General features: G+C 40.7%; 1 protein-coding gene and 2 long non-coding RNA genes across 3 annotated transcripts; 2 read left to right on the top strand and 1 right to left on the bottom strand.

Moving 5' to 3' along the window:
• Positions 1-856: 856 nt before the first annotated feature.
• SLITRK3 (SLIT and NTRK like family member 3) lies at positions 857-57,728 on the bottom strand. Its single transcript, XM_089780780.1, has 4 exons — positions 57,459-57,728; positions 52,812-55,856; positions 47,951-48,259; positions 857-2,527 (listed from the first exon to the last, which is right to left on the bottom strand). The coding sequence occupies exon 2, from the start codon at positions 55,836-55,838 to the stop codon at positions 53,061-53,063; it is 2,778 nt and encodes a 925-aa protein (XP_089636906.1). The 5' UTR covers positions 55,839-55,856; positions 57,459-57,728; the 3' UTR covers positions 857-2,527; positions 47,951-48,259; positions 52,812-53,060.
• LOC149523852 (uncharacterized) lies at positions 52,982-56,820 on the top strand. The gene is made up of 3 exons (XR_016350348.1): positions 52,982-53,096; positions 55,443-55,514; positions 56,692-56,820. It is a non-coding gene; the product is annotated as an uncharacterized LOC149523852 (long non-coding RNA).
• Positions 57,729-58,658: 930 nt separating the features above from the next.
• Positions 58,659-85,771, top strand: LOC112545850 (uncharacterized). The gene is made up of 3 exons (XR_012906278.2): positions 58,659-58,798; positions 75,595-75,702; positions 81,827-85,771. It is a non-coding gene; the product is annotated as an uncharacterized LOC112545850 (long non-coding RNA).
• Positions 85,772-121,958: the final 36,187 nt, after the last annotated feature.

Below are 121,958 nucleotides of genomic sequence, written 5' to 3'. Positions count from 1 at the left end.
TTTCTAGGTCATGTACAGTGCAACACTCACAAAGGAGCCCTGTACCCTTACATAAAGCTGAAAAGGTACATTTGATTAGTCTATTCATAACAAATAAAGAGTTTGGTCTGTCTTGAGATAGGGAGTCTAAGGATGTGTCTACACTTAAAGCGCTCCTGAAGCACGTCTGGTGAAGTCACTATACCAGTGGTCACCAACCAGTGGATCGGGATCTACTGGTAGATCTTGGAGCCTCTGACAGGTGATCCTGACTGGTTTGGCCAAGAGACTGTTATCAAGTGCAAGCACTTCAGCTGGCCCTCCCACCACTGCTGCGCATCTCCTGACCTTTGCCTTGGAGCTGTCCCCTCAGGAGCCTCTTGCATGCTGTGCAGGGGAGGGAGAGGAGGGTGCTGATGGCAAGGTGCTCCCTCTCCCACTCTGTATCCTTTCTCCTCAGAGATGAGAGGGGGCACAACAGGACTTGGGTGGAGTTTGTTGGCTGCTTTTGGGAGTGGTGCAGGGCCACCTTAACCCCACTGCACCACCACACAGGAGTCACCTGAGATAAGCAGGGCCCAGCTGGAGCCCACATCCCAAATCCTACCCCAATCATGAACTTCCTCGTACACGCCAAGCTCTTGGCCCTGCCCCAAGCACCCCTGCATCCAAATACTCTCCCAGAGCCTGCACCTAGAACCCCCCTCAGACACCCCAACAGCCGGCCCCAAGCACAGCTCAGAGCCCCTCTCATGCTCCAAATCCCTTAATCCAAAACCAGAGCCTCACCCCAACCCTCTGCCCCAGTTTGGTGATAGTAGGGAGGCAGGGAGGGAGGATGCAACAAGGCCTCAGAGAAGGGGCACAAAGGAGGTGGGACAAGAACATTTGGGTGTGAGGTAGATCTTGGATTGCACGTAAATTCAAAAAGGGATCTCGTGCTTCAAAAGGTTAAAGACCACTGCATTATACTGATGCTCAGATATTACAATTTACCAGAAAATGTTAATTTTCTCTCATTTTATTCTGCAAAAGTGATTTTGTAACAGCTACTGGAACTTTGCATCATTTAATATGGGGCCTTGCTAAGTGACAATTTAACCAGAATTAGCTCTTAAGTTAGAAATCTGATTTGAACTTTTCTTTTAAATTTCTGATACATTAATAAAAATTCTCCTCCCTGAAGATAAATTGTGATAGTTGTCTTCTTTTCCTGTTGGACACTTAAATTATACATCATAGCATCAACCTACAAGTATCTGTGCTCAATGGTTTTTCTCTTAAAAGTAATCAGCCTGACAACACATAATTGGTTTGTTAACTTTAATCTTTTATTTTAACATGCTCATGGTACTGAAGCATTTGTGTTCAACAGTAAAGGAATAATCAGAACAGTTAAAGGAACAGACAGGGCACAGTCTAAATTAAAGAAACACGTTAGCACAAACAATAACCAGGCTTATCTGCTAAATCGAAATCCTAACTCCCAGAATGCAATCCAGACTGTTAAACAATAGTTAACATAGCAAGTTAGGGGAAACATAAAAACATTATAATTAATGCCTATATTTCTCCCCATCCCATTAGAAAACAGACTTGATTCCAGAAAATTAACTGTAGGAGAGATATGTTTAAATAATAAGCACCAACATAGGCAGCATGTACTTTACTTAAAAATTGTTCTCATTCAGACATTCTAATCAAGGGTTTCAGTATCAATATACACTATGCTGTCTTTGTGTTGATTTGGAAACTGTACCAGCCATCCAGAACATAGAGATATTGACTGCACATTTTCCTATTTACAGGCTGAGATTTTCAAAGACACATAGAGTCTGATCCAGGCAATGTTGAAGTCAACAGAGACTGATTTCAGTTGACTTAGGTCATTATCTATGGAATGTAGCTACCCAACTCCTATTGAAATACATGAGGGTTGTGTAGTGATAGCCCCCCAAATAGTTATGAAACTATCAACTATAGATTTCACCCCATGTATTCAGTCACTACGTCTTGTGATTCTTATGACTTGTAAGTTAAAGAGTGTATAAGAGTCTTAAGGAGTAACATATTGTAGTAATATTAACAGCAGATCATTGGCTACCTGACTATGACAAAATCCTTCGAACAACAGGACCACACGACCATGCTAATTTGCAGGAGTATACAGAGATATACTGGAATTACAAACAATAATGTGAGATTAAACATCACTACTGAAAGGGATGCAGATGTGACAAATGGCACCAGGTTCATCCTCAATAAATCATTTCATAACTATAAATGGTCTGTGTGCTGAATATTTGTGTTGTCTTTTCTAGAGGCTTGTTGACTTGGACCAATCTCATGTCTCAGCTGTCATTGTGCTCCTTTTGTAGTTTTCTTGTTTGAATACTGTTCTAAATAGTGTTTTGAAAAGCACAGTGGACTGTGTAAGTCAAATATGAAGCTTAATCAACTGGGGTATCAAGAGCTGAATTTATAGAAACGGATGCATCTTGTCATGTCTAGTATATCATCTGTGCAGTCTGATGGTGTCTGTTGTGTCCTATGGAAGATGAAAACAAAAACCTGCATAAATGTGGGAAGACGTTTTTGTTTTAAAAAAACCCCAAGTTCATCTAGAAATCGCAAAATTGTTTTTATTTAAATAAAAGGCATGAAGATGAATTCAACCTTCTAAATATACACAGTATTTTTTAATATATCAGGGCGGTAAATGCAGAAAATAGAGAATGAGGGGGCTAGTTTTTCCTTTCATTTAGAATCATTGAGTAGCATTTCTATTCTAAAGCACTTGAAACTTCATGTGTTATATTAAAACTACATTCAAACCTATGTCATGACCGGCTCAAGTAAATTTAGTTAAATGAATAGAACTGTTTGCGGTGGAGGAGGGGGGGGTGGTAGAAGTATATTACGTTCAAATTCTCTTCTGTCACTGAACATATTTTTAGTTAAAATTTTGCCATGATTTCTTTTTATGAAAACAATTTTTTCCAAACTATTTCAAGTAATTCTGATTTGTTTCAAAGAGAGGTTTTTTCTGCATTAAAAAAATAATGGGAGGGAAAGGTGAGCAAAACTGATTTTTCTATCAAAACAAAGTTTCTTAAACAAAAAAAAAAAGAATTTTATCATTGAAATATGAAAAAGTGTGACCAAAATGTGAGCAGGAGGGCGAGGTTCATTAAAATTTTCATCTTGATCTTAAAGGAATTTTCCTTTAAAAATAAGTCAGGACATAAAAATTTCTATCAGTTCTAATAATTTTTCTGAAGCACGTATTTGCAAATGGAGAAAAATAGAAAAAATGAGTAAGAAAAAGAAGCAGAAATAGTGAAAAACTGGGAAATGTAATTGGAAAACAGAAAATATAACAAACTGACACTAAGAAAAAGAAAGCTGTCATAGTAAGCCACTACCATTTGAATGTCACCTTATTTGAAGTATATATTATTTTAAAATGCACGGTTAGATAATTACGTCAATATTTTTATCAGGCTGCCCAGGGACAAATATGTTAGAGAACATTTTCCCCCATCTGATGAGGATAGAAAGTAGCATCATATGATCCTTCCAAATATATTCTGGTGTGTGTTAATAAGGTTGTTATCTTAGCTGATAAAACAAAGAATTTCAACGTTAACAGCCACTGATGACAATATATCCAGAACTGATGTGGCTCTTCTAAAGTTAAGTAATGTGACGTATGCAACATATCTGAAGCCTGACACAGCACAAATTGATCTTTGTGGATGTTGCATCTTAGAAGCATTATAAGTTTCCTAGTTTTAGCGCAGAAAAAAAAAACCAATGGTCCTGAAGCACCATTTTTAGCAGTGACTGAGCCAGCTTCTAGTCCTGAGTGGGTAATTCCTCTAACCAGTAGCTTAGAAGAGGCTCAAAGGCTCCTCTTTCACTGGGAACTTGGGCTCATGAGAGTGATATTAAGAAATAAAATTCCTGACATTAGGGATATTAAATATTGGTTAACTGAATAGTCGAGTAATGAATTCTTATTGGTTACTTGACTATTCTATAGTCCCCAGGGGTGGACTATTCTATAGTCCCCAGCCAGTGCGCTCCAGCTCCACTCTCAAGCAGGCCCCTGCCACTTTGCGCTGCTGCTTCTGTATCAGAGGCAGCAGCGTAGGATGCCAGGTGGAAGCTGATCCGTGAGGGAAGCCAGTTTAAAAACCAGCTCCCCTTCGCAGATCAGCTGCCTATTGCCCATGCTGCTGCCTCTGATACAGTTCCAGTGTAATCCAGAACTGAGCCAGGCTGCCTGCCTGCCTGGCTCCTAATACACTTTAATTCCTGAGCCTCAATGGGACTAGGTCCCGGCATGAGCAAGGACTGAGCCAGGCTGCTGGAGAGCCTACTAAAAGATTTACTAGCAAGGGGAGGGGGAAATGCATATAGTCTATAGCATTAACCCATAAGCTTTTGCTTATCAGTTAATCAGTTAATTGACTACACTATTACATCCCTGCCTGACACCTGCATGTGATGTTATTAGGGAGGAGAAATATTTGACCCTTTTTCCCCACAAAGGATGCTACAGATATTCACTGGGCCTATTAGGGTTCTTTTGTGGCTACACCTCTTCTCTGTGCAACTGAAGCCCAAAATCTTCCTTCTCAATAGGTCAAACATTAATCTGGTTTTCTTTCCCTACACCTACAACAGCCCTCTAGGTCCTGGTCACCTGCCAACTGTAATTCTCTGAGTCTTCCCTGATCTCCCTTCCAAATCATAACCATCAGAATTGTTAAGGTCAAAAGACTGGACCTATTAATCCATCTACACAATGTACCAGTTTTAAAATGCTGTTTTAAAACATAAACATAGATTGTAAATACCACTGTCTAGCCCTATCAGTATGATTTTCCCTAAAACTGGGGTATATCAATTGAGACTATTGTTTTGTGAGCCAATGTCACATGAATGGTATGAGTAAACTCCTATGTAGACCTTGCTGGAGATAGAATGGAAAAGAAACCTGACTTTTAGCCTTTCCAGAGAATTAAAGCTGATGCAGGGCTAGCCCATCATGTTCCAGCATTGAAGGGAGAAAGGTTGGGGCTATAATAGAGGACATGTGGTTAGAATACCTTAGACCAGGGGAATCCTGGTCCACAATTCATTTTCAAGCCCTTGAGGCCATTAGGAGCCTGAGTTACTTAGAGTAGAAACCAGATGATTCTAATGCAAGATGCTGTGGACGGAGTTTATAAAGCAGCATCATGATGAGGACAAGGCACAGGAAAGTGTTACATCACTTTTGCACACTTTTTTAATACTTCCTGTCCCCAACAAGCCTTTATTGGATAATTGTGAAAAAAATGTTTTCCAGACTATATGAACGACTTGAAGGATTTTGGGATAAAAGGCTGTTTGTGCACAAAACCTGTCATAGGGTTCTCAGTGAAATAAAATACAAGAATCTAAGAAGACACATTTCTGTGGAGAGATGCTAGAATGCTTCCTAAATTCCTTGTGGACAGTATTTCAGGAAACTTGTGGCTGTATATTTATATTCTCTTTGAACTGCTATCAGTTCATGACAGAATGTAAAGAAATATCTTCACTTCCGTTCAGGTTATAATGATTTTTTAAAAGTAAACATTAAAAAATAAAAATAATTGCAAGTAAACATGGGAAAATCACTATTTAAATGCGACTGTCTATAGCTGCATCAAAACAAACATTACCAAAATGCTAGTCTGTTCAGTTCACATAAGCTTTTAACAGTGACAGTCTATCTAGTATTTCATCTGCCTTTGGAAGTTCATCTGAAGGGTATGTAGTCTTCATAGTTAGGCATATATATATTTAGGGGGAAACATACCAGAATCAAAATACACCCTTTGCTTAAAAACAATTATTAGAGTATTCATAGTAGTTTTCAGAAGGGAGAATTGGAATTAAATGAAAAGTTAGCTAATAACTGGAAACAAAAGTATCAACTTCAATTATGACAGTAAGAAGGAAGAAGCCATGGCCCCAAAATAAGACAAACAAAACATGTATCTTTAATTATAATTCATTTCCTTTAATAATATAAAAGACAGAAAAATGATTCCATCCACTTTTCCACTTGAATTGGGGAGGAAAGGAGAGATGAACTTCTTGTTTATTGTGTTGTTTCACAGGATGAAAGACTCATCAGGTGTCACCTATGATCACTGTTCTCCGCATGCACCTGGACAGTACATGAAAATGGTATTCTGAAAACACAGTTTTGTTAGTGATAGTGTGAAAAACAAGGAGTTTTTAATCATCTGATTCCTGATCCTCTTCCTAGTTTGGTCAATAGTAGTTTTACCACTAACTTTGAGTAAAAATAGGCACATCAGGGGGCCTTTGTGTCAGGCACCTAAGGCAACACTTCAATTGTTCACTTTCAAAACTTTAAATTAAAAACCATGACAGGAATTAGAGCAGACACTATAGGGAGAGAGAATGGGCTCCAGATAACATCAGCATAACACTTATTCTGAAAGGACAGCAACTGATATGGAAAAGAAAAGATTCCTTATTTTGTTTCAGTTGCAGATGTTTCACATATAGGATATGAAAGAACTAAGTCTTCATGTAATCACTGCACTAGCTCCTCACTAATTCATAATCAGGCTTACATTGATGACATATGCTTCACTGAAGAGACATTTATTTCCTTTTTGTATCCCTGTGCTGCTCCTGTTCATTCACATCTACTGACTACTTTTATCTGCAGGGTGTGAAGCCATAACATCACTCCTCTTGCAGGAAGAATAGTGATAGAAATGTAGTCATGTTAGTCTGGAGTAGCTGAAACAAAAAACAGGACTATGTAGCACTTTAAAGACTAACAAGATGGTTTATTAGGTGATGAGCTTTCGTGGGCCAGACCCACTTCCTCAGATCAAATAGTGGAAGAAAATTGTCACAACCATATATACCAAAGGATACAATTTAAAAAAGTGAACACATATGAAAAGGACAAATCAAATTTCAGAACAGAAGGGGGATGGGGGAAGAAGATAAACGTCTGTGAGCTAATGATATTAGAGGTGATAATTGGGGAAGCTATCTTTGTAATGGGTAAAATAATTAATGTCTTTGTTTAAACTTAGGCATAAAGTGTTGAATTTAAGCACTGAACTGACATTCATGCTTAAATTCGACACTTAACGCCTAAGTTTAAACAAAGATATTAACTATCTTACCCATTACAAAGATAGCTTCCCCAATTATCACCTCTAATATCATTAGCTCACAGACATTAACCTTCCCCCCCCATCCCCCTTCTGTTCTGAAATTTGATTTGTCCTTTTCATATGTGTTCACTTTTTTAAATTGTATATATGGTTGTGACAATTTTCTTCCACTATTTGATCTGAGGAAGTGGGTCTGGCCCACGAAAGCTCATCATCTAATAAACCATCTTGTTAGTCTTTAAAGTGCTACATAGTCCTGTTTTTTGTTTCAATCACTCCCCTTGTCCTTTATCCTCTTCCCTCCAGGAGCCTGCTCTGGATAAAATCCTGCTTGCCTTATACATCGAAGCTGTCCTGTTGATTTCAATGTAAGTACTTGGGTTTGTAAGGACACCATGATTTGGTTCAATATGAGTACACTCAGACCATTTTGGTTGCTATTATTTTTAATTGCTTTATTCCATGTGATCCACACTGACAAAATTACTCAATCAACAATTGAGTTTTTTGCATTAAAAAGGTAACGATTCTCTACCTATATCACATTAGTAGGAGAAGCGGAGGATAAAAAACTTCCATATCCCACTAAATGTAAATTCTGCCATAGCATCTCATCCTATTTTTCTCCAGAATCTTGTGCATTCTTAATCACATCACCCTATAGAGCCAATTCATTTCTACTTTTTGCCCATGCAGTGTAACAGTTGCAGTAAATACATTAACAATTTCTTCCCTTCTGGTATTAGCTGTCTTCCGAAAGCTAAACTAAACCAAACACAATCACCCCTGAACGATCCTTTTTGCAACAAAGAGAATCAAATTTGAAAGTGGTTAACATCCTCTACAAGTGAGGGCAAAAGCCTTGCCCTTTTCTGCACCATATTAGCAAGCATTCTGAAGATGAAACCGTTCATGAACCTGGATCATACAATCATTACATTTAGTAAATGTCAGCATATTCATTAAACTGCAAAACCAAAAGTCCCTCAAAACAAGCTGTCAAAAATCACTTACAGTGTGTGCAAAGGGCAAATTTTATCCAGAAAATAAAAAGTGCAATAGAGAAAGAAAGCATTGCATTAATCACTGGAAAAGTGCAATACAGCTGTAAAAAAAATTATACATCCTCCTAGATTGAAGGATGTTACAAAGGACCGAGTACTATGGCTGCCTCTTCCCCAAGTCTTGTACAAAGGGATGAAAGTCGTTATCACCTCAAGGTATTTGTAATACAAATATGGAATAGTTCTAATGAAAGCAAAGGAATCACGCTATAGTCAAATTACAAATGCATAGCCTCACCACACTATGTAGATCATGATTCTAATTCTAATTTACATAATAAATGAAAATAAGGTTGGTGGTTTCAACCTAGTGACAATCTATTTTTTAATATTCTTAATCTGTGAAGCCAATTCAGGAAATTGGCTTTGGAACAAACCAAAGTCTATTGAAGTCAATGAGAATCTTTCAATTATTTCAATGAGCTTTAGATCAAGCCCTTCATGAGGTGGTAATCTTTGGATTCAGTAATAGCCAAAGACACTCAGATCTAAAATAATATCACATGCTAATCATTGAGACCCCACTTGTGTATTCATCAGTTTTCCAATTGCGATCTCAGAATGGATGTGTGATGTAACTTAGAGGAGGCACACTGACCACATAATTTTCTCATAATATCATGGAGCAGAACTGTATTGGAGCTGCCTGCCAGTGTTGATAGTTCTTAGTGTCTTTAATGTCCTCATGGATCATAGAATCAGAGAAAACTAGAACTGGAAGGGACCTTGAGAGATCATCAAACACCCCAGAACTCACAAAAGTACCATCTAGATCATCCCTGACAGATGTTCATCTAACCGGCTCTTAGATATCTCCAATTATGGAGATTCCAGAACCTCTCTAGGCAAATTATTACAGTGCTTAACCACTCTGACAGTTAGTACAACCCAAATCTCCCTCACTGCAGTTTAAGCCTATTGCTTCTTGTCCTATCATTAGACATTAAGGAGAAGATTTTTTTCTCCCTCTTCCTTGTAACACACTTGGTAGTACTTCAAAGCTGCTATCATGCCCCCTTTTCATTCTTCTCTTTTCCAAATTAAACAAACTCAGTTCTTTCAGTCTTCCCTCATAGGTCACGTTTTCTAGACTTTTAATAATCTTTGTTGCTCTTCTCTGGACCGTCTCCAATTTCTCTACATTTTTCCTGAAATGTGGTGTCCAGAACTGGAGACAATTTTCCAGATGAGGCCTAACCAGTGCAGAGTAGAGTGTCTTGCTTACAACGCTCCTGTAAATGCATCCCAGAATGTTTGTGGGTTTGGATTTTTTTGCAACAGTGTGAAAACTCATTATTCCTCCCTAAGTGTTATACTTTGCATTTGTCCTTTTTAAAGTTCATCCTATTTACCTCACATCATTTCCCCAGGTTGTCTAGCTCATTTTGAATTATAACCCTATCTTCCAAAGCACTTGCTACCCCTCCCAGCCTGCTATCATTCATAAACTTTATAAGCATGCTCCATGCCATCATCTAAATCGTTGATGAAGATATTGAATAGAACTGGTCTCAAAACAGATACCTGCAGAACCTTACTTGTTATGCCCTTCATTGTGAGCCATGATGATAGTTCTAGATAAATTCAGATCTAGATGTGCCCAGCTGTAAGAGCCAAACTCCATTCTTCTAGCTGGGCACACTCTGGGTACATCTACACTGCATCCCTAGTTCGGACTAGGGATGCAAATGGAGACGACCGAAGTAGTTAATGAAGTGGGGATTTAAATATCCCGCGCTTCATTAACATGATCTCGCCAGTGCGCTAGTTTGAATCACAGCTGATTTTTTGAGGAGTAACGTTAGTTCGAACTAAGGGTTTTAGTCCGAACTAACGCGTCCCAGCACGCACTTCCTGGTTCGAATCAGCTGCGATTCGAACTAGTGTGCCGGCGAGATCATAGTAATGAAGCGCGGGATATTTAAATCCCTGCTTCATTAACTACTTCGGTCGTCTCCATTTGCATCCCTAGTCTGAACTAGGGATGCAGTGTATATATACCCTCTGACTCTGTTATTTGAGTTGAGTTGATTGTGGAGGGATGGATTCATCATTCTCTCCTTCAGCTTTGATTCAATCATATCTATCCAGATGATCTGCAATAAGGGACATTATGGAAGCATGCCACCCCAAGGGGGCACTGGGAAGTATTATTCCTTCCAAGATCCCATAAGTCCTGTGAGTCAAGAAGGAAATGAATAATCTACTACACTCCTACAGAAGATGCAACATACTTCTTCTGTGTAACCAACAAGGTGTGCTGAATGAGACCTGGAGACAAGGCAGAGCTATGGCTTGGCTTACCCTGTGCCCATCTCCACCCATTAGTTGTCCCTAAGGATAAGCATCCAGGATGCAGCGTTTCACTGCAATACTGAGTACAGTGGCTGGCTTTCCCCCGAGTCTTATAGAGAGAAGTGGAAATTGTTATCACCTCAGGTGTCCCATTCAGCTGTGAGAGAGCATGGCACAATTTATGCTATGGTATTGTGGATTTGATTCTCAAACTCTTATTTACCATACTCACTATACATAAATTACCTTTGGAGCCAAAGGTGTCAGCACAGAGTATTGCACTCACAAAGATGCATACACATAAACAGAGATGACTTTCAGAAAAATCAGCCCTCAATGGTCACCTACCCTGCTGGAACATAGTGGCTACGTCTAGACTAATCCTTTTTTCGTAAAAGGGATGTAAATTAGATGTATCGCAATTGCTAATGAAGCGGGGATTTAAATCTCCCGCGCTTCATTAGCATAAAAAATGTCTGCTGCTTTTTTTCCGCACGGAGCTTTGACAGAAAAAAGCACCAGTCTAGACGCTGATCTTGCGGAAAATAAAGCCTTTTCCGAAAGATCCCTTATCCTTCTACGAAATAAGGGATCTTTCAGAAAAGGCTTTATTTTCCACAAGAACAGCGTCTAGACTGGTGCTTTTTTCCGACAAAGCTCCGTGCGGAAAAAAAGCAGAAGCCATTTTTATGCTAATGAAGCGGGGGAGATTTAAATCCCCGCTTCATTTGTAATTGCGATACATCTAATTTACAACCCTTTTACGAAAAAGGGATGCAGTCTAGACGTAGCCAGTGTGTTTTCAACAGGGCATGGAATGGGATTGCCCTTATAGGGCTTGAGAAGCCTTGTAAGTTCGAAATGAAGACAACTAAGCAAAAAGGGTAAAACACAAACCACGCAAAGAAGACTTAAGTTACTTTTCATGATTAATGTGTATTACAGTTACTGAAGTAAAGAGTTTAATAAAATGTAAAGCATACCATTTGTCCAAAATGTGTAGAGCTTAAGTTTAGGGGGGAAATCATGTTTCATGCAAAGCTAAATTTACTTTTATGTGGAGCATTTTTCATTTCTTGGTTTTAGGATGAAGTTTGAAATAATTACATGAATGAAAATGTACTGTACTTAAAATTGACAATCGTGAAAAATTAAAGCTTTTAGAAAAATTGTATCCATGATAAAGGTGTCCAGTATAATAGGGTAAACCAAATTTTCAATATAATTACCAAAAAAATTGTTTCATGTTCACTCTATACAATATGCTGTTTTAATAAAAGAGAATATACTTCTGCTTGCTAACTATAATTATTCCAAATGTTCTCTAATAGGATAAAGCATGAGCTACTAATGATGAATCAGAGTCCATTTTGATAACATTAATACAGTATGACCTGCAATACTCTTCCTTGACAGATTTTTTTTATTGTTACTTCTATATGCATTACATAAAAAAGAGATAATAGAGTGAGAGTCCAATGACCAGATTAGAACAAAATGAATTGCAGAGTAAGCACGCAGTGATCATGCCATGATCCACAGGTGATCACATGGGCTTCCAAAAGGAAATATCTTTGCTGTTCTTTGCTCATGCTCAGCTCACAGAAATTGGCTTCTAAATTAGATAAGTTTTCCTAGTTAAGGAGAGGAAGCTCTTTGAAAGCAATTGAATCATGTGAAGAGGCCATGAACCAAAACATTATAATAAATATATGGTGATAAAAGATTCATCTTTACTTCCTGGTGCCAGTTTCAAGAGTAAGGTCAGGGCCACTTGGCTTCAGAATCCACTGACCCTGTGGCTACTATTACACTGATAACTAGTCTTATTTGTCAGACACTCCACAAATAGTAATTGTATGTCCTTTCTTCATATTGTAAATAAATGTTGCTTGCGATGTCATGACATTTTTATTTGGATTTTGTAATTATAACTTTTAATTTAAAAAATGGTTATGCACAGATAACTTATTAAATGAATCTAGTAATCCAGTGCACATGACTTGTTGTTGACCTGAAAACCTGCATACTGAAATTCAACAGTTAGACAGAGAACAGATACAGTGGAAGCTTTCCCATCATTCCTCAGCCCTGACTCGACAGAATACTTTTAAAAATCAAATGGTAGTTCAGTCTTCCATGTTGATTTCATTTTTAGCCTGTGCTGAAGCTTCCAAACATGTACAAATTATAAGGTATACATGTACAATTATAATGGTGGATTTGTGATACGGACCCTGTATAGGATGAACAGCACAGAAAGAAACCAATAACTTTTTCCCACATAGGTTGTGAAACCATCTCCTAGAATACTAATTTTGTGTCAGGTTTGAACTTCAAAGTGTGTTACAAGCTATATTCCCTCTAATTTTTCCCATCCATGTGCAGAATAAATATTTCTATGTGCACCAAGGCATGTACAGATGTGTACCACCAATATAAACACATGCTTCTGGCTATGGGCATTTGTGCGTGCTCTGCTAATAAGCTGGGCAGCATTTGACTCTCTCCTGGGATGCCATCCAAGCACACAGCTTACAGGGAATATTACTTTCAAGCTCTAATTAATTTATCCAGTACAATGAAAACAAAACATTATATAATTACTATTTATTAAGGAAGGTGAGAAGTTATTTATCCAATCCCCTGAGTTACCAGACCACTAGTTTGTTTTTGGTCTTACAAGTAGGTTTTTTTAGTTTTAATCACATTTACAAAAACACTCTTTCTAAACGTAACTTTGCTAATTTCTTAGCATTTTCTGTCTTATTCCTATTTGAAAACAAAAGCTAAGTGTTGATATCATCTAAAAGAGGCATAGTCTTTGAGTGAATAAATAGGGGCTGCATTATTATGCATTAAACTGAACAAAATATGAGTATCTGGAGATGTCATCTCACTCATTATTCTTAATCATTCCATATATAATTAATGACTTTACCCTACATGTACCTTCATTTGAAGTTGGAGTGTAGGTATGTTGCAGAGGAGCAAAAGTGATTCCTGGCCTTCCTCACATTAAATGGTATCCATCAATCAACAGTAATCCTTTAGAGGGGTTGGGGGCCAGCCCAGCTGTTTGCCCCTGCCCTCACAATTAGCCCTTTCTAAGGTCAATTGTACTAAGGATTCTCCTCTCCAAGTGACAACTAGTAAAACTTGAGTTTTAACCAGACTTGCTGCTTTCAATCTCTGTATAGCAGGCATACTGCTTGCATCTATCTGCTGCTTGAAGCCACTGCCACCCTGACCCTCTCATTAATCCATGCTAAAGGATCAAAGCACTGGTGTTTTACTTCTCCCTCCTCCCATCCCCCATTGCTCCAGCAGCGTAAAATTGCTTCTTCTGTTCCTTCAACCTGCTTGAAAGGAACAAAACTATCACGTCATAGTCTTGTGGAAGTACCTGTACTTTCTAGTCACTTGACACTCCAGTACAAACAGCTCCCTGGAGCTTTACACTCCTTTCTGACACAAGTGACTCTCCAGTGGGATCTTTGAAAGGTTTCAGCCTTCTACATGTGCACTTGATTCATTCATTCCAGGTAGCAATAGTTATGTTTTTTACTAGTCTAATTAATAAGTTTTCGGCCAATGAACTTCGATCACATCAGTTTATAAGTGTGTACCAATGGTTTTCTTACCTCCAACCCCCTCTTCTTCACACACATAATAGTAGTGTGGCTAGTTGGTTTAACCAAAAATACTGAACCACTTCTCCCCCCAAAAAATCACCAGGGAAAATCTGTTGAGAAAAAAAAGGGGGAGACCAAAGTTGTTGAGAAAAAAAAAAGTGGTTAAGCAAAATATTAATAAAATAATAATAAATAATAACAATAATAATAATAACAACATTTAAAAAGTGGTCCCTTTAAGAAATGCTTTTGAGGCTTTTTGGCCCTAACAGGCTGCCGGCGGCTGTCCGTTATCTTGTCTCTCTGCTCCGGACAGCTTCCCTACTGAAGCTGGTAAGCACCCAAAATTTTTGCCTCCTGACCAGGAAAAAAAATCAGAAAATATCGGACATTTTGTTTTACCAGACAGGAGGCGAAAATACTAGATGGTCTGGGTCAATACCAGACACCTGGCAACCCTACACAATAAAAATATGAACCCTGACAGCTTTGAAGAAAGGACAAGACACATACTCCTTACCCATATCTACCCCTTGGTTCAGGTAGTAACTATAATTTACTATTTCTTTATAGGCCTTGTCAGTCTGAATACAAACACTACGGCTGTGTCTACATTGGCATCCCTTTCCGGAAAAGGGATGCTAATGAGACACTTTGGAATTGCAAATCCGCGGGGGATTTAAATATCCCCCGCGGCATTTGCATTTACATGGCTGCCGCTTTTTTCCGGCTTGGGGATAAGCCGGAGAAAAGCACCAGTCTAGACGCGATTCTCCGGAAAATAAGCCCTTTTCCGGAGGATTTCTTCTTCCTACTTTCAAGGAATTTGCAATTCTGAAGTGTCTAATCTGCATCCCTTTTCCGGAAAAGGGGTGTAGTGTAGACACAGCCTACATGTATTCTTCTAACCAGAGTCTGTATCCTTGGATTTAGCATTATCCACTGTGCTCAAAAGGATCCCTTATTGGCTTTTCCTATGACTTGAGATGGCAGCACATGGGTATAACCAGAGATGTTCATGAACACAACCTGAAAAGAACTGAACATTTGAGCAGATGTTGCTCTTACTCACTTTAAGGACAATGACCTAGTCATCTGATCCAGTGCACAATTTAAAATACATAAAACCAGATTGAAGCTATGTCTACACCACAGCAGCTACAGCAGCACCATTCCAGTTGTGATTCTGGCCAAGATGCTCTAAGTAATAAAAGAGAGTACTTTGTTTGGCTAAATAGCTCCTGCCTCCACAAGAGATGGTAGCTATGTTCTCCCGCCAACGCAGAAAAAGATCAAGCATCTGATTCCAGCTCACATTTCCACTTAGGTCAAAGATATTGCTGAGGCCACTGCAGTGGTCAGAACCAATAAGAAATCAACCATGAGGAGATTTAATTTACTCCATGAGGGGACTTATCATTAGCCACAGGTCTCTGATTTCCCTAAATTTGTTTAACTCGGATAATATGGGTATGTCTACACTAAAAAATTATTTCATAATAACTTATTTTAAAAAACCTCCCTAAATAATAATTTTGAAATAGCGTGTCCACATTATGGGGAAGCCTCAAAATTAGTCCGAAGTAGGCTACCTTACTGTGGATGTGCTACCTCTACGTAGAGCCCCAGGAAGCACTGCGGAATAATTACTTTGAATGACTCTGGGGAGTAGTTATTTCAAAATAACAGTAAGGGAGAATCCATACTACTACTATTTCAAAATAACTATTTTGAAATAAGCATTATTCCTCATGGAAAGCAGGAGTTATTATTTTGAAATAACCAGCCCATTATTTCAAAATAATGGGCTTGGTACTGTGGATGCTCCGCTTATGGACACTAAGGGGAGTTACTTCAAAATAACTCCCTAGTATAGGCCAGGTCTAGCTGACTCTCAAGGCATGAATCTACGTACAGTAACGTCCTGTGCAGACACTTCTAGAGGGCATTAAATTATAAAGTGTGCTATGATGTACAGCTGTTTAAAATGAAAATACATTAAAGTGCACTATGGAACTTTAGTGCACTGTGGCAATGTCTACACAACCATTACTGTGAGGCAAGCTACTATGCTGCAGATTCACACCCTGGCCTGCCAAGTGCTCATGTCCCATATAAACAAGCTCTCAGACATTTTTTAACTAGGATCTCTGGTTCTGAATAGATGGATGGTTGAAAATAAAGGGATAGAGAATGCCAAATAATCTGAAGACTGGCAGCATCTTGTGGAGGTAGGTGTTGGCAAAAGGGGATCAATATCTTATAGGTTTATCAGGTGTCCCAGGACTGCGGCGGTTGCAGACCGCTGCTAAAAGCAGACCTTGGGCTGTTTGAACATCAGAGAGCCAGGAGAGAGAGGAAAGGGTTTACGCACTGCTCCTACCCCCAGCACAATCCCATTGGCTGGTTTCCAGCCAATGGGAGCTACGTGTTGGCAACAGGCAGCTAAGAAAGCACCCTGTCCTCCTGCCCTCAGGCTCATAGCTATTCAGAAACAGCATGGCTCTGCTACCAGTGCGGGGTAGGGCAGGCAGGAAGTCTGCTTGGGATGCTGCTGCTGGGAATCAAGCAAGTAAGTTTTCCAGTCAGAGCCTGCCTTTGACATCCCAACCCTTTGCCGCCCTACCCCACATAACCCAAACCCTCTGCTGCCCTCCTGTCCCCATATCCCCTCCCAGATCCTGCACCCCAAACCCCTGCCCCAGATCACAGCCCCCTCCTATCCTAGGTCACAACCTAAACCCTCAGCCCCCTCTCTTTCAACCCTACACCACATAACTCAAACCCTCTGTCCCCCTTTTGCATTCATATCCCCTCGCAGATCCTTCACCCCGATACCCTGCCCCAGGTCACAGCCCAAATCCCTACACCCCAATACTGTGCCCCAAATCACAACCCCTTCCTACCCTAGGTCAAAGCCCAAATCCCTCCACCCCCTCTTATACCCTACCCCCCTTCCCCAGGTCAAATGCCCCTCTTGCCCAAGGTCACAACCCCAAACCCTGCATTTTAGTCTCCTATCCCAGATCACAACTGCCTCCTTTACCCAAACTCTCTCCCAGACCCCAGACCCTCTCCTGCATCCTAATCCCTTACTGCAAGCTCCTTTCTGCAACCAACCTTCATCCCAGACCCCGCACCTCCTCCATTAATAAGGAAGAGTACAGTCCTTGACCACTTTACAAATTCTTGGGGTGGTCCCATCAAAAATTATTGCCCACCCTTGGTTTAGAGTTAAGTGTGCTGATGCAACAAAAGTTGCTGCTTTGTTCAGCCATTTCTATAACCAATGAGTCAGTTTCACTGTTCAGGTGTGCCTTTCATGTACATAAAAAGCATATAGAGTGTAGTTAACAATGCTGTTGATGATGTATTTTTTAATTGTAACAGTGGCATGATACTTAACAGAAAGAGGGTCCTACCACAATAAATGGAAGGGGCAATACAGGTTTCACGTAGTTGTGTATATTATGTGGCCAATGAGAAAGTAATAACTAGTAGCTATAGCAAGAAAATGAACTCCTTGGTCTCTTTATCAACCTTCGTTTATTATGCATCTGTTTTTGCAAGTCACCCGGTTACAAACTGCAGTAAAAAACAATGAAATAGTTCTGATACAGCATTTAACCCACCTCCTAAGAGCTGTCTCCAGCCAAAATATTATGTTGTTCTTCCTCAGTAGCTGGCCAGCAGCTGTATTCCACCCTGGTCCTTTGGCCCACTGGGATATCAGACAGCAGTTCCTTCACAGAACGGTGAGCGTAGGTATGTACTTGTCTTGGTTCACTCACATACCTGACTCTTGCCCATTTTGTGGCACAAAGGAAATCCTGGTGCACATTTACATTGAGTGCACCAGGTTGCAGCCTCTTTTCCAGCTCCTCTAAAACCTTTTCTTCAAGTTCTGGCTGTACTTTTCCCTGCACTTCCTGATATTTGCACACCCCATCTGTGGCTCCACCAAGTCATGAGTCATCCACATCAACCTTCTTCTGGCACTAGCCACAGTGGTTATCCACCATACCAGGACCAAGATGCTGCATGGAGAGGTGCTCTCCAACTGTGGGGCTTATTTCCACTCCTCCCCCTTTGTATTTGGGCAGAGTTTTTCTAAGACACATCCATTGGCTTCCTGGATACTTTTGAGGAGCAGTGGGGTTAGTGTCTGGAGTCCGTGACCCCATCTGACTCCCTACTTATAACCCCTGTGATCCTAACTTCTCTCCGTATTTGTCATTAGTAGTCTCCCGTATTTACTTGAGATCTGGGCATGGTGGTTCCTTCCCTTAAGGTGTGAAGAGAGGCCTTCAGCTGAAGGTAGGTTTGTGTCTGCCCACCCCATGGGTTTTCAATTGTTGGCCAACTTCCAGGGGGGAATATGAAGATGTCATACAAAGCCAAAAAAAGCCTTTACACTGAAGCACTTGGGATGTGCTAGTATAGACAGATTCAAGTGCTTTTCTTAAGTATTCCCTCTCTCTCATGCACTGCAGCTTCTTTCCTCTCCAGACCTAGAACCCCAGGGAGCACTCAGGCATAGGATGCTCTTTTGTCCTTTTGTAACCTCCAAGAAGTCATTAATACAATTAACAAGAGAATTACCTGCCTGATCACTAGACCTGCCTCAATCCATGCATACTTTCATACATGCTGTAGAATCTTACTAAGGTTATGGTAAATGAAGCATTTAATATGAATGAAGTAAAACTTCCATTCAGTTTCAATTTTTGGAGAGTGCATGTGACCAAAATGCCAGCCAAAATGTTCACATTGTCACTGCTTCCATATTCAAACAGATAGTAGACTTTTTTCAGCTCAAAAATATGAACGTTTTAGAATGACACTTTAGCACTGAGGTTGTCACATGTTCTAGCTATAATAAAATAAAAAATAAAACAAAATAATAAAGTAAAATAATAATATTAATAATTTATTTGTGTCTGTTGGCAGAATGGGTGGGAAGAAAGTTGTCCCAACCTCTGCCTTATTCTTTAACTTATGACATAGTTACTAGGCATCTACACAATCTATGGTCACTAATGGTGTGTCTGTCTAGCCTGGGAAGATTGGGATTTGTAATTCAAGAGTACAGCTGCGGTAGTGATAGCAATAGTGAAAGCAGTAGTGTGGACTAGGCTAAATTATTTTTATCCTGGTGACGCTAATCATAATCACACGGAGTTACACTGTCAGAAAATTAAAGTGTACATTTTTTCAGAGCTTTAAGGGGCACATATTAGGAGTGGTTCTAGATAGCCTTTATCTGTGGTGAAGACCTTTGAACACGCAGGCAACATGCAAGACCACATTTTTAAATCTTTATGCTTAATCATTTGTGTACTGCTCATTCCTCATGCAAAGGGAAAGTTTATAAGTGGGAACTATGTTTTAGAACATTTCCCCCTGAAAACCCAATGCCTTGCAGCAAAAGAGTGGGAGAGGGGTTTAAGTTAAAATCACTGTAATACAATGTAAGACTGTGCTTTACCACAGAAAGTTCTAATTTCTATGTGTATGAATTAAGACAAGTGAGCAATAAGAATGACTGTGAGACTGGAGCTATGTTGACTATATTAAGGGATCAGTGTAAAAAGTGTCTCTAATGTAAGCTCCATCAAATTCTTGGTTTAGTATATTGTATGTGTGGGACTCGAGACAAAAGCAGGACTCTTGTGCTGGCTGCCCATGAATCACTCAAGGTGAGACAGAACTGTTTCCAATGCTTATTCAGTTTTAGCCACTGCTTCTCCAAAGACCACCAAGCAATACAAAATTATGATGGTATTTTGTGGTATGTGGACAGCTGTTTGAACACTTGAACACATACATTCACATACATCATGAAATAATTGTACAAAACAGTAATGACATTGCTCCAGATTTGAAGTCAACATACAAAGTGGTGAAGAGCTTTAGTCAGTTACTATGGACTGGGGTATTAAAAAGATAATACTTCATGTATGTACTAACTCTCCTAGGAAAGATGAGGGGCTTTTTTTATCCCAAATTATTCCTAATACAGATTGAACCTCTCTCGTTCACGATGCCCTCGTCTGGCAACATCCGGGGTCTGGCAGGACCAAGGATGTTGCTAAACCAGAAAGCCCCAGCCACAGAGGTTGAGAGGAGCTGGGGGCACAGCTGGTTTGGTGGGTGGTAGCCTTCAGGGACAGGGACCTCAGGGTAAAGAGTCCTGGGAGCATCTGCCACCGCTGCACACAGGATTGGGGCATCCCAGAAGCAGCTGCCATCACAGTGCGCAAGGCTGAGGAACTCTGGGAGCAGCTGCTGCGCCCCACATGGCAGGGGCAGGGAGCAGAGCCCCACGAGCAGGCTGCAGGCAGAAGACCCAGGCAGGTGAGCTCCAGGAGGTCAGGTGTCCAGATTCTCCCGGGGCAGTTGCCAGGAGGGGAGCCCCAGGAGAGCCCTAACACCTGACCTCCCCCGATCCAGCAAATTCACTTGTTCAGGACCACTCCAGTGTCCAGGGTGCTGAACAAGGGGGGCTCAACCTGTACTTGAGCCATTCAAGCAACAAGACAGACATTACATCCTTACAAACAAATGTTTGTGACCCAGAGCGAATTTCTCCTGGCTGTCTCTAAATTACTGCCAACAATACGGACAAAACTTGAATCAAAGCCTTCATAACAGTGTCCTTTCCCTCCTCTCCTCCCCCTCTCCACCCAAGCATCTCTGGAAGGGTGCAGTTTTCCAATGTTCATCCACTACTTGGAAGCAGAGTGGGAGGAGAAAAAAAAGAAATGAAAATGAAACCCCATTATACCTTCTTCCCTTGACAAGGAAGAGGTTACCAGGTAGCTCTCTTCTGAGGTGGCGAAGTGAAAGCGGTTCACATGCTGCCCTTCTTCCCAGAACTTGCCCTGGTTGGCTAAGTGAGAGGGGAGCTCAGCCCCACCATTACAAGGCTCCTAGTCCAAGGCCCTAAAAGGAAGCCTTGGACTAGGCTTCCTCCCTCCCCAACTGCTACTACATCACCACTTCATCACTCAGGGTATATCTACACTGCATAGCTATTTAGCTACGCCAGGACTATACAAGTCGCCCATTATTTCGAACTATTTTTTCAAAATAACAGGTGCACTATTTCAACATCCCGGTAAACCTCGTTGCACGAGGGATAAGGGATGGCTCAAAATAGCGTGTTATTTCAAAATAGATTTGACTTAAGATACGCAATTTCTGTTGCTCAAATTGCGTATCTTATTTCAAGTTTAGAGTGCTATGTAGACACACCCTCGGTCTCTGTTCAACTCCTGGTTCTCTGACTGCCTACATTCCTATTGACTAGGATAGGTAGCCCCTGAGATACCCTGTAACTTATTCATATTTATCCCTTATATAGAGTTTCACATCTCTTGACCTCCAAGTGATTTACAAGGGATGTATCATTGTCCACGTTACAGATGTAGAAACTGAGGCATAGAGAGATGAAGTCCAAGATTACCCAGAAAGCCATTGGCACAGCCAAGAACAGAACCCAGGTCTCCTGAATTTCAGTCCACTGCCCTATTGGGCCATACTATGTTTCCTCTTATAAAGAAATATCTGTAGTCCTACTTGCAGAATAAAATGAAAAGACGTATTGTTATTTAGAAGGAGTACAGATACTGAGACAGTAAATAAAAGATCTGTTATTATTCTACTCTGGCTACCCCCTCAGAAACCAAAGATGACATGTCTCTCATTACTCTGCATCATTTCCTCTATAATACATGAATCTTCACTAATTCAATGTATTTTGAGTTGTAAATAGTATCTACATTGGTATTTAATCAAATGCATATAAAGGACAGTTCACAATAGTATTGCTAAACTTCTAGTCTTTTATGGTCATATTTATAATAAGTGACAGTTACTGTAGCAGGAGACACTTCATATTAAACGAATTCAGGTTACATACACTTGTGTATATTGAGAATATTCCTGGTGATGCGTATTGACTATTGGTTAGATCAGGGGACTGGGAGTCAAGATTCCTGAATTCTTTTCAGTTATTCAGTCTTCACTTATTATGCATCTGTTCTACAAAAACACACTACCAGTTATACACTCTAAGAAACAGAAAATTATTCTAATATTCCTGTTAAACTAGATTTTAAGGAATCTATCCAGCCCAAATAATATGCAGCCTACCATACCATTTAGGTAAGTCACAAGTTCAAGCCAGCCAGTCTAGAAGAAAGGTTGACATGCTGTATAAAGCTGATAACTATGAACAGGACACTTCTGTGCGGGGCAGTTATAGTGCTGTATGGAATGCAGACGGGGGCTATGAGGAAGACGGGGAGTGTGATTGAAAGGTCTCTGGCTCTTGTGCAATGCAACTCCCTATCTGGGGCTATGTCCTCTTCCTGCTGCTGACAATTGATATGCCAGCTACTGTCCTAAAACACAACATGCCTGTCTTCAGCCCCTATGCAGTTCCAAGAACAAAGGAAAAACAGGGTCAACAACAAAAAAATGTTGTTCTGTGGGGTGGCTTTCGCTTCCAATCCTAGGGAAATAGGTGGAGGTGGCACTCCAAGACCCAGTCTTGACCCAGAGCACTCACTCAGCATTATATGGCCCCAATCTGATTGTCAGAAGGAGGAGGATCTTTCTAGCCCAATTGATGAGGTATTGAAACCAGTCATCCATTTGCATCACCTCTCTAACAATCTGTCTGTCTTCCTGAGATTCCCAATGGACACCTTCACCTCAGTGAGACTTCACCATTCTCTTCTCTCTGAAGGTATGTCTACATTACAGTGTTATTTCAAAATGTCTTATTTCAAAATAGTTAATATGAAATAGCTTATTTCAAAATAACACATCTACACACAAAATGCATTTTGAAATAGCGTTTTACTATTTCGAAATAGCGCGTCCACACTGAGTGGACACTGAATTGCATTGAAGGCCAGCCGGAACCCGGTCCAGGAGTTTATTTGTGTGGCTGCTGCCTGAGGCTATCTGAGGGTTGTGCTTAAAGGGACCCCCCACACCGGGCAGCCGGTTCTCAGCTTTCCCTGCTTGCTTGCCTACCTCAATGAGGGACAGCAAAGCATTTGTGTCTCTGTGTGCTCTGGTTGCCCTCACTCGGGACACCACAGTACTCTGCAATATGGAGCCAGAGATCCCCCTGGGCACTCTGGTGCATCTCGTGAATACATTGTTGCGAGCCTGGCTGCACTTTCTGAGGGAGGGATGGCTGCCAGTGGCTTGCTGGCTCATGTTTTGGGGCCACTGAGTCAGGGGCAGTGACTGCTGGCTCTGGACCGGCAGGCTTGGAGCTGGCACAGGCACTATGGCCAGAGTCAACCCCTTTAAGGGCTCTGGGGAGGGAGAAAAGTGTTCTTGTTTGAGGCTGGAGTGGCCACCAGGGCACCCTGGGAAGGCTGGAAGCCCCCTACTTTGAAATAAGTGTCTACACAACACTTATTTCGAATTGGCTATTTCAAATTTGGCATTTTTCCTCATAGAATGAGGTTTACTAAATTCGAAATAACTGCTCCACTATTTCAAATTTATTTCGAAATAGCGGTTTGGCTGTGTAGATGCTAGTAAAGTTCATTCGAAATAACAGCTGTTATTTCGAATTAACTTTGATGTGCAGACATACCCTGACAGATTTCCTTGTGGGTATGTCTACACTACCATCCTAGTTCGAACTAGGGTGGTTAATGTAGGCAACCGGAGTTGCAAATGAAGCCCGGGATTTGAATTTCCCGGGCTTCATTTGCATATTGCTGGGTGCCACCATTTTAAAATGTCCGCTAGTTCGGACTCCGTGCTTGCGGCTACACGCGGCTCGAACTAGGTAGTTCGGATTAGGCTTCCTATTCTGAACTACCGGTACACCTCGTTCCACGCTCTCCTTCTCCAAGGCCCTGCCCCACTCGCTCTGTGGAGATGGGGTACAGGAGTGGGAGGAGGGGGAGACCCTGACATTAGTAGCCCCCCTCTTCTGCCTCCCCACCCTGCAGAGCAAGCAGGAGACTCCTGGGGTCAGCTCCAATGCGACGGCAGGAGCAGCATGGCAGTGGGGGGTGGGGGGAGGAAGAGAGTGGCAGCTGAAGTGCTAGTACCTGATACCCTCCCAGCCAAAACAGTCAGGATCCCCTGTTAGAGGCTCCAAGATCTACCAGTAGATCCCAATGTATGGCAAAAGACTGCCTTGGCTTAAAAGGAGTCGTATAAAAAGTGGAAATTAGGACAAACTAGGATCTAGGGGTCATAATGGACCACAAGCTAAACATGCTCCAACAGTGTGACACTGCTGGAAAAAAAGCAAACATAATTCTGGGATGTATTAACAGGAGTGTAGTGAGCAAGACACGAGAAGTCATTCTTCTGCTCTACTCTGCACTGATTAGGCCTCAAGTGGAGTATTGTGTCCAGTTCTGGGCACCACATTTCAAGAAAGATGTGGAGAAATTGGAGAAGGTCCAGAGAAGAGCAACAAGAATGATAAAAGATCTAGAGAACATGACCTATGAAAGAAGACTGAAAGAATTAGGCTTGTTTAGTTTGAAAAGGAAAGGACTGAGAGGTGACATGATAGTTGTTTTCAGGTATCTAAAAGGGTATCGTAAGAAAGAGGGAGAAAAATTGTTCTCTTTGGCCTCTGAGGACAGGACAAGAAGCAATGGGCTTAAACTGCAGCAAGAGAGGTTTAGGTTGGAAAAACTTCCTAACTGTCAGAATGGTTAAACACTGGAATAAGTTGCCTATGGAGGTTGTGCAATCTCCATCTCTGGAGATATTTAAGAGCAGGTTAGACAGACATCTATCAGGGATGATTTAGACGATACTGGGTCCTGCCGACAGGGCAAGGGACTGGACTCGATGACCTCTCGAGATCCCTTCCAGTTCCAGTGTTCCATGATTCTAAGATCCACTGGTTGGGGACCACTGCTCTAGGGAATACGAGTTTGAAGAGTGACATAACGGAAGTGCCTTTTCTCAGTAGAATGTATCCTGCATAGCAGGGAGTCCCATGGGGCTTCTGAGGATCAGCGCCATAGATGCGATTTTTGTCTAGCTAAGATAATTAAAGGTTGCAAATGGTGCCAAATTCTTCACTAGATTATAGCCAGGTATATGAAAGTTCCTCTGGGGTGCTCAACTCCATTTATTCCTAGTGAAATCATTACTTTGAGGGATCAAGCCCTGTGAGTTGAATTTAATCCTCTTTCAGTGTCTAACAATGGGAACACTTAACACAAGAATGGCCATACTGGGTCAGACCAAAGGTCCATCTAGTCCAGTTTCTTGGCTGCTGACAGTGGCCAATCCCAGATGCCCCAGAGGAAGGGAACACAACAGGTCCTCACTTGATCCCTCTCCTGGTTTGAGGGGTTTGTTGTGAATATTTTGCACAGTGCTATATATATGACACATATATTCCACAACAGGATAGCTAATACACATTTCTACCACCATTTGAGGCAGTGAGATAAGCATTTTACAGACGGGTAAACTATAGAGGCAAGATTAATGGATCAACCAAATCAGTATCCGTTCTTATAGAAGAATTTGAGAGTGCCTGGGGTTCCCAGTCCCCTAGCTCACCCCACCAGTTCAGTAATGATTGCTGATTTATGCTTTCATACACAACTACTGCCTAATCTTTTCCCACTTTTTAAAATTTTGTCAGCCTTTGTATTCACTCTACAAAACCAAGGTCAACATCCCTTCCAAACACCTCAGCCTTGCTCCCCCTTCCCCTAGGGATCTCATTTGCTGAAAAAGCCAGAAAAATTTCCACAGGCTGCTTGCTTCTATATCTCATTGATAGTTGGAAGGTAACTTGACCCTCTAACCAAGATTTTCAAAAGTGGCAAGTGATTTGGGACCATGATTTTGGGATGCAAGATGCGCGGATGTAAAAGGTTAACCAGTTAACCATGCCAGGCAAAGGGCTGCTGCTCTCTGCAGGGCCCCTAGAGCAGCCCATTTCCATGGTGACCAGTCTGTCTCACTCTTCTCTTTCCCTCCGCTACGCTGCATGTTACATGCTGGCTCCCTGGAAACGGAGCCCAATAGGGGCTGCCGAGCAGTCAGCTCCCCGTCAGGGGCAGCCAATCCCACTCCTCAGGAGTAGGGATGCTGCTGGCCTCGCTCCCAGGGAGGCAGCTTTGCTGCCACATCAAAGCCTCCTCCCTGGGAATGGGACCAGTGGCAGCCTCTGCCAGCACCGCTCCCAGGGAAGCTTTATACTGCAGAGCCCATAGCACATGTAACCATGTAACTGCTATAAGTTTTTAGTGTTTCCACAGTTACATTTAAATGAATGTTTGTATCCCTACTATATACTCAGCACTCTGTCTCAAGATGGATATCCAAAACTTAGTCATTCTAGAATCATAGGGTTGGAAGGACTCAAGAGGTCATGGAGTCCTACCCCCTGCCCAAAGCAGGACCAATCCCAACTAAATCATCCCAGCCAGGGCTTTGTCAAGCCAAGACTTAAAAACTCTAGGGATGGAGATTCCACCATCTTCCTAGGTGGAGCACCAATCACTTTAGGCCAGCTAGGTCTCTGTCTTAATTTTTCTACCAGTGGCCAGGTCTACACTCATAGGCTACGTCTACACTGGCCCCTTTTCCGAAAGGGGCATGTTAATTTCACAGGTCGTAATAGGGAAATCCGCAGGGGATTTAAATATCCCCCGCGGCATTTAAATAAAAATGTCCGCCGCTTTTTTCCGGCTTTTAGAAAAGCCGGAAAAGAGTGTCTACACTGGCCCCGATCCTCCGGAAAAAAGCCCTTTTCCGGAGGATCTCTTATTCCTACTTTGTTGTGGAATTTTTATTTAAATGCCGCGGGGGATATTTAAATCCCCCACGGATTTCCCTATTACAACCTGTGAAATTAACATGCCCCTTTCGGAAAAGGGGCCAGTGTAGACGAGCCCATAGGGAACATCAAATCAAGATACACAACTCCAGCTACGTTATTTATATAGCTGGAGTTGACGTTTCTTATTTCCCCACCATCCCCACAGCATGAAGCCAACAGGAGCAAACACTCCCATCAGCTTCCCTTACTCCTTTCTTCTTTAAGTTCAATATTACACAAGATGAATAAATGTGAAATAATGAAGATCTTTTAAACACTACCTTCCCCTGGAGCAGTTCAGGCCCCTGACAAACACAAGTACTTTTTTTTTACCCTCTAATGACTCCAATCTATGTTTCATTAGGAAATACTTCCCATTATAACTATACTAACCCTTTTACATTTCTATTACACTGTTAGTGGTTTCCAGTCAAGTCTCTGTGTTCATTTAAGTGACCTTGACTGAGACATATAGCAGTTTTATTCTCTGGAATGTCTCCAACCTCCTTTTGTAATAACTCCACATTTTGCCAGTATCTCCCTAAACCTCTTCCAGGATCTAACAAATAATCAGGTACCAAAAATTGGGTTGTATTTCCATGTCTTATCTTCTGCCTATCCTTCCAAATCATACTCTTTTATAAGTGATTGTCATCTTCCAGCCAAGTTTATGTTCATAATGTCAAACTTTTCTTTAGGCCTCAGTCACTTTTGTTTTATTCACTAGATTTAGCATTTTTGCTCGGTATTTATATTTTAATCAACAACTGTACTAGAACCTGTAAACGCCTATATACATCTCGTATTTTGCTTTTTGGGAGGAATATCTAATCTTAAAAGATTCTATATCAGGCCCTGGGCATGCATATTTCCCTATCTGATTTATCAAAAACATTTCCACCTCACTGCTGCTACAGGTTGCAGCCCAATGTCAGAATTTTCATTTCAGGATAACTGGTGAATTTACACCTTGGTCAACTGCATTCTCCAGCAACAAGAGCTGTCACATACAAATATCTGTCTTTCCAGATGGACCATTTCAAAAATTTAACAAGAAGCTACCACTGTTGCTAAGATTTCTTAAATATTTTGCATCTTAATATACTCCTTCATACTCAGACATACAATTTTAATTTAGAAGTAACATACCATCCTTTTTTTTATTTGTTCCAGTCCTTTCAAAGGGAGAGACAGATTTACAGTAATCAACAAGAACCGGAATCAAAGCCCAGTGAAATCAAAGCAAGAGATCCCACTGACTTCAATGGACCTTGGATCTTACCCATAAAAGCAGAATAATTTGGCCAAACACATACCAATTTTATTCAGAAAAACTGAACAAATACATCTAGACTCCCATCTCCAAAGCTAAGAACGTAAAAGAGAATATTGGAAGACTCAAAACATGATAGAAATAAAAAATATCTTTATCCTTTATTAAAAAGCAAACACAAAGACATAACTTTTAAGCTAGACACAGAATAGCGACTTGTCTCCCAAACTTCAGTGCATCACTTTAGCAAACATATTTACAGCCTGACCCGAGGCCCACTGTAGTTAATAAAAATTTTCAATAGACTTAAATAAGTCAGTTCTACACTGAGCATTGCTTTTAGCACCCACCCATCAATCACTATGCCCACAACTCACAAGTTTGCTTTTTGATTTTCTCATACCTAAGGCTGCAACAAGTTTTAATGGATTTATAGTTACAATAAGAATTAAAGTAATTATTTCTATGAGAGATGAGAATAATGTAGATTTAATAACGATCAGGCAAGATGATACTTTAGGATAAAGTTGAGATAGTTTAGAAAAATAATGCAGAAAAAATACTTTATTTAAGGCTGTCTATTATAGTGGCTCTCAAACTTTCCAGACTATTGTAACCTTTCAGGAATCTAATTTGTCTTGCACACCTGTAACATTCACCTCACATAAAATCTACTTGCTTATAAAATCAGACACGAAAATACAAAAGTGTCACAGGACACTATTTCCTAAAAATTGCTTCCTTTCACATGTTACCATATAATATAGAACAAATACATTGGAATTAGGGATATTAAATTTAGATTAATTAACTAATCAAATAGTCGATGGGATTTGCATCAACTATTTGATTAGTCTATAAGGGCAGCTCTGCCTTTGAACTGTAGCAAGAGCCCAACTGTAGCAAGAGCCCAGTTCAAAAGCAGAAGCCCCACAAGGAGCACGGAGCTAGTGGGGGACTGGCCCCATGCTTCCTGCAACACCTAAGCCTTTGAAATGTACAAGAGTCCTGGCAGGGCTCCTTTACATTTCAAAAGGAAACCCTGCATGAAGCACGGAGACAGTGAGGGAGTCACCCACTGGCCCCACGCTCCCTGTGGGGCTTCTGCACTACAGGGCTCTTGTACATTTCAAAAGCAGAATCACAGCAGAAGCAGTGCAAGTGGAGACTGCTTCAGTCCCCATGCCATTTCCCGCTGTGCCTCTACCTCCCCTGTCTCCCATGGACACGCTGCTGGGGGAGAACTGGTTTTTGACCTGGTTTCCCCAGAACTGGCTCCTGCTCCCCCCTTTGCCACCACTCTCTGATAAAGGGGGTAAAGCGACTAGTCGCATCACTAGTCGACTAGTCACTTACATCCCTAATTGGAATATCAATATTATACTTACAATTCAGTGTGTAGTATATAAAGTGGTATAAATAAGTCATTATCTATATGAAATTTTAGTGTGTACTGATTTGCTCATGCTTTTTATGTAGCCTGTTGAAAAACTAGGCAAATATTTGGATGAGCTGATGTGCCCCTCAAAGACTTCTGTGTATCTATCCCCCAAGGTATGTGTACCCCCAGTTTAGAACCACTGTACTATTCCATTTCTTATCTTTGAATGAAAACATTCTGGTTTTGAATATTAAACATCCCATAGCCAAATTCATGCATTATTAATAAAATAAATAAATAATAAATCATAGAAAATAGAACTAATTATATCTCAAAAGCATAACATCATTTAAATAGTAGTATTTGCTGTGCTAACACATTAACTGAGATATTCAAAGTTAATCATCATAAGCATTCGTTTGGCTGGCAAGCATCTTTCTAAATTAAGAGGGACCAAAGCTGCAAAATACTAGATCTAGATTTTAAATGTGAGGGTGTTTTGGACCTGAAGGTTTGGTTCAGCAGCTCATTATAAAGATTTGAAAAATTAGGAAGTGGAAACAGGTCTGAGTTTAAACCCAAACCAGGGAGTGACTATCTGGGGCTGTCATTCAGACGACTCTCAATTCCAGTGGTTGTATGCTCCTTGTCTTTGTTATCTTCATTCATTGTATTGAGCTATAAGCTTGGGCAGCCACTTTAAAAGGTTAAAAACCAGACATTAAACATTTATTTTCCCCGGTTTATCATCTCTGGCTTCCTCTTCTACACTGGACCATGACTCCAGTACTTCCCTACAACTTGACTGAGTTATTAAAAGTGATAGGCAAGTGTAGAGAATACAACAAAAGTGTAGTAATGCGCTGAGTGACAGCCAATAAACCAAGGTATAAGGGTAATTCCACAAATTATCAGCTTAACATTTATCTCTGTTTAAAATTTTAGCTCTACAAAGTCCAAACATGATGCAGATTGCTGATTCATGATTACTGTGCCAATAAAAGAAAACTTGATAATCTCTTGAGGTCTTTCCAGTTCTAGTACAGGCAGTCCCCGGGTTACGTACAAGATAGGGACTGTAGGTTTGGTCTTAAGTTGAATTTGTATGTAAGTTGGAACTGGTACATATTGTAGGAGAAACTCTAGCCAAACATTTCTCCAGAGCTCAGTTTTATTCTCCCACACCTCACTTCCCTCAGTCCTTTATTCTCAAGCTGAGGTGTCTGCTGAGAAAAGCCGCTCTGCGTCTCCCTGGTCTCCTGGGGGGGGGGGGGGGGGAGGCACTAGCTTCGCGTCTCCCTGGTCTGCTGGGGGGAAGCAGCTAGTGCGGGGTTGCCTCACCCCGTTTGTAAGTAGGGATACGATGTAAGTCGGATCCATGTAACCCGGGGACTGCCTGTAGTCTATGATTCGGCGGGAGACCTAACACCCACTAAAGAACCCTACAGCTTGCTGGAGCTGGCCTACCTGGTTTATGTCAGAGTTATGGTCTGGATTTTCAAAGTTAATTGGGCAATTGTACATTTGCTATAACTAATTAGTGCATGGAAATACTGTGATTTTACATACAAATGGTTATTTGCATGTACATAAGGCCATGACAAATCTAACGTATCTATGTGCAAAATATCTGATTTGTATGCTGAATCATTTATATGCACAAATTAAGGGCCAAATACATCTCTGAAAATCTTGACTTATGTGGTTTTGCAAAGATTTTAATATTTTTATAGAAACACAGAAGTTAAAGGTGGAAAAAGACTTACTAAGTGATCTCCTTGCTGTTGCAGTACATCTCCTTGCTGTTGCAGTATAGATTCTCACCGTATAAAATAATAATATTTTAAAAGAACTTGCAAAACCATGAAACACTGAGGGTGTATGCAGAATGCTGAGTTTTTTCAAAAAAAGAGAGGCCTTTTTTCAAGAAATCTTCACCTGCATCTAAACTGCTGCCACGTTCTTTCAAAATTAAATCGAAAGAATGTGGTGGGTTTTTTTGAAATTGGTAAACCTACTTTTACCAGGAAGAACACCCTTTTTCAAAAGAGCTCTTTTGAAAAAATGAATTCTTGAATGCAAACAGGGCTTTTTTGAAAGAGAACATCCAGACTGCCTGAGTACTCTTGAAAAAGGGGATCCCTTTTTCGAAACCCTTGTGGCTGTCCAGATGATCTCTTTCTAAAGAGGCTTTTTGGAAAGAGCTCTTTTGAAAAAGCCTCTTTCGAAAGAGGCTGTAGTCTAGACATACCCTGATTCAAACTTCCTTTGGTCTGCTAGGACAGCTCAAGTCTGCAGTGGAATACCATACATGGTGAAAGCTGGTACATCAATATCTATGAAAACCTGCAATGTCTGGAAGATCTGGAGTTTGCATACGTAAGAGAAAGAGTCTGTGTTTAAGTTATTCATTTCCTCAATCGTTCCTCTGACATTCAGTAGACTAATAATGTGACTAGGCTTTTGGTTTTATAGTTTCTTAGCAACTGAAAAGGCTGTTTATAAACTAGTGTTGCTACCATTTTCCCACAGCTCTACTGGTCACATGCTTCAATTTTCTTAGGTGTACTATTATTTTTAATCGAGACAAGATGGAAAGTAAGAAAGATAATGAGTTCAAATTATTGTTTACTTTGGGATTAATCCAATGTAGTAAGGGACAAAGTCAATGAAGGTGCTGATAGCCATTAAATTGGAACATGCACACATAATCCACCCATTACTTATATCTACAGTCACTATCACTAAATGTTAGGTTTTTGCATCTCCATTCCCTTTTCCAACTTTGGATTTGACATGTGTCTTAAAGCACAAAAGGACTAACATTCTCTACCCCTCAGCGTGGTAATAGTTGATTTGTAGTGTTGATTATAGTCCTGCTCTAAAATTCTATGTGGGCCAGCAGAAACTTTTTGATGTTGTTTTGAAAGAAAATGACTTTTCAACTAAATGAAAAAAAGAGGTTGCTTCCGTTCCCTAGGCTTTTTCCCACTCAGTCTCAATATTATATTTCTTCGGTATATTTTAAAACAATACGAATACTTTGACATATTTTACATAGCCCAAAATGCATCTTTATACACACACAATTTTGCACTGTTAGGACTCATACAATATACAATTTGTGTAGAAGCTACATACTACTTGAAATCTCCTCTAAAGCAGGAAAATTGGCAAATTTTTTTCCACTTTTTCCACCTATAGAAATGGATGGTCCCATTACCACAAGTATCTGAGCTCCCCACAATTTTAATGCATTTATCCTCACAACACCCCTGTGAGGTAGGCAAATGTGGTTATTTGCATTTTACATATGGGGCACTGAGATACACAGAGTAAGTGATAGTAGTGGAGCAGGTACCTGGATCGTGGTCTCCTGAGCCACAGGAACATCTTTCTTCTCATTTTCTGAGAAATGTAACATACGACTTTTTATTTTTATTATACTGAGAGTCTCATATTTTACACTCAACATATATGTCATTTTTCTTTCATTAGTATAATATTTTTGTTATAATTGGTGCTATATTGGTGAATTAGTGCCTGAGAAACTGAATTATTAAATATTTTGTACCATAATGGCTTGTGATTATGGTTCTTCCAGGCCCTAACCGGGGCAAAAGAAAACAATAAGCACTGTGTTCAGATACACATGATAGCAACATTCATATACAGAATATCATTCAGTTCTGTGCTAGCCACAATACTCCTCTTATTTCCCAGAAGACTTCAGTCTTTTCTCATTAGCTACCTTTATAACCATTAAAACAGCAGACTTACAAGGTCAGCTCTTGTTCAAGAAGATATTTTTTAACAACAGAATCAATACTCAACCTGCTTAGTCATTACATGCTTTTAAAATATACAACAAAAATGTATCATTTAAAAACATTTTGCTTTTAAAATAATCATATGATTTCTAATCCCTGGAATTTTTCAGTGGCATGTTCCACTAGACTGTCTGTCATAGCCTCTATAGCAACTAATGTAAGGTTTGGCATACGTAATTTTGTAAAAGGAAAATACCAGAGAATTTGTGTTTCTTTTTTGTTTTCTTTTCTCTCAGAAGGGTATGAGCAGGGGTTGGCAAGATGCATCCCAGTGGCCGGATCCAGCCCGCATAACACTTTGATCCAGCCAGTGGTCTGCATCTGGCCACTTTCAATTTACATCCTGCTGCTTGTGCCAGTGAATTTCCAGGAGGGGCTAAGGCAGCAGGATCCTATTTAAATGGCTCACAGTCACGGTGCTACCTTGGCAGGGGCAGAGCTGTGAACTTTTTAAATAGCCACAGACACCCCGGGTGGCTGTCAGGCAATGCAGTAGTGGCGGGGCAGAGAGCCCTTTTCTGTGTTTTTAATTCTATGTCTCCAGCCCGACACCTCTGCGGGGAGGCTACTCCCTGGTCTCACCCCTTCTGCCCTAGGCCCCAGTCCTTCTGGGGGAGAAGAGGGAGGTGGAGCTGGCCTGTGACCATGTAGCAAAATTCATTCAGTGGCTCCCCTGTGAAAATGATTGTCCCCTCCCCTGGTTAAGAGTATCCACTCTTGCAAAAAATCTAACATAAACCTGGGGGGAGGATTATATAAACTATTCACATGCTGCTCAATAGCTAATTTCTATAATTCTATGTGCAACAAAGCAAAAAACACTTTATTTTCCTGCATTCTTATGAGTACAACCACCGCCAATGTAATTCAGGGGAGAATTGCTCACCACAGGGTCAGAATCTCAGCTGGTGTAAATCAAATCCATTAAGTTGCCAATTTACACCAGTGAGAATCTGGCCCACAATCTTTCATCATCTTCTTCCTTTTATAATTAATTGTTACAAAATAAAAACTCCTTAACAAAAAACACTAATGGCTGTATGTAAAATTCCCTACATGTAAATTCAAAAGGCTTATCATATGGTGAGAATGACAAACAAGCTCTTATTTACTCTAACAAGAGGGCCTGTCTACAATTCAGTGAAAGCCCAAAGTTCAAACGCAGGCTCCATCCTCAGGCTCCAACTCTACTTCTGTCTACACACAAAAGCTGTGTCTACATTGGCACCCTTTTCCGGAAAAGAGATGCTAATGAGACAAGTCGGAATTGCAAATGCCGCAGGGGATTTAAATATCCCCCGCAGCATTTGCATGAACATGGCTGCTGATTTTTCCGGCTCGGGGCTTTGCCGGAGAAAAGCGCCAGTCTAGACGGGATCTTTCGGAAAATAAAGCCTTTTCCGGAAGATCCCTTATTCCTCTTAAAATCAGGAATAAGGGATCTTTCGGAAAAGGCTTTATTTTCTGAAAGATCCCGTCTAGGCTGGCACTTTTCTCTGGCAAAGCCCCGAGCCGGAAAAAAGTGGCAGCCATGTTCATGCAAATGCCGCGGGGGATATTTAAATCCCCCGCGGCATTTGCAATTCCGACTTGTCTCATTAGCATCCCTTTTCCGGAAAAGGGTGCCAATGCAGACACAGCCAAATAGTGCTCACTGAAGGTGTGGACCCAAGATTGCACTGAAATGAAGAGTTCAAGCCTAAGTCAAGCCAGGACTTAGGATTTATGTCCTATTATTGCTCTGCAGCATAGATGCAGCCACACTGGACTCATGGTTTGGGAATCTGCCAAAATTACCCCACAGTCCCATGGGTTGACATTCTTTGTCCTATGGCCAGTCAAGTTTGAGGAAATTCAAGTTTTCTCACACTGCAACATGAACAAAGGGCTAACGTGGGCACCTTCTGGGAAGCCATTAGGATATGGGCAGCTGCACTTGGGTCCACACAATGCAGTGCAGATTGTGGAACCTCTGATAGGGACTTAGGGTTCAACAATTCAGGTTACAAATGAGTGTAAATACTGACGCCCTATATTAACAAACCCAATGTCTGCTAACTTGACTTCTACAAACCTTAGACTTACTCGGGACATACCCGTACCGATGTTAAATATATTTTGTCAGAACCTCACATAGTGTAAATTTGGATAGCTCCACTGAAGTCAATGGAGTTGCACTGATCTATGCTAGTGGTGGAACTGGTCCCACATGTCAAATGAATAGGGGTTACTTATTTGTTTATCTAGCTATAGAAATAACATGATCTTGTATGTTTGATCTTGAAAGAATACTGCATATTTTCTAAATCTTAATGAGAAAAGAAGACTCTTATATTCAAGGCAAACTGATCAGTTCAAAAACACACTTGTAAGTCAAAATCCACCGTGGCTTTATTTCACCTCCATATAGTAACCCTGCAAGAGTTAAGCATTATTTCAGCTTTCAAAACAGGGTATAAATATAACTTCAATGATTTTTAGGCTCTGTTTGTGAGCCCTCTGAAAAAGGGTGAATTTCACCCCATATCCACATTCCTTTGTATAGGCTTTGGGGTACAGATTTAACCATAAAGAACTATGAAGTTTTGCAAATTTCAGAATACAGTCAACAGGCTCATAAAACCTAAACTTCTTGTGAAAGTAATTATTCTCCTAAGGACATGGAAGTTTATGCACTGTTTTTTACCATAAAATAGACAAGCCCTCCATTTTACTAAATACTCTCAGTACTCTAGTTGTTCAGCAGAGCAGCACTCCTCTAACCATATGCTATAAAACTGATCCTTCCCCCTGAAAAAAATGACCTATTTGAAAATTATGTAACTTCACATAACCAACAGACACTGCACGTAGGAGTTAATGTGCTATTTTATGCATAATGTGATGATTAAACTATACTAGATTTTTTTGCTCCCCTTCTGCAGCCGTCCCCACTCAGATAGATATACACAAACATAGCAAATGACTCTCCTTGCCCAAAATACAAACTGTGAATTCAGCACATTTTCTTCATAAAAACATGACACTGATATGGAAATGACCTATTTTTACTTGAACAAGGCTGCTAAATATCTCACAAAGTTTCACTGTAATATTTATGCAAAAACAGATTGTGAAGTACTTTCCCATAAAATGCTTACTTCCCTCAAATTGACTAATAAGATAAAGCATAATCAAGAAACTTGAAAGAAACATTTCACCCATTACCACATATTTTAAAACCCCATGTAATTGTTTTCATCTCTGTGATTAATTTGTTTGTGGTTTTTCTGCACTGAAGGGAGTAAAAGACTGAAAATGAAATAATCCACTTCTCTCCCTTCTTCTCCTCCTAATAACTTTACACTTTGAAAATGATGATAGATTGGCAGCATGACAGATTCATGCTGCTCTAGTAGCCATGAAATAGAAGGTCTGTTCTATTTAAAGGCTGAGAAGCTCATTTTGTGCCAGTGACACTTACCCACAGACAGCTATGCAAGCCACAGTATGTGGTCAGATTGTGCCATGGACTTTAGGACACAGGAGCTGAACTTGCAATGACAAATCCATATTACTGTGACCTAGTTTTAATCCAACATAAAGCATGTGGCAATTTAGTGATCAGAAATCATTTAAAGTAGATGGCTTAGGGAGCTGCTTGAAGAGAACATTACTTTACAGCCTTGCCTTTGAACTGCAGCATATTATGAATGCATTAACCAAGTGTGCTATTATAGTACCTAATCCTGCTCCTGCTGAAATCAATGGCAAAACACCTATTGACTTAATTCAGTGGCATAGAATCAGGCCTCCAGACAGTATCCTGCATCTATAGTATCTGTTTAAAATTCTCATTGCTATAAATACACTGTAATCATTATTTAGGCTCTAAATTGACATCACACACATTATTATTAGCTCTATTTGTACAGCTAGGAAACTGTTTCACATTAGCATATCTTGCAAAACTCTGGGCCTGATGCAGCTCTCACTAAAATCAAGTGCAAAATTCCTATTGACCTGAATGGGATCAGATCAGCTTCTTCATGAATTGTGAATTTTCTCAAGTATATTGTGTGTATTTTGCTACAACAATGAAAATGAAATAGTTTTAAAGAGGACAGAATTTAAGGGTCAGATCTTTAGCTAGTATAAAGAGTCAATGAAGTTCCAATGACATACATTTTCTGAGATTCTGACCTACATGCTTCACTGTTCCTTTATTGCCACTCAATCTAAATAACAACACTTCAGATCATTTACTTTGAGGCAAGGACTTTGTCTTCCTCTGCTTTTGAAAGCATCTAGCACATTCAGGGCACTACAAAAATCTAAATAACCCTGGTATTAAGCACTTATCAAAACTTTTACAAAAGTTAAAGGGAGAGATTGTCAAACACATAAAGAATATTTAGGTTCCCAACTCATTGACAGTCAAGGAGAGTAGGACACCTAAGGTTTGTGCCTTTGAAAATCCTCCTCCTAATTAACTAGTTCGCCCTTCCCATTAGGAAAATATTTTATTCTCTCCATTTTACCCTGCATACAGTTTAACAAATGCTATACCTAAAATTGAAAGAAAATAAATAAACACATGCAATTAAAATACATATGTTTAAGTGCTACAAAGCCAGTTCAAAGGCTACCACATTTTGGGCTGAAGAACACTCTGAGCCCAGGGAAATGAAATCTCAAACAGTGGGGGCTATAAGATATTGCTGCTATCCCTCCTACATTTGCTATATGAGAATCCAAAATGCTAGTATGTCTCAGAGTTTTCCTATTATCTACATAGTTTACAAAACAAAACATTGCATTCTAACCCTAGAGATGAATCTTCAGCTTTAAATCCTAACTTCACACTCACAGCTCTATTTACCCTGGGCCAAAGCAAAGCCACAGATCTGACCATACTAAAACTATGCAAAAGTTAGGGTTGCCAGATGGCTTAACCAAAAATACCAAACACCCAACCACTCCCCCCCACCAAAAAAACACTGTTGAGAAAAAAAGGGGGAGACCAAAGTTGTTAAGCAAAAAACAAACAAAAAAACCCCTCAGCATGGCCCCTTTAAGACCTTTGGGGCTTTTTTTCCCGGCAGCCATCTTGTTTTCTTACTCTGCTGGAATAGAGCTCCCCTGCTGAACCAGGTAAGCCCAAGGTGGGAGGCTAGGAGTCCAGGTCGGGGGGAACCCAGGGGCTGGGCTGGTTGCTGACTGTGTATAGGGTTGCCAGGTGTCTGGTATTTTCACCTCCTGGCAGGGGAAAAAAAATCAGAAAATACTGAACATTTTAGGTGTTCGGTATTTTCTGATTTTTTTTTTTTTACCAGACAGGAGGCGAAAATACCAGACTGTCCGGGTCAATACCGGACACCTGGCAACCCTAGCCAAAAGTTCATCTCTACACTCAGGATTTGTCTATATGGCAGAGTAATGTGCCCTGTGGGAGTGTGATTCCTAAAACACACTAACACGTTGTACATTATCTGGTCTAGTGCATCCTGCAAGCACACACTAAATGTCTGCTAGCTGATTGGGACAAGAACAGTGTAGACTAGTGGTCAGAGAGGACAGCAGCCCTTCTTGTCAAGGTCTGAATCACAGTCAGTAGCAAAGAACAAAGCGAAGATCAACTGAAGGTTGCGTCAGAATCCACAACCAGGAGCTAGAACCCAGTGTCAAACCAAACTAGAGAGCAGGAACTGAAGCAAGCACAGTGCTGGCAAGGAGGAGTTCTAGGCAGGGGCAAGACAGAGGCCAGGTAAGAACAGCAGCAGATATCACTGGAGTCAGCACAGCAATGGAAGCTGTAGCTACTGCTAGCTTAAGAGTCAGCCTGCTTGCTTCCACAGCATAGTTAAGCATGCAGCTTGCTGCAGGCCTAATTCCAGACAATGTTTCCTTAGCATGCTTTACTATTGCACTACAATAAAAAAAACAACAACAGGTCCTATCAAATTCATAGTCCATTTTGGTCAATTTCATGGTCATAGGATTTTAAAAATAAAAAATGACATACGGTTTAAAGTGTATAAGTCCTGATCCAAAAAGGAGCTGGGAGCAGGGGGAGGGCAGAAGGTTTTTGTAAGAAGGACTGTGGGGGGTTGTGGCACTGCTACCCTGTGCTGTTGCAGGTGATGGTGCTGCCTTCGGAGTGGGGTAGCTGGAGAGTGGAGTCAACAGCTGCCACTCTCCAGCTGCCCACCTCTGAAGATAGCACAGAAGTGACAGTAGCAATACTGTGACTCCCTAAAATAACCTTGTGATCCCCCTGCAACTCCATTTTGGGTGAGGAACACCAATCTGAGAAATGCTGGTCTCCTGCATGAAATCTGTATAATATAATCCTGTTTTGTGGGTAAAGGCACAAAAAGACTAGATTTCACAGTCTGTGATACTATTTTTCATGACTGAGAATTTGGAAGGACCTTACCAACAGAGAACATTTAATGTGCACCAACATGGCCTATGCTGATCAATTAACATGCCCTTCAACGATCACACCCCATAATGCATATTACCCCAATCTTGTAGACAAACCCTCAGACTTCATAGTTAGGCCCATTTCTAGTTGTACAAATATCTGAACTGTAGGTAAAGATTTCATATGTTAGCACTTAGAATGGTCACCTGCTTTAGCTCCATCAGAGGTAACAACAAAGGAGGTACTTATTTCTGATCTGGATCTATCAGAACCAATTGTGAGTAGCTGCAAGTGAAGCATCTTTTCTTTGCTCTTGATACAAACCCTTTTATACATCCAGAATATCCCACATAGATCTTCAAATACTCTAATACATTGTGGGTGGGCTGCATTCGTGCTGGAAGCATACAAGGCATTTTAAAATGTGGACTTATAGCTCCTGCCTTATGCAGCCTGCTTACACACCAAATTTCATACATATGCACACCAGTCCAGTTAATACATCTTACAGCATTGATTCTGTAGATGTAACGCACCACTCTGCCAAAAATCTGACATACATGCTTAGATTTTCAATTGGCTTGTTTACGTCCATGCAAATATTAAAAAATGAATCCTGTTAGATGAGCAAATAAAGGTACTGGATGCACGGTTGCCCAACCTACACGTACAAATGTCCATCTGTGCATGCAAACGGGTAAATGAAAATGCCTTAAATACAAACTAACTGAAAGGTGGCTGAAAATGTGGCTTGAAAAACTGTATCTGTTTCTTTTTAGAGATTAGAGAATACAATCCATTAACTGCTTTAAGAAATGGATGTCTCTTTCCAAGACACAATTGATATCCTTCAGAAAATCAGCAACATTAACAACCTTCCTCAAAATACCATCTTCCCATCATGGCTGTCATCTCCCTTATACACTAGCATCCCTTACAACTATAGTATTGCTGACTGTCTCAAATAGATATTTGAATATAATGGAAACAGCCTTGGGTCCTAAAATGGATCCCAAATAGGCTAACTTCTTCCTGAGCAATGTTAAGGAGAATTTCTGGACAAATGTACCACAAATGCAATGATATATCTGAGATGATGAAAATATCATTAATGTCTCTAAACAGATGATGAAACTTGCTCATTGATTTCTACTACAACTTCACCAACCACCACTATTCCATCAAACTCTCTCTAGAACACTTCCACACCAGTATCAACTTCCTGGACACCAAAATCAGATTCAATGGAATCCCACGGATGACTATATACAAGAAACTCATAAAGCCAGTAACCACCCTAAATAAACAAATAAATAATATATATATATATATATATATATATATATATATATATATATATATATATATATCTGCTCTCTACAGCCAGTCACTCAGCCCTAGTCTACACTGGGGAGTTATTTTGAAATAACCGCCCTTATTTCAAAATGATAAGTAGAGCATCCACATTACCAAGCTCGTTATTTTGAAATAAGGGGTTGGTATTTTGAAATCTGTACTTCTGCTTTTCTTGGGGAATAACACTTATTTTGAAATAGTATTTCAAAATAGCATTAGTGTGGACACTCTGCTACTGCTACTTCAAAATAACTACTCCCAGAGTAATTTGAAGTAATTACTCCCTAGCACTTCCTGGGGTTCTAAGTCGAGGTAGCACATCCACAATAATGAAGCCTGCCATGGACTAATTTCGAGGCTCCCCAATAGTGAGGACTCGTTATTTTGATTTTGTTATTTCAGTAGTTATTATTTTGAATTTAGTTATTTCAAAATAATTTCCTAGTGTAAACATGCCTTCAGATACCACAGAATATGATGAAAGTCTGGGATATATACCTTAACATGTTTAAAACTGCTTTTACCAGCAAGGACACTGAACTAGAGAAGTAGATTCCACCACAGAGTGGCCCATAATATTTTGGGAGTACCATATACAATGAGAAAAAATGCTTCAATAAAGAAAAAACCAAACTCTCCAACTGCACACCCCTAGTTGTCACTTACCACCCCATCCTGAATCCATATGGGTATCATGAAACAATTACAACCCATGCTCAATGGGAACCACATCCAGAAAGAAATCTTTCCTGAACCCTCTCTTCTGACCCTTAAATAGCCCTCAGTCTTGCCAAACTCATCATCAGAAGCAAGCTCTCCAGAGACTAAGGCGCACCAATTCAAGGAAGCACCACACTCTGTCAAAATACGAGATGAAAAACCTGCAGCTGTATTTGCATTGCTATGATGATCAAGTCCCCCCACAAGACACCTTTCAAGATCCATACGTCCTACACAAGGCTATCAAAATATGTGAGGTATTCCATCCAGTGTACTAAGTGCCTCAATAACAACTATGTAGATGAAAGCAGACAATCACTCTGCTCTTGAATGAGCTCACACAGAAAAATTACAAAAGACAAAACCACTCTATCACCATTGCAAACATTACAAAAATGATCACTCTCTGACTTCCCAGTCCTAGGCCTCAAAGAAACACAAATTATGCCTTCAAAAGACAAACCTGAAAGCTTAAATTCATAACTTTTTTAAACATTAAAAACTAGGGACAAAAAAATCACATAAAAGTTCATCGGTTAAACTTTATGTTTAGCCAGTTAACCACTTACTGGGAATCCACAGAAAGGGGCCGAGTGCACTGAACAACATCACACCACAGGCAGGAACTTGCTCCACTCCAAACTATAAGTTTAACTGGGATTTTAAACTTATATTTACATGGGGTTTTACATCCGCACTATGTAGATGGAAAGCTTGTCTCATTCATCAACATAAGTCGATGCAATACAAGATATTACCTCACTCACCTTGTCTCTCATTAGAGACATTTACAGTTTTATAATTTCTTCGTTAGGCTGACATTTTGCATTTTCATACTGTCTTATTAGTCAGAGTTTGGTCCAGCTACCAATAAAGTTAATGACATAACTTTCATTGACCTCAATAGCATCAAGATCACGGTCCATTAGTGTTCAAATTGAGGTGGTTTTTTAAAGCGATTATACACACATTTCTCACCATTGCTAACTGAAAAAATAGGAGGGAAATTGAAATTAAATGGAAAGTTTAGTGGGTGCTATTGAGTGCATATTATAATTAGAGCCTTAAGTGTTTTCAGTGAAGGCTGCCTACCCAGCAAAGAATAGGCATCACTTGCCCTGTTTTGAGTCAGTCAGGGTATGTCTACACTACCCCGCTAGTTCGAACTAGCGGGGGTAATGTAGTCATCCGCAGTTGCAAATGAAGCCCGGGATTTGAATTTCCCGGGCTTCATTTGCACGAAGCCGGCCGGCGCCATTTTTAAATGCCGGCTAGTTCGAACCCCGTGCCGTGCGGCTACACGCGGCACGGAGTAGCTAGTTCGGATTAGGCTTCTAATCCGTGAACGAGGTGTACAGCTAATTCGGATTAGGAAGCCTAATCCGAACTAGCTACTCCGTGCCGCGTGTAGCCGCACGGCACGGGGTTCGAACTAGCCGGCATTTAAAAATGGCGTCGGCCGGCTTCGTGCAAATGAAGCCCGGGAAATTCAAATCCCGGGCTTCATTTGCAACTGCGGATGACTACATTACCCCCGCTAGTTCGAACTAGCGGGGTAGTGTAGACATACCCTCAGATACCACAGCATCTTTTCATGCTAGATTTCTTTTACTATTATACCCATTAAAGAGACAAAGTTAGTGACTTAATACTTTATTGGACCAACTGCTGTTGGTGAAAGAGACTAGAAGAAGAGCTCTGTATGGCTCAAAAGCCTGACTCTCTCTCCAACAGCAGATGGTCCAATAAAAAGATATTACCTCACTCACCTTATCTCTCTTGGGACTCACATGGCTACAACAACACAGTTCCTGGTTTCAGATATAACCAGGCTTATAGTGCAGACAAACAGAAAAAAAATCACATCAGAGAAAAATCCATGCTGTCTAATCTAAAAAAATGTGAGGGCTGTGTGTATTTTTCAGTCCTGCTGTCAGGAGGATTTTTAGGATGCCCCTGCACAGCAGTTCTAATAACACAAGAGAAACATAGTGACAGGTTTTCCAAAGAATTCAGGGACAAAATTTTAAGTGCTCTTCAACCACAGCTAGAGACAGTTTTTCAGCTCCCATCTAGGCACCAAAGTAAGGGTCAGATTTTTAGCAGCACTCAGTACCCAGCTGCCCCTACTATGACATGAGGCTGGGATTTTCAAGAGCTCAGCATGGTGAGTACATTTCTGTATTGGGGGGACAAATCTACTACTGCAGGGTTTTTACACATTCCTTGGAAGCATCAGATGGTATGTACAGTCAGAGACAGGATACTAGGTCAAGATGGGTCTCAAAACTGGTCCAGTGTGGCAATTCCTATTTTCCTATGCAAATCAGGTCCAAAGAAAAAGTGTAAGAACCCATCTGGGTTTAAAAAAAAACTTTAAAATAGTTTCATGGTGAGGATTTAGGAATATTAGACTAAAAAAGACCCTGGGTCATCAAATGTAGTACCCTACTACCAATCATATAATCCCATTCAGAAATTTGTCATGGTCCATTTTAAAAGTTTGATTTACGTGTTCTATTATAAAAGTTCAGGCACTCCTGTTTCTGGTAATTTGTTTCTTTTAAAAAGATCAAATAAATGAATATAGGTAAGTCCTGTATAGCTGAATCCCAATGATTAGAGCCCTGCATAGATACAAAATTTGTATCCACATCCACAAAAATTAGCCATGGATGCAGTTACCCATGGATATAAAGTGGCTATCCATAATTCTGCAGGATTCCAAATACAAAATTTGTATCTGCATCCACATCTGCAAAAATGAGCTATGGATATCCACCTGTATATCTGCAGATGTGGATAGTATATAAAGTGGATACATGTGAATCTTCAGGACTCTACAAATTATCCAAAATTCCTCATAACAAATAAGAACAGAGAACATAGTTGACAAAATTAAATCAAGATGCTTGCACAGTATACCAGATAAATAATCTCACCTCTAGTACAATTACTTCCATGGTAAATGTATTTAATTTTAAATTACTTATGTTCTAATAACTTTAACTGATCATATGGTTCCTCACCACGGCTATGTCTAGACTGCAGGCTTCTTTCGAAAGAGGCTCTTTCGAAAGCATCTTTCGAAAGAGCCTCTTTCAAAAGATCGCGTCTAGACTGCAGGCGGATCTTTCGAAAGAGCAATCCGCTTTTTCGAAAGAGAGCACCCAGCGAGTCTGGATGCTCTCTTTCGAGGAAGCCCTATTTACATTGAAGAACGCCTTCTTTCGAAAGAGGAACTTTCGAAAGAAGGCGTTCTTCCTCGTGAAACGAGGTTTACCGCCATCGAAAGAAAAGCCGCGTTCTTTCGAAATTATTTCGAAAGAACGCGGCTTGAGTCTGGACGCAGGGGAAGTTTTTTCGGGAAAAGGCTACTTTTCCCGAAAAAAACCCTGAGTCTGGACACAGCCTAGATAAAATACCCACTGACTTCAGTGAAGCTACAAAATTCTCATCCAGGTGAAACTCGGGAAAAACTAAAAGGATAACCCTGTTCATAAATAAATTTATATTATTTACTCCATATCCAAACACAGATCAGGAACCTCTGGCAGACTGATTGATATTCTAGCTTAACTCAAATCCTACAAAACAGATTCACTAGAGTGGATCTCTCTTTTGAAAAGTGTGCTACACTGTATGTTTTACATATAGGCAACGTCTAGACTGGCATGATTTTGAGGAAATACTTTTAACTGAAAAGTTTTTCCATTAAAAGTATTTCCACAAAAGAGAGTCTAGATTGGCAAGGATGCTTTTGTGTAAAAAGTGCTTTTGAGCAAATGCATCCATGCCAATCTAGACGTGCTTTTGCGCAAGAAAGCTCCGATGGCCATTTTAGCCATCAGGCTCTCTTGTGCAAAAAATTAAGGTGCCTGTCTATACTGGCCCTCTAGCACAAGTATTCTTGCGCAAGAGGGCTTATCTCTGAGCAGGAGCGTGAAAGTATTTATGCAAGAAGCACTGATTTTGTACATTACAAAGACAGTGCTCTTGCGCAAATTCAAGTGGCCAGTGTAGACAGCTGGCAAGTGTTTGTGCAAAAGCAGCTGCTTTTGGCAAAATCTTGCCAGTCTAGATGCACCCATATAGTTAGGCGAGCAGGGTTTTCCTATGGAATTGGTGGAAGGATAGGAGAGGATCTGTCCCTTAGTTACATCAAAATGTTACTTTAGAACTAACAGAATATGTGTGAAATGCACTAAGAATATTTAAAGAATAACTTTACTACTAGGAAAATAAGGGAATTTTAAAAAGTGAGGTGACATTATCTTCAAAATGCAATGCATGATTCTGAGCTGTCCATATGTTGTATGTATCGTTGTGCTCTGCTATTTTACAAATAATGTATGTATTATTAATTATTATTTAGGGAAAACAACATCCTAATTCTGTATATGGCTTCTTTGCAGTGTCTATGCATAATTTCATAGTTTAAATTGAGACTAACATTCTCAGATATAGACCTGATCGACTGAAGCCTGGGGGAGCTTACCCAATAGAACTTTTTGATGGAAACTCTTTGTTTTGACAGCCACCAAAAATAACCACCAATTTGATAAAACACCGTTTGATGTCCTACAACTCTCACCACACCAAAAGATGAATAATCAACAAAATTCCATTCCTACAACTGTCCTTCTGATGCAATCCATGAACAGACATAAGATTAAACAGAAGAGCTGCTGAATCTTACAGGGAGATAAATACCCCCCATACATACACACACCAGCTTTAATTAAATGAAAATAGAAAATATGTAAGGGTATGTCTACACTACCACCCTAGTTCGAACTAGGGTGGTAATGTAGGAAACTGGAGTTGCAAATGAAGCCCGGAATTTGAATTTCCCGGGCTTCATTTGCATCTCGCCGGGCGCCGCCATTTTTAAATGTCCGCTAGTGCAGACTCCGTGCCGCACGGCTACACGCAGCACGGACTAGGTAGTTCGGACTAGACTTTCACTAGGTAGTTCAGACTAGGTTTCACGAGGAGTAACAGTAGTTCAGAATAGGAAGCCTAGTCCAAACTACCTAGTCCGTGCAGCGTGTAGCCGCGCGGCACGGAGTCCACACTAGCCGACATTTAAAAATGGCGGCGCCCGGGGAGATGCAAATGAAGCCCGGGAAATTCAAATCCCGGGCTTCATTTGCAACTCTGGTTGCCTACATTACCACCCTAGTTCGAACTAGGGTGGTAGTGTAGACATACCCTAAGAGACAATGAAAATGTGGAGCTCCTTAAACACAGGAGATAACCAATAAAAAACTATATACAAACTAATTAACAGTATCGCTTTAATTTCAAAACTTCTGTAAAAATAAGGTAGTAACAATACTAATACAGTATTTTCAAATATTTAAATAATAGACATTATATGATGAACTTGGCTAACTCATAAGCATCCTATCATTTGGCCTCAACCCCCTAAAAGCCGGCTGAATTGTCCCAGTTTTCACTTTCCTAAGACCAGTTTGGTTATTTCTTTACAAGTCTGTGTGCAAACACTTGTATGTTGGAATAAATCTGGTTTAAAGTCAATTTGATTAATGGTGGTCTGCTGGTAAAATAACAACTTTACCTAAATAGTTTTCTTCACACAGGGAGCATCTACACAGCACTCTCAGCTCAAAATAAGATACACCATTTGTGCTACGTAAATTGCGTATATTATTTCGATTTAATTTTGAAATAGCGTGCTATTTTGAAATTTGGCACGGTGTAGACATGCCAAATTTTGAAATAAGCTATCTCGACATATCCCTTATCCCTCATGGAACAAGAGTTACAGGGATGCCAAAATAGCACGCCCATTATTTTGAAAATTATTTCAAAATAACGGGTGCGTTTAAAAGACACACGGAAGCTACCACAGAGACTTATAGCAAAATAACTACATTAGTTTGAGGTAAGCAATTTAATTCAAGTGGTGCAAGCTTGTACGCAAACCTACCATGACTCCTTATACAGACAAAACTCCAGCTGGTTTGAGCTCGGCACACTGACCCCAAAACTGCGTCACCGAAGTCAATGACTTCAGTGGGAACCGGATGATGTCTACTGTAGTTAGTCAATTTGAGGGTCTGTTCCAAAGCACACTGACGAATTAGGGTTACTTCCACTGACTTCAATAGGCTTTGAATCAGGCCCTCCTTGTATAAGCCAGGGTGGAATAGCAGGGCTGTGTGAAGAAGTTCTCACCACCTGAATAATCCTACTTTCAGGGAAAATAAAATCATTTCCAGGCTTGCCTCAAATGTACCTGAAACCAGAAGACAGAAAAGTGTCATTTTACTTCAAAGAGCTGATTTTTTTACTGTGGAAAAGTTTGTGAATGTGTATATTCAGTAAAGGCACTGTAAATCATATTTTTCCATGGGAAAAATCTGGTCATTTTCACTACAAAAAGCTCAAAGCTATAGGGAAATGTCACTCAGGAACAATTTGGGGAATACCCAAAAGAGGGTTATTTTTGTCATTTGAACACTCGCAGAATGAAAATATGAAAATTTACCAAACTTTGGTTATTCCAAAAATGTACGTGCATCCATGTTAGAAAAGCAGATGACAATTTTAGATGAACTGCAATTCTTCAACATAGTCACACTTCTCAGGTGCTTGAAGGAAGCTGGATGTTGGCCATAAGCCTCACAACAGCTAAGGAATGTAGACACCTACACATACAAGGCCACATTTTGTATACCTTATTCATGCCAACAGTCCCACTTACCAATGTGGCTACTTGCTTAAGCAAACTCTGATTTACATATCACTCATGTGTTACCGCTTACATGCAGTAGAGCTTGAAAAGCATATGGCAAAGCATGAGAGCATTTTGTAATGAGTTTTGTGTGCCACTGACTTCAATGTTTATTGGTCAGAACTGACCATTATTGTATATTTCTAGCTCAAAAATTAAATAAGCTGCAATCAGAAAAAAAACCAAACAAATAAAGCAATAATAAAACCACACAAAGTTCATTCAAAGTGCTCAGACATAGTCGTGAACTGAAAGTGCTGTTTTCTGGCAACCAACTCCATTAGAATCCTTCAAAAACAACTCCTTTGAAATATTCATCTAACTATGATACACATTTATTGGCTTACAAGGGCAGATTTCTAGAGAAGAAATACTATGATGAACTCATTTTGCATTAGGGCAAGTATTCACACCACTAGGGAAAATAAACTGTTCTGTTGATGCAGTAGGAGACCTGTATTTCCCAGTCCCAAACACTTCCTTTTAAGTGGGACATTTTAAAATAAGAATTGTGTTTAAAAAGTAATAGAAAATGGGGAAGAACCCTGATATTTGATTATCTTTCAGTTCTAGCTATACCTTTATTGTAAGATATGACTGTGACTTATCCTCTGGCCTTTTTTCCCCATTATACCTGTAGGAAGAATTTCAACGCAGCAAATCAGTGAATAAAAATAATCATATGATCAATGTTGTACCACAAAATTCTTAACATTTGCACATAAAACTGGTACTCAGTTGATGTTAACTACTTGTCAATACAATACTGAACTAAGCTAAAAAAGTATCTTTATTTAAAATAGTGCTTCATTAAACATCTTTAATGTGAATGTGGATAATTTTATTTTATGTTTAATAGTATCACTTTTATTAATAAGAATGCTAATAATACTAAATAATTCCTATTAATTAGGTTCACTCTGTTTGATGGATATGAATAGTCTCCCTTCATAGATCAGCTGTGACAGGTGCACTTTTGTTTTCTGATGTGGACGATAATTTTACCATCCACCCAACCACAGCTTATCACAATAAAATAAAATAAAAATTAGCATATTACACATTAAATATTACAGTTAAATATTCTGAACACTTCCACAGAGAAACTCCCCCAACTGATTTCAAAGAGTTTACAATGCACAAGAAAATAAGCTTCCTACACAAGGAAAAAAATAACTCAATTTAAGCCAAAAAATTATCTTCTTTAATACAAAATTCCATTCTCATAGAATAAATGTATTTCCACTGAATAAATAGATTCCCTCACCATTTGCAGGTGAAAATGCTACTACTATTTAAGTCAAGATGCTCTTGCCTTTTTTAGTTCAAATAAAATATAAACATTATTTATAATGATTGGCTTATACTTTAATATGATTTATAAACACTCAGATTTTGCTTTTTTCCCCTAAATGTATACAGCACCAGTCACACCAGGGATTTTACTTTAACCTAACATGTCATACTCCATCTTCTGCATGCTGCAGCATTATCAATGCAATTATAATGATTATCGTCAGAAGGACCTGGCCTTGTATTTTGATGTTTATTTTTTGTAAATACCTGCATGCTTTTCTAATATCCATTATAAAACAGATTAGTGCTGAATGCAGTAATAATGAAACAACATCAATACGATAGAGGGATCTGGCAATTTGAAGTTCATAACATTAACCAATAATACTATCATGGAAATGATGCAAAGATTTACAGAATTTTGACATTGTCCCCTTCTCTCTCCACCATTTCAAAAGTACACAGAGAGCTACTATTGATTCCCAGAAATTGCTTTCTACTTCCTCCACATGGCTGTCAGAGACAGAGAGCCTATACTATGCATATCTGGCAAAGATGTAATTAGGGGCATTTGGGGAGAACATCTACCTTTTAATTCCATTAGAATGCAACCTGCTGGGTGGAATAATTTTGTTAACACAACACAAAGGGAAACAGCCTTTTCTGACAAGGACACAGCTATGGATGTGGCACATCAGTCCATGCAAATATAGGACTATGTAGCACTTTAAAGACTAACTCTTTCTCATCCAATCCAGAAAGTTGACACTTATGGACATGTAATCCCATAACAAATGTCCCAGGGGAGGAGAACATTGGATACAGGTGTTTTAATACGATGGAAACATTTTCCATCTATCTTGATAAACAGCCATAATTCTTGTTTTTATTAACACAAAATATATTTCTATTAAAACTCATTGAGATCTTTAGAACAGGGCCTCAACGGAGTTAACTGCACAGCTAAGGAGCTGACATTCACATTCCCTTTTAATTTGTTCCCTAGTTCGATGTAAGGCATTAGTGACGTCTGGTGAATTACATTCAACGTAAGGATTTCATGCTATTAAGGGAAGACTCAGGAGTCCAAGCAGAAAGTACTATACTGGATGGGAGGCACAACTCAGCTTGCCGCTTTTGCTGCGATTGCTGGAGTTACGGCGCCACCTACTGGCCACATTGGGTAACTCCCCCCAAAAAGCTTTTCCCTGTCCCTCCCCCCCACCCCCATGTCTATCCAGTTCAACCAGGAACAAGGTACCAGTTAATACATTAAAAGAAAAAAAATCAGTTTGTTCTTTGGTTTTGCTCAGATCTAAGTGGGTTGTAAATTGAGTGACGCACAACGTCTATATTGCAGCATCATTTTAATGACGCACGTTTTGTAACATCAGCCTAACCTCCCTAGTTCTAACTTCAGCAGGGCAAAGGAGAAGCCCGGGAAATGCCAGCAATTGGGCCTCGGTTTCCCAGGCTGTTCCGGGTTTGTTTTTTCTAAAAGAGGGAAAAGAATTATCCAAGTGTAATTGAATCAAGTATTCAAATGCACATCTAAGCTTTTCTCCAAGATCTACTCATTTTCTTATATATGTCAACGGTGAAAAGTTATAATACGAATGCCTTTTCTTCTAAATCGTAGCAGAGCGTCGATTCTACTAGCAATATTAGTAGAAGACACTGGGTTAATTCTTCTGCTTATTTTAAATAGAAGAAACTCTGATAGTTACAGTGCAATGTGGAAGAAAAGCAGGTTTCAAATTGCATGTTTTAAGTCACAAGGGTATTGTGGCAGAAGTTGTGCATATTTTTTCCCTGTTAACATCACAGTGCACTGAACAGTTACTACTAAAATAGCTTTTAGGATTAAGGTGGGAGAAGTAATCAATCGATAGGGAGAGGGTATAGCTGAAATTTTAGGTTCAAGCTTTGTATCCTCTATATATCTATATATATTTTTTCAAAACTTTTTATTAGGAAAGCTATACCAGACGCATCACTGTACAATGAATGAGTAAACATTACCTTTACAATTTATATTCACTTGAAATTACAGAATAAATATATGCACATTGTTGTATCTTTGTGTGTGTGTGTGAGAGAGAGAGAAAGAGAAAACATTTAAAAGTGCTTCCTACAAAGCCGTTAGTGATAGGTACCCAGTGACTTTTTTGTATATTTGTATGGGTTTGTTTTAATTAGAAAGTGCGGACGTCCTCCAAAAACTCATGGCGTCATGAAGTTCATTGATCATCCCTAGGTGTGTGTGCGCCACGTGGTTACATCCAATGGGCTTCTTCGTTTCGGATGACTTCACACGTGAAATGGAAACCCCCTCCATTCCGCCCCCCCCCCAAGAGAAGAGGCGGGGAAAGGGTTAGAGGAAGGGGGTGGGGCAGATCGGAGTGGTCATTGGTTGAGGGTTGGACTGGCGGCTGGGGCAAGAAGCTGTGTGGACGCGTCTACGGTTGTGTGTGCGTGTGAAAGAGAGACAAGAGTGAGAGCACATTCGAACAAAACCCCCTCCCCCTCTTGCAGTTTCCAGGCATGCAGGTGCAGCAAACTGCATTTGATTGTTTTAAATAAATGTACAGGATCTGTGCCATGATGGGCAAGAAGAAAGCCAAAATGCCATCTCCCGCCCCCACCCCCAGGAAAAAAACATAAAGTAAGTTTACTGCAACGGAAAAAAAGAGACATAGAATTTACTTAGTTAGGATCAATACAAAGATCCCCATAATAATAATTAATAATAATATACCTTAGACATGGCACAGTCAAAGTCTCAGTTTCAGTATAAAAAATAATGATTAACATCTGCTGGCAAGTCTGCGAAGGCACTTCATTGATTAATGATCTGAGAACGGCCCTGTCTCCAAACACACACTTCTGGTGGGGGAGAGCACACAGCTGGATTCTCTATTCTCATCATGCGGCTGCAGTAGGGCTGGAGAGGGGCCGGGCCGGGGGCGCTACTGGCGGGGGAAGGGAGGGGAGAAAAGCTATCTGGTCAGAACCTATAGGTTGACTTCTCCAGGACTTCGAGGTAATCCGGCTTGGTTTGGAGTTTGGCCCTTAACTCGAGGTATTCGCTTGGGGGGGTTTGGTCTGGGAAGCCCTTGCCGGCCGAGAAGAGCAGCGTTTCTTTCAGCCTGGCGTCCTGCTGGAGGTCCGGGTACTGCATGCCAGGCGGGTGGACGTGCAGTTCCTTTAACTTGGGCACCGTGCCGTAGAGGCAGTCCACAAAGCCCACGGCGCAGGGCGGCGGCCGCTCTCGGTCCAGCCCGGCGCCGGCCGGCGGGAAGAGCAGCACCCCGCCGTTCTTCTCGTGCGGCTCCAGCGCCAGCGCGCCGCCACCGGTCGCGGGGTGGTGATTGGCGGCCACGATGGTGTTGAGCTGCGAGCTGGACACGGCCAGGCTCCACTCCTTCTCCTTTTCCAGCAAGGTCCGGTAGTGGGTGCTGTTCTCCGGCTGGCCGGGCTCGGCGAACGGCTCCCCCGCCCCACCTCCCCCCAGGCGCTCGCCGCCCGCCTCCCCCTCCGCCTCCCCCTCGCGGGGCTTGTAGATGGGGTTGTTGCACATGTGGGTCACCGGGTGGGGGATGTAGTCGTAGACGTGCCCCACCGGGGGCGCCTTCTCCGGCGAGGCTGCGGCCCGGCCGCCCTCCTCGAAGAAGCGGTGGCACTGCAGGTGGATGCCGCCCAGGTCCCCCGCCTCCGGCCGCTTGCTGCGGAAGGGCAGTTTCTTGCGCCGCCGGCGCAGCACGAAGGCGAAGAGCCCCGCGGCGATGAAGACGGCCGAGAAGAAGAGGACAAGCAGGCTGAGGATGAGCACGGAGAGCGGCACGGCGGCGGCGCCGGCCGGGGAGAGCTCGTAGGCCGAGGGGCTGGTGGGGCTGGGCTTGCCCCCCGGCGGGGCGGGCGAGGCGGCCGCGGCGCGCAGCAGCTCCGGGCACAGCGCCTCCAGCTCCACCGAGCGCAAGTCCCGGCGAGTGAGGTTCTCCGGGCTGGCGCACAGCACGTCCCCCACCACGATCACCGAGCTGATGGTCTCGATCCACTGCTTGAGCGGCACCAGGTCGCAGGTGCAGTCCCAGGGGTTGAGCTTCAGGTCGATCTGCACGATGGCGTGGAGGTGCTCCAGCACCCCGGCCACGGGCAGGTAGAGGAAGTGGTTGTTCCGCAGGTTGAGCCTGGCCAGGGAGGTGCCCGCAAAGGCGTCGGTGGGCAGGGTACGCAGCAGGTTGTCGTTGAGGAAGAGTAGCTTCAGGTTGGGCATGAGGCTGAAGGCTGCCGGCTGGATCTCCCGGATTAGGTTGTACTCGAAGTACAGGTAATGCAGGCTCTGCAAGCCCCTGAACATGCCTGGAGTCAGCCTTTCTATGTCATTGCCGTTCAGGTACAGGCTCTTCAGATTAGGCAGGTTAATAAAAGCCCCGTCCTGCACATAGGAGATGCGATTGTTCCCAAGGTGTAAGAGATCTAAGGAAGAAAAATTCCAGAAATCCGAGCGGTAGATTTTCTGGATCAAATTGCCGCTCAGGTACAACTTCTTGGCATTCAGGGGCCTGGGCAGGAGCTCGGAGATGTTGTGAAAGCCTCTCTCCTTGCAATTGACTGTCAGGCCCAAGTCGTTGATGTGCAAGCTACAAGAGCACCCAGTAGGGCATATGATGGGGATGGGCGGCCTTGTCTGATAGGCAGCTATTGGAGGCTGGTTTGGCCCAGGATACAGGCCTCGGGATGTAGGGGGAGGTTTGGGCACTCTGGGTTGCTTGGTGGGTTTGGGCTGCTTATTGGATGTTTTGTATTCGACAGAGGAAGCAGTGAAATGGAAGGAGGATAGCATGGAGGAAGGCTTAGTAGGCCATGCGTTCTCCTTGCTTGATGACAACTGAGGAATCCCCAGACTCGCCTCGACCTCAGAGTCAGACAGCATGGGGCAGAGTTTACTCCTTTTGATTTCCCTCAGGTCCTTACCATGGAAATGGAAGGGGGTCTCACAGGTTATGTCTCCCACAAGGGCAGTGTAAGGTATCCGTTCCAGCCAACTTTTCAGCTGCACAATCTCACAGGTACAGTTCCAAGGGTTCTCCTCCAGCTGAATTTCCATCAGGCTCCTCCCAATATGGTCCAGCATCCCTCGGTAGGAAAGGACTTTTAATCTGTTTCCCCGCAAGTCCAAATGGGTTAAGGACACAGACTTAAAAAGGTTGGTGGGAAGCATGGGGATAAGGTTGTCATTTAAGATCAAGACTCTCAGTTTACTCAGATTTCGAAATGCCCCACTTTCAATCCGTTTAATGACATTGTAATCTGCCTGCAGATATTCCAAACTTTCCAAACCCAGGAAAGTATCGTTTCTGAAAATGTCTAATTTATTCTCGTGCAGGTACAATCTCTTCAGCACTTTGAGCCCATTGAAGGCCCCTGTCTGAATGTCCTGGAGTGCATTGTTCCCAAGGTTAATAGACACAGCATTGTTCAAATGAAGAAAACTGTTAGTGTATAATTTCCTCATGGAATTCCTCTGCAGATAAAGTTTAAAAGGTCTTGACCATGACTCCGTTATCTGACTAATATTTATAAATCCTTTATTGTCACAATGTATATGGAAAAGGCTCTCTTTTACTTCACAGTAACATGGATCAAAGCAGGGCTCGTCAATTTCCTCTGAGTCCTCTATCAAGGGAATTGGTGTAGTCCATGCTAGAGCAATTGTGCTTAGAAGAATTACCCACAACATCCTTCCTTTGTGGAGAGTCTCTGTGGTGGAAGGTTTCATCATTTGTGGATGATTACAAAACTGTAACAAACAAAAATGCAGAATTTTAGTATTTATCCACACCACTCTTAAAAATAAACTCCATTCCTGCTAGACTTTTATTAAGCTCCAGGAAAGTTCAGCACTTGTGGGGTAGACATTCAAAACAAACTCTGCCACTATGTGATGGTCAAAGCTGGTTTCAGATTTAAGAGCTATAGAAATCTTTAACAATAAAATAACATCTTCCCCCTCTGCATATGATATTAAGCAAATGCTATATATAATGAAAACAGTATACATATGCCATATAGCAAATGAACATGTAGCCTGAGTGTATTGCACATTTTCACCATATGGCTTTTGTTTAGAAAAAAAATACTTTCAGGCTTACCTCTCTATGCATCATAACCTGCATTGATTACAGGAGCAAATACACCAGCATCCTACTACATCCTTTAGACTTACACACACAAACTCCCAAAGTTATTAGATTGCAATGGTCCAATATCCAATGCACTGGCTCAGTATATTCCATGCGTAAGTTTGCAGGAATGTGCAAGGTTAGTAAATGTCCCTGATATAACAGTTTCCTTTAGTAATTTCCACAGTGTTTTTAATAATGCTTAACAACCGCGATTTAAAAGAAAACCTCCCCCACTCCAGACGCACTGATGGATTAATGGTACTGGTATATTATCAGATAAATACCTACTACATATTAGTCATTTTAGCTGATTAAAGCATTTAGAGATGATTAATCTTTCTAAAGCACATGCCCATGCGATCAGCAGATCTAAGGTGAAGTGACAGCTAAAGAAGCACTTTGGATTGAAATGCTCAGCCTGGTATGGATTATGATATTTTGCACCCCCAGAATCAACCAAAAGACCCGGGTAAAAAGCTGAAAGTGGAAGAAAAATACCTTGACACCTTCTGATGAATTATCTACCCTACGGTCTATGTTTTACAAAGAAGACACCATTCTTCTCCAATCAAAGGAAACAAATACTGTACTAATGAGATGCAGCTCCCGGAGACACAGTTTCTCCCTTTCATTCTCCAGATATTTTAAATATGTGGGGATAAATTAACGCTAATGATGATGATAATGATTGTGATGCAGCTCTTCTTGAGTCAGTGAAATATCCATTACAATTGTTCGGAGGGATCGTTGTTCCTAGTCCTAATAGATCAATAAAAATGACCTTTTCTTTTGCCTTTCCCATGTACACCTCTCCTCCTCCCCCCTTTCCCCACACAAACTTAACATCAGAAAGACGCATTTAGGGAGAGAAATGGGAAAGGGATACAAATCCTTAAGATCAACTTGCCAATGAAACCTTTAGCTGTAGGAAAGGGGAAATGGAAGAAAAGAGAAATACCATCTGCAATTAAAGCCATGATCTAATTGGGAAGAAGGGGGAGAGAAAGAAAAAAAAAGAGAGCTACATTGCAGTATCCCTCAGTCCTCCCTCTGTCTTTTGCAAATAGCTACATAAGTTCTTTCTGTTCTGCAAGGGCTGTAATAAAAATGATGGTGGCGAGGTGGGGGGAGGAGGAGAAACAGAGTGTGTGTGTGTGGGGGGGGGGGTGTCTTTGAAGCTAGGCAGAAAGAAGAGGATCCAGAAGGCTTGTACTTACCGGTTTGCAGGAGAGATTTTAGTGCATCTAAAAATAAATAAATAAATAAAAATTTAAAAGCTCCAGTTTAAGGATTGCTGGTTTCACTCTGTCTCTTTCTGTCTCTCTCTCTCTCTCTACTCCTGCTGAGGCTGAGGCAAAAGGGATAAAAAAAAAAAAAAAAAAAAGCAAGCAAGCCTGAAACGTGCTGGGAATGCAATGAGCTCCTCAATGAGCTTCTTTAGGATGCAGAGCTGCTGTTTGGCACACTCAATGGAGGAGAAGGGGGCTGCTGCAGGCTCCCTGCTCTGGTGCTGCTTCCTTTGGGCACCAGCAGCCCATCGTTGGGAGGAAGAGGGAGGGAGGCTCAATCACAGCGGAGAATCTCGGGCTTCTCTCTCTTTTTCTCCTGGTGTGTGTGTTGTTGTTGCCCTGGATCAGGCTTTTCCACGTCATGAAAATGAGCTTCAAGAAGGGGAACAAATGAAGGGGGCGCGCTTGGCACCCGGTCGGGGGCGCGCATTTGGGAAGCCCTGACTGTACAGTTTTTTTCCAAGGGGGGATGGTAAGTTGGGGTGGGGAGGAGTGGGAAAGAATCAGACTGGGGCAAGCCAAGAAGAATGAGGGAGCAAGGAAAGAACAGCCGCCAGGAAAGAGCCACAGTTCCCCCTCACCCCAACTCTCGAGGCAAAAAGATCCCCCCCGGTTGCCAGCTGCGAATTCCGGCCAGGCGCTCGGGCTGCGGGTGGCTCCTTGGGAGAAGCGAATGAATCTCTGGCCAGCTGCCCCCGGCCAGGTTCCTCTCCGCGCGCAGGCGGCCCCGAAGCTAAGAGATCAGTTTCTGCAGAGCCGCAAGGAGCCGCGCTCCATCGCACCTGGAGGTCCCAACGTGAAAGCTCGGGAAGCCCCGGCAGCCTGCGTGACTTGAACAAGGTGGTTCCTCTCGCCTCGCATCTCCTCGCTCTCTTTGATCCCTTTGCACCACGAGCTCCCCCACCCCACCCCACCCCCCGTTTTTTTTTTTTATTGTGGTGCTGCAGCTCCAGCCTTCAATCTTCCCCCGGATCCAACAGCCTCCTGTTCGCTTCCAGCTGCAAAAGGAGGCAAAGCAAATCGCAGGGAAGAGACCCGGAATCGCTTGGGTAGCAGCGACACATTTTGCATTCTGTCACCGAGCAAGGCATCAAAAAGAGAGAAGAGGAGGGTTTAACTCCTGAGCTGCCGCGAGACGTTGCCGTCTGGCTTTGTGTGAACGCGCGGACTCGGCGCTGCCCGAGAAGAGAACCCTGCACCACGCTGGCTGGATGCGGGAAGACAACGCGACTCCGCTGACATCTTTCCGCGGCAGAGGCAGCACCAAGGTAACACCGAGAAACAGGGACTAAGGAAATTGGCGATGGAGGGCGGGCGGGCGGGAGTAGATTATCGGTTAGTTAAGAGCTGCCAGCCGGCAGCAGATCACTGGCGGGAGCCCCTTCAGCTGAGACCGAAGTCTGTCCAAAATTATCCTTGGCTGAAACTTAGCTGGCAAGATCGGTTGTCAGGGGCGAAGTGCTTTTTAAGCAGCAGCGAGACTGTGGGGTCAGGAATGCACAGCTCAGTCCCTCCTTGGCTGGGCATTTCAAAGAGCAAATACAAGGGTTTTTTCCAGCGCAGGAGGACAGGGAGATGCGATATACAGCGTCCACTTCCCGGATTTGTCCCACTCCGACAGTTCGCTGACACTTGGCCATGCATGCACATGGGAGACACCCGGAAAAGGGGGGCGCTCGCTCAGGCATCCTACTCTCCCACCTCTGCTGGGAGCTACACGCGAGCTTCCAAGCAGGCGGCTCATCTACCATCCCTTCTGCAAGCCATAGCGCCCAGGTCCAGAGAGTCGTAGCCTTCGGTCTGGTCTTTAACCGAGTCTTTAACGTTGTTATTCTACCGTTTCCCTTTCTCCGCTCCGCATGCCGGAGAGCGGCTTGGCTGGAATCCTTGAAAAGGCAGCAGGTTGGTATCAAAAAGTTAGGCGAAAAGCCCAGCTGTCAGGAGCACACATGCGCCCGCTCTGTTAAGACCAGGCGATCCCCCCATTGCTTTACCCCCTCCTCTCTCCTTCCCCCCTTCCCGTCTCCTCGGATCAATTACAGCCCCAGATTCTTTTAAACATCCGAAGCGCTCAATATGGAAGCAGCACTGCTTGCTAATTAAAACGCTGCATCATTCACTTTCTGCAGCTCTCAGGAGCAAAATGTGGTGCTGTCAGGCGACAGGCACTTGCTACTTCTCAAAAGGTTGCGGGGAGGAGGAGGGATAGAATAAGGAAGTGGGAACAGTTTTATTAGGTCTCTAAAGAAATCAGAGGGAGGATATACCGAAGCCGATTGTATGTGAATGCCTGTGATTCTTGCCACGGGTCTTTCTTTCTCAGCTGCCTTAGCAACGCCCTCGGGTTAGAAATACATTTCCCAGGGGCTGTGATTTGGCCCACCCCACAGCGCCCATTTCAATACATCTGTTCGCAAGGCCGCTTGCGAGTGCTGACCACTGCAATCAGGCTCAGTTTTCCTGGGCTAACGATTTTCATTGGGAAAGTAGCAAACGAGCGCGGTTACTACCGATCCGGGCTGAGAGCTTTGCTCTCAAAGGCTGGGCGACAGTCGAACTCTTTTGTTCTGCATCCCTAATGCCCTAACCTTGACTTCCCCCTCTCCTCCAGTCCAGCAACTCTGAGCAATGGCACCACATAAGGCTTGTCAGTCTCTTCAAGTTCTGCAGCCGAATCGGGAAGGGTGAGGCCGAGGGGACGGGGGAGGATGCGGGGACGACGGTGGATTTGAATGCAAATAGAGAAGGGTTGCATGGCCCCTCAGTATCACAGTACAGAGCACTGGGAGTCAAAGTCTGTCGGCCGAAGCTCCCAAGGACACTCCGCCCCCCCTTTCATTGTAAACCGGAGTCCACTCGGATGCAGCAGGAAAGGATTTGGTCCCCAGAAGTACCGCGGTGGGCTGCTCCTCCTGCTGTCTCCCTCCCCTCCCCTCTGACAGGATGTTACACGATGCAACCTCTGCCTGGATCCTCCCTGAGTCCGCGGGAGGTGGGGTATTTCCCTTCAGCCCCCCGCCCTTTACCCGGCCGCGGTGAGTGCGGGGAAAGGAGGGCAGACCTAGCTGCTGTATCTCAGTCTGAGGCAGGCGGCGAAAGAGCCCGGGGCGGGGGAGGGGGCGAGGAGAATCCCTGGGGTTCTAGATGCTAAGTCTGCAGTTTGGAGGTAGGGTACTGCAGTCAGATCACCGGGCGAAGGAATGCAACCAGCCAGCGTGTCAGGTAACACTAGGGGGATCTTCGAGGAGGGAGGGGAGATTCCTTAGATGGGAGACAGAGGCGTCTTCCAAGGCAGAGCTGCTTCCAAAGTGCTACTCAAGGGCCAGGAGTTAACCGGGATTTACCAGCAGCTGGGAGCTGCCTGTGCGAGCGAGGTTGTTATGAAAGGAGGAACTGCTTGCCTGAGCCGGAATCGGACTTACCACCTGCGTGTTTAGCTCTTGTTCCCACCTATCTGATGAACTAGTACCAAAGGAGATCCCCAATCCCCTGCCTCCCCCACACACCAAGAATTTCCACCTTTCCTCCTCCCGCAAGGAATATGGAAATCATTTCAGAAACATCTCTGCTCAAGCAAAGAAAGGCAGAAAAGCCTGTATGCTTCTGCTTGTTGGGTCGACGTACAACCTGCTCAGGCCAAGAGCCATGTTACACGATTAGCAGGGGCATATGTCACAGCGATATAGCTTAGAATGGGACTGCAGCCCTTTTCCTATTTTGATTTTAACTGGTAAATTTTGCTTCCTTGCAAAATCGAACCCAGTCCTAGGGCTACAGCCTCAGTTAAAGAGCGTCTGCGTGCAGGCTGACTGAAGCCCTTCATCTATTTGCAATGCACTCTTCCGCCTTTGCTGTAGCAGTTAAAAAGTCTCCCTGTAACAACACTAACAGTAAAAGAGCCGTGGACAACTTTTGTGAGAAATCAGACCAGGGCACTTGAACAATCTTTGCACTTTTTTGAAAAGTACTCGTGCCACATTCCATTTCCACTGGAGGCAACCATTTCCCACACTGCAGTCATTCCAATGCAGACCTTTAATGCTTTCATTCAATCTGCAGTGTAAACTAACTCGTTTCCTTTTTAATAGACCCCCATCCATAAGTGGCAAGGGTTGGGAGAAAGAGGGAGATTTCTACCCAGCTTTCTCCACCTGACTAGAAAAACATTCCGAGGTTTAATAGCCTCATCTACCTCCAGCAATCTGTAGCCAGGGTGAAGGTAACAAATAGTGCCAGGACAAGGGAAACTCATGGTTGCTGTAACTATTTTATACAAAAGCTGCTTTCTTGCTTTCTCTAAATTTTGGAAAACCACCAGCGTGCAGTTTAGGCTTTGCAAGAGTGTTCTTGATCTTTATTCACAACTGTATTTTAGGAACCATCATAAGCCCGTACAGTGTTTCAGGGTCTTCCTGGATTTCTGTGTAACCACCCTTGTAGTATGCAGGGAACACAGGCACAGGTTGCAGAGAAGGGACACAATGGGAGCAGCACTGAGAAGAGAGTCATCAGCCCAGGTGAACATGTGATATCCCAAGTAGGAGGATGTTAAAGAAAGACACAAGTAGGCTGTGAAGCTGATTAATTTGTGAAACAAAATCTACATGTAAAAGTGCTCAGGAAAGATATCAGCTGGGCATCCTTGGAGATTGGAATTCTCTGTTTATTTACAGATCAGGTACCATGGGGATAATTCACACTCCTCTAAGCCATCCAGTGTGCTTCACTCTGCACCTAGAGGGACCTACATTTGGGAGCACACTTCACCCTCTGTGCCCACTCAGGTTTTGGTCTCTCTCTTGAGAATGCTATCAAAGATGTAATGGAATGCCAACTGCCATGGCGATTTTGTGCTGAGGACATCTTTCCATTAGGAGCTCAGGGCCAAATACCTCTCCCGTTGCAATATAATGGATGCTCTTAATGACTTCAGATACAGGAGAAATTGCTAGATGGAGACCACCTGGGCTTTTCCCAGGCCATAAGATAGCAGCCACATGATAATGTCATTAGTGATGACCTGGGCTAAAATCAAACCTGAGAGGAAGATGAAAAAGGCTTCAGATCCTATTACTAATCCATTACTGAGCCACTTATTTGCTATACTGCTTTGTCTGTTCTGTTAAGATAAATGTAGTTAAAATTGTTTTTTTTCCTAAGGGGGGAAAACTGACTCTAGGCTTATGTATGTATAGATAGTTTAGACTGAGAAATTCTAGTGAAAATGTTCAAAAAGAAGAACTACTATATAGTATTTTGGCACAATATGTTAATTTGTTACTTTGTGTGATATAAATCTGCCTTTTCAACATTTTTTGGGGTCATTTATCACGTGGAACAACATTTAGCCAATTTTCCACCCTACTGTGGGCAAGAACATTTATCCTAGAAGCTGAGTGAAACTGGTCTTATCCTATTTTAGAAACCAAGATCTCCTTGCTACTATACCACTATATTAAATCAATTTCAAGTGGAAATGAACTATGTTATTGGTGTTGGGACATATATGGTAAGATACAAAGGATTGATTCTTCCAATCCTGAACCCACTGAAGTCAGAGTAAATATTCCCATTGACTACAAGGTGAAAAGAATGGGACTTTATGGACACAATCCAATTTCCACTGAAATTAAAGGGAGTGGCTTTCCATCAATTTCAACAGGAGTTAGATAAGGCCCTAAATTAAGATGATTTACATAGGACCATAAAGAAAGTTCATACTGGGTCAGACCAAAGGTCCATCTAACCCAGTATCATGTCTTCCAACAACGGCCAATGCTAGCTGCCCCCAGAGGGAATGAACAGAACAGGTAATTATCAAGGGTACATCTACACAGCAGCGTTATTTTGGAATGACTGATATTATTTCAAACTAACATAGTGTGCATCTACACAGCAATTCATTATTTCAAAATAATGTCGAGATGGTGGATTTCTCACACACTCCAAAACTTCAGCTACGTAATTGACATACACAAATTCAGCTATCTTAATTCGACTTTTGCCCTGCAGTGTAGACGTGTCCCAAGTGATCCCTTCCCTGCCATCCATTTCCAGCTTCTGACAAACAGAGGCCAGAGACACTATCTCTACTCATCCTGGCCAATAGCGTTTCAGCCTTGTTCAAATGAAGGCTAAACATCCTTTGCACCATACAATACATATATCTAGGCTGATATTTCATTTATAAATCTAAACACAGATTAGCTTCATTATGTAAGTATTTGTGAACACATATCAGATTGATGATACATAAAACTGAGATTTCCATGAGGGAATTAGGTATCCACATGCATTGAAATTCTTTCAGATTAGGGCACTAAGTTCCCTAAGGGCCATTCGAAAACCCAAGCCATATTTTTATAATGATTTAGATATTAGCAAATAATTACATTTTACCTTACAGAGTACTAATCTATATTTTCTATGGTAGATCCATTGTAACTGATACAGCAGAATGACATGCAATGTATTTCTGTTATATGAGATCAAAGTTACAGAAATGTAAGTTATCCTTCATTACCTACTATTTGAAAGGTCCTAAAATTTATGTTGAATCTATGAACAATTTTCATGTAGTTTACACAGAAAACTCCTTACACACAGGGACCTTGAGACAAATTACATGAAATCTATTTACAGACATAGGAATTGTTTGCTGCAAAATATTTTAAGGTCTGTGTGAATATTAAAATTAAAATATTGAAATTAGTGAGGATTCAGACTGAGCAGCAAACACTATCAAATGTAATGAAATACTTTTAAGAAAGAGAAATAGGCCATATGGCAATCTTTTACACATCCTCTATACATGTCAAAAGATGCATGTGTTCTGGAACACCAAATTTAGCGCCCTCTGAAAAAATTTAAGTGTCAGTAGCTTTCCTTCTTCAAGCTTGATATTTTAGGGTGCTGGAGGACTTGGTATTACCCATTAACATAAAGAAATGGATTGCAGTAACTATTTAATAGCCAAAGGAGTTATTCTGAGAAAATGGAAATCTGCAATTCCTCCCTCATACACAGACTGGCTTAGTGAGCAATCTGTTACAGCATTAATGGAAATAAATGACTCTGTCTAATAGAAATGCTTGGAAAAAATATGAGCATGTCTGGTCATGCATAAAACTACTGCACACTTTTGAACTATAGTATATATTAGCCCCCAACACTTATAGGTTATGTTCTCAATTATTTATCTATTTAGTCACTATAATAACTAATACCCTGCATGACCTCTATGGGTTGGTTTGCTTGTTTTTTCTTGTGTTTATTCCAGGTTTTGCAAATATTGAATGCTGAATGTTGTTATTCATATGCTACTTCTATCTTGTGCATATATTTATACATGTTTATACATATTTTATATATGTTTTCCACATGTTTTAAGTATTTATATTTTATATAAAATAAGGTAAACAAAAGAAAGAAAAAGGTACACAAAATTAGCTAACACAGTAAACAGATGCATGGTACTTCATGTATAAAATCCATGCCAACTAAATATTTCAGGAGCAATTTTTAACTAATGGTACAATTGTCTTGAACATTTGCTCTGCTATATTAGGCATAGATAAATCATCCTTTCTACTTTAGCATACAACCCACTCTTTTTTAAATGTCTAAGCATATATTTTGGCTATTGTCAGGAAACACCCCTCCACTTCATGGGTGAATTTCTCATTGACCTTTATTAGGATAATATACAGCCATGATTATATATGTGCAATTCCCTGTGACATCCATGAGAGTTTCATGCATGGATCAAGGCAGAATAAACCTCTTAGGGTGTTTCCAGAAATAATGAACTATCTCTGTTATAGTACAGAAATGTGGCTTCTTCTGACGCTTTCATGCTCCAAATAGAGATTGCTGCAGCGTGTAACCACAACAACATTGGCAATCAAGCTACTGCATCTTTTTTTGGTGAAACTGCTTTTAGGACAGTCCTGATATTTGAGGTTATGTCTTATTGCCCCCCATCTTCTGTCCCCCAGTTACTTGCTATCTAGTAACTCTAGATATGAAGGAAGGACGTAGATTTGTAAATTCTTTCCACAGCAAGCTAATAACCAAGTGGCAAGAAGGAAGAGGATTTAAAATGAGAGCTCCTGCCCTGGGGATGTGCTAAGATTCTTCGGCAATGAGTAATGTTATCTTCAGTTCCCTCCAAGTAGAAGATTTCATCCAACATCCCAGTGTACTCACTCTAAAAGTAGCTAGTTTATGTGTAGTAATTTCCATTTTGCAACCACTAGTGCTGAATGTGTTTTTCACAAGTGTATTTGTCTTTTGTGCAAGCCACGTTTTTTACATCATTCATGTATGTGAAGATATAGATTGCCCAAGTACGCACTGGAATCAAGAGTACAGTTTTGCAAGGCATCATTTTATGGTTAGAATTGCCATAATTAGAAACATCAGCATGGACACATCATGTCATGGCAATTCATCAGTATTATACTATAATGCAAATCATTTTACAAAGTGTATTGATAGACGCTGCTTCTGTGTTGCTGAATACAGTGTGAAGAAAGACACTGCTGCTTATATGAAAGCTCACATTTGGAAAAGAAAAGGAGGAAAGAATGTGATGTAGGACAATTTAACAATCCTGATCTGCCCCTTCCTTTGGGAAATGTCTGCCCCCAGTGTCTCATTGTCTGTTGATGCTAGATAGGTCTCATTAGTCATGGGCCGGCCTGCCAACCATAACTTGCTATCATTCTATTGGAAGATGATTATTCTCAAATTCCAAGGGACTGCCAACACATGGAATTGCTACTTTGATCAATACTGATCCTATTTTCCATGAAGTTTATGGCAAATTTCCTGTTGGTTTCAGGGGTACAATATCAGACCCATAAGAAGTTGATCAAATAACCACTTGGACAGCAGCCAAACTGACATTTTTTTCTAGTATCCATTGAAGTAAATGTCATGAAACAGCCAAATATGCTGTATATTGCATGGGAGGATTGTTAGAATAAACACTTATTTGTTCAACAATCCAATCTATGGCTACGTCTACACTGGCATGATTTTCCGAAAATGCTTTTAACGGAAAACTTTTCCGTTAAAAGCATTTTCGGAAAAGCACATCTAGATTGGCAGGATGCTTTTCCGTAAAAGCACTTTTTGCGGAAAAGCGTCAGTGGCCAATCTAGATGCGGTTTTCCGCAAAAAAGCCCCAATCGCCATTTTCGCGATCAGGGCTTTTTTGCGGAAAACACTACTGTGCTGTTACACTGGCCCTTTTGTGCAAAAGTCTTTCAGAAAAAGACTTTTGCCCAAACAGGAGCAGCATAGTATTTCCGGAAAATCACTGACGATCTTACATGAGATCGTCAGTGCTTTTCCGGAAATTCAAGCGGTCATTTGATTTTGCGGAAAAACTTGCCAGTCTAGACACAGCCCTCGTGTTTATATCATGTTAATTGCCATGGTGTCTGAACTATTTAGAAAAACTATCGAAAGTCAGCAACTAGACCAAATAACTAAATTAAACACACTCGTTTTCATTCTCTCCTCCTTTCTTCCTGCACATAGTTGAAATCCTAGCCTCACTGAAGTCAATGGGAGATTCATTATTGACATTAGAAAGCCCAGGATTTCACTCTGTTACCTTCTTTTCTTCTTCTTCCATTTCTCCTTCTTTTTTCTCTTAGAATCTTCTATTAGGTTTAGTTATTCTTTTCAGTTATTAAAATTTAGGATGTAGATGTGGGCTTTATCTTTCATTCCAGAATCAGCCAGATGTATAGTCATTGTAATCTCTCATAGAAGGTCATGCGCCAGATGTTCACATCACCTGTTCCTGCAAGCTTTACCCTCCTCTATTGTTCTTGATGACACAGCTGTTTTACTATAGACTGATATTGAATACAAGGGCAGTAATTTCTGATCCAACATCAGTTCAACTCAGCTAAGATTTTGAAAATCAAGAGAGGTTTACTGATTTGACCTAAGTTGTGTTGAACTAATTGAAGTCAAAGGAGTTATGATGGTATACAACTGGTGTAAAATAGTGAAGAATCAGAGAGTTCATAGGACCTTGAATATCATTTAATATATTACATTAGTCACTACAGTATTCAGATTTCTAGCAATCAATGGCTAAATACATAATAATGCTTTTGAGACAATATTTTTAAACTGAAGTCAATCCTTTCCTGCTTTTTTTGTTACAAAAAAAGTGTTTTCAGCTAATACAAGTTGGAGCATTCTGGAGAATAAAAAATAATCAAATAATTCATTTATTTGATTACTACTTTACTTAATGTATAGTGAAAGGTATATAAGATCGTCAGTGACTTTCCGGAAATATTATGCTGCTCCCGTTTGGGCAAAAGTCTTTTTCTGAAAGACTTTTGCGCAAAAGGGCCAGTGTAAATAGCACAGTAGTGTTTTCCGCAAAAAAGCCCTGATCGTGAAAATGGCGATCGGGGCTTTTTTGCGGAAAAGCACGTCTAGATTGGCCACGGACGCTTTTCCACAAAAAGTGCTTTTCTGGAAAAGCATCCTGCCAATCTAGATGCACTTTTCCGAAAATGTTTTTAACGGAAAACTTTTCCGTTAAAAGTATTTCTGAAAAATCATGCCAGTGTAGACGTAGCCACAGAGTTTACAATTTAACTACATATCTACATGAATGCATATATGGCCATCCTTTTTTTTGTGCTAAAAACTACTACCACTGTATTCATATGCAAGACAATCTGGAGCCTGATTCTGGTCTCTCACCAGTTTTTTAAACCCCAGAGCTCATTAGTTTCAAGAGCAGTTTTGTTATTAATTTTCAGTGTGACGTACAGGAGATCTAAGTTTAGTTTCAACTCTAGTAACAATTATAATGTAAAATGCATTCACTTATGAAGATGTCCAAGGTCAGACAACCATTTGTTGGGTCCCTCCCAGCAGTTTCACTTGACTGTCACTTAACTGAGGCTACAGCTAGACTGCAGGCTTCTTTCGGAAGAAGCTTTTCCAAAAGAGATCTTCTGAAAAAACTTCTTCCAAAAGAGCGTGTCCTCACTACCAAAACACATCGAAAAAGCGATCTGGTTTTTCAAAAGATAGAGTCCACATTGAATGGACGCTATGTCACATTTAAGCTATGATTGCTATGGATGGAATGGTTTTTCATCTTTCCTCTTCCAAAAGAACTCTCTCTTTTCAGTGCACACATGCCTTTTTCCGAAAGAGCTCTTTCAGAAAAAGGCTTCTTCCTCATAGAAGGAGGATTACCAATGCTGGTAAAAAACCCACTGTTCTTTCAATTTTCTTTATAAAGAATTTGATTGCAGTGTGGACGTAATTGATTTTTTTTTTCGAAAAAATGGCCATTTTCCCGAAAAAACTCTGTAGTGTAGGCATACCCTGATTTAAGTAGAGTTACTCCTGATGTACAGCGGTATGAGGTAAGAATCAGATCCCCTGTCCCCATACTCACATACATGACTTGCTCAGTAATTTCCAGTTAAAAACAACCAAATTAGGCAAACTACTGAAGAAATGCAGACAGTCTATGGCCACACATACATTCTTATTTCTCCCCTGGTTTGCAAATCTTCAAAGTAGGTGAACACTATTCAGTTAGAATGGCAACATTTTACTCATAGTATTTCCACAGTATGTGTCAATAATTATACAAGACAGTGGGGAATGAGGTGCACCCAAGACTGATTAAAGAGAAAGGAAAAGGATATAGGGATTTGCATTCTGGTATTCATTTTTACATATAGTGTCAACTCTCAAATGTCTTTATACATTTTTAACGTATCTGAATTCTAAATAGAATATAATAAAATTTTTAAAAATACATCACACTAGCTTACACAAAACAATGCAATTCTATTTTTATAGAAATAATTAATGTTTTATCTTATGCAGTTTTACGAATTATCCATATAAAGCATGCTTTAGGGAAAGCTGCTTAGAGAGATTTCAGGGGTCACTAATCCACAGGACTTTCATTGAAATACTAAATACAAAGTCAGATGAAAACCTTATCATGGCAAACCTAATTGAAACATATTTGCAATAATATAGTCCCAAACTACAAAAATCTCAAACACACCATGTACGTCTAGAATTATGGATTTGCTATTTATATTTGTTGGAAGAGCTTTAAAATGGCATCATTTTTTGTTTGTTTGTACAGAGGAATAAATTAGTCATTAACACATGCGCACAAACACACACACACAATTTATATATAGAAACCCTAATGATCTTTGTATTTCCCCCCTCTTTTTGCTCTTGTAGAAAAATAATTAACAATATTGACAATATTAAACAGTCACAGTTTACACTTCATGCTTTGTGGGTGGCCAGCTATTTATGCTGCAGGACCTTAAGCAGAGAACTGTGAGAAAAGAGCACACACATACACCCAAAACATCAGCGTACTGTTTTGTGCAGGCTCATTTTAATTTAAAGTGAGAACATGGTTTTTCCACCCTCTAAAATCACTGGTGAATATCAAACTGCATTATAATTATCATGCAAGGTCCAGTTTATTTCAAAAGCCAACAGGCTCCCCTAGAGGGTGCTCTCATGTCCTGTTCTCCCAGTGCTGAGGTTGGTCAGTTACTCACAAAAGGGTAGAGCTAGCAGAGGGTTTAGGAATTCAGAGTCTGATCCAAAGCAACGGCAGCTTTTTGGAATTAGCCAGACACTAATTCCAGCACTGGGAGGAAGAGAAAGCAACATCTACCATCTCAGCTAGGTTTGCAGTATTAGCAGACAATTGCTCCATTTCCAGTCCAATCCGTCAGAAAACACTGAATTAAATAAAGCAGCTATCTTCAAAATGTGCTTCTTTCTTTGTAAATGACTCTGTTTGCTTATGTCGGTATGTGCTTCAGACAGTTGTATGAGGGTGCCTATAGTGCATTCATCAGAATAAACAATTTCACGAGGCCTGGATCATGAATGCAAACTTAGTTTTTCTAGCAAAGAGCCTCTTCCTCCTGGCTTTAGGTTTTCAGCAACTGCAAGGGTATGTAAAACTGAGATACATCCCATTCATAATTTCAGAGAGAGAGAGAAGCAATATAAATGGAATACAAGAGAGTGTTTGTAATAAATAATTTTTATTTCTTCATTCCCTTAATAGCTGACTTGTATCTCCAGTTCATTCATCCTTTTAAAGTTATTTGATTTTTGTTAATTATTTAAACTAACTTTATTTACTCCTGTGAGCTATTATTCACACTAATATTCTTTTGTGCAATATGCTGTGTGAGGACTGAGACAGATATAGGTTGGATCATCTCTTCCTTTAGCTCTGCATGTGTGGAGGAATTCTCCATGTGCACTCCTCCCTGCTTCTTTTTCCTTTGATCCACAGACCCTAAAGATGGCTTCCCAGAAGCTGTAGAGTTATTTTGGGGGGTAGGGGAAGTCAGGCAGGGGAATGGAACAGCAAGTGCTTTAGCAGTGGGGTCCAGGGTGACACACATCATCCTCCCCTCCAACGCATGTAGGTTATCCAGGCTATATAGATTTTTTCTCCTTAGGAGTCATGTGACTTGACAGGCTAGGGTCTGTCTGTAAGTATTGTGTGGGAGCACCTAGGGAAGCAAATATAGTCTATAGACTCTTGGTTTATATGCTGCAAAAGAGTAAAGGAACACAACAGAACATTAGGGGCTTAAGGAAGGCTAGCTGCTATTGGAAATGACAGTCCTGATTTCAAGTGGCTTGCATGACCATTAAAATTTACCAAATATTATTTCAAACTATTGCTACATCATAGGCCTTGTCTACACTTAACCCTTCCATCGATCTACCCTACACAATGGCAGCTACCCAAATAGCGGCATCTTTTATGCAGTAAACACAGTGGGGGCTGTTCTTCCATCGACTCTGGTTACTCTTCTCATCCTGGTGAATTACTGGGGTTGACAGGAGAGCACTCAGAACTTGATTCATCACATCTAAGCAGACACAATAAATCAACGACAGGTGGATTGATTGCTGCAGCATCCTGATCCACCACATAGTAGAGACAAGCTCACATAATCTCACTATGGTGTATCACAGTTTTGTGAAAAGTTCAGTTTGCATCTTGCACATGCTAAAAGGAGCAGTCCTTAATAAGAGGAAGGAGTTAGCAATGTGCATTTTCTCCTCTCTCCTCACCGGCTACCGCAGTTTCTGAAGCTAATATGAGATGTAAAGGATTAGAAAGGAAAGAAGAAGATTCCCCTGATCCTCAAACTCCTGCTGCATAACATGTAATCCAAACGGCAACTCAGCAATGGGCAATTTAAAAGCTGCTTTAGCAGGAGGCTCTCACCAAATTCATATGTTAGAAGTTTTATTTGTTATCTTAGTAGCTTCATTTTAACTGAAGATACCCACTGGAAAATTTGCAAATGCAGGATCGATTTGCAAATGCAGGGGTATTTATTCCCAATTATCTTGAGTACAAATAGGGAGTAACTCACTGAGTCAGTGAACTTTTTCTCAGATTGTACCAAAATAAGGGAGCAAATGCTTTGGCTTGAACAGAACACATAAAAATAAAACAAGCAGTAGGCAAAGCCAATTATGTTCCACATTGCCTAAGGATGGTCAACCTAATTTACGGCTGACAATAATTTGATGGACTGAATCATATTTTCTGACCTAGCATTTGGAGTAATTTTTATTATAAACCAATCATTACAATATAAGACTTTCAGTACCATCAGTGTCACCATGACAAATTCCCATGCCAGTCTGAGCCTTGCTGCTAGGGTTTTTCCTCCAATTTTTCATTGCTTAGGATGTTCTAGAAGGTAGCTAGATGTTTTGTTCCCTGACTCTATCCTCAACACAAGCCCCAGGCATGGCAACTAATGGGTTGTGTAAGGCTGCTATGCCAAACACTACCCTTTTGTCTGTGGGGAGATGTTACCTGTCTCTTTGCTTGTAATTTTTTTTCTGTGGCATTGAATTTAGCTTGTTTGTTCTGTGTGTAACTGAAGAACACCAGTCTGGGAGGTTGGTAACATTCTTTCTTTTCTTCCTCAGCTTGGATCCTCTCTAGCTTTTCTTCTGCATGTGTTTTTATTCTTTTAATGGATTATATTGATGATGTTATGTTTCTCCTAAATATTTTGGACTAGATTATGTCTCACAGAGCATTCTTTACTGCCTGAGCATCCAAGGAAGGAACAGCAGATCACTGAATTTCTTCCTTGCTTTTCGTTGCATCAGGGGAGTAATCATTTGATGGTGGGCTGTGCCAACCACAAATAATTACCCTCCCTCTCTGTACTGGCCCAGGTCTGTAGGCTGGCATAATGGAGTGCTGAGGCAAGGCATTATCCACTTCCTTCCACCTGCTGGAAGAAGCAGATGTAACACAACCTCTGTGTGCATTTATCCAAGATCCAGGTAGTTAGTATACAGGCTTTAAATGTGGTCTGACTCCTCAGACTATTTCTGTGTCTGGCTTTACGTATTCTGACCTTCTGTCTAACTGTTTAAGAACATAACACATTTGTAACAAATAACTGGTATTCTTACTGTTTCTTCAAGAAGCCCAATCCTTGTTTTTTCTAAGCTGTAGGGGCTAGCTATTCTGCAGAGGACAAATCTTATGCTGGGTGGTAAGTCACAATTTATGATACAGAAATAAAGGGAAGCTTGGTGAAGGCTATAGTAAGCTTGGTGAAGGGTAAGATGGGGTTGAATCATGCTGCCCTTGAATATGGGAGATTTTTCACAATCCACTTGCTCCAGTAGGAGGCTAGTAGTTAGTATGTACTGCATACGCAGATGACTTTGCCTAATTATTTTGATTTTATTTTTGTTTTAGCTGTTAAACCTAGGACTTCTTTTTTTCCTGTCCTATACCAGGTAAAAGATTGCTTATCAAATAATAGATAGGTACCCTGCTGCATAAAACAGGAAGAATAAAGGACCATAATTATGCAAAACCCTCTGGTATAGTAACAATTGGGACATATTGGCAAGATTTGCTATAATGTATTGCATACATATATCAATGCCTATAATCTGTCCAAAAAGCTAAGCAAAAAGAAGATTATTAAGGACTGTAAAGTAAAGCACTCAGCAGCTAGAATCTATACATGTCAGAATTGAGGCAACGTCCTCTTAATTGTGTTCTTTATGTGTTTGAATTTTAATAAGTAGTCTAATTACATGAGCACAATTTTTCACTCAGGACAAACAAACTAACAAGCAAACAACAATAAGAAACAACAACAAAAACCCCAGGACGTAGGTGGGCTTATGTACTTGAGGTAAATCCTGAGACCCTTAATCAGACAAACTTTCATTCCTTGTATACAACCTGTCATTAAAGTTTGGTTTAAGATGATCCCAGTTTGGTACAGCAGCATCTCTTAATGAACTGGCAGTCACAAATGAGTGAAGAAAGCTTCAATAAGTCCCTAGGCTCTGGTACCCCTAAGTGAAATAAGTGGGCTATGAAGAAGGGAAGCTCTACCAATGTGTTCCGTGAAAGGGGGCTCTGTACTAGTCTGAAATGCATTTGTACAAATGGGAAGGTTGGGTTTGGGGTGGGCAATAAAATGGCAATGTTCACCAGGGTTTGCCCATGGCGGGCCACCAGCATTATATTTACTTGTACCTTTGGGTTCCAGCAATCACAGCTCCTGTTGGCGGCTGATTGCTGCTGCCGGCCAACAGGAGTGATAGGAAGTGGTGTCCTGGTCTTTGCCATTACCACTGGGCAGGAATGGTGATCCACAGCAAACAGGAGCTATGATCGCTGGTACCTGCAGAGGTGCAGATAACTATAGTGGCAGTGGTGGCCCACCAGGTGCTAACTTTGGCAAAACACCACTGTTTTATTGTTCCTCCCCCATGCTAGCTGATGATTTTCAGCCAAATTTTTAGGAGATCTGGCTGTGAGGGGGATGGATCGCAGAATACAAGCAGATTAGCTGTTTGGGATTGCAACATTCAATAACCTGTTTTGATCTGTGTGTGGATCTAAGATCACGATTTTGCTCAGTAAGACCCTTAAATGCCTACAATTCCAATGGCAAATGATAATGAACAATCCTTGCAGACTTCTTGCAAGAGCAAACATGTTAAAGAGATGGATTGCCTCAGGCAGGGCATTTAGAAGGTCTTTCACTTCTTGCTTGGTAAGTGCATGTTCGTGTTCCCAAATAAATATTCCTTCTCTGAAATAAGCACGCTGTTCAGGAAATGTTCAACTGAAATGAATTACATTAACTTATGAGATGCCTGTTTGGAACATGCCTCTTCAAGAGGAAATTCATAATAATGAACAGTGCTCCTCTAAGAGATGTCAGATAATGAGCTGACTGAAAAGCAAAGAGAGGACTCAGCAGCAATGTATTTAAACCTGTGCTCCAGATACGTGTACTGATGTCCAGTTTATGCACATTCTGGGCTGGGTATTTCTCCCATGGACATCAAGGGTTTTTAAATTGATGTCAGTGGGAGCAGAAGCAGATGCTTTATACTTATAGCCTTGATGACATTCATATTTAAATTGCAGAAGCAGTTATAGATGCCCATAAATCGGCACTAAGCCCCAAAAGACATACACCGAACAACTATTAGCCTGGTTTGACTGGGCAACGTGTGTGTACAACAGTGCTGTCTGCACTTCTTAGCCTGAAGGCGAAATGTATTATTTAAAAAAGGCCAAGGGCCCACAGTCAATAACCTGGAACAAATTGCCTTCCCTGTATTTTTGGCTCTAAGATGGCACTACGAGCACAGGAACCACCCACAGATATCCTGAGAGGATCTTACCAGTGGACCAATTCCTGGTGTGGCTGGGTCGTAAACTTCCTTCCTCACATTGTGGCTCAGTGAGAGTAGAGAGGGGTTTAAGTTGGGGAAGAGGAGTAGCTAGAGCTTGCATTCCTGGAGTTGGCTAGGAGAGAGAATCAGGAAGCCATACTGGAATGTTATTTCTCAGCTTGTCTTCAGCTCTCCCTGTCCTTGGCTCCCTGCCTGGAGTGACTGTTGGGGAAGACAGCTGTCTTTTGCTAAGTGCCCTCATGGACTCAGTTCAGCTCCTATCCTGCTTTCCCTGCAGCTTTCACAACCTGGCAGTTAGGCAGAAATGGAATCAGCCAAAGCTATCCTCTTCTCCCTCCCCTGCAGTGCAATAGGAAACCAGCAGAGGACCCTCTGAGGATCTGCAGTAAGTAATGAACAACATCATTGTTGCTTGTGGGTCTGCAGGGACTGTTTTGTGAGGCAATTGAGGAGGTGCTGCCAGAAGCGATGGGGTTGATTCACATACTTCTATTTAGAGATTGCAGAGCCTGACACAAGGAACATCTCCAATTGATAGTCAAATCCAAAATACCTGAGATGTAGAGATGATCAGGGCCCTACTGATGTTTCTTTATTATTACTTGGAGCACTTAATGAAAAAAGATCTGTTGTCCCAACAATGACTATTTTTCTTTTTACAAATAATATCCTATTTCTGAATACCATTTTTCATTAGAAATGGTCCCAAGTTAGAATTTCCATCCTCTGCACACATCTGTCCTCAATGTTGAGTTTGGCCAAGATTTTAAATTAGGTTCCTAAATTCATGCTTGAGGACCTAACTAAATGACTGATTTTTAGAGCATCTACATCTGCCATCAACTAAATAACTCTACATGTCCCGTTGACTCAAATCAGACCACAACAATCTACCTACCTAGAAGTCTAATTTACTAATTTGTGAAGATTTTGCCCCGCATTTTATTATAAGAAGAAAGGAATTTGCTCAGCAAAAAGTGGCTTCTCACATATTTTTCTTATTAGCTCTAGAAATATGGGGTCGTGCTAATACATCAATACATTTTTATGGCCAGAATGATTCATTCTGACCTGCTGCATAACACAGAGCATAGAACCTAAGTTAGTAATTTCTGCATCATGCCCATAATTTCTGTATGAGCTAAATCATATAATTTAAAAAGACATCCAGACCTGTTGATCTTATGGAAGTTTTGCTGTGGTTTCCTACTCAATATAGCATTGGAAAAACACCAGTTACACATCACTGATTACTCTACAACAGAGCTTCTGTGACAGGCAACTAAGATATGTCAGTAATTTCCTCAAAATAATAACCCATTCTAATTAAGTACATTGCAGCAGCATCCACTAACATGTTGATTCTTTTAAGTACCAGTAACTAATTTTATGAGGCTATTGCTTGATAGTAAGTCTAGAGAGCTTGGTCTTATTTTGATTGATGCAGTAATTGGTAGCAATTATTATTACATGACTACCTTTACCCAAGAGCTATCTTCTGGCTAAAATTTAATAGACCCATATACTGTAACATTTTTTTTGAAAGGGTGAAAAATACTTTTAAACTCATTTTGGAGTTTATAACAGCAGAAATTTTCTTGAATACAGCTGATAGTTCAAAGCTTCACTTTAAGATGGTTAACAAACCCACCATTAACTGTATTTAATGAAAATTAATATTTTTATCTGAGTAATACTGAGTGACAAAACATTATAATCATGCCCATGGTTATTCATATGTCAGTAACATGAACAACGGAGGTTCAAAGTTCATATATGCATAAATACACAGTACTGTATGTGGATATAGACTATATCTTGCCAGTTGTTATCATTTATTTCTTCACTATATCTTGACATTTATTCCCGAAATTTTCAGAACAGTGCCTCATCACCTCCTGAACTATTGTATGAGGAAATGGAGCATGATGAGTGACTGTGAACGTAATTTATGAAAATTTATTAATACATATTAACACTTAATATCATCAGGAAGTATTGCTATGTAGAGTAGACTTATTTATACCAAATTTGAAGGTAACAATTAAAAAAATTAAAAAAAGGCAAAACCATTATAACGGACAATAGGATATGATGCATCACAAAATTGTTTGTTTGGATTTTAATCTTTTATATCCTATTGATAAAAAGCACCTACTAGAACTTACGAAATTGCTCTGGTTTAATTTTACCTAAAACAACAGACACATATAAGATTACAAGGATGATCATTTATTGATTTTGTCCTAGAAACTGTGATAAAAAGAACTGTCAAGGGGGAAATTTTCTGTCTGAGGGGAAAGAATGAAGCATTCACTGTCTTCTATAAAAAAAATTCTATATGTGTATCTCCTTTTTCTGATAAAAGAAATAACCTGATAGGATTTTTCTGCTTCAAAACAGAAGAAAAAATTATAGAACCTTACTTCAGGTTCTTAGCATGTGAGAACAATTCAATTGACTGAGGATTGCATTTAGAAGGCATCACTACTGATCCTCTTGTGATGGAGGTGGTACCTTCTAAATAGCAGTTGAAGAACGATGGGTTTCTGGATGTTAGATAGGGCAATTTTGCCACGGGTGTACAATGGAAGAGAGAACTTATGCTACACACTCTTCTCTGTAAATTGAGAGCACTTGATCTGAACAATATATTTCTGAGGTTCTGAGCATGACAAATCCAGGGAATAGCTGCTCTCTGTGGCAAGGTCTCCAAGCAAATCAAGACCATCATGTTCAAAAGCTCATTGAAGCATTCATTCTGATACAGATCTTCTCCCTACCTTTGAGGGAAATATTATACAGCTTTAGTGAGGGCTCATTGGCAATACTGCAACTGCCAATGAGCCAGCCTGGCTGCCAGCTACGAAGGAAACTCTGGATAGCTCACGAAGGAGTTCGTTCAGATGACTTGAGAGCAACAATAATGAGGGCAGGATTTGCTGTGGATCCTCAAACGCTGTGCAGATGAGACATCACACTCTTTTCCCTTCTGCCAGCCACTAGTCTTTCCATGGTTAACATAAACTGAGTAAAAATGTAGAAAGTTTTTACTCATTTTTCCCTCATTTGAATGCTTTTGTGTGGGAGAAAAGACAACTTACATGCTTATTTAAAGCAATTCTTCCTACTTTTGTCCTAGAATATGGGATGTAATCAGCTCCATCTTTACGGTAAGTGTCAATAAGAACCAGATGAACAGTTAAAAACACATTTTGGAATGTTTACATGAATAAAAGAGACAGAGTTCAGGCCCTATGAATCATAGTGCGATATTATATGCTATTAATGAGTATTCAGGTATAGGGCAGGTATCCACAAAACATTTGCTAAAATCATGGTGTCAAGAAGTGTAGTATGACTGATTATTCAGCCAAAATTTGCTTGAATCAATTTTCTATTCAGTTATTTAATCAAGGAACAGAAAAAATGCCATGTCACTTAGACACAAAAAGAATTAACCATTGAAAACACTAACTATTCTAAGACAGCATTTCACAAAACAGGATATACATTATTTGGTTAATCCTACAAATATTCCTCTGCAATAAAAACTGGTTTGTGAATAGTACCGTCACCTGCAAAGTGGATACATAATACTGAATTTTAATAGTTCAAACAGTTATCAATTCAAGGTTGACAATACCACAGTACCTAGCGATCCTAACCATGGTTTGTGTTGTACAAAACATAGTGAGAATTTACAGAGTAAACAGACTAGAAGGGAAACTGAGGCCAAGTGATGTATCCAGGCCACACAGCAGTCCAATGGCTGACCCTGGGAACAGAACTCAGGCTTCCTGGTCATGAGTTAGTGGCCTACCCATTAGTCTCTGCTGCTTCATATTGGATACTTGGGATGATGGAATTTATGAAGCCTTTTTTATGGAAGATAAGGGAGAAATTTCTTGAAGGTGACTTTTGTACTACATGTGACATATTCACTTTCCTTTTTCTCCTCCTGACATTATTCATTGTTCTGTCACTGTTGCCCAAGCTTCAGCTATTCCTCTTTTAAGTTCAGGGAAATTGACTTCTATTTATCTTTTTTCCTTTTTTTTTTTCTCCTTCCACAAGACCGCAGTATGCTTTCTCAGGTTTAGTACATATTCTCTTAGGGTATTTCTACACTTGCTCCCTAGTTCGAACTAGGGATGCAAATGTAGGTGACCAAAATTGCTAACGAAGGGGGGATTAAAATATCCCACGCTTCATTAGTGTGATCTTGCCAGCACGTTACTCTGCTCAACAGCTGTTTTGAAAATGAAAGTGTGCGCCTGGACGTGTTAGTTGATACCAAACCCTTTGGTTCGAAGTAACGTTACTCCTCAAAAAATGAGTACTTTCACTTTAGAAACAGCTGTTGAGTGGAGTAATGTGCCGGCAAGATCATACTAATGAAGCACAAGATATTTAAATCCCCGCTTCATTAGCAATTTCGGTCGTCTATATTTGCATCCCTAGTTCGAACTAGGGAGCAAGTGTAGATGTACCCTCAGAGCTTAAGTCATTCCTTATCTTCCACTCTCCACCTCACCAGTTTATTCCTTTGTTCCTTTTCTACATCATGTTGCAGTAATTGCAATATCTTAAGTTGCAGTGAAATGCATAAATGTATCTTTATGTTCAGTTTAGAGCAAACATGTAACTTCTTGACATGTTTGCAGTTTGGATTTATAAAACACCACTTACTCTTGTTGTGCCATGCATTTTAGAATTAGATGAGGTGCAGAAAAGAGGTAAGAAAGGTTGTTTTTATTATAGCATGGTTCTAACATGATTGTTCCAAAGATGGCTACGAGAATCAACAAACAGTTTGCATTTCCTGAAGAGGACTGTGGAAAGAGACATTGGGTTAGTTAAACAGATCACAGCACAATGCAGGACCAGCTGCAAGTTCTCCTTCATTGGATACGGTTATGGCTAGAATAGAGAAAAAACACATTTAGAGCTTGATTCTAATCTTTCTTATTCCAGGGTAAATCATGAGTGACACATGTGATGCTAGTAGTTGTATAGCATTGTGAAAATGTGTGTATCAGAATTAAGCCTATATAATTCAGAGCACATCAGTATCCTCTTTTGACTTTTTTTGGCTTTGCCTTTCAGTTAATTCTCTTCTGAAAGGTGATGCTGAAAAATAAATATTAAAACAAACCAGCAGACGTGAGAGTTGTAGACATGATCAAGGCCCTACTGATGTTTCCTCGGTATTACTTGGAGCAATGAAGAAAGTTCTGTTGTCTCAACAATTTCTATTTTATAAATAATATCCTGTTTCTGAATACTAATTTTTTAATTAGAAATGGTGCCAATCTGCATAGTTCAGTCCTAGATCCAAATTTTCCCCAAGTCCGGAAGCATTCATATCCAAGGATTTGTTTTGAAGCCTTCTGTTCTTTAAATTTAAAAGTCCTAGATTGTATATTAATTATATTGTTTGCCATGAATGTGGCATATTAGAAAGAACTGTTTTGATACAAGTGTTGTGTACTTTCCCTTTGTTTTGGAACTTAGCTGTGACAAAGCTGACTTCCTGAACTGATTCTGTAGCTACCCCACTCTGTCCAAATCTCATACTTTTCATCCTGGCCCCCAACAGCTGGTATATAGCTATTTTTCCACTACATGTAGCTTTCTTTATGACTGGCTGGCTCATTTGCAGCTGTGCTGTCTGCCAGCTGGCCTACAAACTTTTTGTGTCCAGTGAGAATGACTAATTTTTAGGTTTTCCAACCAAAATAAAAAAAATTGAGAAAAGTAGATACTTTCTGATGTGATTTTAATTTAGTTGAAAATCCACTTTTCAGTTAAAAATAGTTTCAGTAGAAAATTTTTCGCCACACTTAATTACGACCTAGACCCAAAACATGCTTAATTCTGATCTACATATATTTACCATAATTCATATGCTGGGGTAACAAATGGGCTACCTTCATTCCTGGTCTATAGTGTCATATCAAACATTCACATCTCACTTAATAGATTATATGAAGTAATGTTTATCATTCAACAAATGGTTTATCAAATATTACTAAATATGATGTTTTATTTTCTACAGTGGAGAATGTTGTATCAGAACATAATACAAAAGTCACATCTTGCATGTCAAATGTGCAATCATAATACTTTGATATTTTAACTCATAAGCTTCAGAGGGGGTAGCTGAGTTTGTCTGTAACTGGAAAAATTTAAAAGTCACCGTATTGTTTCAGGCCAATTCCACAAGCCAAATACACAGGGAAGGGCTGGAACTTAACTTCATTTACAAGTTTGATTCCTATCAGAGAATAATGAATAAAGATATTTTGGCTGGCTTGAACACTACCTTCCACATGCTAATGACTTAATCAACCAACCCACCAATGGGTTCTCATAGAGGTGCAAATTGTTCTTATCAGCCTCTTGTTACTTGAACAATCTAATTCACGATTTTCTCTCTTTTTTTTTCTCCTTCCTTTTCCCGTCTTCCCTAATTTATTCTTGGATCTGAACTTTTAATACTCCAGTCATCTGAAGAAGTGGGTTGTACCCATGAAAGCTCATGATACCATCTACATGTTTTGTTAGTCTTTAAGGTACTATTAAACGCATGATGTGCTTTCGGACTCACAATGACAACCAAAGGCTTAGAAGGTATAATTGTACTATGTACTGTTTCATCTTCAGATACACTGGGACTGGCTGCAAAACTGGTTTTGTGGCACTGGAAATGTTTATGCCTGCATTGTAAACACAGCTCAGTATACGTGACAAACCACAAAATTCAACAGCACAAAGGTAAAAGACTGGGAATGTTCAAAGAAAAGAACTTTAATCCAGATAAAATACATGTGTGTGCTGCCTCCTCTACCCCACCCCATAGATAACTTTCTTGCAGAATGGTAAAAATGGCACCTTCTCTGGGGGTGAGCTTTGGAACAGACTGGGCTTTTCAGGAAATCCACTGACGCACAGAGGGAATGGTTCCTGCATGCATCCATGAACAAAAACTGAAATTGTCCCTTGCTGTGGCTTGGGAATGGGAGAAAGTAATTTTTTGACTACATACTTCACCTTCCTCTAAGGGCTTGGGACAATCCATCCTGAAGAAAGCCCCTGATACCAAACTTAAATACAAAAATCCATTTGTGGAATAGCTGGAATAGTTATTTTCTTTCTTACTGACTAGTGATTTGATGTGTCATTATTCATGATTATTTTCAGTAGGAGACAGATGTATGAACTCTCATTTTCTATGGAAAATAACGTATGGAGCCAGCATCACCAAGCCATGATGAGATAAACGGGCACTACAGGAAATTCAAGATGGAAAAGAGCCAAAGCCAGGTCACTGCAGAGCTGAAACTCGTCAATCTAAATTTCTGTTTAAGAGGCCCTCCTTTAAGACAGATTCTTCCATTCAGAAGAATTCTTTTAAAAACACCAATCTTAAAAGAGGTTTAATTAATAATCTTTGATTTGACAATAACCAGTGGCAGAACTTGAATGCATACTTAATAGGACTGCAGCTGCACTCTGTCAGCCATTTTTATTGGAAGCTATAGATAAATGTATGATTTCTTCCTTTTTGTTGTATTTGTTATCAAAGGTTATGGGCCTTTTAAGGAGTTGGGTGGGAAGTGGTCAGTTTTTATAGTCTGCAATGTACAAGAGGACAGACTAGATGTTCATCATGGTTTTGGAGCCAGCACTGCTAGGAATATATTAAGAAACACCACGAGAAACTCAGGGTGGGTCTATAATAGGGGGTAAGTTCAAATTAAGAGACGCAATTCCAGCTATGTGAAATGCATAGCTGGACTTGATGTACCTTAATTCAAACCACATCACTGTCCCCACAGTGTTAGGTCAATGGGAGAAATACTCCTGTTGACTTCCCTTTCTCCTAGCGAGGAATAGAAGCACTGGTGTCAACAGGGGTGCTCTCAGCATTCAATTTAGTGGATCCTTATTAAACCAACTACATTGAATGCCCGAAGATTGTCCTCCAGAGCATCAATCCATGGTAAGTATAGGAGTGGCCTCAGGGTAGACAAGGACCAGTGCACCAGTTCACAGCAGAGTTGAAGGTCTGTCCGATTCCATTTACATAGCTAATTTAAAAAAATGAAATCAGGTATATAATACAAATAATATCCTGAGACTAAAAAAGAGATGGTATGTCAACACATAGCAGTTGGCTAATTGCTAGGCCATCAATGAAATCCTTTCTTGTGGAGTGTGCTGGGACGTGTGTTAGCACTTGTCTGGGAAGGAACGAGGGGAAACTATCCTCAGAGCAACCATACAAATGAAAAGTTTAGAAGATGAAAAGTAGAACATAGGAATGAAAAAAGCGGGAGAGATGATTGTAAAGAAGAAATAACATGCAAAGAGAATAGAACAATAGCACAGATATATCATTTTATCAAAATAAAATGCCAGTAAACCTTGCACTCAACTAAAAAGATCTTTCATTACATAAGATGTTCACATTACAGGCTCACATAAGCCCCAGTTCTGCTACTGTTTCTATGAAAATCCCCCTGTTGGAGTCAATTGTGTCTGCCCAAGCAGGAGAAGTTGCTGGATCAATATTATAAATATGCTGTGAAAATAAATATGGATTTTATGGGCTTGAGTCTTCAAAGTGCTGGATACTTTACACACCTATTGATTTCCAGGTCAGCATCTAATGTACAAGTAAGAATTGAGGAATCAATGGAGTTGCAATACATGGATCAATGGAAAGTGATGCATTAGGAGCAGTTAAGAGAACTCACCGTCTCAGAGGATCAGGTCATATGTATTCATTTTTATTAATTTAACACTATTGAACATATATTATTCAACACACATAACAAACTAGTGAAGGGCATGAATCTGAATGCTGAAATTGCCAAATATTTCTGATACAGTTTTACGAACATTATTAGAACTTTGCTTTTCTATATCCCAAATGTGGTGTGGTGCCACATTCCAAAAACCCCTGAATCATTCATTATGGATTAACTACACCAAGCCTATGTCTACATTGGCAAGATTTTGCACAAATACTTTTAACGCAAGAGTTTTTGCGTTAAAGTATTTGCGCAAGAGAACGTCTACACTGGCATGTGTTTTTGCGCAAGAGATGTGCTTTTGCGCAAAAGCATCCATGCCAGTGTAGATTCTTTCATGCGCAAGAAAGCTCCAATGGCCATTTTAACCATTGGGCTTTCTTGCACAAGAAATTCATGTTGCCTGTCTACACTGGCCGTCTTGCGCAAGAGGGCTTATTCCTGAGCGGGAGCGTCATAGTTCTTGCACAAGAAGCACTGATTTCTTACATTAGAACATCAGTGTTCTTGCGCAAGAACTTGCGGCCAGTGTAGACAGTCTTGCCAATGTAGACAAAGCCCAATAGTGTGTATGCAATCATTATTGCATATGGGAAGTAGGCATTTTGAAGCAACATTATCAAAAATGGTTGTTACGTTAATCTGCTTACTTCCCATGAAAGGAACTGAACATTCACCTTATAGAAACCCAGGACTGGAATGTCAGCAACAATGATATGATATAAAATAATTAGCTTGTTTTGAGTGCTTAAAAAGTCATTAATTTGTTGTGAAGTCTCTAATTAAGCTAATCCAAGTTTATACTGCATTAGCAGCAGCACTTTGTGTAGGCTGCTTCTTACAAGATTAAAAAGACTTCTTCAAAATGTAAAACTGCTCAAAATCAGAAGTAGAATATTGGAGGTGGGGATATGTACAGTGTAAATGAAAGACCTGAATTCATGAAGGATGGTAATGGATTTGTTCCTTAGTTCCTGCAGGTAATTTCTCTAAGTGAGGTTTTCAGCACTCTGTTGGCCCATGTGAATGTCTGAAGGTTCTGGTGACCCATCTTTCCTTGTCTGCTTTGAAAAGCTATGACAATCTGTCACCATCATCTACTTAGGAGATCCTGTTATAGCATTATCCAATTATTTACTAAACCGTGTAAAGGTCTACTGACTCATACAACAATAGATGAAAAAAATAAGATTTTCAGTTTGATATTGGACTTTAGTGGAAGAAAAGGAACTGATGATAGCATAAAGCTGACATAGAACGAAGTATAAAGCCTGAAATCTAGAATACAATTAGTCTTAACCCTCTGTCCACCATGAAGAAAGTAATGAAAAGATATTTTGGCTTTAAAAAAGGGAAGAAGAAAAGCAGCACAGTGTGTGTGTTCCAGACATGAAGAAAGCAATAGAAAAGTAAAGAAAAAGAAACATAGAAGCTTATTTCTAACACATTCCTTTTTTCACTAAGTGGAAAAATATTATTATTGACAACTTTGTGTCTTGTTTGCAGACCTAACCAGTGGGAATGAGATGTGAATAATCTTTAGTTGCAAAGCTTGCCAGACGTTAAGGAATAATTTCATGATATTGCAATATTAATTAAATACAGGCAGTCCCCGGGTTACGTACAAGATAGGGACTGTAGGTTTGTTCTTAAGTTGAATCTGTATGTAAGTCGGAACTGGTATCCAGATTCAGCCGCTGAATCTGGACACCAGTTCTGACTTACATAGAGATTCAACTTAAGAACCCCAGGCGTCCCCAAGTCACTGCTGCTGAAACTTAGCAGCAGCTGATTCCAGGAAGCCTGGAGCAGAGCAACTCTGCCTCGGGCTTCCTGTAGTGAGCTGCTGGTCAATTTCAGCAGCGGCTAACTTGGGGACGCCTGGGGTAGAGCAGCTCGGGTGCTGCTGGGTTGGTCCAGTAGCGCGGCCGCTCCTCGGCGCTACTGGACCAACCCAGCAGCACCCCAGCTGCTCTGCCCCAGGCGTCCTGATTCAGCCACTGCTGAAACTGATCAGCAGTGGCTGAATCAGGACTCCTGGGGCTGAGCAGCTGGGGTGCTGCTGGGTTGGTCCAGTAGCACCAAGGAGCGGTGCTGCGGGACCAACCGGCAGCGCCCCACCTGCTCTACCACAGGCCCCGGGCTTTGCTCCACATCTCCCTGGTCTGCTGGGGGGGGGGCACTAGCTGCACCCCCCCCCCAGCAGACCAGGGAGACGCGGAGCAAAGCGGCGGAGGACCCGGGCCAGACCGCGGCGCTTCCAGATCAGCGCCGCGGTCCGGCCCGGGTCCTCCGCGGCTTTGCTCAGCGTCTCCCTGGTCTGCAGACCAGGGAGACGCTGAGCAAAGCGGCGCAGGACCCGGCCCGACCTCCGGTGCTTCCAGCTGATCTGGAAGCGGCCGCGGGTCCGGCCCCGGGTCCTGCGCCGCTTTGCTCCCCGTCTCCCTGGTCTGCTGGCTCCCGCAGCAGACCAGGGAGTCGGGGAGCAGCTTTTCTCGCCCCGGAGGAGGCGGGCGGCGGGACCAGGCATCCCGCCGCTCGAGTCCTCCAGGGCGAGAAAATCCCCGTTCGTAACTGCGGATCCAACATAAGTCGGATCCGCGTAACTCGGGGACTACCTGTAAGCCTAAGTGGAAAACTATATGGTGATGTGGAAAATAAAATATTCCCTCTCCCAATTGAAATGAACAACTGATCAAAACAAATACTGAAAATTCAGTCAACAGAGGCTGTGAAGAGAGATTAAAATGAACTGGGAAAGGTCTGGGTCATGATGCCTGGCACCCTTTGATTTATAAAAGATAAGGGTTTGCAAATTTTGTAGACACAGGAAACGGAACCTGTTTTTTAAATACTTTGCAGAAGCTTCAGCGTCCAACTATTTCAAACTCAAAATCAAAAATAGGAAAACATGGAAAACAAGGTCTGTAAAAACAATGAGTGTACTGTGGCACTTTATGGTACATCTGTGCTACAGAGGAAGATCGAAGCTGCCGCTTTTGATCTTCCAGGGTTCGAATTAGCAGTTTACTTAAGACAGCTAATTCAAAGTGAGAGGGGCACTCCAGTTGATGCTGATAACCCTGCTTTCACAAGAGTAAGGGACGTTGAAGGAAGAGTGTGTTTCCTTCAACTTCCTGCAGTGTAGACAGCACCAAAAGCCCAGTTAAGCTACTTCAACTTCAGCTATGCAATTAACGTAGCTGAAGTTGAATATCTTAACTCAACTTTGTCCCGTAGTGTAGACATACCCTTAGAGACTAACAAATATATCTATATATATAATAACGTGAGCTTTTGTGGGCAAAATCCACTTCTTCTTAAGTTCATCTGAGGAAGTGGGTTTTTAGGGGGGAAGTAAAATTACCTCAGGTCAACATACATGTGCTGAGAGGAATGAGCTGCAAGATTTACAACAGAACTTTTTATAGACATAACCAGATAAAATGTGTGGCTGCTATAATAACTGCCACATCATGTAGCATTCTTTGTGGTCCACACAACAGCTCCTTCATGGGTAAAACAGGTATCTATATTCCATGGACGCTTCTCACATACACTATTTAATTTGTTATGAAGAGTAAAATATACCTAGTATGTAATAAAAAAACCCTTTACCCTGCAAATCTCATTTAAAAATCAATGAAACTTGGAGATGGGGAAAATGAGAGATGTGAGAACAGCTGTCATATATGCACCATGACAATTCTGTTTCAAGATATTTTTTTTCCTGGGTGGTAATATCATGACTTTTATAAATCTTTTATTTGAAAAAAATTGAATGAATCCTAGTTTTTAGTCTATAGAAAATTAAGAAAAAAATACTTCATATAACATATACTACTTGCTAGCTCAACAAGTGGATTTTGTTATCCACTTACTGATAGTCAAACCTTCTGATATACTAATGGGTTTTGTTGGTGTGAACTCATATTAGCATTGTAGAGCCTACACTGCTAAAAGGAGAGATTTAACTCCCATTGAATCCAATGGAAAGACTCACATTGACTTTAGTAGAGGATGGATCAGCCTCTGAGAGAGAGAGAATTCACTGCATCAACAACAGAACTGTGAACTAAGTTCCCAAATCTTTATTGCTAATGATACAGGAAACAGAAAGAGCACAGGCTGGCTTTCAGATCTGATGCTGAATTCACAGTTAGGAGTCCACCACCAGCATTTTATTTGTAAACTGAGCAGATTTAATTTGGATGTGCCAGGGTAGATGTATACATGGAACTCTGCAATGCAATTTGTACAGTCACTTTTCACAACAGAATCAGGCTTTAACAGACATTTTTATAGCACTGCTGTAATTATGACCGTAATACCTGTGATAGGATGTATTTGCACGTACACAAAACCTCACATGCCCATAAAAATAGCTGTGTTCAAATGAGGCATTTGTTTCCCTGTCAACAATTGCCCAGTTGTTTTACTCACATTGGGAAAATTATGTGTTTCTGTCAACATCTGGCGTGTGTCATCTAAAAATAGCTCAGCAAAACTGCCAGGTAAAGGTATGCTCAGCTTCAGACTATTTATACTGGGAACAGAAGATTAAAATTATACCGCAGCTTACTGGGGCAGACCTTGAGGAGACTTCTTTGGCCCTAGGGATCTGCCTTAAACATAAAAACCAGGTTATTTTATCTTAATGAGGCATCTCCGTATCCATCTATAAATCACCCTAATATGCCTGCATATTGTTGTTTATGTAGTAAAATAACCAGCAGTTCTGGGAGAATAATAAGGGAGAATAATGCTGCTGTAAGCACTTGAGTAAAAATATCCTGGCACATACTAGTTTCCATCAACTCTCTTGGAAGCAGAGAACCTTTTAATAGGTGCTCAAAATCCTGGCTCAGTTGCTGATTGGGGAATGCACTTTACTCTCAGTTTTTTCAACTGTTGTCATCATTCATAGACAGAGGCAAAAAGGGGCAGAAATTGGGCAGTATGTCCACTAATGGGCCTGCTTGTGTTGGAGAATCCTCATGAGGCACAGAGCCAGCATAATTAATTCCTATACTATATGCCCGTATAAGTCCTATCATATGGGACATGGCACAGGCAGGATGGGACATGTGAGAAAGAAGTTGGAAAAGAAATTTTCCAGAGGCATCTCTACACCCCAGCAATCCCTGGATTCCTCAGGATCATTAGCAGTTAATGTAGTTCAGAGCAACCCTGAGGTTGGACCAGACTGCCATCTGAAAGTTCCTGGCATGTTTGGGGGAGGAGGTGGCATAAAAATGGTGTACAGGTATCTTTCACTCTCCAGTTTGGTCAGACAGAGACTGTAACCCCTATTATTTATGCATTTCACATACCGACCACTGAGTTCAAAGACTCATGTTAAATTGCAATATTTTATTAAATACAGTATGTGTTTATATTGAGGGAGTATACTGAACTACTTTTTGTCATCAAATGGGATAGATCCATCTTCTTCATATGTTTTCCAGGTGTCAACTTCTACAGGAACTTGCAGCTCATAGTGATCAAGATTCAGTTATGTAATTGAGGTGTTTTATTTAAATTGGAAAGAGATACTTTTTAGTTGCAGTAGGACAATCGGGGAATAGGAGGAAGGGATATTGCTTAGTAGCTATCGCCCCACAGGATTAGAGGTATGAGATATAATATATACAAGGACTCAAGGGTGTGATTATCTCAGAATAATACACCCTTTAGGATTTTAAATTGCATCCACAGCAATCAAACCTGTTACCATAGCATTTATTTTAATGCATAGATAAATTTGTAGTTCTTGTTTATATAGCTCATCCTCTGGAGGCACTAATATGATTTCCTTTAAAACTCAAGTTAATGAGAAAATAATGGAGAATTGTAGATATAAGCAATTTTTTTCATTGTCACTGTCATCATCTCTTATACAGCCAGAGGGTTCTCTGAAAATATAAGTTGGATTTATTTTATGTGCTGCAAAACCTTTAACAATCTTCCTTTACACCAAGCTTTCTGATTTCAGCCTAAAGCTAAAAAAAACTTACTGTCTAAAAAGATTTCTACATCAGTATATATCATCCATAAGCCTTACCTTATCCTTAATAGGAAACTTAAAATTGTAATTCTTAAAACTTCACCTTGGCAAAATACATTCTCATTGTATTGGCTTTTCCAGGCTGAAGTCACTGATGAGATACTGTATGTGACCAGGAAATAGGGAATGCATATCAGTTGCTGAGTGTAGTGAACTGTGTAATGAAGCCATGTTTGTTTACTTTTCTTTGTATATAGCCTTGCAGTGAATCTCCAGACATTTTCAGCTATTTGATGATTGTTTTTTACTTTGCCATTTATTCTAAAGCCTTTGGAACAATAGGTGAACTTAATTCTCATGGAACTTCACTTGGCTTCCTTTTAATGTAAATGCGAGTTGCTGACATGAGTGGGTCTGATGGGAATTGGCATCAAATGACAGTGATACATGTCATGTGGGAAATAGCTTAGTTTTTAAAATTATATACATTAAACAAACAAGCAAAGATAGGGATTTGGGCTCCTGATATTCCAAGCTCCATTAACATTTTACTTCTCAAGCTCTACATAATTGGCCTGAGCAAACACAGTAACAAGAATTTTCATTGCATTCCCACTGTAGGGTGGTAGCATTGAAATATCTGCCACCCCGAGGCAAGACTAAGCCTTTTAGGAATAGCCTGCTTTGTGGGAGTGGGTTTGAGGGGAGGAGGATGACGGAATTGCACTATCCTAGAGCATTTGTTTCCCACAGCAATTTGTTTGACACGGTTGTGCACAAACTGCAATATTTCTTTAAGAAATGTAGACTACTCTTCTCCCAGGTGGTTGGATAGGTCTGTTATCTTAGGGGATGGCTAAGGAACCTGGAGCCTAAAGTGGGTGCCCTTGCTGGACCACACAGGGGAATACATATGCAGTGCCCTGAAATGTGTTATATATGGCTCAGTATGGGACACATAAGCATTGAAAGCAAATACCCTAAAAGGGGGCGTAGGATGGGAAGGTAGAGTCACTGAGCTGCCTTAACTCTGTCCTTCCCTGACCTGTTTGACAAGTAAGGAATGAAGTGGTATCTCTTTGTCCACACCCTATATAAGAAGTTCAAAGCTTCTTGTCCCTGCTGCCTTTCTGATACTTAACTAAGGACCAGACAAAATATCTAGCCTCCTTTGTCTTCCTACTGATTCTACAGTAACATTATGAGCTAGGTGAAACCTTGTTATGTGACTTCAAACTCCATTGAGATTGATAGATGTGATCTCACACTTCAGTTAATACAACTGTATGCTTAAGCTCTAGCCTAAGACAAAAGGAGTCTGTTAACAGACTGAGGAGCTGTGTGTGTGTGTGTGTGTGTGTGTGTGTGTGTGTGTGTGTGTAAAAGCAGAACTGGGGAGAGAGAGGGGAAAAAAGAGGGAGAGAGAGAGAGAAAGAGAGAGAGTTGAAGGAGCAACAAAAATCGTATTTGGAAAAAATCTCAGAGGATCAGATTATTGAGTTTTAACCATAATGCTGGACTCCTAGAAAAAAGCAGTACTTGAGCTACTTTATACAAATACAGGACAAATATATACTAGGTTTTTGTTTAATTCTGCTCGGTGTGGAAGAATTTTCAAAACCTGTCAATAAGATGGAACTTGAACTCAATCTTCATATTTTATCGAATCTGTCTACCAATCCCATCTAATATATGTATCTCTGTGAAACCATCACTGTAGTAATTGGTCGTATGTGAAAATGGAAAGGGTGTGGAAAATAAATAGCCCCTAAAAGTAAGCACATAAAATTATAAAAGTTAGAAATTAAATAAAGGTTATCCAATCCAGCTATCTGCAGCTGCATGAATGTTTCCCACAATATGTTTTTTAATTCTTTGCCGATGCGTTTAACTTAAGGAATGCCTCCATTTCAATGAAAAAGACGTGCTTCATGGCCAGGGCTGTACAAAGTCAGCCAACTCAGGATTGCGGAGCTCAACCTGAGGGGCTAAAAATTGCAGTGTAGAGATTCAGGCATGGGCTGGAGCTGGGGCTCTGAAATTGTGGGTCTCAGAGTCTGGGCTGCAGCCAAGTATCTACCCTGCCATTTTTAACCTTGCAGTCTATGCCCCTTGAGTCAGCTGATCAAGGCTCTGAGCTTGGTGTTGCAGGTTTTTTTATTGTGCCATATCCAAAGTTATCAACTGATACAGCTTCTAATGGCTACTTCAGTCTAATTGTGCCCATCCGGAAACATTTTTTTTTTAAATATTCAACTTCATTTCCCCTTTAATACCACTATTGCTAACATGGGGTATGTCTACACTACCCTCCTAATTCGAATTATGAGGGTAATGTAGGCATACCGCAATTGCAAATGAAGCCCGGGATTTGAATTTCATGGGCTTCATTTGCATAAGCGGGGCGCCGCCATTTTTAAATCCCCACATGTTCAAACTCCTCGTGGAATGAGGAGTAACGGTAGTTCGAACTAGCAAGCCTAGTTCGAACTACCTAGTTCGTGCCCCGTGTAGCCGTGCTGCACGGGGTTCGAACGAGCGGGGATTTAAAAATGGCGGCGCCCCGCTTATGCAAATGAAGCCCGGGAAATTCAAATCCCGGGCTTCATTTGCAATTGCGGTATGCCTACATTACCCTCCTAGTTCGAACTAGCGGGGTAGTGTAGACATACCCCTGGTGTGTAGCACCCAGATACTTCTTCGCCTGCATGGTGCTGTCCCTTCAGATATTTCTAGACCAGTATTACATCCTTTCTTAATTGTAGTTTTGCCAAGCTACACAATTTTACACAGTTCATTCTTTTGATCACACAGAATAAAGGAATACTTTAAACCTATGGGCCATTGCTCCTGAGCTTCCATCAATCTGATAGATTGTGCTTATATGTTACTTTTTGATTTTATGTTACCCAGAAGTGAACATAGTATTCTAGATATGGGCTCATCAGAAAAAAATACTGTAAAGCTAGGATTGTCAGAACTTGTTTCTTTGGATAATTGAGATGGATAATATCCATGTTTATTAAAAAGAATGAGGAGTTCTGTGGCGCCTTAAAGACTAACCAGTTTATATAGGACTATGCTTTCATGGGTTGCAACCCACTTTGTCAGATGCAAGTGGGTTCCAGCCCGCAAAAGCTTATGCCTGGCCATCTGAAGAAGTGGGCAGTGTCAACGAAAGCTCATGATACATGTTTTGTTAGTCTATAAAGTGCTACCAGACTATTTGTTGTTTTTTAAGTTTATCCTGTACAGACCAATTTGGCTACCCCCTGAAGCTTCCAAATAAATGTGTTAGTCTTTACGGTGCTACAGGACTCCTTGATTTTGCCAAAACAGACTAACACAGTTACCCCTCTGAAGCTTGTTTATTTTTCAGTTTTTCATCAATTTGAATTTTCACCATTGTACAAATTGATGGGTTTTAAGCTTTTTAAAAAAATGCATTTTAGTCACTTACATTGTCACAGTAAATTATGGGAAATTATGAGCTGAGGTATCAGACAATTGGGAAGATGGGGGGAAGTGTTATTCAGTAATTATGTAATGACTGTAGATGTTAAGATTCAAAAACACAAAAAGGCAATATTTTATGTCAAATCAGAAAAAGTAAATGTCTTTAAATCACACTATTATTTGTTTCTCAAGCAGTATACAGTATGTCTTACTTTGTCTAGCTGTACATTTCAATTATCAGTGAAAATATCTTTGCATCAGTTTATGGCTACAGTGAAATCTACAGTGATTAACATTTAAGAAAAAATCTAATCTATCCAAGAACGGGTCTATTTCTAGAGTTGAATGAAAACACACTTGCTTTCCCCCAAATATTTTTTCTTTTCAAGTTTACATGAGGCTTACAGCTGCTGAATTTTGCTTCATGTTTTGGTGTCCAAGGGCCCGGATCAAAGACCTCTGCAGTCAATGCAGACATTCCATTGAGTTTATTGAGTTTGGGGCTAGGTTCTTAAACCCCAGTTCTGCAGTTTATTCTGGATGGACAGGCCCTGGCATGCATGGGAAGCCCCATAGATTTCAATGGGAATTCTCTTCAATTAAGTAAATTAGCAAAACTGAGGCCTTAATGATTAAGTTGAAATCAGTGGACTTAAGCTTATACTTAAATTATTTGCTGAATTAAAGGCCTAAAACAAGTTATTCTGTGGCTCAACATCAGAACATGGAAGCTGTTTTTTAAAACTACTTTGAGAGTTTATATGGAAGATATTTGAACAAGAACAGTATTTTATGGAAGCAAACTGTTTTAAGGCAGGAAGGTCAGCACGACTAACAGACTGGTCTCAGAGTAATGGATATTTCATCTGCAAGTTTATAGAAAGACTAAGTAAATGTTTCCCAATCTTTTAAGACTGGTGATTCTGTTTACAAAGTAAAATGTATTCATGATTACTTACATTTTATATTCTTACCTTTATAATAAAAGTATCAGTAATAACAATAATAAGCCTATTTAATTTATTTGTGTGAATATTTTGAGAGGCTGACAGAGAATATTTGACCCCAAAGGGGAAAGTTGTGTGGGGAGCAAGGCAGCTGCATATTTTATGCTTCAAATTGTAATATAATTTTCAGTGCCTTGTAATCCCTCTGACTGTTGTTGGTGATCACAATCTTGTGGTGGAGAAATACTGTGCTAAATAAATCAAATTTGATTTTGTTGTATGAAGAATTTGCTTCAAGAGACTGACCTTTTTCATCTTCCATTTTGGAAATGCACAATTATTAGAGCAAAACAATACGCGATTAATGTTGGAAGAAACCCAGGGTGAAACCTTTCATGTTTGTGATTAAGAGGAGATTTTATATTGATTACAGTGTGGTCAGGAATTTGCCCCTTTTTTGATTGTTTGCATATGTGTGTTAGTATAATATTACATAAAAGTGGTGGTATCATTTATATGGTAACCATGTGATAAGTTGCATTTACAGGTGGAACCTCTCTAGTCTAGCACCCGTGGAACCTGTCCAATCCGAACCAGAGAGTTTACCGAACCATAGGAGGTCAATATTGTCTAGCAGCATTATCAACACTTCCACTGCTTACTGGGTTCTTAAAAGACATTTAGGATAAATTAGAACTAAATAACAGCACAGAACACTGAGAGCCAGGACTGTAAACAAACTTAATGGGACCTCAGGAAACTTGGCCACCCAGAATAAATGGACATCCAGCTAACTAAAATCATGCCGGACCATGGATGTAGCTGGACCAAAAAGTGCCAGCCTAGACAGGTTCAGCCTGTATAATGAATGACTCATCTCTACTCTGTCAATTCATATCTTTCCAATGAAACTATTTCTGACTTCCAGATCTTTGAACCATTTTCAAAAGGTTTCCATATATAAACTACTCACCACCAAAATGTTTCCTGCTTTCCTATCAACTATGACATTGATTCTCAAAATTATACTGGTCTGGTACAGGTTTAGGTCATATTTAATTCTGGGCCAGCAATTTATGTAAACTCCAATAGCTTTGAAACCATCATGGCTAGAAATGGGTGCTTTATACCACTGGAAAACTGATAATGATCCCACTTTTTCTGTGGTACAGGGCTATAATTCTTTTTTTAGGTCATAAAATAGCAGACCCTAAATTCACAGTCTCCTGATACATAAGGTGACTCTTTCAGATAATCTTTAGAAGTTTCTAAATTTTATTCATTATATATTTTTATTCATTATATATTTTTTCTCTTGACCCACTTCATTAGTCATAGGCAGACTGTCTTTACAAGGGGAGGGATACAAAATTAGTTTAGATTTTTTAAAACTCTCAAATATATCTACAAGTGTAACACATTTGACATAAATCAAATATCCCATAGTGTGAAATATAGGTTCAACTAGATTCGGTGCGAGTTGATGACAATAACACAGTTATAGCTTTCCCAGAGTAACAGGAACATTTTCCAATTATACAGTTAAAATATTCATACCATGCCATCATGTATTCCATACACATGCACACATGTCCACACATGTGTGCAAATCCATATACACAGTGTTTTTTGGATGATGGCACAAAGAGCAAAAGTTCAAATGGAGGAGATGCAAATAATGAGGCAGTGGATACAGAAAATTTTGGATTATGTCAATACATGGCAAATAAATGCTGATTGCTATTGCATGCAGATAAATGTAGCCTATCAAACCTTGGAGAAGGGAAAATGTCTGCTAAGTGGAAGGGTGGTGCAGAATACTAACCAGGAAAGAGATTTCAGCATTATTGTAGGGAAATCCCCAAAGCCTTTTCTTTGCTGCTTCAATATGCAGCTGTAGTGTGCACAGTGCAAACAGGATGCTATGTGGAAAAATAAATATCATTCAAAGGAGAAGGCAACACAGCCTAATAGGTCTTATAGCCAAATTCAGCCCTCTGTAACTTCAGTGATACAACTGGAGTTGCACCAGGAATAAATCTGATGCATGACAGGAAATATTATCTTTAAAGCTGGCTGAATAGTATTCATCTAATACAAAATTCAGTGAATTTGATTTTTTGTTTAGCTATTTTTTAAAAAAAACTTGTCTTGGGTTTTCTACATATATTTTGTATTTGAGACTATATCATGAGTATACATTTAATAGTCTATAGAATAGCTGTGAGGTATCCAGAAATGTCGTTAAACATTTCATACTCAAGCACAGAACATAGTCATTCAAGGTATATAGTTCTATTTCTAGTCTGATGAGTAAAACTTTTAAGCAAGAAAATATCAAAGGACAAACCATGCACTTCGTGTAGAAATTTCTAACTTGAACAAATATTTCATGAATACATGATGCATCCAAATATTTACAAATACTGAATGTTATAATCCCACAAAGAGGAACCAATAACATTTGATCTGTTTATTTTTAAATATATTTTGATGCTGATTTTTACATTGTTTGGAAAGATCTAGGTATTGTGTTTGAAGAAAAATAATTTTGTGAGGATTCTTCAGATGTGTGAAAAAAATGAGAATATTAGGTCCTAATGTTTCCTTCAGAAAGGAAGCCCTAAATTTCAAAATGTACTAGACCTGGTTAAGTATCAGATGGGTAGCCATGTTAGTCAGGATCTGCAAAAGCGAAAGCTTATGCTCCAATACATCTGTTAGTCTATAAGGTGCTACAGGACTCCTTGTCGCTTTTGTAGACCTGGTTGACAAGATCATGAATCTTTTCCTGTGAAATGTTTTTTGTTTTCTCATTAGCTGTGACTTAGATGGGCCTTGATTTTTTAAATTATTTTAAAAGGGACTGATGAAACTGAAATTCTGTGTAGTACTAAAGAACACCTTATTCACTGGAAAAGTGGTGGGGAACCTTTTTTTGGGTCGGGGCCACTGACTCACAGAAAAATCAGTCTGGGGTTGCACACTAGTGAGAAGCAAAGTAAGAAGCCCATGACTAAGAAGGAGAAAGACACTCTCCACATTCCTCTTGCATGTCAGAGCCTAGGGGGACCCAAGCTAGGAAGGTTTTGTGTGCTCCAGCTCTGTGGGTGGGTGGCAGGGGGCTGGAGTGCCAGTGTGTGCTACCTAATGCTGAGCTTCGGGGGCGGGATCCAAGCAAGTCAGGGGCTGCCTCCAGTCGCTGGGCCTGAGGTTCCCTGCCCTGATCTAGGATTTTGGAGTCCTAAGTTCAGTCCTTTCTTTACCACAAACTTCCTACACGAGCCTTAGTCACCCCCTGCCTCAGTTTTCCATCTGTAAAATGGGGTAATAGCATAGACTCACCTTACTTGGTATTATGAGGTAAATACATTTAAGACCCCAAAGTGCTCAGATGCTATAGAATTGTGTGCCATGTAAGTAGATTTAGTTATAAAATATGGATTACAAGGTAGTGGATGCTTAAACAGATTTGTTTTATTAACACCCTTTTTCCATTTTACACAAAAAATACTACATTAAAACTAAAATCTTATTGAAAACTTGGCAAATAAGCACTCTTTAAAGTTAAAAAAAAGGCAAACCCTCACATGTCAGGTTCTCCGGGTAGAGAATAAGTCTAAGAATTACACTTGTGCTGTTTGCAGACTGGTTTGAACAGAATGTCAGTGTGGGAGCACATGTGCTGTAATGGGAATGATATAGGAAAGGATGATACTCTTTTCCTGAACCTATGATCTTTTGTCTACATCTGCTTTTTTCTTCCTTGCTAAATAACATATTTAATCACCAATTTAAAGATACATGGACTCAATATTAAAACAAATAAGTGTCCAAACTAAACCACCAAACGAATACAGCACCATAACTCTGTGGGGGTTGAAATCTGGCTCTAAAACTGGATTAATATTTTTCAACTGGGTCTGTCTCTGTCAAACATTGTTCTCTTTTTTTTGTTTACTCTGCCTGCAACAAAATGGGACCCTGATTTTCACAGGTATGCTTATTTATAGTAACACATAAAGGCACTGACAAATCTCAAATTGCCTGTTATTGCCTTATGATTTTTTAAAGCTTATTATCCATCCGATTCAAATGACAAACCTGTGACACAAGCACACAGGGCCTGAACAGGATGCTCTCAACATCAAAAACCTACATAGACCTACGTAGCTCTGTTGAAAGGGTCCTTATTTCAATTAATTTTTGTTTTTTTCAATAATAAAATTAAAATCTACATGCTTAATTTATATCATTGCTCTGGGGTGGGGCTGGGGATGAGGGGTTCAGTATGCAGGCTGCCCCAGGGATAGAGGACTACCCCAGCTCTCTGGATACATCTACACAGCAGGACTAAAGCTGAAATAAGGTATGCAACTTCAGCTACATCAATTGCGTAGCTTAAGTCGAAATAGCTTAATTCGGCTTTTGGTGCTGTCTACACAGCAGGAAGTTGAGGGAAGATCACTGTTCCTTCGACTTCCCTTACTCCTTGTGAAATGAGGGTTACAGAAGTTGGAGTAAGAAGTCTTCCACCTTGACATTATTTTGGGGATGTTAGCGAGTAGTCGACTATAGTATCAACTACTCACTTCAGGTATGTCTACACTTGTCCCCTAGTTCGAATTAGGGAGGCAAATGAAGCATACCAAAGTTGCTAACGAAGCGCAGAATTTAAATATCATGCGCTTGATTAGCATATTTGCGGCTGGTCACCATTTTAAAAAGCCAGTAACCCGAATTAACTCGCCGTGTGTAGACGCGGTAGTCTAATCCAAAACCCTTTCCTTGAATTAACTGTTACTCCTCATGCAATGAGTAGTAACAGTTAATTCGAAGGAAGGGTTTTGAATTGGACTACTGCGTCTACACGTGGCGAGTTAATTCGGGCTACCAGCTTTTTAATAGAGTGATAGTATTATATTCTTGACACTTGCAGATGATGTTGCTATTTAAAGTAGTGCTTACCAGGGTATGAATAAAAATCTTGGGATTTTAGATTGTTTTTGTAAGAACACAAGTTTTCAGATTAATTTTAAGAAGACTAAAGAGTATCACACATTACTTAAACACAAGACTTATGTGATCAAACCCTGGGAGAATTGGTGATCAGTTAGCAAGAGCATTAACTATGTACCAGGTAAATTTGAAAAGTACCTGTAGACAAGAATCGGCCCCTGGATTTGGGTAGGAGATGTGCCTGTTAGGGATTAACTGACTGAGTAGTGTGATAATTTGTGCAGAGCACCCCATAAGACAGCCCCCAAATTAGTGATTTTGCAGAAATATATTTTACCTAGGTTATTTTATAATTTGCTTTTACTCTAGCTTCCATTTATATTTTAAATGAATTGGATGTTTTAGTTAGGAAAGTTGTTTAGAAGATTATACAACTTCCACAGAATACTACAGATGAGTTATTTTATGTCAGGGAAAAAGTTGGAGGATTAGCACTAACTACATTTAGGGTACGTCTAGATTACATGCCTCTGGCGACAGAGGCATGTAGATTAGACTACCCGGCATAGGAAAATGAAGCGGCGATTTAAATAATCGCCGCTTCATTTAAATTTACATGGCTGCCGCGCTGAGCCGATCAGCTGTTTGTCGGCTCAGCGCGGTAGTCTAGACACTCCGCGGTCGACATCAAAGGCATTTGTCGACCTCCCAGATATGCCTCATCCCAGGAGGAGGCATACAGTTTCTAGGGATAATTGGATTGATTTAGCCCAGTGGTTCCCAAACTTTTCAGCATCACGCCCCCTTTTTGATTTTTGAGAAACCCTCATGTCCCACCCCCAAATATCAGCAAAATGCGTTGAGCAAAAAAACTGATCAGGGCCGAAAAACAAAAATATCAGCAAACCTTGGAGGGGTGTTGATTGGGGGGTGGGGAAGGCTGGGTCACCTAGCGCTTCCCCTGGAATTTCTTCACACACCCGTAGGGGGGCACACCCCCCCAAGTTTGGGAACCCATGATAGCCTTTATTTATGCTGGAGAAAATTTAGTATGTAAGATCATGATTTATAGTGCAGCTACTCCAAACCTGAAGAAATGGAGAGATGAGGAATTCTTCAGAGGGTGTAGTTTGAGGTGTTAGAGAATAGGGATTAAGTATTTTTAAAATGATAGTATAAACAACTGGTTCTTGAAGAGATCTTATATGGTTAAATCTTCCTCCTTAACTGCTGCATTACAGATGAGAGCTAATGTTTATCCACCTAGGGACATCAGCAAGAGGGAGAGAAGAAGTTAGTGTTATGTGTACATGGGGTGGAAAGGTGAGGGAGAGAGTTCCACATATATTTGGGCAATATTATAAAATGAAAGATGTGTGGATTAAAAGACATAATAGGGTAACTCTGCTGTAACTGATAAAGTTAGTAACCTGGGGTGGAAGACATTTTAGGAACAGTGAGCGGAATTTGCAGGAGCCAGATATGGTTTTCTGCAATGGGTGATACTGCAGTAGTTTCTGATCTCACTGTTCAGTGGCAGGATAATTCTGACAGTTTGCAAAGGGCCCACAGGGAGATGGTTGCTTATTACTCCGAGTTGCAGGAAGATATCAAAAGGCTATCTGGGAGTATAAATGTCCACTTCTTTGGTCTCATTATCAGGGCTTTTAGCAAATGGAGTAAAGGTAAAACTCCTGGGAACAGAGGGAGGTAAAGATTTTAAAGAAAATCTTTTCAGGCTCATGCTATGTGCCACCACTGACATGTAGGTTGTGTTCAGTGATGAACAGTGATCCCTCTGTTCCATTCTTTGCATCCTATCTATTTTTTCAATTAATTTTAATCACAGTGGATTATTGGTTACTAGTTCCTTTGTATCCGCTGGCTACTAATTCACCTGCCCCTTTTATGCAGTTGTAATTAATCAATGAATATTTATTAATTATGATTAAATCCTATTTTAAGTTCTTTTGGTTTTACTGCACATAGATGCAGACTGGTCATGTATACTAACCAGGAAAAGGCAGATAGACTTGGCTGTATAAATAATAGGAGAACATATGTATTTGAAATGATTATAGGTTTCTGAACCCAGTGAACAGAACAGGCATTTATTTGCCAGTGAATAGGCAAACAAATGCAGAGTAGTGATATGACATGTGGAATTGCAACTATTCTTAAGCAGGAGAGGTTTATTAAACAAACAACCACCACCACCACAACAACAACAACCAAAAACTACCACTACAGCCACAAACTAGCATACTTCCACATTGCTTGAATTCCAGCTTTCCCTTTTTTATGTGCCAGGAACCGCACCATGCCTCGAATTCTAAGTGGCACACAGAGACATCTGGTGGCTAGATGCTATATTACAAGTAAACATATATCATAGCTGACCAAATTCTTCTCCCCAAAATGCACAGCTCATGTTGACAATTAATTCTAAATTGTATACAAAAGGTGTCCAGCCATTATTCCAAAGGGAAGAACTGAAATGTTTTGGGGGCATTTACAAGAAGCTAGCAGCTTAATAGAGTTTATTCTTTAAGCACCTTTATTCCCTGTGATGATAGCTAAGATGTTAGTATGTCACCAAATGCTTTCCATCTTTACACTTTGGAGAACTGTGTCTGCTGCAAGTTGTCAGAAACATTAAGTTAATGTGTTTGAGAGAGAAGGAAAGGGCAAACGTTTGACTCTACAACTGTGACCCATGTGAAAAATCCCTGCTGGTTTCAGTATTCTTCAGTGGGAATTCTCACACATAAGAATTACTCAAATGTGAATAAGGGGTGCACATGGGCCCAGAGAGTGATAGAAAGATTCCAGCTTCTGCCACTTATGTCTCACAGATCGTTCTGTTGCCCTTTTGAGTGCATAAAAACACCAAGTATGCACAGGAACAGACCCCTGGCTCACTCAAAGGCTGCTGCTCTTGCTCCCACTGAATCCCACATATGATGTGTCATAGTCAGTGCTTCATTTTTAATGAAAGAGGAGCTGAGGCTCAAGCAATGTTTTTACTTTAATAACTGATGCCGCAAGCCCAGAGGTTCTGGGGCTCAGCCCAAGGAAGTTGCGGCACAAATTAAGCTCTGGTCATCACCGTGAAGGGATGTGGAAGAAATGCATCCAGCACATTCCAATGCAGGACCAAGGGGGCCCAGGAGAGAGATATTTAAGCACAAAAGGGGAAACTGCAGATTCCAGAAATGCAGCAGAGGAATATTCTAATTATCAGACCCTCATGAGGCAGAAGCCATGTGTAAGAAGAGAGCAGCAATGAGCGATCTGTTCATGTTATGCATTCCCTCCTACCGGCAAGCATTGTGCCTCATGGCTGCACAATCTAGGAGAAAATTATGACAATAGGACAGTAGATCCATTGGCAGTAGGGTGCAGTCAGATGACTAACAGAGACAATGTACACTGCAATACCCGGGTGTATGAGCATATTGTGAGGAGTATTGAGGAAGCCATTGCTGAACCAGATGGCGAAGTTAGAGCCACTACAGAATAACTCACTGGACAGACACACCATTCATAGCTAGTGCTGGGATCACAGTATCATGATCTTGTGCATCAATCCTGAAACATAAATTCAGCAATATTGCTAGATAATAGAAACATACAGAAGGCCACAAGTTTTCCACAACACCATCCTGAAAAGACAGTGAGCTGAGGTCCTGCAAAACCAGCAAAGTTAGATGTCTAACTTTACAGAAGGCTGGACCAGGTCCGCTCTTTACAGTAGACTGTACACATGGTCAGAAAGAGAATTTAAAGCACAATCCATTTGTCCTCAATATCCCTTTATTGTCTTGAATCGTGCTCACATGATACCATACTTTGCATACCACCTGCTCTTTTCCAATGTAGTGTCACACAATGATGGAGTCCTATATGGTGTAGTCAAATAGACTAAACATAGGCCTAAAATCCAGAATATTTCAAATTCTAATCCTGGATTTAGCAGTGACTTTCTCCATTACCTTAGGTGAGTCACTTAACATCTGTGCCTCAGTCTCCCCATCTGTAAAATGGGAATAATAATACTTACCATTAAAATTAAAATTAAAATTTGCAGATTACTTAGAAGATTTAAAAGTTTGCTATTCGTACTAAGTGTTGTCATTATCTGTCTCTTCTTGACTTCCTCATTGCTCATGTGCTTTAAGACTGTATTGTCCAATTCTGTCAAGGAACCCCATAAAAGTTCCCCAAAAAGGATAGTTTGTGAAAATAAATTATAAAGATCCAAAGAGCCATAAATATTAAAGGTATTGAATAACAAATCCCAGCACTTTAATCACAGTACAACAATTGATACTTTAAAAAAAATCAGACCTTTTAAATCTCTTTTTAAAATCCTCATCCTTAATAAGGGATAATACTGGATTGAAGTGGGCCAAAGAGATTTATTGATACAAATGCAGACACATCAGTGCAAATCAGGACAGTGCAGAAGTATGCCACTGCTGGCTTATGTTCTCTTCCTGCAAAAGGACAGGGATAAATGAACGAGTGTCTGAATGAATGACTGAATAGATAAATGAAAGAATGAATGCAGAATCAAATACCACATTAAAATACATTGCCTGAGTGTTGGACTGGCATAGCAAAGGAACTAACTCTTCAGAACCTTGTTATAAAAAATAGTCAACAATGTTCCCATTTTTAATATAAAATTAAAATCTGCTTTTCCCAATGCCTCTGGGGCTGTGTCTAGACTGGCAAGTTTTTCCAGAAAATCAGCAGCTTTTCCGGAAAAACTTGCCAGCTGTCTACACTGGCCGCTTGAATTTCCGGAAAAGCACTGACGATCTCATGTAAAATCATCAATGCTTTTCCGGAAATACTATGCTGCTCCCATTTGGGCAAAAGTCTTTTTCCGAAAGACTTTTGTGCAAAAGGGCCAGTGTAGACAGCATAGTACTGTTTTCCGCAAAAAAGCCCCGATCGCGAAAATGGCGATTGGGGCTTTTTTGCGGAAAAGCGTGTCTAGATTGGCAATGGACGCTTTTCTGCAAAAAGTGCTTTTGTGGAAAAGCATCCTGCCAATCTAGACACGCTTTTCCGAAAATGCTTTTAATGGAAAACTTTTCTGTTAAAAGCATTTTCGGAAAATCATGCCAGTGTAGACGTAGCCTGAGGCTGTGTCTACACTGGCATGAATTTCCGGAAATGCTTAAAATGGAATACTATTCCGTTTTCAGTTTTTCCGGAAAAGGAGCGTATACATTGGCAGGCTGCTTTTCTGGAAAAGCCCTTTTTCCGGAGAAGCGTCTGTGACCAATGTAGACGCGCTTTTCCGGAAAAGACTTCTGGGCTGTCTACACTGGCCCTTTTCCAGAACAGTGTTCTGGAATAAGGACTTATGCCCGAGCGGGAGCAGAATAGTTTTTCCGGAATAGCGGCTGATTTTGTACAGTAGAGCATCATTGCTTTTCTGGAAATTCAAGGGCCAGTGTAAACAGCGGCTGATTTCCCGGAATAAGTGGCCCAGTGTAGACACAGCCAGCGTATTTAACTTCAACTGAAGGTTGAAAGAAGGCTTGCATTTGGAAAGAGGGCAGGATCTGTCCTGAAGCAATATCAAATTTATGCTATTTTATAGGTTAGTTATTAAAAACAAACAACAAACTATCCAAAACAAAACCAAAGCCCCAACCCCCAGATTATCAGAATGATACATTTATGACCCACAGTGCTATGTGCATTAATATTCATTCTGCCTGTGTTACCTTCAGGGCTGGTTTAGACAGGCTGACAGCCTGCAAGTATGAGGGGCCCTGGCTTGGTGTGAGTACATGTTTGGGGGTGTGCGTGTGCACATCAGGGTGGGGACGGAGTGGTGTCCTCCCAGGGACAGCTTGCAATGTTAATGTGATGTTTACTGTGTACGTCTCACTGCTACATGGTGTGGAGTTCCAGCTGCTGTGAGCTGACAGAGCTCTGTGGTAAAAATAGCTTAAGCCATTTGGGAAATCAGGATGTCTTCTCATTTATCAGCCCTGGCTAGCCTGGGGCACACTGAAGGTTTCCCTTCCTCCTTTCTCACTGGCTTCTCTGGCCCCACCTGAAATACATACACAAGCTTTGAATATATTTCTTGGGTTGTCCTTCCAGCCCTCTGTCCCATCAGGTCTGAATATCCCCCTCCATGTGCCACACATGTCAGAGCAGTTGGCCACAAATGGAACAGGGGTACAAACAGCAAAACTTTTGCCTTGCAGCTGCAGGAGCACACAGGAGTGGCTTTGCAAGGCGGCCCAGAAGTGCTTGAACTAGGTCTGTATATTTTATATTTTACTTATTTAGTACAATATAGTTAGACTATGAAGTCTTTCACTGGAAGATGGCAACCCACTTTACAAACGGATTTATTACATTACATTACACAACAAGCCTGCAAGAAAGGCACCATCATACCTACTGTATAGAGGGAGAAATAGATGCACCCAAAGATGATCAGTGGCAAAGTTGGGAACAGAAGTCAGGAGTTCTGACTGTCTACTAGCACAATATGGGACTAATTCTCCTCTCACTTGTGTTACTACTCCAGGAACTCAACTGAAGCAGGTAAGAGAAGAATCTGACCCTATAGGCCAAATTCTCTGTTGGTATAAATGAATGCGACATTTAATTTTCATTCCTTTGAAAAGGACTGTTCTCATATTACCATATGTTAGCCTCAACACTGTATGGACAAACAACTGCACTTCCATGGATCTGATTGAAGGATGAGGTGCATATTAGTAAATAACAATTTTCAGTTTTTAATTAGTACAGCACATAATGCACAAATATGATGTTCTCATTCCTGGGAAGTAGTGGGAGATATTGTGGATAGAAATCTTGTTAGAGAGAGTTGTAGTTTGTTCTTCGAATGATTTAAGATATTTAAAGAGCAAACCAAATGCCCTCTGTTTGCTTCTATCTACAGATACTGCATTTCTGCCTCCGCAAAAACAATTTCATTGCATTCAAAGAGAGCATGGTGAGCTAAGCTTGTGTTTTTCTGAAAACCATCTCTTTTTGACTGTCCTGATCTGATGAGCCAAAGGTCACTAGCAAACCCATTTTGTTCACCATCACTTCAGTGCATAACAACACTGGTAAAACCTGACAAAGAATCACAGCAAAGAAAATTCATCCTGAAGATGTCTAGGATTATCAGATATTGCTAGTATCAACAAATGAGCGCATCCAAGGTCAGTGACAATCTTGGGGCTTTTTTTTTTTGGTGTAATGTATGTTCTTTTGCTATATAAGAGCTAGGTTTTCTTATTATTTCTTAATGTGACATGAGTCTGGTGATCACATCCAGTCCTCTATGGACAGGCATTCACATCACAGACAACTATCACATGGTGTTGGCAATTTCATCATATAAATCAGTGACATCAATGGGTATGGTAACCAATCTAGACTTCCGTCCATAGATATGGGCACTGTACATCAAAAGTGGGGCAATGCTGTTTCTAGGACTCCTTCAACACGGTAATATGCTGTATATTTCTGGGACTGGGAGAGGACATTAAAGATGCTTACTTCATTCAGTGCAAATAAGATCCTGTTGAATTTTTGGGGGTACATCTAAACTGCGTGGCTATTTTGGGATACAAGAGGTATCCTAAAATAGTTACCCCATGTCTTAACAAGCCACCCATTACAGTATATTGAAAAATATTTCAAAATAACAGGCATGCTATTTCAGCATCCCTGTAACCCTTGTTCCATGAGGGCTAAGTGATGTCTCGAAATAGTACATTATTTTGAAATATGGTGCTGTGTAGATGCTCCAAATTTCAAAATAGAATCAAACTAAGATACACAATTTGCATAGTGCCAATTGCATATCTTATTTTGAGTTTAGGGTGCTGTGTAGCTACACCTTAATGATTAACATGTCAGATTAGTTATTGGTGTTGATACTTCTTTTTTCAGAATAAACTGATGCCAAGTCATTGGTTGGATATTTGGACCAAAAGTTCCCAAATGCTAACTTAATCCTTTAAATCTATTGATCTAAATGGCTAAGCTAGTAAAAATATATATTTGTACATACAAAATATACAGTTACATATCTCATATAGCTCTGTATGCAACTATTCTTTCCCTTGCAGAAACATGTTTTGCTACCCAGTTTTCAATGATAAAATTTCAATGCCTATTTCAGAGGTTCCTGCCTTGCTTTGTTTGTATATTACTATTAGTGGGTAGCTGTATTATTTACTGTCTGCACGGCTCATATTTTCATTCTGACAGACTAATATTTCCCCTATGTGTCTCCATTTGTATTCTCGAGTAGATTTTTTTTATACACAGACTATTTCCTCTGGAGGAAAATAAAGAGGAGAGACATTCCATGATGTAAAAGAGAAAAAATAATGAGTGTGTTATTAAATATATCTGAGATGTGGATGTAGCTAACCACAATATACTCTCTTGGTACGCAAGCTATGCATTTTATGTAACTGCTTTTAGCAGGCTCAGTTACAGCTAAAAGCAGGTGTTTATTCTGAAAAAGGCAGCAATGCTTTTCTGTCATGTTGCATTAAGTCACCTATGACGCATAGTGTTATACTGCACCACGTCATATTGGTGAAAATGGTGAAGAAGCCGAAGCAGAGTAACGTGATGTGACAGACAACATTTAGTAAAAATATTTACTTATTTGACTCAGATACTTGCTATCAGATTGAATCAGAGCATATTGTCCAAAATGAAGCTGGCAGATTGAGGTGAATAGTTAAGTGTCTGTGGTTCACAAGCAACTGTACCTGATGTAAATTTTGAAGTTTCTTGGCATGTACCTGGTATTTATCTTATTATCAGTTACTGTACATCCTCATGTTCTTTCTCTCTTGGTTTAACCCCTTCTGAACTTTTTCTTCCTCTTATTGCTCCAAGAAGGTGAATTGCTTATTCTTCACTACCTTTAGTTAGTTTGACATAACACATAAGTTCCTCACAAGGGATCAAGATCACATTTTGAGTCTGTTTATAAAGACAATTATAGAGCACTATGAAAGGCCTGACTGGCTAATCCTCAAAATCCAGATGTAAGATTTTAACAGTACCCTAGAAGCAATTCTCCATTACAAGTCTACCAAATTCCAAGTTTAAATAAGCACTCTTTATTTTGATGGAATTGCCTTAGGTGCTATTTTACATAAGAGTGAAGCTATTGTGAACTACACAAAAACAAATGCCTGGCAGCTATTTATGTAGACAGAAGGACTATTTTAGGAAATAACAAGTTTATCCTTCAAGGAACCTATATTTTATAATGTAAGAAAGTGTTTTCATGGACTAAAAAAGAAATATTGAAAACTTTTTATTGCTATTGGCATTTTTGGAGCTGTTTCATGCAAATTCTTTTTTGAAAAAATGGAGAGCTCTCAAAAACAAGGGACTAAGAGCACTTGCTGGAATCAGGTTTCCCCAAAGCAAGTGCTGTGTAGGCCTCACTGTATAGTTTTGAAAATATACTTAATTTCTGACCTACCAGGCTATTGCTAATCCAGGGAGGGGTATCTCTTTAGCATCAATGGCAGCCTGGGGATAAGGTGTGTGAGTGTGGTAGGGGGCAACTCTGCATCCTCTGGATGGGGTGGGGTGTCAGGAGGAAGAGGCAGAGCAGGGCAGCCAGCCCTCAGCACCATCTGGACTGCAGTGTGCCCCACCTAGCACTCAGAGACCCCCGAGTGCCTGACGTGGTGCTCTGGGACTTCTGCAGTGATTCAAAGGGACCCAGGAGTCTAGCTGATGCCGCTACTACAGTAGCAGTGGTGATGGCCAGGAGCCCTGAGACCCTTTGAATCACCAGAACCTAGGGCAAGTGTCCCCCTTATCCCCCCTTCCCTCAGCAGGCCTGATAAATGAACACAAGTATTAAACTATGTGCTAGTATTAGAATGTGTACTAGTGAAATTTAGGATGAGAGGACATTACTGTATTGTCATCACCTGTGACTTAAGTAAGAGTTTTAACTCAGGTTTTCAGAAGTAAATAGCTTGTGCACTAATACATGGTGCCACCTCACCCACCAAGTTAATCATACAAATAGGAGCAGGGGAAAGTCAAAAGTCACCAGAGAAGTAGATACCACGAGTAAGGGCACTTCATGTTTAATTAAAGAAACAGAGAAGTGTGCTATCCTTACTGTTCTTTGGTAATTGTAAGGCTCATGTTTAAGACTGTTCCATCCAACTACTAGGGTAGACAGGGAGGATAGCATGGTCCTTTACTCTGCAATCTAAGGTTCTGAGCAATGTAACCCTTAAACTTTTTCATTCACGTTCAGATTTTTTCCATCCATATGTGGAATACATTTTTATATGCACAGAGATATGTGCAAATGTGCACCACCAGTAGCAACAAAATCCTAGCCATGAGCACTCTGCTATTCAGCTGGGCAGCGTCTGAATCTCTCCTGAATGGCCACACAAGTGCACAGCTTACAGGGAACAATGGCTCTGACTCAAACTCACAGGATCAGAATGTCGAGTGGCAAACTGTCACTCAGTAAATGGGAAGGAGAAAAGAGAGAGACTAGAAGGTGGAGGGTCGGGTGGAGGGTCGGGGGGAGGGGAGAGGAGGCTAGAAAACACACTACCAAACATTTGAAGACCATGCTGTCTGTAAAAGCTGATGGAGTCCAACAAGGTAGGCCAAACTGTCATGATGTAATGTAATATTTACTAATAATTTCCTTATTTATATTTCATAGTCTTTTGATTTGGCTAATAATGCTTTGTAGATAAATATAATTCTAATGAAAGGAACAAGAACAAATCTTATTTGTTCTTAAGTGAGAGTAGCTTTTGGAAATTTTCACAATTATTTGTATTATGGTCACACCTGGGAGCCCAATTGTGGATCAGAACTCCACTGTGCTAGGCACTGTACAGACAGGGTCCCTGCCTCCAAAAAACTTACAATTAAAGGAAAGTGACTAATGATTTGGGGTACCCAGATTGATAAACCAAAAAAGAAACTGATTTTCAAAGTGTTCAGTACATGGTGAAAACTGGGGGTATCTCAAATTGGGCAAAATTAGAGTCACTCAGGGTACGTCTACACTACAGCGCTAGTTCGAACTAACTTAGTTCGAATTAGTTAATTCGAACTAAGCTAGTTCGAACTAACGCATCTAGAACTAAAAACTAGTTCGAACTAGCGTTTTGCTAGTTCGAACTAGTAAGTCCACATTGAGTGGACTCTGAACAGGGCTTAAGGATGGCCGGAAGCAGTGCCGGCAGGGCATAAAAGGAGGACTTAGAGCATGGAGATACTGTCTCAGGCTAGCCGAGGGCTGCGCTTAAAGGGTCCCGACCCCCACCCCGGACACACAGTTCTAAGGGGTGCCCCGCTTGCAAAGAAGTTCTGGCTTGGAGTGCCCTGAGTGCCCACACTGGGCACATCACACCACTCGGCCATCAGCCCGGCTGCACTTGCCGCAGGCTGCCATCTGGGGAGAGGGAGTAATTGGGGGGCTGCAGGAGAGCTTCCACCCCCAGAAGCCCGCAGAGCCAGCCCAGTCCTCCCCATCGGGGGCTCGTACCCCATTCCTCCCTCACCTCCTTCCACTTACCCTTCCCTAGCCCCCCTTCTTATTGATGTACAAAATAAAGATAACGTTTCTTCCAACATTGACTCTGTCTTTATTGAAAAAAAACTGGGGGAGACTGGGAAAAGGAGGTGGGAGAGGGGAAGAGAAAGGCTGGGAGAGGGGAGGGCAACTAACATGATCAGGGGTTGGGAACAGGTCCCAGATGAAGAGAGGCTACAGAGACTGGGACTGTTCAACTTAGAAAAGAGGAGACGGAGGGGGACAGGATAGAGGTCTCTAAAAGCAGGGGTTGGGTGGAGAGGGTGCATTCAGAAAAGTTCTTCCTGAGTTCCCATAAAGAAGGACTAGAGGACACCAAAGGAAAGGAATGGGTAGCAGGCTTCAAACTAGTAAGAGAAAGTTGTTCTTCTTGACAAAGCAAAGAGTCAACCTGTGGAACTCCTTGCTGCAGGAGGCTGTGAAGGCTAGAACTAGAACAGAGTTTAAAGGGAAGTGAGATAAAGTGATGGAGGTTGGGTCCATGGAGTCCTATTAGCCAGAGGGTAGGAGTGGTGTCCCTGCCCAAAGTTTGTGGAAGGCTGGAGAGGGATGGCACGAGACAAATGGCTTGGTCATTGTCTTCGGTCCATCCCCTCCAGGGTCCCTAGGGTTGGCCGCTGTTGGCAGACAGGCTACTGGGCTAGATGGACCTTTGGTCTGACCCAGGACGGCCATTGTAAGCTCAGGGCTCAGTGTCGGGGGTCTCAGTGGACCCCCTTGATTTTCATGCACACCTGCCCCTGTGTGGCCAGGCTGGCAGCTCTCCTGCCCTAGACGGCCACTTTCCTGTGCCTAGTGCGGAGATCGTGGACGAGGTCCACGATGTCCGCACTAGCCCAGGAAGGTGCCCGCCTCTTGCGGTCCAGGGCAAACTCCCGGGAGCCGCCAGCCTGGTCCCGGGAAGAGGGGGTGGGCTGGGGGGCATCGGGTGGGTGGCTCTGTGCCGTGCCAGGTGCAGGGTCTGCTAGCTGGGTGCTGGCAGGCTTGCACCTGGCACGGGCACCGTAGCCAGCCCGTGCCCCTTTAAGGGGTCCGGGGCCGGGAGGGGGGCATAGAGTTTCCCTGGTGTTGGCCAGAGTGGCCACCAGGGAAACCTGGGGAGGGCTAGCCTCCCACTAGTTCGAACTAAAGGGCTACACAGCCCTTAGTTCGAACTAGCTAGTTCGAACTAGGCTTAGTCCTCGTAAAATGAGGTTTACCTAGTTCGAACTAAGCGCTCCGCTAGTTCGATTCAAATTCGAACTAGCGGAGCGCTAGTGTAGCACCTATTAAAGTTAGTTCGAACTAACGTCCGTTAGTTCGAACTAACTTTGTAGTGTAGACATACCCTCAGATCTTTTAGCACTGTAAAAGACAACTGTATGTTCTCTGGGAAGGATATTAACAACTGAGGAATTAGCCCATTTTGTTTGTTAATAGACAGGAAGGGACTGCTGTTGAGAGCCTTCTCTTACTAGAAACTGTGAATCCTGTACTCACATGGATGTTAGATTTCCATCATACCTGTGATATTTTTAAGGTAGACATATAAGGTTAAATAGAAGTATTGGGCCATTCCCTATGAAAGTTGCTGCAAACTTTTTTGATAGTTTGAAATGTTTGAAACTTTTGGATGTTTATTTCTACCTGAGATGAATGTACTTGAGGCTCTTTGGCCAATACATCAAACTGGAAATCTTACAAAGCTTTTTCTCCTGAGAGATCCAGTATTTTCAGTCAGGTCAGAAATATTGAGAAGAAAGGCTCTTCCTGTGGTATTACCCTATTCCTCCTCCTGATTCTAGCTGAAACCAATAAATGTAGAGGCAGCATGAGAAACTGACACAAATAAATGGGAGTTTACTGAAATGGTTTGGAACTTATAATACTTTTAGGTGCAAATCCAGTTTTGAATGATTGGTTTGGGTCAAATAGGAACTAGCTCTAAATAGTTTGCACATCTATACAGAAGATATACACGGAACTTCTCATTAAGAAGATCTATTTTTGACTGTGGTAGGCTCACACTCATAAAAACATCCTACTGTCTCTAATTCACTTGCATTTATTTTTCAAATAAAGGACATTCTTCATGGTTCCTATGCAACAGCTTCCAGTTGCAATGTAAGTGAAACTGATGAATAATTTATGGTCTGTAAAATAAGGATGTTCTTATTTATTCTCATAGGGTGAATATGGCATAAGCACCCTTGTCTTCAGCAGATTGGACATGGTGCGGTGAAGAGGACAAGGAGGAAAAGCATCTCTATTACAGATGAGAGGAGGACTTAAGTACGGAAAAGGGGGGAAGAGAATTGCCTTTTGGATCAATAGTGTTAATATCCCTTTCCCTTTCCTGTCTGACTCCATTCATTCATTAAGCATTTCTTATCTGCACAGATTGGGTTTTTTCACTTCATCTCCAAGAGTGGGACTTGTGAAGGTTGTTCTGGTCTACACTATGGGGAAAACTCAACGTAACCCTCGCAATTTGAGTTACACTACTAGTGTAACTCAAGTTGATATAGTTTGATCTGATTATTGCAGGGTCCACACCATACTACGTGATAAGATGGACTCCCCTTTCTTGTTTCATTCCAGTGGAGTACTAGAGTCTATGGGAGAGTGCTTGGTGGTCAAGTTAGTGGGTCTTCACTAGGCTCTTGAAACAAACCCATATCCAACTCATTTTGTATGAAATCAGTCATTAGAATAATAGAATACTAGGACTGGAAAGGACCTTGAGAGGTCATTGAGTCCAGTCCCCTGCTTTCATGGCAGGACCCAGGACTGTCTAGACCATCCCTGAAAGACATTTATCTAACCTATTCTTAAATATCTCCAGAGATGGAGATTCCACAACCTCCCTAGGCAATTTTTTCCAGTGTTTAACCACCTTGACAGTTAGGAACTTTTTCCTAAATGTCCGTTGCTGCAGTTTAAGCCATTGCTTCTTGTTCTATCCTCAGAGGCCAGGAAGAACAAGTTTTCTCCCTCCTCCTTGTGACACCCTTTTAGATACCTGAAAACCACTATCATGTTCCCCCTCAATCTTCTCTTTTCCAAACTAAATAAGCCCAATTCTTTCAGTCTTCCTTCATAGGTCATGTTCTCTAGACCGTTAATTATTCTTGTTGCTCTTCTCTGAATCTTCCCCAATTTCTTCACATCTTTCTTGAAATGTGGTGCCCAGAACTGGATACAATACTCCAACTGAGGCCTAATCAGCGCAGAGTACAGTGGAAGAATGACTTCTCGTGTCTTGCTTGCAACACTCCTGTTAATGCATCCTAGAATCAGGATTGCTTTTTTTGAAACAGCATCAGACTGTTGACTCATATTTAGCTTGTGGTCCACTGTAACCCCTAGATCTCTTTCTGCTGTACTTCTTCCTAGACAGTTGCTTCCCATTCTGTATGTGTGAAACTAATAGTTCCTTCCTAAGTGGAGCACTTTGCATTTGTCCTTATTAAACTTCATCCTGTTTACCTCAGACCATTTCTCCAATTTGTCCAGATCATTTTGAATTATGACCCTATCCTTCAAAGCAGTTGCAACCCCTTCTCGCTTGGTATAATCTGCAAACTTAATAAGAGTATTCTCTATGCTGATATCTAAATTGTTGATGAAGATATTGAACAGATCCAGTCCCAAAACAGACCCCTGCAGAACCCCACTTATTATACCTTTCCAGCAGGATTGTGAACTACTCGTTAATGACTACCGTTAATGACTACTCTGAGAATGGTTATCCAGCCAGTTATGCACCCACCTTACAGTAGCCCCATCTAAGTTGTATTTGCCTCATTTATTGATAAGAATATCATGAGACCGTATCAAATGCCTTACTAATGTCTGGGTATAGCACATCCACCACTTCTTCCTTATCCACAAGACTAGTTATCCTATCAAAAATGGTATCCTATTACCACTTTTCCCTTCCTGTATCATTCCCTCTTCCAACAGAACTCTGACACCTTCGTTACTTTGTTATCTCCAGAAGGTACTGTGATGGCCAGGTGGTGTGCATCATAGCCCCAAGAGGTCTCCCTGGGGCCTATTAGGGGCGGGGGGGAGCAGATCAGTGCAAATAGTAGAGTTCTGCTTCAACTTGATTCAGTTGATGCTTTACATGACAGCTAAGGCCTCACCCCTGCTCCAAAGAGCATAGAGAAAACTTTTTTGAGAGCACTTCAGTGTCTTAAGGAGCTTATGTTTCATGTCTCATAAGTGTCTAAGTCACTTCCGAAAATGACTTTGGTGCTTTACAAAATGTTACCTTACAGCCTAAACTGACAAGTTTCAGGGGGCAGCCACGTTTGTCTGCATATACAAGAACAGTGACACCTTCAAGACTAACAGATTTATTTGGGTATAAGCAAAACCCAAAAAAGGTAAAAACACTTTTTTCAGATGAATGCACTTGAAATACAACATAAGAAAACATTGGAGAAGACAATAAAAACAGAAAGGGGGACAGATTAAAGGAATCCCCAGAATAAAGTTATTGGCTTTTTTGGGGTGGTACACAACACAAAATTAATTCCCAGAAATTTGTCTTAACTACTTAAAAGGTCTGATCCTTATGCCTGGGTAAGAATGTGCTTTCTATAGAAACCCCCTTCTACCCTCACTACCTTCTTATTCACCTAGACAAAACTAGCCACAATTTGCTCCTTAACTGAGTGCTTAGGGAGGTGTCAAAATGCACTTGGAAATAAAACAACAACCCCAGTAATCTTCAGGTACACCAGTCACTTCAATTGCCTTTGTGAAAAATATTTCTGCTTATCTGTGTGTGCCGTTATTATTGTGCACCTTGCAGCTCGCTTTGAAAACTTAGCTCCACATGTGCCAAATGAAAATTGGAGTGAAAAGATTCCCATTCTCTTCTCATTTACTCGATGAAAAATAATGAAAAGAAATTAAATAATTAACCTTGACTGTTGTTGAGCAATTGCTAAGCAGTATATTTAATCATTTTTGGTTGCTTTTTCTGCTATTTTAGGAACAAAGCGGGGACAATTGAAGCATATTCGTCTCAAGCAACATAGCACTTCTGTGGAGAGACCTAAAGGAAATGCATTGTTTTGATTAGAATGTGTTTTCATTAACAGGATGTTCAAAATAAACAAAAATACTTGATTCGCAGGGCCTGTGGCTGTCTCAGGTTAACGCTGGCATGCTTCCACGCTTGAGCTCATCTTCACTAATCAATCAGAAACATGTTTGCTGGCAAGAAAGGTCACATCTTTAATCACACAACAGCAACTTTTTTACAACAAACAGGGTATCTGCATACAGCTAAATTTGGCCTAACAGTTACAGAGGTTTAATGCTCAGCATTCGATAGATAGATCTGCAGTGTCTCCCATAATTCTGCCCATTTATACCACGTACTGTAAGCCTGAGCAGAATTTGTCTCATTCAGTTAATTTATAGCTTCAGAGGTGTAGCTGAGTTAGTCAGTAAAGGATAAATTTAAACAACAAATAGTCTGGTAGCTCTTTAGAGACAAACAAAACATGTACATGGTATCATGAGATTTCGTGGGCACATCCCTCTTCTTCAGATGACCGGAGTGTTGGATGTCCAGAAATTATAGATCTTGTCATTATGCCATCCATAAACACTTACATCTTGGATTAAAATCAAGATAATTAAATAAAGACAAAGTTCAATGTATAGGTGGACACTGGCCTGGTCTTTTTGGTTTGGGACAAAATGGTTATTGTCCATATTGAAGCAACACCTCCAAATAGCATCATGCTACTGGAGGAGTTATCCTTCCAAGAATATATAAAAAATATTTCTCAATTTCTTTGGTCACCGGGGATTCTATGACAAAAGCAGTTAGCTCCAGTCTCCTAAGTTACATCTCAGGACATTGTCGTTACTATTTTCATTAAGAGATTCCAAGGTCAAAGGGGACCACTATGATCATCTGGTCAGACTTCTGTATAATGAAGACCCCCAAAGTAATTTAAAAAATAGCTAATCTTTATTTAAAAGTTGCTAGTAATGGAAAATCCACCACAATCATTGGTAAATTACTACAATGGTTATTTATCTTCTCTCAAAAATGTATGCTTTGTTTCCAGTCTGAATTTGTCTAGTTTCAGTTTCCAGTCACTCCACTCCAGCTGGATTGAAAAGCCCATTATCAAATTTAAAAGTTCATTGTAGTTGTTATCTCTGTATTCTTAAAAAAATCCTCTGAAGGCCATTTCTGCACATAATGGTTGTGTATTTTGTCAGTGGGTGAAGAATAGTTCAAGTTTTCCAGGCTGAACTCCATGATCCATTCATAGTCTCTCTCTTTAATTTTTTCTGGCTCTAATCTTTACTGCAAATAAGGAAGTGAGGTGCAAGCAAGTAATGGGCTATAGAACTGATTCTGAAGGTATGCTATGGGAGGGTATAACAGGGTCCACTTCTGTGGCCAAGGGGTATCCAGTAAATTCTTTGCCTGGCTGTCTGGTACTTCCTTGCTCCCTGGGTCACTTCCACCAGATGTTGCCTTGTCTGGTCATCTTCAAGGTTCTGATGCTAAGATCTTACTAGCCCTGACCACGGTACTATCAGTTCTTGTATTCAGCTTGTGGTCAGCCTTGGGTCACTGGACTTGGGCCTCACCTAGGTCTAAAGTTCAGCATGCGCTTGGAGCTGTCCATAGTGCTGATAGTCTGTCAGTCAGTATATAGAACTGCCTAGGTTGAGCTCATGTGAGGAACCGCCAGGCTCTAGCCCCACAGTTTCTTTTATACCAGTCTGCTGGACCCTGATTGGCTACCGCAGAGATAACCACTCTATCCTGCCTGGAGGACCTCTCTTCTGCTCCTCTCACTGGCATAGGGTTTGTCAAGGCCTTCTGATTCTTGTAGGGCATTGGGGCTTAGTCCACTCCATCACAGAAAGGAAAACATCTGTGTTTCCTGAAGTGGGCACTATCACAGTGTAAGGCCTGCTGAAAGAGGGGGCAAAGGGAGCACCTGCTCCGGGGTCTGAAATTCTAAAGGGCCCAGCGCTCTTCTCTGCCACTGATGCTACTGTGACAGTGGCAATGCACAGAGCCCTGGGCCCTTTAAATCACCACTAGAGTGCCATGCAATGTGCTCTGGTTGACTTTAAGGGCTGGGGCGTGGGTGGGGGGAGCAGTGTGGTGCACTCTGGGTGGCATACAGGGCTAGTTGCCTTCTACCCTTCCCGAGGCCTTGCCTATTTTGGGAGCATGGAGCCAATCCTTGCCCTTTTCCCAGGTGTGTTGTGTAGCTGTCAGCTCCCCTAAGTCTGTGTCAGAAGCAGGGAATGGGTGTGGCCACAGTGCACTGCAGCTGTCCTCAGCTAGTGGATATTTCCTTTGGCATGGTAGCCACCTGTTGCAGGTAAAAGGTTAGGCTCTTTGAATGCCATGTTGGAGCTGGGGTGGAATCAGGCAGAGGATCAGGAAGCCATGACTGGCTTTTGATAGCTCTCCTCTGTCAGCAGAGCAGATCTTAGTCACCCTGAAGAATTAGGCCCCCCCTTTTTTTTTTACCATGGGTGAAATCCTGATCCCATTCGGATATGTCTGCATTGCACACTAACCCCAGGTTCTGACTCATATTTGAACCCACACCCAAATCAGTCTTGGGTTAGTACACACCGACAACCTACGACCCTGCTTCGGAGGCAGGTCAGAGCCTGAGTCTTGCTGTGACCTGGGTGTAAGCCCTACCATTTTGCAGTGCAGATGCAGGTCAAGACGCAGACCTGAGTCAAAAAGCCTGCAGGATAGAAACATGAACTTGGTTGTGAGATGTAGGTCCAGCAATGGTAAACTCAGGTTTTCAATGCAGTGTGGATGCTGAAGCATGGGCTTGGAAACACCAAGTCCACAAGCTCCTATCTCACAGCTGGAGCTGTGGGTACAATGCCGGTGGTAAAACTCATATTCACTTCAGTAGGATTCATGCCTTCACCTCAGATTTCTGGGGTATGTGTACACTGCATTATGAACCTGGGGCTATGAGAACTGAGCTTGTGGACTCAGTGTTTCTAAGACATTTTTGGTACTTAGAGAAGCAAACACTATCTTTATTTATGACAGGCCCATGGATGGGGAAGGGGGGGAGTTACAAATCTCATGCTTCATTTGCATAATCGCGTCTGATCACTTTTTCGAAAAAGTTTTTTTGGAAAAAGACGCAGTCTTGATGCGATTATTTCGGAAAAAAACACCTTTCAAAAAAACCCTTATTCCTGAAAAAATGAGGTTTACAGGGTTCTTTTAAAAAAGTGGTTTTTTTTTAAAGAAGCGCATCTAGACTGCTTTTTTTCCCCAAAAAGCGATAAGATGCAATTATGCAAATGAAGCACAAGATTTGTAAATGTGCGCTTCATTTGCATTTTCAAGTGCCTTCATTTACATTCCTCTTTCGAAAGAGGAATGTAGTCTAGACACATGCACAGTGTTTTATAAAGAGCTAAGAAGATAGCACTTAAAGCCGTACAAAATTTGCTTTTTCATTTCTATTCATGTTTTTACATGCTCTTGATTTCTATATGCTTGTCAACCCATTGAACTGATCCAAGCCTCACATTTTAAGATAATCTACGTTCCCTTCAAAGTACTGCTGAAAGTATACTAACAACTGTATTTAGCTCTGGTTATTTGCCATACTTCGATGATAAAACTGGGGTGAACCACAGTGATATAACCATAGCATGGACAGAGCCTTACACTATATCTTCTTTCTACATTTAAAATATAAAATTGAAAGAATTTTTCCTCCAGCTTAGATTTAAAGATTGAAAGAAAGTTCCTCTGGCTGAAGCCACAATGCAGGGAGACCCACGTTCAGTTCTGTCTTTCTCTCTCTCCCTCTCTCACATGCTGGCAGCAGAGGCCAGTAGTGCTATGTGGATGCTTTGCTCCACTGAACTGAGAGGGGAAGGAGAGCATCATATTACACTGCAACTTTCCCTGCAGGCTGTTTGGAGAACAAACAGTGAATTAGCAGACCAAAGGAGTCCTTTAACCTTCTGACCCTGGTACAGCTAATAGTTAGATAATAGGTTTTTTATGCATACTGGTCAATGCTAAATCCCAGCTTGAAATTTGGATATTGCTATAACCAAGAGCTTTATCCTTCAATTCATAGTCATGTGAGTAATCCCATATGCATGAATAGTCTCACTGACACTCACATGAGTAATTCCTATGCATGTCTAAGAGTCGAGAGTCTTAATAGAATCTCTGTATCTGGAACAAGTATTTATTTGTGCTCTGGGGAGTTAGGTATAGGCAACAAGGGGAGATTAGATTCCCTTAATTTGATGAAGTGCAGACGATCTGATTATCATGTTGGATTTAATGATATGTTGCTATGGGTAGACTATACTATAATAATCAGATTATTCAATGGATTCAATTTTTGTAGGAACAGATCATAATTTTGATATATTTGTTCTTGGTTCCAAGATTGATTACTGCTTTTTCATATAAACACATTTTAGCCTGACAGCTATTTCTGAACTATTTGCTATGACTGCTTCTTTGAGAATTCAGAATCCCAAATTAGAAAATTTGCTATGGTAGATGTCTCAGCTATAGAATTTCATGGAATTGAATCAAAACTGTATTACTCCAGTTTTATGGAATAGCAAGTTCACTGAATGGAGTTATATTGTAAAACCGGAGTAACATAGTGGTGGATCAGACAGAGTGTCCATTGCTCTGGTGAATGTCCTTCCCACACACAATATATTGCATCTACTATGCACAGTCATTCAATTTGCAAGTCTCCATTTCCTGAAAGAAACAGTTAAATGAACCCTTATATTCAGTCAGTTTGAGCTAATTATTTGCTGCCTGTTAGAATATCTACCTGTCGGAAAAGTAATCTGATAGAATATTACATGATAAGAATAAGAAAACAGCTCCAATTCTGACTCAAAGATCAGGGGACAAGTGGATAGTAACCACCGATTTGGAAAAGCATGAAATCTTTATATTATTACTATAAAAGTGGGCCCTAGATTTAAAAGAACAAATCCTTCTGCCAAAGAGATAGAGTTAAAGCAAGCAAGATTAAACAACTGGAAACATAACTGTCATGGAGATTGTGGTGGCTTAATATATTTGACAGAGCCATTACCCAAATTCAAGACACGTGTGTCACATGAAGGGAGTTGCCATATCCTCACCAATGTGCACTTATTTCAGAGTTGGTCCATGTAGGACTTTGGTCTTGCCATCATTGTTCTTCCCAGCTCTAGGAAGAGCCATTTAAAGCTTAGATCACACAAGCAGGACACCACTGCTGCATCTGACATTACATCTTTCATATAGCTATATAAGAACAACCCACCAGTTGCTCCAAACAATATTGAGAGACTGCTGGCCATCAATAGAACAAACAAATAAAATGGCTGTCTTACACTTCTTTTGCAAATATAATTTTGTGAGTCTTCCTGCTTCTACATACATTCTTGAAAACAAATATTTGCTCATACAAATGTTCACAGAAAAAGAGGAAAGAGTTAGTGAATGCTGCTGCAGAAAATTCTAATTAGAATTCACAAAATATTGATGAATAATTTCCCTTCCTATTTGTCTAGCTCCAGTACTGAGCACACTTTGTCTTATGCCATTACTGACTCGAGGAAATATACAATATGAAAATGAAAACAATTTGACAATTATTTACACTCCCTCCTTTGAATTAGGTCCTCCATTTCTTTGGTATTCTGTAACATTTAACTGATAATTATGCTTAATTAATTCATTTTTGTTTATTTAACACTACAATAAGACCAGAGCAGAAAGCCAGAATGCAAACTGGCTAGCTGTAGTTCCATGCTGTA

Source organism: Pelodiscus sinensis, chromosome 10, assembly GCF_052426305.1.
Source record: "Pelodiscus sinensis isolate ZL-2025 chromosome 10, ASM5242630v1, whole genome shotgun sequence".
Lineage (NCBI taxonomy): Eukaryota > Metazoa > Chordata > Testudines > Trionychidae > Pelodiscus > Pelodiscus sinensis.
The sequence above is the reverse complement of the archived record's forward strand: the minus strand, read 5'-3'. Positions and strand labels throughout refer to the sequence as shown.

Bases quoted from the DNA above. Each gene is read 5' to 3' on its own strand.
- SLITRK3 (XM_089780780.1), bottom strand. From the start codon at position 55,838: ATGATGAAACCTTCCACCACAGAGACTCTCCACAAAGGAAGGATGTTG.